This window comes from Raphanus sativus, chromosome 9 (assembly GCF_000801105.2).
Source record: "Raphanus sativus cultivar WK10039 chromosome 9, ASM80110v3, whole genome shotgun sequence".
Taxonomy (NCBI): domain Eukaryota; kingdom Viridiplantae; phylum Streptophyta; class Magnoliopsida; order Brassicales; family Brassicaceae; genus Raphanus; species Raphanus sativus.
Genome location: NC_079519.1, coordinates 27,535,158 through 27,659,995, shown reverse-complemented (window position 1 = coordinate 27,659,995; position 124,838 = coordinate 27,535,158). Strand labels below are relative to the sequence as shown.

The window sequence follows — 124,838 nt, the reverse complement described above, 5'->3', positions numbered from 1 at the left end:
AAATATAATCAAAATGACACCATTTTCTAAATTCAAATCCCTTCTTATTAATCAAGAAGCATTTTTTAAAGAGTACCTTAATGCGTAAGTTATTTACATGAGTGCCATGCTGACGTGTCAGCACCATATTTACTCTCAGCCCATATATAAAATCCCTTGATTCACTAGAGAAATTACAAAGAAATGCCATTGTGGTACCACTCGAATTTCTCATATACATTATAGTTCAAAATGAATAATTGGACGATTTCGTGTAAAAAGGAAAGTCAAAGATATGTCCGATTTCATCATTTCATGTTTAAGGAAAGTCAAAGATCATTACTATTTCTCTTAATTATATTTCCATTAACTCATTCCATGATTTCCTTTTCTATCAAAATATATGTCATATATAAGGTTACCATAGATCATTGCCATATAATTTATTACGCAATTATGTAATATAATGTAAAATCTAATATTTGTTTTTTTTTTCAATGCAAGATGTATTAGAAGCCATTTTATTAAAAGTAAACTAAACATTTTTTTATATGTATCAGGCCCTATAATGTATCAGAAGCCATTTTATTATAACCGTAAATAATAGAACAAAAATTGTAAATTTTAAACTAATTTAGTATGTTATTTAATATAACCGTAATTTATGCCAAATCCTCCACAGAAATGGTTATCATTTTATAATGTATTACGCAATTATGTAGTATATGTAAAATCTAATATTTTTTTTTTTCAATGCAAGATGTATCAGAAGCCATTTTATCCTCCTATATATTAAAAGAGAAGTACATTTGACACATGGCGCTCATACAGAGCTTCTCACGAAAAATCTAGCGATTCTATTGGTCGAATTTTTGTATTTTTCTTTTTGATTTATTTTTGTAATCGAGCTACTAATTGGAAAGTCACATTAATTGTTAATCGCACTAATTTTCTTGCGCTAGAATCTTAATAAATGTCGATCATTAATCATAACTTGCAGAACAATTTTAATAAATGTCGACTAATCATTAAATGTCTTAATGGCATAATACGTTTTATATTTATTAGGAAACTTATTATTATTAACATACCTTATTTATACTGATTACTTGCGCAAGTCTCGCATCATATATATGCATAATCGTTTTTAACACTACAAATTTAATATGTTTCTTTAATCAAACGTAATTTAATTTACATACCTTAGTATAACCAATTACTTTCACAAATCTAGCAAGTAATATTCTTGGCGTCATTAATGCTTTTCACCATCACTTTATATATATGAGTTCAATGTCGAGTTCAAGCAACACAACCATTCTTTAGTCTCACGCATCTATTGTTTAAGCTTTTTTTATGTTTGATCGTTCTAATTTAAATTATATTTTGTGATCCTGAGCAGGTTTATGATCCAAGGGATGATAATCAATACTTAGCTCACAGACGAACATCATTACTGGTAATTTATTCGAGACTTTTCTTCTCCAAATATTTTGTTCTCTTGCTCTCCACATTGTCTCTCTATCAATCTTTGAGACGAAAGGTTTTTTTTTGTCACCAAAAAGACCACAAAACTTCCTCCATCCATTCATGATGCATCTCATCGGGTTTGTTCTATCAACTATACATTTTGTTTTTGTTTCGGGATTGTATACATCTTCAAATCTTTTTGTTATAATCAATGTCACTAAATTTGGTGAAACTGATTTTGCAGAGCTGGAGCCTTGGATTTGAGTCTAAGTTTTGGGTTGAATCTATATGTATTTTATGATATATTTTTTCTTTGTTTTCTTATATGCAGAATTACAATAAACACCATCATTGACGTTTCGTCACAATTCATTGTTGGAACCTCATGAATGTAATTTCTTTTTGTTGATTTTTTGTAGTTTATTTTTGATTTATTGGTTCTATGGTTGATATTTTTGTTATTTTTTGTAATAACCTCATCAATCAACTTCATGAATGTAATAACCTCATCAACCAAGCGATTCTATTGACTGATTTTTGTAATTTCTTTTTTGATTTATTTTTCTAATAAAGCTACTAATCAGAAAGTTACATTAATTGTTAATCTCATTAATCATAACTTGCACAAGAATCTTAATAAATGTCGACATTTAAATTAATTTCTAATCTCATTAATCATAACTTGCGCAAGACTATTACTAAATGTCGACCATTTGTTAAATGTATTAATGGCATAATATGTGTAATATTATAACTTTCTCCCAAAAACATTTTTATTATGTTTATATTATTAATAAGAACTTGATAATATTAATTAAATTCACTCATTCACTATACATATATATATATATATATATATAGTATAAAATGAGTCAAATGAAGGCAAAACAATCAAATATATAATTATAAAAATACCAATCATTTTCCAATGAAAATGTAATATCATATATGTGTTATTACTTTTAGAAATTATTATATTTTATATTTTAAGCATAATTCTCTTAATCTTATTAGTTGATTTTTTTTTAATCATCGACTTAGTATAAAAAGAAAATTAACAAATGTATTAATTAGTTTATTATTACAAATACGGTATCAAAGTTTTTATGAGAATACAAATATAATAATTACCTTATTATGTATTACTTGCTCATGAATATTAATTAATTGTCTGAATCAAAGAAACGTGATAAGTTTCCTTATTACAAATACGGTAAACCATACACTCTTAATATCATATTAATTACATTGCTTATTGCACAAGTTAATATGAGAACATATTAGGTAGTTTGTTTTTATTAACTTACCTTCCTAATATTAATTACTTGCGCAAGTTAAAATCATCTCATATGTATATCAATTTATGACAATAAAAATATAAAATCTTTCCTTAAAAGATATCAATATTTATTATATGAATATTATCTTGGCGTCATTAATATGAGAACATTCACTTTGTATCTATGGCCCTTCAAACGTTTAGTAAAAAAAGATGAGGCTGAGTGTGGAAATTAATTTTAATTTAACTTCAAATTTTCTAGAGAAAATAAATGTTTATAGCTCTTTGAATTATTTTAGAATTTAAAACTGGATCAACATAGAAAACTGATCTTTATATATTAAAATTTAAAGTTTTAAATTTGATCATAGAAAATAGTGATATCATTGTTAAGAGACATTGATGATCCTAGGCTCGATGAACTCTTAGTAGAAATAAATGAGGCTCAGAGTGAAAATTAATTTTAATTTAATATCATATTTTTTATACAAAATTAATTTTTACAGCTCCTTGAATGATCTCAGATTTTGATATGGGTGACGGAGAAAGTGATCTTTATATAAGAAAATTCAAAGCTTAAAATTTGATAAGAGAAAATAGTGTTATAATTATGAAAAGATGTCTATGATCCGAGGCTCAATGGACTCTTATAAAAAAACTGCAAACATGATGCTACCATCCTCATGCGAGAGAGACATTGAAAAACAAATTTAGTTTTCAGATCTCTTAAACTAATTGAGCATAGTTTTGAGTATATACACGATAAAGGAAAAAATATTTCTCTGATGATTTTGTGGCATTTTTAAAGCATCATATTTATATATTTTTCTCTAAATTTGTTTTTTTTCTAAAATATGTCAACATTTTTGACTTGGGGGGGAGGGGGGGGAGGGAGAGTGGGAGAGAAATTAGATATTAGAGAGAGAGAGAGAGAGAGAGAGAGAGAGAGAGAGAGAGAGAGAGAGAGAGAGAGATTTAGTGTTTTGGGTATACCCAAAGATTTACAGTTTAGTGTTTAGAATTTACCCAAGGATTTAGGGTATATCCAAGAATTTAGGGTTTAGTGTTTGGATTTTTACCCAAGGGTTTAAGCTTTGTCCAAATATTTAGGGTATAGTGTTTAGTGTTTATGATTTACTCTTTTGTGACGGTTTTAAAATTGTTAAAAAATTCATCTTTTGACAGCTACTAATATTTTTCATTTATTTTAAAAACTTAACACAAATTATTATTATTTTATTTATTATCTTTTAGAAAAATTGTACATTAAATTGGCAAACTATGATTAGTTGGTAATTCACCCAAGAAAAATTCATGATAAAATATTAAACTAGAAAACATTCTCATATAAATCAAAATTGTCGTAGTCAAAAGATAATCGGTGAATTAAAAGAATGTTTACATTTTTATATTTTTCAAAAAAGGTTTACGATGAGGGAGAGAGAGAGAGAGAGAGAGAGAGAGAGAGAGAGAGAGAGAGAGAGAGAGAGAGAGAGAGAGAGAGAGAGAGAGAGAGAGAGAGAGATATTTAGTGTTTTGAGTATACCCAAGGATTTACAGTTTAGTGTTGTGTTTAGGATTTATCCAAGTGTTTAGGATTTATCCAAGGGTTTAGGGCATATCCAAGAATTTAGGGTTTAGTGTTTGGATTATTACCCACGGGGTTAAGCTTTGTCCAAGGGTTTAGGATATAGTGTTTAGTGTTTATGATTTACTCTTTTGTGACGGTTTTAAAATTGTTATAAAAAATCATCTTTTGGCAGCTACTAATAATTTTCATTTATTTTAAAAACTTAACACAAATTATTATTATTTTATTTATTATCTTTAAAATAAGCTGTTCATTAATTGGCAAACTATAATTAGTTGTAATTCACTCAAGAAAAATTCATGATAAAATATTAAACTAGAAAACATTCCTATATAAATCAAAATTGTGGTAGTTAAAAGATAATCAGTGAATTAAAAGAATGTTTACATTTTTATATTTTTCAAAAAAATGTTTACGATTGAGGGGGAGAGAGAGAGAGAGAGAGAGAGAGAGAGAGAGAGATTTAGTAATTTGGATATACCCAAAAATTTATAGTTTAGTGTTTAGGATTTACCCAAGGGTTTAGGATATATCCAAGAATTTAGGTTTAGTGTTTGGATTTTTATCCAAGGGTTTAGATTTTTCCAAGGGTTTAGGGTATAGTATTTAGTGTTTATGATTTACCTAAATTAAAAATATGTTTAACTTGAATATTTGGATGGAGAAGAAATATATATTTTAAGTATTTTTGGTGTTTTTTTATATTTCAAATATTTTAGTCAACTTTAAGATAGCTTATATCTTGGATATTAACTATAAAAATAGATAACATATTCAAGTATATATGATTCAAATACATTCGAATATCCGAAATATTTCGATCGGATCCTGTTTGGTTCTGGTTATTTAGATACCAGAATGATAAATTTGTTTGGATATTTATCCACTTTTGATTCAAATTTAATAATATTTTTTTCGAGATATACGCTTAAGTCAAATTTTAGTTGTTTCCATATCTAAAATGACTTTCTGTACACGATGTTTTTTTTTAATTGTTTAGTTAAACAAACCAGTTGGTTAGCAGATAAACATGGTAAGTTAACTGATAATGTATATTTTATTGATTTCGATTTTGGTTAAAGCCGTGTGATACTGAAATTACGAAAAATGACATTAGCGAAGGAAGCAAAAAAATGACCGAATGCTATACCTATTTTCAAACATAATTAATTTCTTTTAATATTACTATCTATGTTTCTAAACAAAACTGAAATGTAATTCAGTTTTAATAATATAGATATTTGGTTATCCTTTTATGGTATAATATTTTACATTCACGAACCTAATAAATGATATACCATAGAACCACAAAATCATATTATTTAATCATATTTGCCAATTAACCTAAACCTCAATATCATGATCTCAGTTATGCATAATGTTCCTCTCTTTATACTATAGAACCTATAGAATCGTATCATGTAACTATTTTCGATGGTAGTCTATCTATAGTTTAACTATTTTCAATACAAAAATACACGTAACCTAATGTTACCTATCAAATATTTGATTGATTCCGGTCAGTGCTTCAGATTGTCTTGGGATTTGTATTTGATTTTTTGTTACTGATTTGTTCAAAGCTCCCTTAGATAGATCTACACAAACCAAAATTAAATAGAACAAAAACACTGGTCAAAAGACCAAACCGGAATGAAAGTTTGGTTTATTATTTCATTAACGAACAAAAATCACTCAAGTAGTGTAATGTATACAAAAGGTCGCTACGTACCTTTCGAACGAAGAGATAGATGAAAATTAAAAATATATGTCTATCATCCGTAGTTAAAAATAAATGTCTATCATCTGTAGTTAATAATTATGAACAAAAATATGTTGAGAATGTTATTACATAACCGATCCATAAACTATGTTTACAAATTTAGAACATATGTTAAAATTAAATTAAAATTTTAGAAACCAATCTCACCCTGCGCAAGGCGCAGGTCCTACCTAGTATATGGTTAATATATAAGCATACTTCTTAAAAAAATTGTAGTATTTTTGAACTTTTATGTTCATAATGGAATATGTACTACCATAAAATTTGAAAAAGAAAAAATATGACACATAAAATTTAGGGAGAATTTGTGAGATATACATAAGAGGCACTAAACTAAAGAATATGTCAATTCTACAGTATAGACTCATTGATGTGACAAGTTTCTCAAAAAATGCCACTACTATCCTTTAGAGAGCGCGTGGACGTGGAAAAGGAAAAACAAATAAAAAGCGTACTATACAATATTCATTATAGTTTAACAAAATAATGGATATCCACAAGCGAAATTCGACTATACTATATGCATAATAGTATGGAAAAAGCTGCAACAAAATTAAACATTCACTTGCAAGAAGATATCATTTACCCAAACCATATATCCTAAATCCTAAACTCAAACCATATACCCAAAACTCTAAAACCAAACCTAAACCTAAATTCTGAACCCTAAACTCAAACTATATACTCTAAACCCTAGCCCTAAACCCAAACCATATACCCAAAACTCTAAACCCAAATCCTAAACCATAAACCCTAAACCCAAACTCTGAACCCTAAACTCAAACTATATACTCTAAACCCAAACTCTGAACCCTAAACTCAAACTATATACCCTAAACCCAAACCCTAATCCTAAACCTTAAATCCTAAACCCAAACCCTAAACCCGAACTATATACCCAAACCATATACCCTAAACCTAAACCCTAATCCTAAACCCTAAATCCTAAACCCAAACCCTTATCCATTACGTGACTATGCTATACATATTATGGTATGGAATACTCGACTCACTCACAAACTTTGTATATATGAAATTCTTTAAAATTTTCTTAGAAAGAAAGATGATGAGTGGCAACGGTATTGGAGAATAAAACAGTGTAACTGATCAAGTATTGACTAAGAAGAATCAGGAAGCACAGAAGAAGATACAAATTATAAAAGAAGAGAAAAAGAGAAAAAGAAATGTATCATACTATACTGTAATTTAACATAGTATGAAACATATGACGCATGATATTGTTCATCTTCTTCCCCAATTCAATCCAACCCTAAACCCTAAACCCAAACCATATAACCTAAACCCAAACCCTAAACCCTAAACCCAAACCATATAATCTAATCCCAAACCCTAAACCCTAAACCCAAACCATATATCCTAAACCCAAACCGTAAACCATAAACCCTAAACTCAAACTCTGACCCCTAAACCCAAACCATATACCCTAAATCCAAACCATATACCCTAAACCCAAACCTTAATCCTAAACCCTAAACCCTAAACCCAAACACTTATCCATTACGTGACTATGCTATATATATATTATGGTATGGAATACTCGACACACCCACAAATTTTGTATATATGAAATTCTTTAAAATTTTCTTAGAGAGAGATGATGAGTGGCGACGGTGTTGGAGAACAAAACAATGTAACTGATCAAGTAGTGAATAAGGAGAATCAGGAGGCAAAGAAGGAGATACAAATTGCAAAATAAGAGAAAAAAATGTATCATACTATACTGTAATTTAAAATAGTATGGAACATACCGCTTTGATACTGTTCATCTTCTTCCCCAATTCAATTTGTCGTTCTTTTCACCTAGATTTTCTGTTTTGCATGGACGACGTTTGTAAGTGAAAAAAATTTCCAGTTTCCAAGTTAAAAAACGATATCCTACTTATGCCGCACAGCCGAACTATTTATACTTGATTTAACTTCTCCGTTCCCAAACTCAGATTTCCACACACCTTTTTACAATCCCTCTTTTTGCCGTACGTAAGATATTGTAAAGTAGAAACAAAATTTTCATTTTCAGAATAAAGAGATGAAACACTCGTTGGTGTTTACACGCGCAGAAAAGGATATTTTTGGCACTTTACACAACAATATATAACATATCATAGCCAAAGTAGTGCTATGGCTATAAGTTTTTTTTTCCTTTTCTTATGTATATGGACTCCAATTTCCCTAAAATTTATATAATCTTTTTAAATTTTTATTAATTTTTAATATGAAATATACGTTATTATAAAGTTCAGAAATGTTTCTGATACGACGAGACACGTTGAGAAAAACCTTTTTCCCCATTTGATTCCCTAGTATAAGGCTTTGTCCATAAGGAAATCATCTTTTCCGCCAAATATATTTCGAGGGAAATATTTGTTTCAACAGCTTTATAATCTTTTTATGTTGGCTGTAATTTTATATTTTTGAAGTTAATAAAATTTTAGATGATCGAAAAAAACTTGCATAAATATTTAAATAAATCTAAAACATTTGTGGCCTGTTTTTTTTTTCAAAAAAATATCATCTAAAACCCTTTTAATAGATCTTATAGACAAATTTTATATTTTTCAATAAACTGAAATTTGAAAGAACTTAGATCAATATTTAAAAATTAATTACTGATATTATATACATGCATATATACTTCTACAATCTCATGTTGAAAAATCCCTATTGGTCTCTATTAGGGTTGGTCTTATACAGAATGACTAATCAAATAAGTTCAGATTTCATATAAAATTTACAAATGCTAGATACAATGAAAAAAGATTTGAAAAAGAAATGAAATCTTCTCAAATCGTTTATCCAATACGTAAAATCCCTAAAACTCCACTTCTAAGGAAACTAAAATAGAAGCCTGTTCCCAGAAACAACAAAGAAACTCATTCAAGTTGTCTAAAAATAAAGTTGATGAGCGTTTGGCAATTGGCAATCCTTTGTCCTTTTCACAGAAAAGAATTCAGTTGGGCTAAACAAAGCTCCAGCTACTGTTGTATGTTACAGGAGGATCTACAAATCTCTCCTACTTTTTTTCTTAAAAAAGAACCAACCAAACAAGAAAATACTGAACTAAAAGTTTTCACTGCAAACCAATATTCCAATGTCTAAGCCTAGTTAAAAACAGCAAATTCAGGGGCAACATTTTCCAAAAATAAAGCTTCAAAGAGAGGAGAACATAATGTAACAATGTAAGAGCGAATGATCTCACTTGCCAAACCCGATTAACCAAAGACAAGTACTGAGTCTCTCCAAATCAGTCATTACATTGATAACGAAGCTTTTTATGACCTGAAGATCTTTTTCTTTAACAACAAAATGGAAGAGACGAGTAATGAGTAAAAGTCCATCTTACACGATACGCTCCAGCTCTCTGGCATAGCTTAGAGTCTGGTTGATGAGTTGAAGAGACGGGATCTCTTTGCAAGGTGCAGTTTCTTTGGCTTTCTGGAACACAACAAACCCTTCATTCACTTCCCACTCAGGGTGCTCCTACGAGATTGAATATAAAAAAACGAATCGCATCAAGGGTTCATGGAAAAAAAGAAAGAAGACTACAAAACTACGCATGAAATGTTTGTTGCATTACCTCATTGACATAGGTCAAGAGTTCTTGATCAGAAGAGAAGAGCAACATCTGCTTGGCATCGCTGATAGAGACATAATCATAAGCTTTCTCGCTGCATCCAGCTATTTCATCTCTGATAAAGATGAAAACGGATGAGATAAGACGCTAGATTAAACTGAACTAACTCAGAGAAGGAAGGACTTATTGAATGTAATATACCTAATGGTCTTTGCCAAGAGGTCCATGAAATAGACGTAAGTAGCATCAGGTGCGGTCTGTCTAGCACTGAGCACACGGTTATAGGCACCTTCCATGAAGGACTGCTCAAGCTCAACGGCATGCTTGATGCAAGGATTCTCCAGAGTAGCAGAGGAGAGTAACTCGAGCTCAGTGTGGAATTCAGCAATTCTGTTTTGCACAAGCAGCCTCAGGAGGTTTAGACCAAGGATAAGATTCTCCTGTGGGGACGGTGGAAGACGGTTCCTGGCATCGACATAGTAGGGTTTGAGCTGGAAGAAATCTCTCTCGAAAGCGTCTTGATCCTCAGTTTTGACACTCAGAACAACAGCGTGCTCGTAGATATCCCCTAGAAAGTTTACCAATCATCATTTTTTTGTAGTAAGATAAAAGAATCCATAACAAGGAGAGCCAAAAAGAGAAACATACTTGCAAGAGTGAGCTCGTGAGCAGCATTTGGAGTATTCTCAAACAATGGAGGAAGGCTTGTGAATTTCGTCAGAAGAACCTGATATAACACAACATCAGAACATTCTCAATCTTAACTTCGGCAGCAGCACTAAGAGATCGTCAACACATTGATATAATCTAAACTTAGCTATTTAAAAAAAAAAGACGAATCTCTCCAAGATCTGAACCAAAGTAGGGTTACGAAGAGTAGTGTATACCTTAAGCCGAGACAATAGATCAGAGCAGGTATTGTAATCTTTCCTAACAAACGCCGCCTTGAATCTCTCCAACTGCTGCGATACTTCTGTTAGCTGCGGATCCATAGAGCTTTCTTCTTTTTTTCTCCGAACTGGCTTGATTGCAAAGAAAGAGATACCGAGAGAGAAACGCACAGAGTTATAGTAAGAGATGTCTTTTTACAAAAATATAGGCCCTTAATGGGCCGAGTTGATCTTAAAAAGGCCCACAGTGTACATTAGCATTCCGACTAAACGTGAACACACTGTGAAAAGCACAAGCATCTTCAACATCTCTTATCCAATTACTACTACCACCATCGCCTCTTTGCTTTCTGCTGTTGTTGTTTCTTTCTAATTAGCTCTCATCTCATACTAACAACAATGTTGGCGTCTTCGCTATGCCTATCGAACGCTCCCGTTTGCACTCACTCTCTTCCTAATGTCTCGTCCCAGCCACTCCTCTCTTTCTCCCGTTCCCTCAGGCCATTCGTTTCCAAGTCCAAACCTTTGGCCTCGCAGCAGAAGAAGAGAGAGAGCTCTGTGGTGGTGAAATCACAGGCTCTTGATTTCTCAGGCACTTTCTTCGAAGGTGGATTCGGCTCCGACGATGACCCTTCTTCCCCTTCCGTCTCTACTGCCCTCGAGGACAAACCCGAACCTCAGTGCCCACCTGGTCTCCGACAGTACGAGACAATGGCCGTCTTGAGACCCGACATGTCTGAAGATGAGCGCCTTGGTCTCACCCAGAAGTACGAAGAGGTTAGTAAACCAAACAAAAAAGTGTCCGAATTTATGTCTGATATCAAAGATTTTTTGATCAGTTAGTATAATCAATCTATGATTGAAGGGTTTAGGGTTACTGGTTAGGAACTATGAATTCTTCGAGTCCTGATATATACATATATATCTATGCACATAGATAGGTGCATATACTTTTAACATTTTCTAGTCCATTCTTGAAATATTCAGTTTGTAACAAGCCAATACACACTTCTCCTTCTTGTAATGTATGTGGATTCTTTAGGCTGTATATATATCATATCACGTTATTAATCAAATCACGGTTCTGTGAATTGTGTTTGTTTGATATATTTGCTGTCTTTTTGGTTTTGGTATGGAAGTTGCTTGTGGCTGGGGGTGGAATGTATGTGGAAGTATTCAACAGAGGAGTGATTCCATTGGCTTATAGTATCAGGAAGAAGAACAAAGCAGGAGAGACTAACACTTACCTGGATGGTATCTACCTTCTCTTCACTTACTTCACCAAACCTGAATCCATCACTCCCCTCGAGTCCGTTCTGACTGCCGACGACGACGTTATCAGATCTTCTTCTTTCAAGATCAAGAAGAGGAAGTACAACTGAAAAAGACCATCGACGTTGTGTGTGTGTGTATGTGACCAAAGTTTGATTCTTTTTTTTATTTCTGTGTTTCTTTCCAACAAACTTACAAAAGTAAATCTATCTTTATTTGGTTGTGTTTGTGTATTTTTCTTTTTCTTTTTGTGAAATGCTCTGTTTTCATGTGTTAGAGAATAGAGATTGAGAAACTCTAATGCAAAATTTGAGAAGCATGCGTGATATATATGCTTCTGCAAAAACAAATTTCTAGCACCATATATATATATATAATAATGATCTAATCCACACTCGGGTCTTCATATCTCAGCCCAAAGGAAACAGAGAGAAGTAGGGAGAAAGTTCAAAGTAATTAAACAAAAACAAACAGGGACAAGGTATCAATCTGTTCTCATCACACTTAACAAACCTTTACTACCCTAGGTCTTTCACCATCACAACCAAGGTCGCATTTGGACACAGCTTAACAAAACTTTGGATTTGGTTTCCAAAATTTTTAGAGGTCTTTACATAGTACTAGGTGCCTTAATTTTTTTTGTGTCTTAATAGGTCTCTTAGTTACGAATTTTTTTTACTATTTTTAATAAAAAAATAAGTTACAGATCTTATTTTAGAGTTTAGGTTTTTGATATTTATAAATTCTTTAATCATAAGCAAAAGAATCCTAAATCATCTTCCATGTACCGAATGAAAAATAATAGTAAAGAAAATTCTGATGACAAGCATAGAGTTTGTAGAACTGCTATATGTGACAAATTAGGGTTTGTAGATGAAATCTATTAGTCGGATTAATAGCCTAATTGTGTACAAACCAATTTGGTTTCAAGAAAACCAAAAAAAAGGGCCACGGCAACACAAGGTTACGCTTTTCGTAAAGAAGCAAAAATCGTGATGAAAAATATAGTCATAGATAGAATAAAAGTTCAAATTCAAAATCATCTTCTACCTCATCCTTATCATCAATCAACCCTAACTTTAAATGTAGGGTATGTGTTGGTCTTATAGAGATTGTAAACGACTTCTAAATGACGCCGAACATAAGTTACAAATCTTATTTTAGAGTTTAGGTTATTTATATTTATAAATTCTATAACCATAAGCAAAAGAATCCCAAATCCTCTTCTATGTACCGAAAAAAACAAAAATAGTAAAAAAAGAAGAAGCTGATGACAAGCATAGAGTTTGTAGAATTGTTATATAAGACTAAATTAGGGTTTGTAGATGAAATCTATTAGAGCATCTCCAAAATGACTCTCTATTTTAGAGTTTACAAAATTCTAAATTTGAAGTGTCAATATGTTCTTCTCCAAAAGAAAAACTTCAAACTTAACTTCAAAATTATTTGTATTTTACACTATTGTCCTTATATTTGTTATAATTAATATAAATCTATAAAATTTATAAATAACTAGCACATATATAAAAATATCACATTAATATTAATTAATAAAATCTTACAGTAAATATACAAATTATAAATATAAATATATAACTAAATATTAAACAACAAGAAAAAGACATTATATTTTGAAACTTGCAAAATTTTATATTTGAAGTTTAAAGATGTTTCTAAACTTTAAAACTTCTTCTTTTAAGGTTTATATTTAGTTTTATGTTTAAAACTAAAATTTATGAAAACAAATATGAAATATTATAAGATATGATTTTTTAAAGATTAAAATGATAAACAAAAAATCTAAAAAATCATAAAATGTAATATGTAATTGTAAGAACCAAAATGCAAATAAAAATGTGAAACTTCAAATTTGAAGTTTTGAGTAATGACACTCTATATTTGAAGTTTCACTACTAAAAACTTTAAATTTGAAGTTCTGAAATTTTTTTTTGGAAAACAAAAAACTTCAAATATGAAATTTTAGAGTGTTTTTTGGAGATGCTCTTAGTCGGTTAATAGCCTAATTATGTACAAACCAATTTGGTTTGAATAAAATCAATAAATCGTCGTTGTTCCCTTAAAGACTACTTTAAAAATTCTCAATAGCGAGCTCTCTATATATATGCTGTCGCACCATAAGTTACCGAGGTAAAAAATATATTGCTAGACCGGGCCTTTCGCCATGGCAAAGGAAGAGAGTGCTTTTTTAAACAAGGTCCAGACTAATCTTTGTTATGTGTCAGATAGATTTATAGCTGTCAAACACCAAGTTTTAGTTAAATATTCAACGAATTTACAAATATCTATAACATAACTGACTTACCTCAGCTAAAAGACGACAAAAGTTTGAAAGATTATAGCTGCAAATTGAGGTTAGTAATTGGAACAGTTGTAGTCTCAGACTATCATTGGCAAGAGCAACTAAAACGGTGAACATGATATCATCTTGTAGTATCTTGTTGGTGTTGTATTACATTATTTTTTCACATTCTTAGTTAATAAATTTATGTTTGGCCTGATATTGGATATTCTTTAGGATCTTCATCAATTGCCTTTTTATATCGGCTATTAATACTTATGTGCATTTTGGCTCTAATGATATTGGAGTTTAAATAATGGTTTCACAATTTATGATCCAATTTCCTGCATTTAAGAGCATAATTACTTCTAATCCTTTTTGTATATGCAATGGTTCTGATTGGCTGCATAGAGGAAAATCAGATGTCTCATGCATTTTATAGATTAGATAAAGCAAGCCTTACAATATAACCCAAATAAATATTACTCCCTCTGTTTCTGAATAAGTGTCATTTTAGAGTTGTACACACGGATTAAGAAATCATTAAATTTTGCATATTTTCTATACAAAAACATTATTACCCATACATCTCAACCAATAGAAAAATAAAATGCAGAATAAAGTTAATAAATTTTGCATTGAAATGCGAAAACGACACTTATTTTGCAACAGAAAAAAATCTCTACAACGACACTTAATATGAAACGGAGGGAGTAATAAATTGTTTATACCAACTCAAAGGTAATTTAAAATTGTTGACACTCATTTAGCGAGTTATAATAATTTGAATAAAGATTCTCTCATAATGCTACTAGAGGTTTAATGAAACATGTTAAATCACCTTGCAAATCTATATATATAAAAAAATGTTCCATCTCTCACAGCTCTCCACGTCATCGCCAGCCTGGAAAGTCGAGCGTTGTAAAGGCGACATGTGTCCTCTCAATTAAAACGATCCGTTTCATTTATTCTTCTGCTTAGTGGGCTTCGTAAGGTGTTTGTATATGGGCTTTGCTTAGGATGTCGTAAGGAAGTCGCAGTCTAAACCAAAAAAAATTGAAATCGCATCTCCCCATCTTCGACGGCGCGTCTATGTCGATTCCGATTTCCATCGTCAAAACGTCTGAGTTAAGAGTCCGTGTTTATTCCCATCAATTCACTCATCCAATATGTTGTCTGCTCTTCTTTGATCTGAAAGGCGGTGCTATTACAGTATAAATACGTGTGAGATTTCTTCCTTTCTGCCAGGACGATTTTCTCCGTCTTCTGTTTTGATGTGTCACGGTGTGCTCTGAATTTCCTGCTCTCCGATTCTCCTTTGATGATCCGGTTTACTGAGTCGACCAACTTTGATGAGTTAATTGTACCAGAATCTCTGTTGTCTTTGGAGTGCTTTCGTTTCCGCAATCAGACCGAACTGGTCGGATTAGCCAACGGCGCAAAACACAGATTCTCCTCAGGTCGATTCGTCCAACCAACACGGTTAATGCTTCTAGCAACAAGATTCGATTGATACATTTAAAGGTTTCATTTTTTCTTCTGTGACATCATTATCATGTTTATGATCTGCTTTTATTGCAGGAAGAGGGAGGTTTGGTTTCAACAATGGTCAATTTGATCAGGGAAAATTATGTTTTAAGCCAAGATAACCGAGAATTTCCCAGTTGGTTACAGTATAGAAACAATGATAAATGGGAAAATGCTTAGTGGCGTTTTGTTTTCAACAAAGCAGAGCCCCGTTCTGGCGACTGATCAAAGCTTGAGTAGGCGAGTGCTTACATTAGTTTCGTTTTCTTTTTTGTTTCTGTTAGTTGCATTGTTTTGTGAACAATTTTGTTTGTTGATGTACAGAAAGAGGCCAGCTATGTCCAACGGTGACCATGATAACAGTTTAAAGATATCAAGAAGTTTGAGCAAAGATCATACTGATCCTACTGAATCCAAAGATTCTCCACCAGTCGGCATGGAGGGCGGTGGTAGTGGTCTCATCAGCAACCTCTGGATGTTTAACATAAACACAATAGCAGTGCACCTCAGCTTGATGTGGTAATTTCAATAATATCCGCAAAAAAAAAAGTTCCTTTATGCAATTTCCTTATTGGAAAATCTGTGTGCAGGGAAATGTGAATAAAACAGCTCAATCTTCATCAGTTCCTGAGACAGATGAAGCTTCTTCAGAATATAGAAATGCGGTATCTATTGATGTTGGAGCTACTAATAAGACTGGAGCTGGAGAGTCAGCATCATCATAATCAGATGTGTCTAACTATGTTCCATTGAACAATTGATTTTGCAGATGAGCGCAAGATAAGATTTTGTGTCTAACTCCGCATGATTTCATCAAACTTCAATTTTGAAGTAGCATTGATAAGCTCGGAAAGGTGAAGCATTTGTGTCTAACGCCGCATGATTTCAGAAAAAGAAAACTTTTATTTTTCCGAGCTTTTCAATGTAACATGCAGCTTTTTTTTTTGTTTTGTTATGGTTTTTAAGTTTTTCAAAAAACAACTAATAAAATATTTTAAAATAATACAACAAAAATAGAAATAAAACATTTAGAAGTTACTATTAAAATATTATTAAATTAAAATGATTATTATTTAAAAATAAAAATACATTTTTAAGAATCTTATATTTTACTAAAATATCTATCATAAAATATAAATTATACAAAATTAAAATATTAAAATATGGTTTATTTATAAAATTTTCTTATTGAAATTATTTTTAATTTATAAAACTTAAATGGATCTTTTTTATTTTTCAAGTTAATAAAATAAATTGTATTATTTTTTAATGTTTTAATAATTTTAATTATTGTTTAAAGTGTCTAATAAATAGGGGTGGGACAGATCGAATATCCAAATATATATTTGCTGGATCCGTAAAATTGTTATCTGGATACAGATTCACCAATATAATATAATTTTAAATTGGTATTTTAAGAAAAGTATATTTTTTTTTTTTTTTTTTTTTTTTTTTTTTTTTGTCATCAAATACACAGACTCATATAGACTCTGCACACCAAACTGGTAGCTCAGCATCCATGTGAACGACGAAAGACGATTGTTGTCTTGCACTGCGTGCTAAACGATCCGCCCTTGAATTCTCCGTTCGTGGTACATGAATGAGCTGTGAGCTATGGAAACTACTTTGTAGACTCTTTATATCCTCCAGATAACTTGCGAACGCTGGCCACTCCTCTGGTTCCGAAACCATCTTCACCAACTGAGAACAATTCGTTGCAAACGTAACTTGAAACTGTCTTAGGTTTTTCATACACTCCATTGCCCAAATTAAAGCCTCCACCTCCGAGTGTAGGGGTGATATACTGGCTCGAACATTTCGCGCGCCCATTAATCCCTCAAAACCTTCTAAGGTGCTATACCAGCCTTGTCCCGAGAAAACGTCTTTGTCCTTCCACGATCCATCTGTAAAACACCATCGCCCTGGAATTGTGTTTTGTCGAATAGCTTGTGGCGGTAGAGTTCTGCTTACGTCGAGTTCTTGTGCCGCTGCCCACATACTAGATTCCGTTTCTGCCAATTTTAAAGTGTCCATTGGATCCACATCCAGATTACTAAACACTTTGTTGTTCCTTGCCTTCCAAATATACCATAAAATCCATGCAAAGTGATGATCATCCATCTTTGGCAGGACTCGCCAGAATAAATGATCCATATTAGTAAACAGTGCTTCTGAAGGGAAGACATGTGGATTTGTTGGTATCTTTGATAATGCCCATACCTGGCGGGCTGGGGGGCACTCAAAGAAAACATGATTTAGAGATTCCTCAGCATGTCCACATCTATCACATCCAATATCCCCTTTCATCCCTCTTGCTTGAAGATTCTTCCTGACCGACATACACCCTGTTACAATCTGCCAGAGAAAATGCTTCATTTTTGGGGGACACTTCACCTGCCAGCACCTAGCTTTCAAGTCATTTACCGTTGGGCCAAATATAATTGGTGGATATCCTTTATCTGGGTAGACTCTTTCCACCTCGTAACCTGATTTAACCGTATATCTTCCATTTTTAGTGAAATGCCAACCATCCTTGTCATCCATATTATTTCTGCTAAGTGGTATGCTTTCAATAATTTTCACATCCTGCGGGTCCACCAAAGCTCGAATGGCCTGGGAGTTCCAAGTCCTAGAACCGGGAATAATAAGAGAATCCACCGTAAGTTCCGGAAACAGATTATTTTGATTTTTATTTGCTGGTCTCGGGCGAGTGGTTGGGAGCCATGGATCATTCCATACTGAAATAGATGACCCTGTTCCCACCCGTTTAATTAGTCCTTTGCTAACCAGAGATCTAGCTGATATTATACTCCGCCAACCATATGAAGGGGAATAAGAGCGGATCGGTTCCAGGGGTGAAGCGTTCCTGTAATATTTTAAAAGGATTGTAAATTTAAAAGGGAAGTTCAATTAAATTACTAAAAGAATAAGTGGAAACGGAATTTATAGGAAATTAACTGAAATGCAACAATTCTATAATCCAACTAATCAATTTTTTTTTCCATTTTTCTCATCACCTCATATATAATTTCCAATAACAAAAATATCAAAAATTTGGATATTAAATTTTTGAAATTTGTAAGACAGAAAAAGAAATTGAAAATAGTTTTATAATTGTCTAGCTACTTATATTTTTATAATAAATTATACCATTTATATATCAAAATAAACATACATACAAAATATATAATAAAAACTAAAATTTAAACAAAAATCTCGGGGTAGCCCGGGCCAGCCCTAGTGCATTATAAAAATATTCATTCTCTTCTCGTAAATAAGCATTGCACTTAGGTTCATTAAATGCATCTTTTATAGCAGTTATTGATTTTTGTGCACAATTTGGCTCTATTGATGTTGGAGACTAAATAATGAGTTCACAACTTGTGACCATATTTTTATTGCATTTGAGAGTTTAACTGCTTTAAATCATTTTTGTCTTCACAATGGTTCTGGTAAGTTGTGTAATATGTCGTTCTCTGAACTGTGTAAAGTAAACTTTGCACTATAAATCAAGTACATGTTAATAAATTATTTGTAATAAATCAGAGGTATTTTAGAGATCAATGATGCCAATTTAGTAAATTGAATAAATTATTGGTTTCCTTATAATGCTACTACAAGTTTAAGGGAACACAGTATACCACATTGCAAACACACTGGTAACAGGTTTGTTTTCTCCTCTCAAATAATATGCATTGCAGTTAAATTCATTAACCACATTTCTTATATCAGCTATTGATACTTGTTTGCATTATAGCTCGGTGATGTTGTAGTTTAATAATGAATTCATAACTTGTGACCATATTTTCTGTATTTTATAGGTTAACTACTTCTAATCTTTTGTCTTCTCATTGGTTCTAGTAAGTTAGGCAAATCAAATATTTTCGTGCATTTCTCTTAAGTTGGTAAAGCAAGCATTTCTCTATAAACTAAGTAAAGGTTAGTAAATTGTTTGTACCAACTCAAAAGTTTCTGAGAGATTTATGATGCACACTTAGTGAGTTATAGTTTAACTAAAATAGTCCTCTATAATATTACAAAAAATTTAAGGGAACATGTTCTACCATCTTGTATATGTAGTTGGAAAATGTTAACATTCCCTTCTCATAGGACCTTCATTGAAGTTAAGTTCATTAAATGCATTTATATCAGCTATTGCAACTTGTGTGCATTCTGGCTTCGATGATGCTTGAGAGTAAATTATGGGCTCACAACTTGTGACCACATTTCTTGCATTTAAGAGCTTGACTATTTTCAATCATATATGTCACTGCAATTGTTCTCATAGGCGGTGTATAGGTAAATCAGATATTTTCATGTCTATCTCTAAACTAGGTAAATCAAACTTTGCACTAAAAACCAATTAAAGGGTAATAAATTATTTGTTCTAAGTTAGAGGCATTTCAGAAACCGATGACAAAAATCCAGTGAGTTGTAATTTGAATAAAATGTTCTCTCATAATGCTATTAATTTTAGTATTTTGTATTTAGGTTGTTTTTTTCTCTTAATATATAAATAAATTTTAGTAAAATTTTGTATAACATTATATATATATATAGATATATATTATAGAGTTAAATAGACAAAATATTTAAAGTGTGGATTGATTAAAAATTACATAAAAGAATATAAAGATAATATTTTGAATCTTGTGTATATACATTTTAAAAAGAACGAAATTATTAAAATTATGTAATATTTTATTTTTATTTTAATATGTTTTAGGGTATCACATAATTTCTTTTTTTTGTCGACTGCCAAAAAAAAATTATGTGATACCCCAAAACATATTACCTAATTTTAATAATTTGGTACATATTAAATTATGTTTTGTGGTATCACAAAATTTATATGTATATAAATAAATAAAATATTACTATAAAATAATACGTTTTTATTTTATTACTTTTCTTAATAGCAAGATTATTCTTTTAACCTTCTTTTTATGAAATCACACTATATATAAGTATCACATAAAATTATTTTTAAAGTTTGTTAAAACAATTTCCTTTTTATTATATAGGTTATCAGGAAAATAAAAAGGAAGTTAAATTAAAATCTGATTAACATAAATTACTAAATAAAAAAGAAAATAAATTTAATAATGGAATCTAATATTTTAATTTATTAAGTATCTTTCTAATTAACCATCACAAGAATTAATGTAAAGATGAAATGTTAGAAACTAACTTTTCAAATAATATTACAATGGTATCAAATAATATCACAATGGTATGAATTTTTAAAAACAAATGAACATAAATAAAGGTCGAATTTTCTTAAAATATTATACAGTATATTTAATCAACATCATGGGCGATTATCCTAGTTGTGTCTAATGTTTTGCGTGATTATCATTCGTTGATCTCCAATCATCTTCATGAGAAAGTATATACTATAAAGGTATTACTTTATTGTACTTGAAAAGTTTTTTTATTAGCAATTTTAATATGAGTCAAATCAAAAATCGTACGTCACGACTTTTTTTAATTGTAAATTATTGTTGAGCTTAATGAAGTATTAAATTAACAACAATCAATCTTACCTAGAGAATAAACCTTATTTTTTCCCACCAATCGCAAAAGCACTTCATCGTCATTTTGTACCCAAAAAAAAAAATACAGAAAGTCTTCTCATTCATACTCCGAAAATGGAAGAACAGCAAATCTAAATCCAACCAATAGGAAACTGAAGACAAGATCATCCAGAGGTGTATCATGATTCTATTGACAAAGATCGAATATTTCTTCTGATTATTTGAGGTCTAAATAACACATAGATCTGTACGATATGGTTTTGAAACTTTCGTTTGATTGTCCTGACAAATAGATTTGATTCTGTAGGCCTGTTTTTTTTGTTTCATTTCGATCTTGGGATCCTACGTGGCCATATCAAAAGTAAATGGCATTTTGGTGAAAACCTCAAAAGTTTGATTCGTTTGACTACTTTTAACTTTAAGTCTGTTTCATGTTCTTGATTTGCTGTCCTGATTTTAACTTCTAATCATATGATGGTTCGTCTCTGCTTTCATTTATGTTTTTGTTGTTTATCATGATATATAATCCGACAAATTGCTGATCGGTGATAGAAACTAAAATTTGGAACCATAAGTTTTTTTTTTAGCATTAGCATTAGCATATGACTATTAATAGTTTTTCAGAAAGGGTTAGTACCATGTTATTTTATCTTACCATTTATTTGAGTTGTTGGTGCATCGATGTTAATTATTAAAATTTAATCAAAAATTGAAGGTCGAATTTTAGAAAAAATGTTGGCATTCGTGAAACGCTTTTCATTGAAGCGAACAAAGCATCCTCGTGGATATGAGGAACCTCAGGTTCTTGCATCTGAAACTCCATGTAAGTCAAAAAAAAATCACAACTCCTAATTGAATAAATGAAATTGATAACTAAGAAGAAGTTTCAATAGACGACACACATGTCTAGTTATAACGAGTATGAGCTGTAATTTAATTTCTTGCATTTTATGAAGCTTTAATTTAATTGATAAGCATATGCAGTTACGGTCAATGAAATAGAAGCTTTACACAATTTATTCAAGAAGCTAAGTACATCTATTATCAACGATGGTCTTATCCACAAGGTAAATTTATTTATTTACTGGTTTTTTCATGAATAAAGTGTAAGAAAAAAAGATTAAACATTTAATCCAAAATCACGTCAATTAATTTTGGAATTTAATATTATACTATATGACCTTACTTTTTTTATAAGCAGGAAGAGTTTCTTCTGGCTTTGTTCAGAAACAGCAGTAAGCAAAATCTGTTTGCCGACAGGGTACGTACTTCCATTTCCTACTCATTAACTAGTGTGTATATATATGTTTGGTTTATCGTACCAAAATGAGTGTTTTTGGTTTAACGATACCAAGAAAATGATCAAAAAAATTTGCAGGTGTTTTATATGTTTGATAGGAAGCGAAACGGTGTGATCGAGTTTGGTGAATTCGTTCGTTCACTAAGCATCTTCCATCCACACACTCCGGAACATGAAAAGTCCTCATGTACGTGTCTTAATGCCCTAGTATCATGAATATTACGCGTTGTGTTCGTATTTGAGGGATTAAGCAAACCACTCTATAATGTTGTAAAATGGCAGTTATGTTCAAGCTTTATGACCTTGATGGTACCGGTTTCATCCAGCGCCATGAGGTACTTATACAGTGATCTCTCTACTCGTAAAGAAAATAAATAAATATATGTTGCACAGAATGATGAGATCCTTTCACCTAAAGAGAAAAAAAAGATTGGAAGAGATCTTATGTGTTATGTTTTGGTGTAAATATAGTTGAAGAAAATGGTGGGCGCACTACTTAGCGAAACAGACTTAGGACTATCGGAAGAATCCATTGAAGCAATCGTCGAACAGGTTCTGTTTACATATGCCATATATCATCGAAATATCTATTGGGTTTCTTTATTTTTTTTTAACTTCTATATCTGTTGTTGAGTGAAATGAATTTTGGAGTTTGTTGGATTAATAACACAGACAATGGTTGAGGTGGATACGAACAAAGATGGCAAAATTGATGAAGAAGAGTGGAAAGAGCTCGTCGCTAAGAATCCTTCGATCCTCAAAAACATGACTTTACCCTACCTCAAGTAATATACTATACCAAAGTTTCTTGAAAACATTAACATTTAAAAATAATTCGTTTTAATGCGGAAATGCTCGTAACTAATTTATTATCCTCGTCATTCAATGAATTGCAGGGAGGTGACTTTAGCATTCCCAAGTTTCGTTCTTGACTCCGAAGTAGACGACTAAAAGTAGAGAGAAACCTCATGAACAACGTACCTGCCTGCGTTTCTCCCCATTTTATTCTTTCGAGGGCTTTTTAATCCTTCTTTTGTATTAACTATATAAACTGGTCCGGTAATACTTGGTACAACGCTCAAAATGATTTGCGTTCTTTTCTCTTTACCTTTTTAACCACCGAAATTATATTTAACTCAACCATGTAGCCAACCATTCGACCAATATTTTAGTGAAACAAAAGAATCAACCAGAGCAGCCAACATAAGACTACAATAGTACAATTGAGAGAAAATCTTAGATATTATACTTTCCGCAATCAAATGCGCTGGAACACTAATCTGTCCCTTAATCTTTTCCAGATTCCATTGGCCTGAAGAGAAGTCAAAGTCTTACTTGAAATTCACTTGAAGGATGATCAAGCAGGAAGTTTAGTACATATCGACATCTAACAATATTGTATTTTCACTAAAAAAACATTGTTTAACCTGAAACTTTTCATACCCTCGAGTACCCAAAGCCAATCTTTACCTTGCGCTTGAAGCTTGGATTGGATATTCACAACGGAGCTTCTACCATGCATAATCACTCTATCACACCCATTCCTCAGTATCCAGTACACTCCATTAACTAAGGCAGACTTGTTCCATAAAACCCCATTGTCATGCTTTAACCAATTTTCTGGAGGTGTCACCTTCCCGACCTGTAGTCTTCCTTTTTGTCCATTGTAGGTCTATCCACCTGCGATTGTCATGCTTTAACAAATTGGAAGCACAATGTGCAGAGAAACTGTGAGAACAAAGACTCTACGATTGAAGAGATAGTAAGAGATGCTCATAACTCGGTGTTACCTGCTTCAAGCGAGGCTACCTTTCTTGAAGCTGTCTCTATGGCCATGGATCGTCGTCTGGATGAGCTCATTAAGTAAACTTTTCAAAGTACATAGTAAAGTTTGGTTTTACTGTGTGTATCTATGTATGTTTATGGTTAAGAAACGTATATAGGTCTCTTCGTGGATAATGTTTTATTGTCTTCCATGAAAGAAGCCTTTAAGCTTATGTGTTTGTGTTCCTTAAAGCTTACTAAATAAAACGTTGCGGATAAGAGGATCTATTGCGGATTCAGCTTCTAGACTTCTTGGCTTGCTCTCTTTACAAAACAAACTCTTGCAAACGGAACCCAATAAGAAAATTGAAAGAAGAAAAAAAACTGAATTCAGTTTCTATTTAATTCGAATTAGTCCGCATAAATAATTGCCTAAGAAAGATGATACAAATCCAATAAACAAAAGAATCAACTTAAGTTAATTACTATGGGTTGTACATGTAAAATTACAAATGAAGAAAGCAACATATGTTGTGTTAAAAAAAAAAGAAGCAAAATATGTATATGAATACAGAGAAGTAAGTAGCTTCCTCACTGTGTTTTTGGCTCCAAAGCTAAAACCCAAGTATGACGAGTATGAATCTGAGAGGTTTGTAGGAAGTTTGAACAGAGAGATTGATGCTCATGAGCTTCTTGACATAAAATGAAGATATAGAGCTTTATTGTGCAGAAATGTAAAGAGGAGGAACCTTAGCTTGTCTACAAGAACTACGAAAGATTATTAATTTCATTGAAGAGTTTTTGAATGAAGCTGCTACAATCGCAGCCAAGTTTAACATGGGCTTGAATATTTCTCTTAGTTAAACAGTCAGGATCTAGTCAGTATATTAATACATATTCTTGATAGATCAAAAGATCTGATTATATTTTGTGCGAGATCGACCAAACAAAAAAAATCTACATATTAATATGAAGTGATACAAAAATGTCACGGATCACCGTGATTAACACAATGCTTTACATCCCCATGATAATATATACGAGTCACCCCTATTATCATGGATCATATCTGTAGCAGCATCCTATCATCTATCCATCTCTTGAACTTCGGGGCACTCCATGATGCTCTCTAAAGACGGTTCCCACGATGGTGATGATGAAAACGATGCTGATGCTCTTATGATTATCTTCTCTAGCTCTACCATAACATCTTTGGTCATCATCAAGTTCCCATCATCATTCTTATTCATCTGAAGCAAAAACATATCCAATTCATGTCTTGTAAGCACTATCTTAGCCTTCATTCCACCCTGACCATCTTTATCACTATCAAGTCCGAAAGACTCTTTTGCATTTTCTCTTACCTCCGTCTTCCCTTCTTCTCCTTCTCCTTGCCTACATCTCTCCATGCAGTTCCCCATTAGTACCAAATTACAAAAAAAAAGGGTCAAATTCAAGAAAATAAAGAAGACGCGATTTGCTTCTCTTTATTTTCTTGATAATAAGTGATTGCCAAAATGAGTGTGAAAACACATGTATATATAGATGGTTAAATAGTTTTATATAATCAAATCTTAGTTTTTTTTTTTTTTTTTTTTTTAATAAGTCCAAATCAAATCTTAGTTTAATACAATCAAATCTTTTTGATGATTTTTCTTTCAAAAGTAATTGAAGTTTCTCAACGACTCTCATTATTCTGAGTGACAAAGACACATTTGAGATTTTAAATAATAAAGAACATGTAATATGTTTTCAAACAATATGATTTATATTGTATGAAGTCTCTAAATGTTGCTTTTCCAAATATAAAATATAAAACATTGCATTGAACGTATCAAAATGTTTGTTGAATCAATGGCGTCATAGAATGATAAATAAATATGAAACTTTTAGAGTATTTTAGTTGAATAATTCTCACAAAAAGACAACCATTAGGTTAATGTCGACATCAACCGTTCGGACCATGTTGCCCGACAAAGTCACGGACACAATTCAAAGACTCTTGAGAAGCAGCTTTTAAAAATGTCTAGATTCGTATTTTATTTTAACACCCAAAAGAATTGTTTTAAGCACACTATGTAAGAATAAGTAAAAACAAAAAAAAGAAAGAATAAGTAACTTTTATTCAAAAAAAAAAAGAATAAGTAATTCAAAGTAATAGACTCTTTATGTGTTTGGATGTTCTTGAGAAAAAAATCCGAATCACGTGCATGGACCAAATGTGAACACAAATATATCCTCCTCCGAAATTTACAATGCATAAAGGCTGGTCACTAAAGAGACGTAAAAGGATGAATTAGTTTGTTATATGGACAAGTTGCCTATAAATTTAGAATTTGGATGTTCTTGCAAATTTCTACTATATTACAAACACACATCCTTGTTCTCTTAAAAAAATATATTTACAAATCTTTCTCATAGATTACCGGAAATTAGTGAAATGTGGGGAGACAGGTTCCATGTTTTAGGTATGACTTTCAGGATATGTAGAGAAATTATTCAATAGCCTGATGTTAACGACGTAGAGTCCCTAATGTTATACGTGTAAAGTGAACTTCACAGAAGTAGTCAACAGAAAAATGCAAGAAAGTTACTTCCCTATTGCCTATTTTATAGTATCTCCATTGTACATCTCTATATTTTTCTCTAAAATAAAAATCTCTGTTATTAAAATGGAACTGCTTCAATAATTGTCTATATAGTAGAACTTCTCTATTTTAAAGAAAAAATATAGAGAATTCTATTTTTTGCTTTTATATTTAGAGATGAAAATAACAATTCTCTATATTTTTCTTATAAATAAAAAAACTTTATAAAAACATACATCAGAGTATATTCACTTAATTTATAATAGAGTTTCTCTATTTTAGAAAACAAAATAGAGTGAATTGAAATGGTCTTATATACACACGCATCACCAACCTCAATTCCTCGAATTTTGAAAATTTTATCATTATACCAAAATTCAAGTCTTCAAATTTTGAGGTTTTGAATAGTAAAACCTCAAATTTAAAGTTTGACTATTCTAAACATCAAAACTACTTTTTGTTTTATTTTTATTTCATATAATTATTATTTTTCACAAATGCATTATTAACTTAATTTAAAATAATTTAAGTACACCAAAATAAATAAAATAAGATAAATATTACATAATTAAAATAAAATTCACATAATTTAAAATACATCAAATAAATCTCACACAAAAAAAATTAACTAAACTTAACACAAATTAAAACAAATTACATAACCAATTAATTATTACATACCTTATGGAAAATGCTTGAGTAATTTGGTATTTTATATGTAACTTTCTAAAATTTGTGTGTATGTGTGTTGTTTTATCATATACTTAGTTTATATTATTTTATTATATAATATTGTAATATTGTGTGTTATATAATATATTAAATGTATGTTTTATATTTATTTGTAAAGTTTTATTATTTATAACTTTTGTTAATGTCGAAAACTATAGTGCAAATGAATAAAAATTTAAAGATTTTCTAGAGAATTTATGGTTAGAACAACCAAACCTCAATTTTCCATTTTGAAGCTTTGCTCTCGTTAAAATAAGTTATTGAATTGGAGATGTTCCGAAAAAATATTCGTCTTAGTCTTCAAATGTACAGATTTCAATATGTAATTTGGTATCCAATCAATTTATTGTGGATCATTTGATTCTTAAACTATAACTATTTTAAACTCTACAAAGTATAAACTTCAGATCCAAGCTATCCAACTCACATTTTTGTGTAACGTTGGTCTTTGAGTGGCAAGTGAAACACACATGTAATTAATAAACTCGGTTGGTCTTACTAGAGGCTCCGAGCTTTGTGGGCCAGATTGAGCCGAGTATTAATTGAGCATTTAAAGAAGAGTAGTCTGAGCCCAACTTTACTTTACAATGTTGTGTGTCTTGTAGATGGCTGTGAAACGCAACGAAGGCCGATCAGAAGTTTAGAAATACTATACTTTGGGAGGAGTATATTTGACTATGCTCATTTCTCGGATCGTTTAACTTAATAATTTCGCATTCTACCAATTAAATGACCTCTACTTTGTACTCTCAGATCCGATATCATATACACGTAACACATTGAAAGGAGGTTGTAATCAGATAAAGAAAATCGCAAACCAACACGATATTATATTTTGTAAATGTTATTAGAATCTTTACAGGTTGTGGTTCTGAAACATTCAAAAGAAATGGGTGACTTTTACTTTCCTTGTTCCTTGAAAACAAAGGCACAAAAGTCTTATCTATAGAAGAAGAAAAAGTCAAGGGTAATAATTCGGATGAAGACGTGCTAAAAAACGAGTAGAAAAATAAGCCATTGTACTAGTCTCGGTCGCATATCAAATGAAGGAAATTAATAGTGCGACGAAATCAACAACACATGACTATATAGGGTCTTTTCTCTCGCACGGGCATTACGCGTTTTCTTACAACTAAAAAAAACATGGGAAAATTGTTTTTAAGACCAAAAAATTAATAATTATGTAATTTTAGACTAATTTCTATTTTATACCATTTTATCTCTAATACTTTTTATTAATTTCGAAAATAAATCAAATAAACAGTTTTATAGAAAAAAAATCAAAAATAGTAATTACAATGAAATACCTATATCAACTTAATTGTTTTTTCTTACTTCTAAAAATGTTTAAACCATAATTTCATATTTTATTCTACAGAAATGTAGTCCACTTTTATCATTGAATCTACCATATTTAGAATATGTGATCTATTTAAAATTCAAAAATCGGTATAGAGTTGAAGACAAACGCTCTCAGGCACCTTTGTCGAGATCGGTCTTTATCCACCAGTCCTTTGTACATGGTTTCTTCATGCAAGCTATTTATTTCCTCTTTTAATAAGAATCATTTTCTGACTCCATCCTCGTTTTAAATTTTCTTTCTTTTTTCAAGTAACATCTAGCGGTCCCTTCTTTTAACCCAAACGTTTTAACTGTTCGGGTGTCGCTCTGGTAGAGCTTTGGAGGATCCTCTGGACAGGCCTGAGTCGACAGTGTACTCCTGTCGGAGTACATCTCATAGTTTCAGTCAGCCTTTGTTCCTGAAAAGACTATTTCAGACAACGTTCTTATTACACCCGAAGTTCTTCATTACTTTAAAAATTTTCAGAGGCGGAGAAACACTGCTTCATGGCTGTCAAGACAGACAAAAGTAAGGCCTACTACCGTCTTGAATGGTCCTTCATCCGTCGTGTTTTTGAGAGGCAGGGTTTTGATGATCGCTGGACCAACTGGGTAATTGAATGTACCTCAGCACTCTCTTATTCTTTTATGCTGGGCAATGAGGTGGTCGGCAGTGTGATTCCAGAACGGGGAATTAGGCAAGGAGATCCCCTATCGCCTTATATTTTCATTTTGTGTGCTAAGGTCTTCTCCGGCATGTGTTCAAAAGCACAAAGAGATGGATTATTAACGAGAGTGAGAGTCTCCAATCAGAGTCCAAAATTTAATCATCTACTTTTTGCTGACGATACTATGTTCTTTACCAAAACCAATGATCAATGTTGCTCTACTCTACTACATATCCTAAGTGATTATGAACTAGCTTCGGGACAAAAGATAAATACAGAGAAATCCTCTATATTTTTTTCAGCTATAAGTCCTCATACGGTGTGTGCTAGAGTCAAACAACAGTTGCGTATTAAAAAAGAAGGAGGTGTTGGGAAATACATGGGCCTTCCTGAGCATTTCAGTAGGAAGAAGAAAGACCTCTTCGCCTCTATCGTGGATCGCATGAAATAAAAAGTTATGAGTTGGTCGTCTAGGTTCCTCTCTACGGCAGGGAAAATGACAATGCTACAATCCGTCATCTCCCCTATCCTCTCCTTAATTAGCTAGGTCCTACTTCCAACTGCTAGTAGTCCTGTGCAACCAAATTCAGTCAGTTTTAACTAGATTTTGGTGGAATTACAGTGAGGAAGGTAGAAAAATCTGTTGGGTAGCATGGAATAAATTAACTACCCCAAAGAGTTTAGGAGGGCTAAGGTTTAGAGACGTCCAGATTTTCAACCAAGCCTTACTGGCGAAAATTGCTTGGTGAATCCTAGCAAAGCCTCACTGCCTACTTGCTCGCATCTTACTAGGAAAATATTGTCACAGCCAACATTTTCTAACTATCCCGTCATGTACTGGATCCTCACACGGCTGGAAATGCATCCTATGGGGGAGGGTCTTGCTGCTTAACCACCTGAGTAAATCTATTGGAATGGTAATTCTACTAGTGTCTGGAGAGACTCCTGAATCAGTCATAAAGACAATCTGCGCCCGTTTGGACATTCTACCTTACAGGACCATGACTTACTGGTAGCAGACCTACTATGCTCAGAGACTAAGGAGTAGAACCTATCAAAACTCAATACTTTATTCCCTGATCTAGTACATCTCATTCGACAGATTATACCAAGCAAATTAGGTACATGGGATTCTTACATATGGCCACTACAAAAGTCAGGAATCTACTCCACGAAGACATGCTATGCTTCACATGTCTTAGTTGCTGCTAGCTCATCACCAGTCACGTATGTTGCTAGCTCGATAGAGTGGAAGAAACTTGTTTGGACCCCCCCCCCCCCCCCGAGCTTCGCCAATACTAAAGCTCTTCCTCTGGAAAATCCTTGACAACGCACTACCAATAGGAGAGAACCTCCAGCGCAGAGGTATGAGGACAAATACTGTTTGCTGCCGTTTTGAAGCAGTGAGATGACAACACACATGTTCTTCCATTGGCTAGCATCCCGGGAGGTGTGGGAGAGAATACCATGAAGTTCTAATATCGAATCTTCCAGCTGTACGTCCTTTGTTGAAGAACTCTCCTACTTATCCCGAACAATCAACCTTCCTCCCATCGGCATCACGATCAATATCTTCCCCTGGGTGTGTTGGGCTATTTGGGTAAGCCGGAATCGTCTTCTGTTTGTGAACAGGGGCTCGGCACCTTCTGATATCATCTGTAAAGCACTACATACGGCACATGAATGGTAACGGGTTCAACCAATTGCTACCTCTCCACGGGCCACTGATGCGACGAGGCCTCCGATCCTAGATTCTCTCACCAGGCTATCCTCCGATCTGATTCTCTATAACACAGATGGGGCCTGGAAAGCCGATTCCCTGCACGCTGGGATGGGATGGGTCTTCTTCGATGCTTCCTCCAACGAAATCAGTAGGGGAGGGAGATCTCAATCTTTCGTCTCCTCGGCTACATGGCGGAGGCGATCGCGATCCGCGATGCTCTCTTCCATGCCTCCTCTATGGGCTTCACCTCAATCTGGCTTCGATCAGATGCTCAAGTGCTAGTTAAAGCGATCACTCTGAAACAGGGACCGACAGAACTCTACGGCGTCTTGTCGGACATCGATTCTCTCTCTTCATCCTTTCTTATGTGTCGTTTTAGTTTCCTTTTTAGATCCCAAAACGGGCTTGTTGACTCTATTGCGAAAACCCATCTATCATGTACTGGGCTTAGCCCATTTTAAGATTTTAAATCAATGAATTCTTTAGTTACTCAAAGAAAAACATATCTGATCTATGTAAATAATAGTAATCTAAAAATATTTGAAATACACATTCCGCGCTTAACCTATCATTTTAAAATCTGTAGAAATTAGAATCTACATATTACTATAAATTTAAAACCTGTGGAAATCGGAATCTACATATTATTAGAAATCTAAAACCAGTAGAACTCGATTTTAAACATGTTTACTATATTCTACATATAGTAAATATAAACTCTACGGATAAATATAATCAGATAAAAAATATGAGAATAAAATATTTGGAAATATTCAGTTTCTATATATTAAAAAGTCGATTTTTCACAAAAAAAAATTATTTTAATTAAAATTACAACGTTTAGGTTTTTTTATTTGGGGATTTTTAATGTTTTTTTATATTCATTATTTTAATTAAAAATTATATTTCAATATTTAACAATTTTTTTGTTAATTGTAATTTTGAGTTTATAATTGAAATTAAGGGTAGTATTACATTAGGTTAGTTATTTTCAATTTTTGGGCCAAAAACAATTTTCCCAAAAATAATTTCACTGCTAACTTATCAGCCACTTTGTTTGCACTTCTGTTGGACCATTGGAATCTGATTTCCTGAAATTTGCTCGACCTAAGTTTTGATGTCTCTTGTCCAGTTGTAGTATCCAAAATGCATCTTCTTATTATTCAATATATCAATTGCCTTTTTCGCAGTCACTCTCCATAATGAATTGATGATGCCACAAACTCCAGCTATGTTGCAAAGCCATAAGAATGGCTTGTATTTCACTCTCTAAAGCCTCTTGTACTCTTCTTCCTCTTGCTTGCGTTGAACCATGATAAGTACCATTCTCATCTCGAAACACTTAACCTGCAGTACCAGAAGCGTGTGTGTGATGAAATTGTCCATCTGTTTCAAATTTTATCCATATTTTACTGTAAAATAGCGTGGAGAATGGAATAACGAAGAAGAAAAAAGGTGATTATTCTATATACGAAATAATGAGTTTTTTGTTCATTATTCTATTTTTCATTTTATTTTGCAGTAAAATATGGAGTGAAGTTGAAAATGCTCTGATCATTATATTGCATCTAAGCTGTATGTTTTTCTTTACTTCACGATCTCACGCCGCTTCCACACCTTTTGTTCTTTCTTTACCCTGAATTTTTGATGACATCCATTTTTAATTTAGTTATGGTTAGCCACAATGTATGGGCTTTTAATTTATTGATAGTTTTAAAATGTCATATGTTATAATATTCGAATAGCAATATAATCTTATTTATTGTTATTCAAAAGTCAAATCTCAATACTATAAGCAACGAACGATCTTGCACTTGTGTGCTGGCAAAAGAACCTGGTAATTTAATAATACACTAGATTTTGACCCGCGCTTTGAAAGCGCGGGAGTTGGTTTCCGATGAATATATATCATATCGATAATTGGTTTTATAATATAGTAAAATCTATCATGTTTATATGCGTAATAATATTTCGAACAATACTTTGGAGTGATATGTTATGTAACATAATTGTGAAAAATAAAATTGACAATAATATCACTCCAGTTTAGTATGTATTAATATATTTTTATTCGTTAATCAAACAAATATATTATATATTAACATTTATAAAAGTTATTGGTTATATAATATCCTAAATTGGTCTTTTAAAATTCAATTTAAAATTAATTTAAAAAAAACTCACATTAATTTTCTTCAGCGTTTACGTACTTTAAAATATAGCAAAAAATAAACCAAGTATTTAATGGATACCATGAAATAACTACATACATGCAAATATTATATTTTTATTCCAAAATATAGATGGTATACTTCTAATGATTCACAAATAATTAAAATGATTAACACTAATATTTCCAATTGTTTGAATCATCATGTCTATGTTAATTAAATGGGCCAAAGTATCTATCATATTTAAAGTTGCAAAACGAAAATAAGATGGGCCAAATAAATTCTCAAAAATAATGATAATAGCCCAGATTAAAAATATAATCAGGGGACATTAACCTAAAATTTACATATTTCTCAATATGTTTCTACCGACAGCATCCTGTTTTTTTTTTACATTCAGACAGCGTTTCAAAAAAAAAAAAACAGACAACGATGGACCTAAAGGCGGATTAACCGATTCGTCTCTGCTTCGTTTCCAGGTGAAATAGTCAAAATCTTATCGCTGATTTGCGCTTCTCTTATATCGATTTGAATCTGTTTCTTAAAAGTAATTTTTTTTGTTTTTTTTAATTAGCTCGCGCTTTCAAATTCCGATAGCTGTAATTTTATGGAATCGATATAAGAGAAGCCGATCCGCAACACTGGAACTCAGATCTTGGTTTACCAATACGTTTTAGAACATATAAGATGATGGAGAGAGGTCCAACAGAAGAAGTGCCTTTAATTTAAATGGGTAATTACAATCAAACATATTTCATACTCTTTCCAATGAAGAAGAAAGCTAAAACAGCTCCATTAGTTATACATTTGTGATATCAGTTTAATATATAAAATGGAAACAGATAGTTTCTGATTTTAGTTTTTGTCTGTGTTCAGGATATACGAAGTTCTGTTATCCAGGAAGTGTAATACAACAAAATCGACATAAGATAAGTTTATCTGCTAAACAAAATAAGTTTGCTTCCTTCGACTAATTTGAAGTTTTATTTGTTCGCGAATCACAGGAAACCTCCAATTTTTAATTTTGTACGGCAAACTGAAACACCTAAAGATCATTGGATACATGGGTAATACATTATGTCTTAAACATATATTTTCATTTTACATTAGAATCAGTAATATATTTCGATAAATCGTTTGTTTCTTTCACTGGTTATTGACTTGCTTATTGTTTAAACATATATGTGAGGTTTGTCAACGGGAGTATTGAAAAAGTTCAAGGAATACAACTGAGATTTGCGGACAAAGGTCGCAGAATAAACAAAGGAGATTTGTGGACAAAAACCTGTTGAGATGAGGCATGCAAATAAGATAGCTTAGTACTTAAACAGGTAATAAAAAACTCAATTCGTAGTATCAATACTATAATAGAACAGATTAAAAATTTTAGAATAGCTTGACATGATCGTCATATTTGCTTTAGTTTATGATACATGTTATTTTCATTACGAACTCTTACTAAAGTTAAAAATAATTCCTGAGCGATAATCACACACTTAAATGTAGTGAACAACAATTTTGAAAATTGAATAAAAAAACAAACATAGTATGAAATTAAATCAAACTCAGAGATTTTCAAAAATCTCTTTGAAAACAACATTTTTTGTTTGTTTTTGAGGATTTCCATCCTCATCAACAATCAAAATCTTCAAACCTTTCTTGGATGTAACCCTAGAGATAGCAACATAGAGTTGTCCATGAGAAAACACTGGGCGTGGTAGAAATATTCCAACATGTGAGAGAGATTGACCCTGACTTTTATTAATTGTGATAGCAAATGCCACAGAAATTGGAAGCTGCCTTCTCTTCATTTTGAATGGTAACTTTGTATCCGATGGAGTAATTGACAGCCTAGGAATTAGAACAACATCCCCAACTTTCTTTCCTGTAATTACTCGCGCCTTGACACAGAAGTCAGACATATCTATAATCTGCAATCTAGTTCCATTCATCAAACCTCCAACATGATCGATATTCCTCAGCAACATGATAGGGCATCCAATTTTCAACCTAAGATTGTGGTTAGGTAAACCTGATGCCTTGATACTGTTAAGAAAATCTGGTGTGAGAGCTTGATCATTGACAGATCGCTGATCAGATGGGTCTATGCTGTCAGAGCTTAAATATGTTCTCTCCTCACCTGAAAGTTTATTAAAAAAATATATATTTGTCTTAAAGTCCCATTAAGTAATAAACACGATAATATTTTTTTTGTGAAGATGAACATGTACTTACCTTCTAGTTTATCCAACATATGCTGATTTATGTTGTTAACGTCCTCGTTTGTCGGGCATAGAATTGCTCTCTCTTGAAAAAAAATAGGATCTTTCTGCTCCTGTAGAGCTGTTGCATCTCCGTACACTTCTTTGCTGATTGATTCTATAGGATCGTTTGCATCCATAATCAGAAACTCATCTGGAATAGTGATTAGTGCATCACCATCATTGGGCTCACCAGCAACTCCATCCCCAACATCCAATATCCATTGGGAAAATGCTTCAAGGTCTTTCAACTCTTCTGCAGTCATATTGGTAGACAACAATCTCATATTCTTGGTTAGTTTGAGAACTTTACAGTGTTTCCAGAGATAGGAAAAATTTAGAGAATTCAGCACTATTTCAGTTCTTGATCCACCATTAATAACCGGAAGAACTTGCCTGAAATCACCACCCAATACAACTACTTTCCCAGCAAATGGCTTTTTTTCTTTACATCTCATAATGTCAGCTAAGCTTCTGTCCAATGACTCGAAACAATGTTTACTCATCATCGGTGCTTCATCCCATATAATCAGTGAGGCTTCTTTAACCAAATTACCAGGATCAGACCCTGGTGGCAAATTACACAGAGAATACTCATCAGGATTGATTGGTATACCGAATCTAGAATGTGCAGTCCTCCCCCCTTGTAACAGAAGCGATGCAATACCACTTGAGGCAACATTCAACACAATCTCACCCCTGGATCTAATAGCAGCAGATAGTAATCTCCACAAAAAAGTTTTTCCGGTTCCACCAAATCCATAAACAAAAAATATTCCACCTTTTTTTTCAATGACTGCTTCCATAATCTCTTCGTAAATCTTCCTCTGCTCATCCGTCATCTTTAGGATGTCCCTATCGTGTTCAACCCTTAGTTCATCACGGTTGTAGCTCAGCTCATCAAGAATCAAAACATTCTGATAATCAGTAACATCACGAAAGGGCTGTGGCATCTGTTTCCAATTTGACAATGAAGTACCATTGCTTTTCAGTATTTTTTCAATCTCCAATAGGGCACCTTCTTTTTTTTCGGCATCGCTAAGACATAATCCTGAACCAATAGATGACATCAGTTTAATTTTATATTATTTGATGTATAGAAATACTTTTGAAAAACACGCTCAGCAAATATGAAAGACATGATAAATTACATACCTGGTCGATTAAAATGTTTCCGCTGCCTATATTGTATGTCTTCTGAAAGGAACTCCCATGTATTTTCCCAAACTTTCTCTGGCATAGATAAAGTCATGGACATGAGCATGATAGCAAATGCATGTCGGAGACAGGATGCAGTGCTCGTATAGCTTGACCTAACAATATCATCAATGTACTCTTGATCATCTTCTAATAGCCCACGAGCAAAACAGCATTCTTTGAAGGTAGGGTAGATCACATTTTTAAATGTCCTTATGTCTTCAAAGGATGTTGGTCCACGCACAATATTCAGCAACACACGTAGATAATATGCTTCCTCAATCTTCTTAGGTGCATAATTAATTCTCCCAATGCTGAAACCTCTCTTTCTTTCTTGCAGTTTTCTCTCTTTTTTGTTCCAAATAAACTTTGTTGGAATTTCAGCTAAAGTTAACTTTCTAGCAACTGCACTTATCTTGTTCAACTCAAACCAGGCCAGAAGATAGGTATCCTGAATCAGCACCCTACTTGTAACTTCCTCGTATGTGTCGTCATCCTTAAAGACAATAATCTGCTTTCCTGGTAAATGAAACTGAATTTTCTCAACGGGCACTGATCTATAATGAATAGGAAACTTTAGAGTTCTCCACGAAGATTCACATGAAGAGACGTATCTGAAAAATAAATAAAATGTTATGTAAAAGTAGATAAAAAGATAGCGTGTTATTGAGTGACAAAATTGAATAAACATATACAATAAAAAGTACCTGCCATCAAAGAAGTTTTTGATTTCATTTTTCTTTTCTGGTGCTTCCTTATTGGGCCCATCAGCCTCAGTAGATCCTCCTTCTTTTGGTGCTTCAACCGTAACAGTCATTCGATCTTGTCCCTTGTTGATATACTTGAATAAGTATTTTATAGAGCCAGATTGATTGCACCACTCTACATTAATATGAGCCCTGTACATAAGAGACAGAGTTCTGTTATATGGTATAACGTATCTGTTGTCACACTTGAAACCTTTCTTCTCAACAAAATGGTTATTATCCCGTCGCCTGTAGACTGGGAACCCCTCTTTATTAACAGTAGTTCTTTCTGTAAACGTCTTTGGAAATAGTTTTGAACACTTCCCATTTTCCATACACGGTGATTTCATATTGACAACACCACAAGGACCATGAATCATCATGTCTTTAACAACTTCATATAGCTCTGGATCCTCAGATTTGTCAGGAATTTCTGCTGAAATTATCTGGTCAATATGGTCGGTAGTAGTAATTTTAGAACTGGGGTGCATGAATAACAATATGTGAGCATGCGGCAAGCCACGTTTCTGAAACTCAACAGTATACATTGCTGCATAAAAAATACAAATTAATCCAATTAAGTAGTTTAAAAAAATCCAATTAAGTAATACAATAATTCGAATATATTATAATTTATTTTTTTAAAAAAAAACTTACATGCCACCGTTTTTCCAAGTATCTCATTGTCGGTTAGAGATATCATAAGAGAGTCCAACTTCATCTTGAATACTCGAGAAATTATTTCTGGTCTATCATCTGTATTCAAATCCCGCTGTGCCAGATACCTTGTGATTTCCGGCCATTTCGGATTGCAAGTAAAGGTGATGAACAGAGAAGGGAAACCGAAGTGTTTGCAAATGGCCATTGCATCTAGATAGTTATTCTTCATGTATCTTGGCGAACCAGTGAAAGAAGCAGGCAAGTAGAATCGAGCACCTTGATCATTCATATCAACTTTCCCTTCGTTTTGTGCCTGTTTAATCGAGTCATAGGTGTCAGACCTCAAACATTTTTGGTTCAGCTTCAAATAACATAGCCGATTTGTCTCAATAGTGGTGAATGCATCAACCAAAAACTGTTGAAATAATCTCCTTGAGTGCAAAAGAGTCTGACACTCGCCATCCCTCTCAAATAAACGATAGGCAAACCACTGTCTCATACTTATATCCTTTCGCTTTAGTTTTTCTGTTTGAGGAGAATCCCTTTTTTGTATTCCGAGTCTGAATCCATCTTCTCCATAGGTAAATATAAGAGGGTACTGAAGTGCAAGATAAGAAGGATGTATCTCACTAATTCTTTTCAACCATCCCGTTTGCTTCTCTTCTAAAACAATGTCACGCCTGTCCATCTCTAAATTGAAGTCCCCAGGAATGAGAGCAGCAACTTCTGACGCAGTTGGAGTATCATAAGTCCGTCCATCTTTCTCACGATTACTCACAATCCTCATATGAAACTTTTCACTGGGTTCCATGGTCAATCTTTCACGTGCCTGTCGAAACTGATGCACATAGGGATTAACATCGTCAAGAACTTTGATAATATCCTCAATAATCTTTTTTCGCAAGTCAGACTTTTTTCTTTTATCCGCTTCCGAGTTATACTTGCTGAAAAAAGTAAACATCATTGTATCATTATACACGTAAGGATCAGATAAATATTATCAAATAGCTGGAGGTTATTGTATATACCTCATAACCGAGTCTCTATTATCAACCTCGGAATCAATGTCGACGATGTATAGCTGAGAAAACTTAGCCAGATCTCCCAAATTTGGTTTCATACTGCCCATCAAATGGTAGTTTTCGCCATGCAATGTAAAAGTTTTTGGACCATGACCATTAGGAATCGAGCGATCCACTTTGCCACCGAGAGAAGTAAATGAAAACAGCATGTTTAATGCTCTTAGGTTTTTCTGGTAGTATCGACTTTTCTCATCTTTCCCATAGAGCAACTGTTTAATAACTAATGGACTCTCTCTCAACAAAGGCAGCTTGACTTGTCCTTGTCCACAACATAGTGAGAAAATAGGTTTCTTCTTTGTGTTTGTCTTCCGGTCTAGACGTTCACCATACCACATTTTGGCCTTACAGTATTCACATTTGAAAGTTGGATTTCCCTCATCGAGATATGCTGTTTCAAACACAGGAACGTTTGAGCGTTGGGTATACAATGATATGAAGAAAAAAATAATCATAAAAATAATTGATTTGTATGTGTAAATTACCAATAGTTTGTAGGGTTGCAGTTAATGTGGATCTAATTTTACTTGACCTTCTTTTGGCATCACGGGTTTTTAGTATTGTAACAACACGCTGAAAGTCAAACTCCTCAAATCCTACGTCCTTGAATAGATATTCTGAATGAGATGAGAGATCAGAATATGCACCACTATCTTCACTGCTTAGATCATATTCCTGATTATAATGTACTTCTGCTACATCTGCATTGTTTTCCAGTTAGATTTACAAAGCTATAAAATTATAAAATTTGATCGTTAGTATTTCGATATACAAAAAAATATACCTTCATTGGAATTTAGATCATCTGTTCCAAATAATCTCTTAGGCTCAACATAGATACATCGAAAACTGGACCTTTGTTCATTTCTTTTGAGAGTTGAACGCTGGATGTCTTGTAGACATTTTTCTGAATCCAAAAAAGCAACATTATAAAAATATGTAACAGAATAAATATTTTTATAGTATTGATTTATGCGTGAAATAAATAAAGAATAATTATTTTCTCTTACTTCTGCAGTAGCCCATACTGGTGGAAGCAACATATGGAGTTTGTGAAAGTTTGCCAAAAGTGGAAGAAGATATAGGTGGCGTAAGAACCCCTGGTGAGACAACTCTACCACTTTGAGGTTTCTTGGTGAGATCCTTCGATATCCTGCCAAAAATTAACTTTAAAGGTATGGACTGATTGGTTGGTGTTGTCTTGAAATCTGAGTAAGGAGACTTATCAATATCCTTGGTGTGATATTTAGTCCTTAGATTGTCTAAATGTCTCTTCTGTGGTGGCAAGAAATTGGCATTGCTAGTTTGAATCGGTACTTGAGCTGAAAAGTTAGTTACACATGTTAATTTACTTTAAGAAGTATTAAGGGTTTAGTTATGATCAAATATTTCTGAATTCTGATAATCGAACAAATGCTAATTAGTGAGTCTACTGCACCTTGTCTACTGCTGCTTGTTTGGTTTACTGGTGTTTGCCTAATTAAACTCTTAAGCCTCCTAAGTCCTATAACTGAAAAGGAAACATCCGAAGTTAGTATATGTTTAATAATCAATTAGTACATAACAGAAACTCATATAAACTCACAACCTTCATCTCTTCTTCTTCTGTTCTGAATAGTTGGATGAATATCTACTCTTGGTTCATTGTCTGCAATTACGCCAAACTGAACTTAAGACACTGTCACAATAATTTTCTAAAACAGAACATGGTTTCTAAATATGTGTAATCTTCCTCAACTCCATACAGGTACATAATTATTATGCGAGATGTATAACTACAACGATAATAAACTATATAATTACCATTCACTCGAGGTATGTTTGTGACATCTTCAAACACCACCCTTTCTCTCCTATTAGTTTTTCTATTCCTATTCAGTAAATTGTCGTTCTCATCTCTATCTGGTCCACGTTTTCTTGTATTCATTTGTTGACTCGAGGATAAGATCCTTGTGTCGTCTTTCTTTTGATTATCAATGGACGATTGACCTGAAACAATAAAAGTCACACAAAACCGATCCATTATACTATGTATCCATTGATTATCTGCAAGTAGACCAAAACTGAACTTATAAACATGGAAAAAATTGCAGGTACACATTTAGTATGCGAGATATATAGCGAGAAAGCCAATATGAGTACAATTACCATTCAGTCGAGGTATGTTTGTGACATCTTCCAACACCAATCCTGATATCCTAATATCTTTGTGACTCCTATTCAGCAAATTATCGTTCTCATCATTAGTTGTTCTACGTTTTCTTGTATGAAATGGTTGATCAGATGATAGGATCCCTGTGTGGTCTTTCTCCGGATTATCCATGAATGATTGATCTGAAAAAATTCACGTTCTGGAAAACCCTTATTTAGAGTATATTATAAAGTATATTTTCTTCGATTTTGTTAACATATGTTAAGATTTTGTTTGTTTATTTTATTAAATATTAGACGCTTTATAAAACCAAAATAAACTTTTCAAAAAATCCATATATGGCCGCGCAAAAAGATTTACACAATCAATATATCAAAAAGATCTACAAAATAATTGTAGTGATTTTTGTTTATATATTGTTTGAAATGGAATGGTAGTACTAAAATGATATTTTGTTTATTTTACTTCTCCATTTTAACCTTAGTATTGCCGGTTATCATTTATATAAACAGAGGGCTCTGTTTTAATATTTGGTCTTAATTTATATATGTTAATCAATTATGATATTTCAAACTGAAAATATAGTAACAGAGGTAACAAAAAAATCCATAATTATTAGGAAATAAATCCAAAGAATATTGTTTAAAAAGCAGCTACCATGACAAATTAAAACCTCCTAAAACAAATGCGTTAGCAAACGCTTATTAAAAAAAATGAAGAAAACTAATAGATAGGTAGAACTAATATAGAGCATATTTAGTTCTTCTTTCGGCCTAGTTCCTCAGTGCTCATCTTCTCAATCTTGATACTTTTGACAGGACGGGACTTTGAAGTAGAGGTGTTATCCTGAATGTCAACAATGTCATCCACTGATCGCTTAGGAGTTGTCATCCGGCTAGAACTCTCATCACTGTAAGTCAACAGAGACACCTAGAATGTCGAAAAATATAAGTATACACAACCCAAATCATATTTCATGAGTATGTCGATAGAACTTAACAATTAGATTTCTATAAATTAACCATTGATATTCCATATAAAATACCTCTGAAGCTGAATTCACTGCAGTTTCCTTTCCAGTAATTGTATCAGATTGAGAATCAACCATGAGTGTGTTGTATACTGACCATACTTTAAGGACTTTAAAAGACTCAGTTCCTTTTTCGGTTGTAACACCAAACTTGTAGGTCTTCCCAACAATATCAGTAACGCAATCAGGCAACAACTCAGGATCTTCAACCTAGTAAAAATAACGAAAAAATTTAGACTGAAAGACTTACACTAAACATATCGAATGCCTTAATTTTTCAAATTACCTCATTCAAAGAACCGTTCAAAATTTTTTCAGCTTGTACTCCTATAACTGGCCATGCAATCCAATCAAGAAGTATAAATTTTGCTTCAGCTGAATCATCTTTAACAATCAGATGGAGCTTAAACCTAATATGAAAATCAGACAAAATATGAAATTAGATATATAAATACAATAATAAATGATCATTGGTTAATAACAGTAGGCTAAATTACCTTGGTGTAACATTAAGGACATTCTTATTGCATTTCTCACACCAAAACAAAGGCTGGGTAATGATGTCAGCGTCTATATCATCCTCAAGTCTTTTATAAGTCCTGGTTTGACACAAATCACATCCAAAATAATACCATGCATAGTTGGTATCTATAGCATTGATGGTAGCAACAACTTTGCACTTATCAACCTGTTAAAAATATATTTAGTCACATAATATTAATATAAAGTTTTACATAAAAATAACAGATTTAGATAAAGTAATATGTCCACCTGTTTGCAACTCAGTAGCTCAGATAAGGATTTATCTTCATAAGCTTTCCAACTTGATTGTATCTGGCCAGTTCCAGTGCTGATTTGCGCAACAATCTCTTTGCCCTCTTCACTTGTGTCAACAATACTCATAGAATTATCATTAAATTTGAACCTACATCTCGTATGAATATAAATAATAGTTAGTCTATAAATAAAGAATCTTCTTACTATAGCATATAAACAATCGACATCAAAAAGTAATTAAATTCATACACTTCTTTTAGTTGCTCTGCTTCCTTTATGTTAGGATTGAACATCAGTTGTGAACAATCAAAACCATTTGTGATTTGTAGATTACCTAAAAAGAGAAGTTATAGTCATTAATAGTTATAAGGTGAACAATGTAACAATATTAAATATACCTCTAAAGGCCCCTATTTTTGCAAAGCGAATGAGACACACAACAACTCCAAACTCTGCCTCATCTCTGTGAGATTCCATAGCTTCAGCAAACTTTCCCCACAAACAACATGGTATGCGTTCATCACTTCAAAAAAAATATCAAACGTAAATATTGATCTCATAAATGTGTACTTAAACGTAAATAGTCAACCTGATATCTCTTAGTTGGAATTCTATTTTTTTTTTCTCCTTCCCACCACATTGGAGAGTTTGAATCTCTCCAACTTCAATAGCTTGTCCAAGAATATCTAGTAAAAAAAGTTAAACATATTAATTTATATAAGATCTATTCAATAGGATCGAAATCTATATAATTTAAAATTACCAATTAATATATCATTATCCATCGTTCCACTCATAACAGAATCAAATGTGGCCAAAGAAAGATAAATGTCATCGTTTTTGAACTGGGAGGGTTTAATAACCGTCTGATTGATGAAAGTGATCTTGTACATGTGCTGCGTTGGTCTGTAATGTTTGCCTGCTGCACTCACTTGAAAGTTGTAAAGTGTTTTCCATTCACCAACTTTGCATTGTTCTCCCAATGATTTCAGATAGTTTTTCTTACATGTTGCATGAATCTTGCACCCCTGAGATAATTATAAAAATATGATTAGTATGTATCCAGTTGTTTTCGATGTATTAGAGATAATCAAAAACTTAATACCTTCTTGTCTGAAAAGACAATCTCCAAACTCTCACCAAAGTTGGTATTGGATGGTTTCCAGGTGTGGAGAACTTTGGCTTCAATAAACCAAGAAGTCTTCCATGGACGAATCTCATCAAGGTAGACCAGCTTTTGCTTTGAATTCATGTTTGAATAATTGCTATTAATCGCAGAGTGATGCATCTGATTGCACGGTTTGACATGCTATATATATACTAATAGGTCAGGTATATTTTTACGCAGAGAATATCCATTAATTTAGTAAAATCATTTAGTTTTAATCACGTTGAATTCTGTTTAGAGAATATATGCAGTTATTTGCGGTGTTCCGATTTGTTTGTTTTTATACTTTGGTTGAAGATAACCAATCTAAACGAATATTATTTGTTATATCCGCAGAATATTCTTATTATATTTTGGTATTGACTCATAAACTTGATTATATAATTCGGAACTAATCTTTATTTGAATTTATTATACATATATATACGTATACTAACAGTTTCTTAAAAAACTGTTCGAATGTAATATCTATACTGTTTAGAAAATATATATTTTCAGATACTCCACGTATAAACTACTGTTGTGTGTTTTATATATGATAAATTCATCTATGTAATTTAAAGGTATAAATTCATCTATTATCTCTACATGAAACTGCAATAACAGTATACCGATGTTGTTCTCTTTTACAGTTTTGATATGGCGGAAATATATTTATATATATGAGGAAAAAAGAGAGATGCCTGATGATTGACAATACACAGGAAACATAAGGTATGAAACGACATTCAATCTTTAGTATTAGAAATAGATTAGGAATGGAACTGATTATGGTTAGTTAGGTGATGTGAATATGCACGGTTTATTGGTGTTTGCTGAATTAGATTTTATTTCATAAGCATAATAGTATTAATAACATATTTTGAATAAATCAATCTTTATTTAAAATTAAAAAATCCTGATAAAACATGAAGCTATAAAAGTAATGCTAAAAACCAAATAAAAAAACAACCAAATACCATAAGAAAAAGAAAAAACACCTAAACAAATAAAACAGATTGCGATTAAAATCAACCACTTTTACTCTCTTCAACCTCGCAAATGTGAATTGTGCACTGCTTCTTCTTTGAATTGATTGACTCCTTATGGAGATACTTAGCTTTTTTCCATATAGCATCACTCAGAGTCCAAACTTTCATGGCATTAAAAACTCCATCTTCAGAATTTTTTTCTTTTCCATCAAATGAAATACCAAATCCATAACTTTTACCAACAATTTCCACTAACTGAGGTGGTAACATGTTTTGATTTTCAACCTGGAAAAAGTAGAAAATAACATATTAACATATAGTAAACAATACTTTGCAAAGTATAATAAGTAAAGGATTATAATTAATATATCACCTCATCCAATAAAACATTCACCAATTTTGAAGCAGAAGTTTTCAGAATGTATTTTGCAAGTGAGTCTGCCAGTGTGAATTTAGACTCGCCTGTCTGATCCTGCACAAGCAGATCTAAGTTGTACCTGAATATAAAAGTAAATATAATAAAGATATATTAGAATAAATTTTCGCAAAAAAATAATTTTTATGCTAATTTATATGGAAAATAATTCACCTCGCTGAGACCTTTGTAACATTTCGGTGGCAAAACTCACACCACCAGCTTTGACCACCGTTATCATCAAATGATATCATGTTTTTGAAAACCTTATTGTGGCATACCACACAAGCAACAAAATACCATCCACTGACAGTATCAATAGCATAAACAGCACAAATCACTCTGCAATTTTCACCCTGTAAAAAACAATAAATTAGTATAAAATAATGATCATTTTAGCTCATCTTTAATAAAGATACTTGCGATCTATATAGTGTTTCTGTATATGCGTATATACTTTTATTTTGGTTTCACTAATAGAACTAAACCTTATCAAAGTGTTTCATCTCCTGGATAGTTAAGAATGGATATTGGGACCATCTCTTTTGCTTTTCCTGGTTCAGGATCTCGTCATTAGGAATTTGACAGATACCAAGAGAGTTATCAACATCATTAAACCTAAAAGAAAAAAACACAAAATCAGACATTGTAATACATAAGAATAATAAGTATTAATAGTGAGAGGCAATTTACTTTTGTTTAAGTAATTGTGCTTCCTTGATATATGGGTTTATGAACACCAATGAAGAATCAAATGCATTTAATAAGTACAACTCTCCTGATACACAAACATTAAATGATTTAGGATTATAACAGAATGATAACCTTCAATATCACACAAAAGTAAAGGTGAAAATATTATACAATACTCCGATACCTTTGTAGATGCCTGTTCTAGCGAATCTTATCAGGCAAATATCTCCAATGGTTGGTTGTTTGACATTTTGGGACAAAATCTCAGCATATTTTCCAGTAAGGCAGCATTTAAGTCGCTGATCACTGATAGAACATATAAACAAAACAAATTAAAAAACAACAATAACATGTTTAATTCATGCGTAAATAAAACATACCTAATATCTCTTAGTGTAAACTCCACTTTCTTAATTTCTGTTCGAGAAACCTGAGCAATTTGAAGACCACCAAAGTCCAAGACTTCACCAATCACATCTGTTATGCAAATAATGTCATTTATATCAAACTCTTAATATATATACACTAATGAAAACATAACATAAAGAAAAAGAGATTACCAATAAGAACAGATGTGTCACGCGGTCCATTGATAATGTTGGTAAAATCCTGGAGCTCGAGAAACATGTTGTGGCAAATGATATCACAATCCGTTATTTTAGTTTGCTGCAGGAAAACCATTTTGTAAACATGTTTCGTGTGTCGGTAAAGACCAGTTGCTGAAACTAACTGGAAGTTAGTAATAACTTTCCATTCTCCAACAACACACTGTCCCTCGAATAGATGCAGTAAAGTTTGATTGCAAATGGCCTTGATTTTGTGACCCTAATAAATGGAAAGATTAATGGTTAAATTACATATATTAAGCATAAAATTAAATGGTAAATATTGATGCTTCATACCCTTTCGTCTGCTAAAACCATCTCAAGAGTCGCACCAGTTTGGTGATTGAACGATGTCCACTTATGAATTACTTTCACTCTAACACTCCATGCAGATTTGAAAGGCTTAACATCAGATAAATGACTGAGTTTGATCATGGAATCCATAAGAATGTATAGCGATAGAAAGACTGAGGATTTAGTATGTATTTAACTTGCGTTTTGATCGTCTTATATATACTGGTAATCAGTTATAAACAAAAAAAAAATAAAGTAGGTGATAATTAAGAATATTCCACGGATCTACACATTATTGTTACAACAGTATATTTTTATTGTTGTTCGATGTGTTAAGTTGTTAAATGTAGATAGGATAGAATAATGTAGCTGTGATTTGAAAATGGATTTGGAACGGTACGAAAGATTTGTTGATTGCGTTTGTTGCTTTAAATTTATCATCAGTGTATTTTTAAAAATAAGAAGGCACAATGATTTGAATATAGTCTCTTGTTTATTTGGATTTGTATTTAGGGTGAAACAATGAAGAAAACAATGCTGAAGAAAACAATGAAGAAAACTTTAGTTCACAAATTGTATTAACTATATAAGACGTTTTTTTAAAGGTGTACGAATGTTTATATTGCTGATATGAACTGATAAACTGAATATAAAAGATCAAATGTTTTGGTTCATGTATTGTTTAATGAATAGAAGATAAAGATTTATATTAAATAGAACCGATAGGAATTGTAACAACAGAATCTTTTTTTCCGAATAAAACATCCGATTTGTTCAGTAAAATAAAGCATTAAATAAAAACATAGCTTTAAAATAACTGAATGGCACAAAATGGTAAATATGGTGGAAACAGAAGGTGACCTCAAAAAAAGGCCTTCTGTTTTAATAGTATTGATAAACGATTTAGAGGTCGTTCTCTGTCTTTCATCTGTGTCACTAAAAATATATAAGCATCTCCAATCCATTGATATTCTAACTCTGTATACTACTATAATATAGTAAAACTAACTCAAACTTCTATTTCTTTCTCTAATATTGAAATTGTTTTCCCCTTCTATATTTAAAAATACCATTCCACTTTATAGAGGTATAATATTTACAAAATTGTCTCTTAGCATATTTTTATTTACATAATTTCTAAAGAATTCTCTACTTTAGATAGTATTAAAAATTTATGAAAATCATATCAAGGTTGAAACAAATGGGATTTTCAACTTTTATCAAATAAAACTAGGTGATAACCCGCGCCCTGCGCGGAGTGAGTAAATTTAAAAAGATTATTATTATGAATTAATAGATATTATAAAGATATATTGCATTGATAAAATGATACATATTTTAAAATTAAAATTTAGATAAAACTGCGCATTTCACTAACAAATCAATCATGGTTTCTTTTTTTAAGTTGTTTGTATTTTAGTTTAATTGTCCTATAAGTAATGGAAGACAAACAATAAGAACCATAAGAATGATCAAAAACTAATATAAAATCAATTACGAAGTAAAGATAAAACAAAACATAAGCAATCAATTAATAAAATCTTTCAGAATAAAAATTCTCAAACAAAATAAATTAAAATCGATAAAAACATCTGCAGTGAATAGTGACTTCAGAACTTTCCATTTGCAATCCTATTAGGATCATAAAAAGTGACAAAGCAGCGAAAGTAAACACATTATTTAAGTGAATCTGTGAAATAAACGCATTACCTCATTCCGAAAGCATCGATTCCTAGAATCATTGGGATCAAAGACAATTTTGGAAAAACCATTAATGTTAATAACATTCTTCAATCGACTTTTCTAGAATATAAAATAATATTACCAAAAGTAACAGATAATATCATCTACAAAATATATATACGTTCCTAAAAAATTACAATATATTACCTGCTCTTCAATAAATTTTCCAAAACTGTAAAACACAAAATACAATGTCTCCATCTGTAGAATTCCATAAATCATGGAATACATGAACAAGTGTGTTATTCTAAAAGCAACACACTTAATGACGACATTACTGTAATATAAAAAAATATTTCAGACCATACGCGGAGTGAATGATTAAAAGAGATTATTACTTTTAACCCAAACATATTATAAAAAAAAGTTTTAGTCATAAATATTAAATATAATGATAGCTGTCGAGATTATGTAGGTATATATATTGTAAGCTTATTTGTTTTTTTTTTTTTTGAAAAAAAAATCTTATGTGATTGTTAGATGTAGATGAAGTACAATTTATGGAAAATAAAGTAAAATAAGAGTATGCAAAAACTTAGATAAATTTATTATGAATTTAAGATAGAATAAATTATTACTTTTAACATAAATATATTATAAAGCAAAAAGTTTTAGTCACAAATATTAGATATAATGATATATATAGCTGTCAAAATTGTGTAGGTACATATATTGTAAGCTTTTTTTTTTTGAAAAAAAGCTTGTGTTATTGGTTAAGTGTAAATGAAGTATAATTTATGGAAAAAATAAAATAAGAGTATGCGAAGACTTATATAGATTTACTATGAATTTAAGATAAAACAATACATAGGCAATAAAATTACTGTTTTCATAATAATAATAATAATAATATTAAAAGAAACGTAGGTAATAGAAAAAGTAAAATACGAAAGAAACAAACTATAAGGAAACAAAAAAAATGATAAACTACAAATGATGTGAAAAAATTCTTCAGAACTCCTACTTTGTAATCCTATAGAGAGAAATAAAAAAGAATCAGATTACGAAACTAAACACACTTATTTACCAAATTCACAAAACGAAATGATCTATTTCTTTCCGAAAACATAGATTTTTGGAATATTATTGGGTTCAAAAATGATTTTAGAAAACCCATCAATGTTAGTCAAGTTCTACAATCGATCTTATCATGATAAAAAAAACAATGTCAGCAAGACAACATATTTATATACATACAAAACCGGTTTATGGTTAATGTGATATCTTAGCAAATCACCAACATTTTTAAAAAATATTATGTAATTAAGAATAAATTATTTTCTCTCAATGCATATCACTTGAATGAAATTCATTCAACGCCGATACATTTGGTAACATAATCTAATTTCCTTTTTACTATCACCAAAATTAAACGGAATTTAGTTGGCTGTTTTGAAAAAAATAGAATCATAAAGATATAATTTCATTTAAAATTGATACCGAGATTATTGCTATGTCTTCAAGTAATTATTCTAAAATCACGTATTGTTATTTTAGGAAACTAAGATTGTGATTATTTTTAGTAAATGTTAATCAAGTTCTTCAATCGACTTTATCATGATAAAAAACAATGTCAGCAAGACAACATATTTATATAAATTAAAAAATTGGTTTAGGGTTAATGTGATATCTTAGTAAATCACCATTATTTTTTAAAATATTATGTAATTAATAATAAATTATTTGTTCTCCAATTCATATCACTTGAATGCTTTTTGTGTTGTAAACATATTGCAAATATTAGTTATACAAAAAAAATCCACTCATAAAGATTTAATTTCATTTAAAATTGATACCAAAATTATTTCTATGCCTTCAAGTAATCATTCTAAAATCACGTTTTTTTTATTTTAGGAAACTAAGATTGAGATTATTTTTAGTAAATCATACAATCATGACTCAATCAATAATCATTTTTGACTCCTAAAATAAATTTATGCATTTATCAACGTACGAAAAAATAAAATAAAAATTGCATTAAGAACTATAGTATTTGACATATAAAAATTACAGTTTTGACACAACAAAATCGACATACAAAGGGGATCATCAAATAGGAAGAAGAAAGCAACTATAGTATTTGCATTAAGAACTCGAATTTAAAATATCAATCATTGCCATCAATCGATTTTGTTGTATAAATTGATATTTCATCTTTGTATGTATAAATTGAATGTTAAATGCACAGTTAAATATAGAATGTACATGGGATTTGGCACTAATTGACCCTGAGATTGATTTTAAAAAGATCATAATCTCGGAAACTAACCGATTTATAACAGAAGATCGAGAAATCAGAGGAACAATACCATTAATATATTCCATTAATTTTCTGAAACTTAAATATCATTAATTGTCATTAATTCGACCGTGGGGCATCTAGGAAGATTAAGGTTTATAATTTTCTGTTTTTGAACAAATTATTATGTCAATTTAATTATAGGTTAAAATATACCAATGGCACAATATGTAATAACTCTAAAAGGCTAAGGTTTGTTTTAAAATAAGAGTGAGAGTGATTGTGAGGCTGCCACATAGGAAATGGCACTCATGTAAATCACACATCAAGTGAAGGTTATTTATTTTAAGTGTTCCTAAAATAATATATAGGGGATGTATTATTTGCAAAATAGAAAAACTATATCAAAAATATTTCTTTTAAAGAAAAAATAGAAAAATATATTAGAGATAATCGTATCTCTATTATAGAATTCCATTATTTTCGAAGAAGACCTAGTGGAATACATAGAAGATGATCTAATAATCACATGAATACCATGTCAAAGAGGTATAACATGAACTCATGAAGGAAGAAATGAATACCATTTTTTTTTATAAAAAAAGAAAGAAACGAATACCATTACTTGGATCCCAATCCTATGCTTTCTTTATATTTCCGTTTACAACTGTATGTAACTTTTTTTTTGGCAGCGTATGTAACTTTTTCCAATCGGAATATATGTTATATTCCTTAATTTTGAGTACTTGGTCAAAACTTTATCATCTCGTTATGACTAGTCGATAACAGTGTCTCATTATTTCAAGTATTGAGGATTGGTCAGCTACCCCGTGTCTTTCAAATCTTTTTCCCCAATATAAGTTTATATCATTCAGAACGCATTTTTTTTTTTAAAAAGGGTGCTTGCTTCTACATATTCAACGAAACTATCCATCATCCATATTATATAACGCACAAACCTATATACACAGACAGAGAAACACGCAGATAAATAATTACTAATGACGACTGATCGGTTCATTGTTGAGGTTGAGAAGGGAAAAGAAGGCGTCGATGGAGGAAGTCCGTCGGTCGGTTCGGTTTACCGGAGTATCTACGCCAAAGACGGTTTTCCTGAACCGGCCGATGATCTCCTCAGTTGCTGGGATATTTTCCGGTTAGATATCTTTATTCTCTAGCTAGCTCGTGGGACAAACTATCTATCAAAGTCCCACCTGTTTGGCTTCACTGATATATTCATTTTTCCTGACTTTCTTGGTTGTTACATTATTTCATCTTAATGTTATACTATAAGTTTGAAGTTTTTCTGGTGAAATTTGTGTGGGTATAAAAATCAATTTCTGAGTTCTTGGTGATGGTATTTTTTTCCTGTGTTTGTTTTCTTTTTCTGTGAACAGTTCCTTGTGTGCCTCTGTTCATTGATATTAATAACAACAAAGAATACTTTTTTCTGAAGCTGTTGCCTTGTGCCTCTGGTATTTACAACAACACAAAAAAACTATACGAATGCTCGTTGTTAATTTATGTTTTGGTTTCAGCTTATCTGCAGAGAAATCTCCAGATAATCCCATGCTTGGCCGTAGAGAAATTGCTGATGGAAAAGTAAGAAATCAGCATTTAATTATCCAACTTTTAATCAGAATAATTATTTCAAACAACTCGTGTTCTGTTCTAACAGGCTGGTAAATATGTATGGCAAACTTACAAAGAAGTATATGATATAGTGATCAAGCTTGGAAACTCTATCCGGACTATTGGAGTTGGAAAAGTAATTCCACAACATTTTTGACTTTCAGTTAAAAAAAAAACATTTTTGACTTATGTAACTTATATACAAGTAAATGCATCTACCTAGAGTTTCTCAATTATCTTAACTTTATTGCTTTTATGGTCCGCAGGGAGAGAAATGTGGTATTTATGGCGCCAACAGCCCTGAATGGATTATAAGCATGGAGGTAATACGAGAGTAACATATCATATTGATTGAGCTTTAATATATAGTTGTGGTTACCAGAAACTATGTTTATGAATGCCCTTTTACAAAAAAAAAACTATGTTTATGAACAGTAATAAATCTAGTTTCTTGGAAATGTTTTACGAATGTCGCCACTTAAACCCAATGTTTTATTATATATACGATTTTAGGCTTGCAACGCTCATGGACTCTACTGTGTACCTCTGTATGACACTCTTGGTACGTACATAAATTTGTTGGATCTTTTCCCATTACAAGCAATGTCATGTGAATGTAAAAAACTTTTGGATCACTTAAGCTGAAACTTTGTTCATGTGTTAGGTGCTGGAGCAATAGAATTCATCATTTGTCATGCTGAGGTTTCGCTTGCTTTTTCTGAGGAGAAAAAGATTTCTGAGGTAACTTGTTATTGTTCAATGATTTGATTAGGTTATAAGATCATGCAAGTTCTTCATTAGCTAAATAAAACATTTTTGTCTTTGTGGGTTCCTCTTTTCGATGTTCCAGTTATTGAAGACAGCTCCAAATTCAACTACATATTTGAAGAGTAAGTTCTTCTTGTGTTTTGACTATGTGATGAAAAGTCCAATGAATGAAAAAAGCCTAATTTTTTTTTTGGAACAGATATTGTGAGCTTTGGGGAGGTTTCAAATGTGCAGAGAGTAGAAGCTGAGAGGCACGGGTTATCGATATACTCATGGGACCAATTTTTGAAGCTAGTAAGAGAATCCACATATATATATGTCATTTTATAATTCTACCTTTATATAAACAATATTTGGGTTTGTGAAATGTTTTATGTTACTTGCAGGGTGAAGGTAAACATTTTGAGTTACCGGAGAAAAAAAGAAGCGATATTTGCACCATAATGTATACAAGTGGCACAACTGGTGATCCTAAAGGAGTCTTGCTCACAAATGAGAGCATTATTTATCTACTTGAAGGTGTTAAAAAGTTGCTTAAAACTATCAATGAAGAGGTAACTTACTGTTATATAAAATAAAATAAAAAACTTACCTTTGTATATATCATCCTATTCTTCAATATATATATATAATGGTTTATTATAATAAATTCTTTGTTTTTTTTTGTAAACTTATAATAAATTCTTTGTTTCATGCGAAAATGTTACAGTTAACCAGTAAAGATGTTTACCTCTCATATCTACCTCTGGCTCATATCTTCGATCGCGTGATTGAGGAATTGTTTATATATGAAGCAGCCTCCATAGGATTTTGGAGAGGGGTAAATTATAGAATTGTTTCTTTTGATTACAGAATCTGTTTCATAATGGACTTATTTATATATCCATAATCTGTTTTCTTCAGGATGTTAAGATTTTAGTTGAAGACATTGCTGCTTTGAAACCGACTATTTTCTGCGCTGTTCCTCGTGTGCTAGAGAGGATATACAACGGTAAATACTTTGCTAGGCTAGTTTTACAAAAACTTGAGAAACATTGTTCTTAACAGTTCTTCTCTGTTTATGTTAATTCTCAGGTCTTCAGCAGAAACTTTCTGATGGTGGTTTCTTAAAGAAGACCTTATTTAACTTCGCCTTCAACCAGTAAGTATTATCATTTTCAGATACAATGTTTTATGATATTAATCTCTGTTTTTGAAACCCTTTGATGTTTTTTTTTCAGCAAACATAGTAACATGGTGAAAGGAAAGCCTCATGAACAAGCAGCTCCACTCTTTGACAAAATTGTATTTAAAAAGGTTGAATTAAAATGATATGTATTCTCTTGATCTTGAACTTTTTGATTGTTAGAATAAAACCAAATCTTGAACATTTAAATTCTTTCAGGTAAAAGAAGGTTTAGGAGGAAGAGTGCGTCTAATACTCTCAGGAGCAGCTCCTCTTGCAGCTCACATCGAATCTTTCCTTCGAGTTGTCGCATGTGCTCATGTTCTTCAAGGATACGGTATGAACAAGAATGTTAAAAAACAAATCCAAATCTTAGTCTTAATATAATGAAATATTATGCAGGTCTAACGGAGAGTTGTGGTGGGACATTTGTGTCGATACCAAATGAGCTTCAAATGCTTGGAACGGTTGGTCCACCGGTTCCAAACGTTGACATAAGGCTCGAGTCAGTTCCAGAGATGGGTTACGACGCTCTTGCTAGCAAGCCACGTGGAGAGATTTGCATAAGAGGAAAGACTTTGTTCTCTGGATATTACAAACGTGAGGATCTCACTCAAGAAGTCTTCATTGATGGATGGCTTCACACTGGTGATGTCGGTGAGTGGCAACCTGATGGAGCCATGAAAATCATCGACAGAAAGAAGAACATCTTTAAACTCTCACAAGGAGAATACGTTGCGGTTGAGAACTTGGAGAACATTTACAGCCACGTAGCCGCCATTGAATCGGTAATAGTCCATCCGGTTAATGTTTTTTGTAATTGGTTTTTGTAGAAACTGATCTGTTAATATATTTTTGCAGATATGGGTATATGGAAACAGCTATGAGTCTTACTTAGTGGCGGTGGTATGTCCAAGCAAGATACAGATCGAACATTGGGCTAAAGAACACAACGTTTCAGGAGACTTTGAGACTATCTGTCAAAACCAAAAGACCAAAGAGTTTATCCTTGGAGAGTTCAATAGAGTAGCCAAAGACAAAAAGGTTTGTAATTTATTCATGAGTCTTCTTAATTCTTGTTTGTTTTCTTATAACAATCTTTTAACTATGAATGTGGGGTTTTTTTAATCAAAATTATTTACAGCTGAAGGGATTTGAGCTGATAAAAGGTGTTCACTTGGACACAGTTCCATTCGACATGGAAAGAGATCTCATCACACCTTCTTACAAGAAGAAAAGGCCTCAGCTTCTCAAGTACTATCAGGTAAATCTTTCATTTTCATTTTTCACATAAACAACACATTCAGGCTACATAATGAAACTTTACAGATATCTCTCTAAGCTTGATGATGATGTTTCCGGCATTGATGGATTGAATTGTCTTAACCTCTGTTCTTGTTTACGCAGAAAGAGATTGATGAAATGTATAACAAGGCAAACAAGTGAAGCTTTTATACTACTATGGAGCCAGTGTGAAAAGGAATTTGTTGGGCAAGTCTCCGGTTATATATTTCTATTTGTTATATGTCTTGTGTTGTGTTACAAACTTATGCTTGTATCCTAAGAACAAAAAATATAACATAAGGCTGTTTTGTGCTTGTAAACAAAGATGTATCTTTATATAATTATGTGCATTTGTATTTTATGTTGTGATAAAATTCTCTGTCTTTTTTAGTAGATTTACTTATTAGTAAAATAGATTAATTATATTTATATCTAACTACTACATTTAGTAAGTTAATTTCTTGTAGAAAATAAACACACTTGAGGAAAAAAGTTCCAAGTGATGTCAATTTTTCAAAACAATTATTCTCTTTTTTGTGGGTTTCATATTAGTTTATATCAATAAATTTCAAATTTATCTATTTATGGAAAACAAACAAAACATGTCATAAGATGAGAAATGAAATACATTTGAATTGAGGAAAAATCCAGAGTAACTAACCACTAAATTTCAAAATCTTGGGTAGATAAAAGAAAAATACAATTTCACAACTGATAACCAAATCACATTTCATTAAGGACTGTTGTTGAGTTTTACAACTTGATCACCTAGAAAGATAAAATCACAAAAGGACAAAGGCATACACATGTTTTTTTTTTGAGGTACAAGGAATGAAAAACAATCCTTGCAAAATCTCACACGACCCTTTTTCTAAGAGAAAGGAAGATCTCACAAAACAGCATCCTTCTTTCTATCTTCCTCTCTCTCGCTATGTATATATAAATTTTAAAAAGCATGAACTTGGAGTAGAAAGAGGATGAGCACTTTCACTCTTCTTCTAAATTTTCTGAAGAGTCATTCACTCTCTTCACACCTTTCTTTCACCTTTCTTCAACCCTTCTATATTCACCCGAAAAAAGCAAAATGAAAATAAAAAAAGACCAAACCTTCAAACCTTCTTGACGAAACAGAGTGAAAAACCAACACTTTCTTCTTCTCACGACCTATACACACTGTGATTCCTTTTGAAGTAGTTGTTGTCTGGTCAAGCCAAAGTGTAGCTTGAAACCGCGACGTTTGCGGGAGATGTAGAGTGAATGTAGACGAACTCTAGGGACTTTCCGGATTGCAATGAGTGCATCCAGGAAGGTAAACCGAACGAGTTTCCTGATCTAGAGAGTCCCCAGATTGGTCCGTAGAGATTCTTGATCGAAAGGTTGAGACTTTTCAGAGGTCTAGGTGATTTGTTAATCACAGTTGTTGAGTATCTGTAGTAAGTCCTTCCCTTTGACACCCACGAACCTGTCATCTTCTGAACTATAGCCACTGGACCAGATGCTACACAAGTTATCAACACACAGTCGTCAAGTCTCTGTTCAACAGACACACTCATAGTTTCAGATATATACAAAAGCACACAAGAGCATACCTCGGACCGGGGAAGTCACTCTCGGTTTACGAATAGGCATTGGTCTTCGAACAACAACAGGAGCTGGAACCACTGCACGGAGATAACAAAAGCAAACAACTTTGAGTTCCAAACCTCTTCCTATGAGGAATGTATTGAATCTAAAAGAAACAAACCTGGAAGAAGCTGGCTATAACCAGAATGACCACTGCTGAGACGAGCAAGAACACCAAGAAGTGGTGCATTGTTGTAAGTAGCGGGCTCAGTCTGCTCGTAGTTGTCTCTCCTGTCAGCGAAATTGTCGTAAGCATCAGGACCGCCGACAATAGCACCAGTGAGGAGGTTGGGATCACTGCCTTTGCGGCTGAACCATGTGGCGTAACCACCACGGCAGGTGACAAAAGAGCGGTCAACCTTGTAAGAGACGATGGAGGAGCCACGGTGGTGGACTCTCTGAGGGAAATTGTTACCGTAACCAACCATATAGCTAGTAGCTCTCGGGTTATCTCCAAGAATGTAATCAACCTGTGATTTAGCAAAGGAAAGAAGCTCCGAAGGAGCCACGTTGCCAGCAGAGCATCTCAAGTAGCTTCGAGAGGAAGTTAGGTAATCAGAGTAAACGGTGGTCAGGAAAGAAGCGCTGGTGACGAACTGCATGTTGTTCCAACGCTGTCGGAAGATCAAACCACCAGGAGTCTTCTGAATGTTTCTGGAGCCTTTACCCAACAAGGAACACATAAAGAAATCAGCTTTCTGTTGAAACTTCTGAAACACAGGCGTGTGACGTCCTGCTTTCCCTTGCATCAAGAACTGTCCCCACCACAAAAAAAAGGAACTAAACCGGTTTAGAATCAAACCAAAGATTATTTAAACCAGTTTTTTCTTTAAATTGGTTTTGTAGTAAGTAGTAACCTTGGCGACAAGGGTTTGAACGCCAGCGTACTTAACGTCCCAACCAAACTCGGTCATGGACCAACCAGTACCACCCATGGAGTCACCGTTACGACCCAAGTAGTCCAAGTAGAACTGGTTGTTGGATGCTTGGTATAGCCATGCAGCTGCCCAGAGTAACTCGTCCTGAAATTAATTTAAGGGTTAATTAATTATCAGAGATTAAAACAAAACAGCAAAGACCATTAATGTCAAGTGGAATCTTACATTGTAACCACTGACGGATCCGTAGTATTTACGAGCGACGGTGATGCTGCTGTCGTATTTTCCTCTGTATTTGTCCGCGAAATCAAACAACTGTAAATACAAAATAATTAGAAATAAAAACTAAATTAGGATGGCAAAAACCGTAATAAAACATACAAAACAAGGTTATTTTAGGGATTTTATTGGTGGGAGTGGTGTTTGTTGAAGTATAAATGTGAAATTAGTAAAGGTCGTTTACACCGGTATGGGGCACCGACAGCCCAAGGCACGTGCGAAGGGGATTTTTAGAAAACAAAAGAAAAATAGAATCTTGAGATTAAACGGCTGAGATTTATAGGTCACAACCCACAAAACCCGTGAAGGCAAAAAGAACGACGACGTTTCTTTGCGGGGTCCACTTACGTAGTATATTTAGTTTTTATAGTAAGCTTACTGTGTTCAGATTAACTCTACACTTAAAAGAGTGAGAATATCAAATTTGTTAAACTCCTCGTGATTGGTTACTGATATTAGTTATAGCAAAATCTCAGAATATTTCCTTTTCAAGCATTTATATATTTATTGCAATCAGAATGAATAAAAACAAATTAAATTTTCAGGTTTGTCATTTTCATCGTTAATGACGCTGCTGATATAACGCTTAACATGCGCTGAAAATGACTTTTTAAGTGAATTTCTACTGATGTGCAATAATAGCGTGTCTGCTGCAACTTCCCAACGTAACTGCCGGTAAATTAACATCACTACACTTCATGCTAAATGCGCACCTTAGAAAAAGTTAAAAATGCGCCGAAGAATAATAAAAAAAAACTAACTAACCTGAAAAGCGTGAGTGAGTAGAAGCCTAGAGTAAGCAGGGTTAGATCGGCGGAAGACTATTGAAGCTGCGGCCATCGCAGCTGCTGTTTCTCCCGCTAGATCCGACCCGGGATTACTCGGATCTATCCGGTAAGCTTTCCTGTCCGTCGTCATTTCTTCCGGTCTCTGCCAACAGTAATGGTCGGTGTTGCCGTCTCCAACCTAAAATTAATAATCATAATTAATTACGAAATTAAAACTTCATTATTTTAGAAATCTTATAAATTAAATACTACTAATAAATACCTCGCCGTAAAGGACGTTGGGCTCAGGATGGGCTTTGATGAAGTAATCAGTGCCCCACTTAATGGCATCTATGGAGTGGCCTAGCTCGCCGTTGGCCGCTAACTGATTGCCGTATTCAATGACGCTCCACGCCATCATCGTCACCGTGAAAGCCATAGGAAGTCCGAATTTCACATTATCTCCGGCGTCGTAGTAACCTCCGACCAGATTCACCTGAATTAAAACAAACCAAACAACAAGATTTCAGTCAAAACCGAATGAAACAGGAACAATGTCGGAAACACTGTTAACCAAGAGAGAAATGAGACATACGCCGCTGGATTTGCCGTCGTTGAGACCGGAGTGAGAGCGCCAAGTGACTCTTTGGCTACTAGGGAGGACACCAGATCTCTGAGCTTCGAAAAAGAGAAGACTCTTGGAAAGAGCTTGGCCGTAATCATGACCGGAGAAAGCTACTGGAAAACAGAGAAGCAGTAACAGAGCAGTCACGGATGCAAATTTCTCCATAATAACTTAACCAACGAGAGAAGAGAAATGCCTGCGAGACTATAACAGCTGAAAAGCGCTGAATAATAAGGCAGACAAGAGATGTAGAAATGGAAGATGAAGAGGGAGTGTGAGGACGAAGGGAGGAGCTGAAGTGTTGTATATATGGAAGGAAAATGGAGGAAGCAGGAAGGTACCAATAGACAGAAATATATTGACAGTTAGCATTCATTATTTATTTACGTACCTTCTTTAATTAATTACACCGTGCTTTTATTATTACTTTATTAAGTTCAATTACTGTCATTTTTAGCTCTGTTTGTGTTGTCGGTCGAAATGCAAAACAATAGTAATTCATTTGTAAACTAATCTGAAGGAAATTTGTGTCGTCTTCTTCTGCATTAATCAGAAATTAATTGCAAAACAATAATTCATTTTTTTGTTAACATCAAATGCTTCTTTTATGACTCAGAGTAATTACAAAGAAAATATATTATTTTACTCTTTTCTTTTTTTGCAAAAGAACAAGTTAGTATAAGAAAAGAAAGTACAAAAAAAAAAGAAATGAAAAGAACAGAGTCATGTGAGTGTGTTCTCATTATATCTTTAGGCCTCTTTTCACATAGGGCGGCGTGGTGGTTAATGAATGTGTTTACATTTACCTCAAGTACTACTACAAACTAAACTAGTTTTGCTTTTTGCAAAGATTTCGTTTGATATTATTATCAAGGCGTTATAGGCAAACAATAGGCAGACAGGTGGACGAAATATTAGTATTATTTTGAGTTTATTATATTATCATTATTTTAAATTAATATCTTTATTTTGTATGGTTTTGTTTATTAAAATAAAATTGAAAGGTAAAATAATTTTCCAACATTAGTTGATAAAGTATTTTTAGAAGATTTATATTAGTTAATAATAGTAACAGATTTTAGATATCAAAATTATTGATTGACAATGGTTGAATTTTAAAAATGTATTTATTAAGAATTATACGAAATTGTTTAATTACTCGTATTGAGAAAAAAGGAAGTAGTATTTAATTACTAGTATACGTATTCACAAGAAGAAGAAAAAAAGACAAGAAGGAAATGGGGTCAAAACCGGACAAGCCTCCTTGTCAGATGGCTTTATTCCCAACCGCAATCAACGGTCTCCCGCCGAATATCTATATTTATAGTTTTACCATTTTTCTTTTTCTTCATAATTCACTTCATCACAAATGTTCTCTCTTTTATTTTTATTTTATATTGTAAATGCTTTTCTCTTATAAATCAGATTTCTCGAGGTTTTTGCTTTTTTCTTTTCACCGTAAATCATCTAATCTTTTTGTTCATTCAATCCCAGTTTAAATTTTATATCATAGAAATAAATCTAATAGTGTTTGTAATAGTGTGTTTTTAAATGTTCTCTATGGTATCTGCATTGTTTTAGGGTATTCATCCAATTAACTCTTTTTTATTTTTGTCAACAATCTAATAGTGTGTTTTTAAAATAATTTGCTAACAATATTTTTAATCACTTACGGTGATTTGGAAAGTAAACTGACATGTAACCACTACCAGAAGTCAAAGAGGAAAAAGCTCCGGTTTGACCGACTGTCGCCGGTTGAGTCACGGTCACGGCAACGTTCCACTTATCTGTACTTCTCAACCAATAAAAAACTTGTAACAGTAAGTTAATATACTATACATACTTTTACATGATGGGTAAAATAAAATAAACTCTACGTGCCCCTTGTATGTGGCAAGATCTTAGTCGATTGTCATGTTGTTTGATAGACTTTCAACAATCAACGGTCAAAACCGCAAAACAAAAGCCATTGCGTTGTTCTTTTGTGTGACAAAAGTCATTGCCTCGTTTTAAACTCTTATTTATAGTATTTTTAGAAATAGTCAGTATTAAATAAGATTTTAATGATTTAAAACCCCGATCATTTTTAAATGGATGGAAAATCTCAACTAAAACTTTATACAGTATTTAAACTTTCAACTATTATATTATTAATGTCATTAATCCTCCGTTAACTAAGTCATCTTTTAATCATAATGGAACATTTAGGGCTAAGATGAATTTTTGGAGCCGTATGTGATATTTAGATTGTAATGTGACCTTTGAGACAGAGACTGAAGGATTGTAATATAAATAGGAATACTAGGATTGATAGGCCTTTTAAGTTGTATGAAATCTCCGGAATGTAAGGTTTTTTTGGGTCGATGGCATTTTGGATCCGTATAAATTCTTTCAAATTTAAGATAGCTTATGGGGTCGGTGGTTTTTGGAGATGTTTGTGACTTTAGTTCATAAAGAGATTTCTTGAATTAAAAATGCTAAATAGCTAATTGATATAAACATGATTATGGAACATAGTTAAATAGTAAAATGTAAACCGATGGATAGATTACTAATATAATATATATAGTGTAATTGAATTGTTGGAACTAGTAATAGTCACATCTCACATGTGATGCATGAAATAATTATTTGATCGAATCAGAACACGAAACTATAGAGACTTTCGAACATTTGAATGTTCTTTGACTTTTTGGGTTAGATTATATCAATAAACAGGATTAAATCTACTGAATATTATAACATATTGGTCTCAGCTTTTTATTTTTCTTTTTAATATTTCAACTCACATCAAAACCATTTTTTTCTTTAACAAATAATTTTAAAAAGCGTTTTTGTAAAAAAAATGGATTTTTTTGCTACGTAAGGAAAAAAACAAAAAAAGTTAAAATATACAAAAAAAAATAGTGACCCAAAAGAATTCTTAATCGGTTCGACCTAAAAGAATCCCAAGACTAGAATGACTCCTAAATGGTCCAAATCCGAAAGACTTCCTAAATCTCAAATTCATTGGAACCTTGATTGCAAAAAATTTTTATCGGACGTCCGCTTTTCGCTTCGAAATCAGAATCAAAATTGAAACTTTGTGAAAGTTTATAGAATCTCGCTTTAAAACGTTTCTAAAATATTCTCTTTAAAAATACGTCGGAAACTTACAATTCTATTTTGGAATCACACTTATATTAAAAAAATACAATGTCATAAACCAATAAAAATATAAAATCTATAAAATCTAGTTTTTAATTTATATAAAATCTTTTATTGTTTTAAGAGAATTTTAAATTTAAAATAACTAAATCATATTGGTTGGTGAATATATAAATTCATCCTTTAAAGCGAATCTAAGATAAACTCTTTTGGCACCTGCCAGAACGGAGAGAGAGTGAAACACGGTATGATGATTTCTTTTTGTTTCTTATGGAAAGGTTAGAAAGGAGAGAAGAAAGAGATTCTCACTTGTTATTTACCTATTCTTCAAATAATCTATTTATATATATATATATATTAATCTAACTTGTGTTTTAATTTAAATTATTTTAGAATTTTAGATTAATATTTTAAAACCTCGTACTTTATAAATAAATTGGACTTTTAGAACGTTTTGGTTGGCAAAGATTGTTCATTTAAAAAGATTGTTCATTTAAAAAAAAAAAAAAAAAAAAAAAAAAAAAAGAAAAGATTGTTCATTTAAATAGTTGTTTAATATTCTAAGTTATATGTTGTCAAAAAAAAGTTACTATAGTTTTGAATGTTATAATTGCACCGGTTAATTGTAACAAAAATATCTATGTATAGTTATATACTTATATATTTTATTATTATAAAAACTACACTGCAATTATTATAAAGTTATTCTGCATGTTACTATTAAGATCTTATGTTTACATTAGGTCACTAAACATTTCATTTTTTTTCACAAATTCCTTTACTTTATTGTAAACTATTTTCCATCATAAATTTTTTTTCATTTTCCATCATAAATTTTTTTTCCCATCATAATTCATTAATGTAAAAGATCATGAACTTCTGATTACGATATTGTATCCATATAAAGTCATTTTCTGATACATGATATTCATATAACGAAATAGCTTTATGAGAAGTTAGAACAATAATATACTAACTAGAATTTGACCCGCGCTTCGAAAGCGCGGATATTATTTTTCATTTTTATGAAATATATTATTTTGTAATTATTAAATATATTTATATTAGTAAAACATTTTTTATAATAAATTCGATACATAGAATGTCTCTGGTGAACTATGTATTTCTTTGACTTTGTTTTATTTCTTCTTCAATCAACATGTTTATTTAGCTTGTTGTTAAAATAAATGATAATAGATTTTGATCTAGGTGCGCGGATGCATATTTTAAAAAATATGATGATATTTGTTTTTATGTAATTATTAGGATTTGGCAAGGAACATAACCGATACCGATCCAAAAATATAGTACCAAATCTGAACATAAATTGATCAAATATTTAAATTATTCAAAATTTTTTATTTAAAAAACCGAATCTAATCCGAACCGAAGGATTCGAATACCTGAATTTATCTAAATAGATTTATATACTTATATATATATTAATTATTTTTAGATTTAACGTATATAAAACATCAAAAATGATACTTTTAAACTTGTTTAAAATACTTAAAATATATATAGATAGTCAAAAATAAATATCTGAAATAATTAAAGTATACTCAAATCACCAAAAATACTTAAAATAATTATTGATTTTGTATTCATAATTTTAAATCAACCCAATTGTTATGTTAAACTTAGGTATTCTGACATATGTTATTTAAATTTAAATTTATAGGTATTATATTATTTTATATAAAGATTTTGAGAAATTTAAAATATATAGTGATTTAAACTTTAAAAATAATTTAAATGGGTTATCCAAACCCGAACCAAACATGTAAAGATCCGAATCAAATTCAAACAAAAATTTAGAAACATCCTAATAGGACTGAAATCTTTGACCTCGAAAACCGATCAGAACCAAACCCGTATGGATACCCAAAAACCCATCCTTAGTCATTATTATATATCGTATATTTTCATCATATAGTTGATCGTATTTTATATGTACCATCATATAAGTAATTATATAATTAATAATATTTTTAAGTATCATTATATAGATAATTATATATATTATATTTTTAAAACTTAATATGAAATATAAAAACTATAATTTGAGTTGGTATTTCAAATCGGGATTTGTATTATATTTTTCTTATATATATTGACAATATTTTTTTATAGTAGACTTAATAACTTAAGTCCATTACTTTTTTTGTTTAATAATACTATTTTTGTTTTCAAACAAAATTAATTTTTTTTTAAAAGACTACAATCCATATTTTCAAACATTTTAATTCTTTTTAATATTCCTATCATTGTATCCAAACATCTCCATTTTGTACTACAACTTTAATAATATAGATAGTCATTCGAATCGAATATAACATTTCATAAGTTAGGGAAGTGGGAACTTAATTGAGACTTGTATGCACCGTCTTTTTTTGCCAACTTAAATGGTCTTGAAAAAAGAAGCTGAAAATAGATAAATAGGTAAAACGTGAAAGTAATAAAAGCATACTATGAAATAACGACATTTTAAATTTAATTTATATATACTCCATGTAAGTAAGTTACATAGCATTTGATCAATTTTATTACTACTTTATTTGGTTTGACACATGAAATCAAAAGTCATGTTGCGGAGTGGGAAATATTTATTAATTATAAGACTATTAATCAATAAAACAAAATATATATTTAAGGGTCTTAAATATGCAAACATTTGCGTAGGATTAGAGTTCATTTTTAAAATACTGAACAAGAACCACATGAAAAAATTAGATTTTGAAATTATCTGCGTCGTTTAGCGGATGTGTGGTAGTGGTCCTTGTAGTTATGAATTCAATTATGCGCAAATCTAGCCATTGTTTCATCCAATGGCAAAAATATAAAATTAGCAATCGTGATTATAGTTTGTTCGTTTATAGATTGATTTTTTGTCCTGTAAACGAGTCCCTAAGGTTAGATCAATCTCTCAACCCTTGACTCTTTTAAATACAACGGTTATGTGTTCTTTGTTTTCACATATTCAAATGTCTTAAATCTTGCAAAATATAATAAATATGTATAACTCAGCGAAGAGATTAGCAATAATACATATATAAACACGTATATAATAGTAGGAAAACGTAATTTAAATAGTAAATATTTGATAAATATGACAAAGTTAAGAGATTATATATTTTTCCTTTTGATTTTTATTTATTTTATTTTTCTTACACATTATTAAATATCAAAATTGTACATTCATATATGCATTATCATATTCTAATTAAAATAAAATACTTACTTCTTAAATCCATTAAAAATAATAAACGCAAACGTGAATTGTACGATCATTCCTTTTTTGTCAGCGTATCTCGTTCCTTATATGTGTGTTTTTATTTAATTTTAAATGCAAAAATTTTCTTCAAAAAAATCTTCAATTTTAATGTAAATGCAAATTTAACTAGAAAACCAGCAAAACAACCAAAACCTTTTAAGTGTATAATTTGATAGGGTGAAAATAAATCTAAGGTCTCCACAAAACACTAAAACAGCATCTCTAAATATATTTATTTGGTTTATAAAATAATTTATTTCCCTTTTAACTTTTAATTGATTGTATTGTGAAAATTATAACAATAGCATGAGGTCCCCAGCTATATAAGCATATAATCCGCATGCAAATGCCAAATGATCAGATAAAATAAATAATAAGATTAGGATATAATATTAGGGGAATATCTGTAGGATCTTTGATTTTATTGATTTTATTGATTTTAGTATCTTCACCAGCATTCGTGTCTTTCGCATATTCGATTTCAGATATCCGTATAAATATTGTATTATCCGCGATTATCCAGATCTGGATCCGCAAAAAAAAAATATTTTTAAAATTCTTTTCTAATTCTTTTTTTAAATACTAATATAATAAAATAATATAGAAACTAAATAATTACAAAAAATTATAAAATATATATAATATTATAAAAATAAAGTGTACTATTATAAGACTGAATTTTATGTATAAAATTTAAATATAATATTATTAAAAAATTATGTATAAATATATAAACTATAATTATTGATAAAATTTAAAATTTAATATACTTAAAAATATGGATCCGGCTATCCATAGTTACAAATCAAGATATCCGGATTCGGATTTGACATTTTACTATCCGTATTTGGATAAACACTTTAAATATCATATCTTCGAAGTGGATCCGGATCGGATCTTATATCAAATCCGGATTCTAGATAATAAGTCCAGCCCTATGATACAATGACCATTTTTAGCGATTACTTTCGTTTAAAAAGAGTAGATGTAAAAGGCAAAAAAATGTTAGAAAATATTTACTAGGTGAGAAGATAGTCCAGTGAACTGGATGAAGAAGTCGACAGAACCCTAAAGAACACGGCCACCTTCATCCCATCTGCTGATCCGGCGGTTGGAGGTCTTCGGTGCTTTCAGGAGTGGGTCCACTTGATTTTCTTCTAAGTCTGTATGATGGTAATTTCGACATCACGACTTGGTGTTTTGAACGGCTACAAATCTGAGTTTAAGAAGCGATTCAGGTTGGTTTTTCTGTTGAATCTCGTGTGAACTAGATCAGAAGGAGTTTAGATGGATGTAGGGTTCGTCAGCTTCATTGTGGTGGTCATGAGATTTTCTGTCGGGCTTTGATTTCGGTGAAGTTCAGTGGTTATGCTCGGTCTGAAGCATCTCATGTTGGTGGGTGCACCAAAGATGCCTAAGTTATGCTATTGTCTTGGTCTTTAGTCCTAGATTATTTATGTTTGGTTGGTGTTTTTTGATCTGAGGCTTGAGAGGTTATTTGATCTCTTCTTCATTTTCTAGTTTTGTTTGAAATGCCTTTTTAATTTCGAAACTGTTTTCTGATACGTGGTGTAGAACTAAACTGGCTTTGATGTGAGTTATATTTCTTCCATCGAATTTGGTGAGGCTGTTTTCCGCTGAGTCTTTGTTGGTTGTGCGGTTGCGGCTCTCATCTCTTTATCTCTTACTTGTGTGACCAAAGGTTATCTCAGAATTGGTATATGTTTTAGCGTCGGATTGTGAATTAAATTCTTTAGCTTTCTCGATTTTGTTGGTCTTGAGGTTGTGGTGATTGGTGGATTCTTAGTGATTGCGGTTAGGTCATCCTGACTATGGTACTTGGTGCTGTCAATTGGTCTTTGTGGCGTCATATATTCTATCGGATCTGTTTTCGGTAAGGTTTGATGCTCGACCTTTAAGTTTCAAGTCGTAATTTTATGTGTGAGGCTTCGGTGAGGCGATATTGTGCCGATTATTGGTGTTTAACCAATGGATTTCTCCGGATTTCTTGGTAGATAACTGTAGAACTTTACCTCAATCGTATGTTTTGTCGGTTGTTGGAAATTTATTGTCTCGTGGCTTCCATTAGTTGGAACTTGTTCTTGATTGGTGGATGCTCGTGGTTCTTTGTTAGAATTTAGAATATGTGTGTGGATCTTCTTGTTTAGTTTGGCTTCCCTTGCCTTTTTGCTTCTTTTTTTATTTTAAGTTAACCTGATGCAAAAAGTCTTTGCTATTCCGTTTCTTATCTTATGTTATATTAGTTGCTTAGTACATTATTTGGCTCTGGGAGTAGAGTTTATCTCGCCGGCTGTTGGCTCTGGAAAGGTGGTGTACCTTTGCCGACTTAGATATGTATCATTGATTGTATGTTAACTGTTTTATAAAGAGAATGTGTGATGTTAGTTAGTTAATGAATTGTTGTCTTTTTTATAGTTATCTAATCCAATTTTCCTTATTAATCTTTGGATGACAAAAAAGATGAGAGGATTCTCCATGCGTAACCAATAACTACCGCGCAAGGACTTTTGAGGCCCACAAAAGTTCACACTTGCGAAGCAAAAGACATGTGTCCCTACAAAGATCGCTTACGATTTTGATGTTGTGTATGAATGAACATTGTCATCGAACCCTACTAATACTATTTTCCCCTAACCAAATTAATTTTGAAATAACAATTGAAATACACTTTATCAGCAAGATATGCACGTCCCACTTAGTTCTACAATTTGAATACTTTTTTTTTTTGATAACTCTGGTATCTGGGCAGCAACATTCCCAACTATCCTCCGAAGAGGGTCCAGTGCCCCAACGGAAAGGATGTTAAATCCGTTGTGGCCAATGTTCGAATCCGGGTGGCGGACAGTACAGCTATACCTCCTTTACCACTAAGCTACGAGCACTTGGTTCAATTTGAATACTTTGGTTATTTTGGTAGTTCAAAAAAAAAAAAATTGGGGGGGTTTGGGGTTTACGCTTTATAGGTATAATTTAACGTCTACTATATATATCTATTTATTATTCTACAAATCTGTGATAGTGTGTCATCACATACTGTGGCAGACCGATTTTTATACCTAATTTTGTCCATATTACTGAATATTTCCGACTTTACTATAAATAAAGAAAGCTATATATACATGTCACTACAATTTACAAAGTAATATATGTCAAAACAATCCAAGAAAGAGGTTTGTGATTGCCGCAATTGTAGCATAGACTACGTACCATATCATATTCAAATGTCACTCACTTGTGTACTTTAGAAATACTTTTTGTGTTTAGTATTGCATTTTAGTAAATAATAATATTTCAATGGAATAAACGTATATGCACTAGTTGCGACTTGCGACTGAGAGCATACATCACGATAGATTATTATTAAAGCATCTCTAATCTATATGTTGCTTTAAAGTAGAATAGAAAATGGAATAATAAATATATATATATATATATATTCTATTTGTAAAATAATATTTTTTTATTTTTTATTTTTTTTATTTTTTTATTTATGAATCTATTTTCACTAGACTTTAGAATAAAATATAGATTGGAACGGAGATGATTTTACTGCCTATGTTGACAAGGAGCCAATCAGATAAACATCGATAGTTTTCTAATTCTTTACCTTTTGTTCTTTTCGACCTTAACCTTTTCCAAATTGTTAGTTGTTTAACAAATAATAAGCCGTATGGATATTGTTTTCTCCCACTTGCCATTTATTTCATACCAATTAAGATAGTCTTGTATACTATTCACACAAATAGTTTTCTTTGTCACGCATCAGATAGTAATATAGTATGCTTTTCCATTTTGGAAATCTCAGCTTTCTTATAATTTATAATAAAAACATAAATAGCAGTTTAGGTTGATTTTACAAAATATATATAGCTATCGGCAATTTCGTGGGATAAACATATTTTATAAAAAGTAAATATAATATAACATTTTAATGGTTTTTTCTATCATCACAAGAATTATCATAAATTGTCATAACAACCTTCTTCATTTCACTATTCTCCTATTTTTAATTATATCTGATCTGTATATGTTGATGTACAAAGTTGATAAACATATCATCTTTTTGTAGTGTATAGTTAATTTGTTTTAGTTATCCACTTTCATGTTTTAATGTTTTAAGAGCGGAACATGAAAGAGGACTGTAGTAACGGAAAGAGTTTATTTGTGAAATAACCAGAAAAAAATGATTGTCTTGTAATATATAAGAGGTGTTTTAACTTTTAACCAACGCCACTTGAAATTCAAAACTTTGAAATTTGATCGTGGACAAGAATAAAATTTTGCGAATAAATTTAAAATATGAGGAGAATGACATGCTGGTTTACACGATCTGTGTCAAGTGCCACAAAGTTTCCTTTTTATATATTGAGAACCAGAACTCAACAATCGCTACAACAAAACAACCTCCCACGTGCGTTTTCAAGACTTACGTTGACCTCGAATTTATGAACTCTCTCCTCCAGCTGAATCCGAGACTTCACAGCAAGCTCCATTTGTTCACAAGAACCGAGAATCAAATCAATTAACACAACCGGATTTTCGTATTTAGTTACTTATTAGAGAGGTAGAAGTCATATTCTATTGGGAAATGAGGTGAGATAACCAAACAAAAATCCATAATTCATTATCTAACCAAAATCACACATTTTTCTTTTTTTCTCTTCCTATCTTTTTCTACAAAACTAATTTCACTTTTTGTTTGGATATATCAAAAATAAACCATATTCTATTTCTTTTGATATATATATATATATAAGAAAAAACACTTTCTATATTTATTGTTTTTCCGTCATCTTATTGCTTACTATTTCTATTTTCTTTTGTTAGAAATATTTAATGGTAAAATCAGTCATTATAAAGATAATTGGTATGGAACGAATCGTATACGATTTCATTGATGCTTTAAAATTTTCAACAACTAGAATTTTTTTTCTATAATTAAGTTTGGTATTTGTGATAAAGACACCCACAAATGCTTTGGCCTAAAATTATGTCAAATCAGATCCAAAGTGTAGTAGGGACTACATAGATTACACAAAAATCAATGTCAAATCAGATCCAAAGGGTAGTAGGGACAACATAGATTACACAAAAATCAAATTGAATTTTTAGCTTGATGTAATTGTGTATCTCTCTCCATTTCAAAATGACCTATGTTTTATAAAAAGAATACTTTAAAAGATTAATTTATAATTTAAAATTGTAAAGTAAATTTCAATAAAATTAATTATGTTTATTAAATTTCTTGATTGGATTTTTTCAAATATTTTTAATATGCATAAAACTATAAAATATATTTTTTTATAAAAGAAGTATTTATTAATTAATGACGCAATGCACAATTAAAACCATCTCTAACTGTCTTTTATTTGAAGGAGAACACTAAAAAGAAGAAATCATTTTTTTGATGAAGCATCATTTTAACAAAAAAAAAGTTTCACTATTCGTTTTTGTATTTTTATTTATTTATAAATTTCTCTATTAATTTGTAATTTTTTTGTACATAAGAAGATTCAGTATTTGTGTCTTATTCTTTAACAAAATGATTAGTATTTACATAATAAAATTATAAAATAAATTTGTATTCTTTTAAGAACTAAATTTATGTATACAATAAATATATAGTTAAAATAAAATAAATTTGAGTTGATTTGTAAGTTTTTTAAATAATAACCATTATTAAAATTAATAGTAAGTATTGATGATAAAATACTTTTGAGAGGACAATAAAGAAAAATATTGGAACAAAATATAAACTTATATTGAGTTTATGAAATAAAAAGATGATGTAACCACTAGAGATACCCTAACTGTACACATTATTAGCTGCACTGATGTATAGCTAGTTTGGATTTGATGAATGTCGATTAACCCACTAATTAAATTTGATGATACGTTGACCTACAAAGTGTAATAAAGTGCGAAATAAATACATAGTAATAATATTGGATGCTAATTGCTTCCACTTTTTTGCACTCACGTAACAATAATAATGGTTTTTTTTTTGAATTTTCAGGAGGTGTTCTAGACGTGGACCTTAATCTCTTTTAAATCTGATCTAGTCTTCACTGATACAATTTTTGCCGTAAAACACTTTTTTCATAGTGGATCAAATCATGGAGCACAACAACACCAAAAATATAAAACCAAAGAAAATTAATAAAAAAAAATTAATTTTTTTTAATAAAAGTTAACCAGTATATAATTTATTTCAGGCCCCACCATTGCATACGCTCAAACCAGCTGAGTTATCATATTTGTGGATATTAATAATGTTACATGATCATATCATTCATATCATGGATCACCGATAATCTTCTTCTTTTTTATCAATGCTCTTGTCAATAATAGATAATTCATAGTGCCAATCATATGGTTACATTACTAGCTGGTTGTGATTTATTTGGCAGCATATATTAATTCCAGGCTCAATCAATCAATCGCTGGCGACATTTACTATTTCATCACATGATATTTTTTAGTTTATGCCGATAGTGAGGTTTTTAGTTTATCCGCATAATCGGTGTACATTAATCACTGCTTAGTAATAAGTCAAAATCCAATACGTCAAATTCAGGTTCAAACTCTACCGACCACACGGATATAAGCTATTGTTTTTTGGTTCATTTGAAACCGAGTTTAGTCCTTTTTAGTTTTTTTAAAAAAGTAATCAGTTTAAAAGCCACGAGACAATCATGCAACTATATATATTAACAAAAGTGCCGGGAAAAAATGAACATGGACAGGATTAAATTTGAAATGCACGTGGACGCGTAGGGTAAACAAAATGTGTCGGTCGGTTTAAATTCCGATAAATATTGACTTCGTTTGGATTTTACTGACCGACAACTATCCCGCGATCACCGATAACAAACTTGGAGAGTTCGATCGAAACCGTTCAATAAAAAAAAGGTACCACAACCGCGAGTTTCCATCGAACGTTCCATGTTCAGTGAGACAAGAAGGGACTCGTGTCTAGTTAAGAAGGCGAGACGTTTCTTCTCATGTGCACACGTGCAAGCTGACAGACGAAAGTGGTCCCCTACCACGTGAGCTTTGTGACGACTTCATTTGACAGAGCAACGTGGTGGTCTCCGGCGGCGTCTCACTTGACGTTAACGTTCACATTAACCCGTAAGGTTATTTTTTTTGTGTCTAAAAAACCGCATTTGGTTCGTTATGTTCAAAATATCGCCATTAAATATATGTGAGTTACATTTCAATTAAGTTTTTGGCTGTAATCTTCAGTTTCGTTTTTTTTTACCTAATAATTATGCGAATAATAATATTATATACATGCCCAAATGTAAAAGGCTTATTAAGCCTATAAACACGAAGCTCATCATACTCTACGATAAAGGCCCAAAAGTATAAAGAGAGCGTGTTTTGGTTTTGCACTTATACATGAAGAAAAAAAAAACATTCCACAAATTTTCTTACCAATTGGAGTCAAATTCTCCGGACATCTTGTACTAATGTATAGACTCCAAAGGAAACAAAAGAGAGAGAAAAGCAGAGGAAAGCTAATCTTTCCAACCTTCTTTACTGAGTCGTCTAGGAGCAAGTCCTCTAGAAGAAACACTCGGTGTGAGTGGTAACACCGGAGTGTTCGGCTGTTCTTCATCTCCATCGCCCCAATCATCTCCCCAGTTATTGTTCCATCCGTCATCACCACTTTCTTGATCCGATTTCGACACCAACGGGGCGGCCGCGGCGGTGCTAGAGACTGGCAGTTCCATGTTGTCGAGCCTCTGGTACTTGCTTTTGCCCTGCGACTTGCTCCTGTAAACGTGGTAGATCACCGGGATGATGACAAGGGAGAGAACGAGGAAGGATATCATGGCGATCACGATGAGTGTTCGGGAGCTGATGTTGAGGATCGAAGGGCGAGAAACAGCCACTGTACTGTCCTTTCCTGTATCATGTGATGATGCACCGGCCAAATCTTTTAAGTCAAGGCTGCAATGACCACCGTTACTGGAAGTGAGTACGATTGAGCTATCGTTGGAGCCTCCCTTCTTAATAGAGACTTTCACCTGCCAAAAAAAAAAAACAAAGATGTAAGCTTGACGCAATAGGTTTACAAGATTGAGTCTCCCTCCATGTAACCATTCAAATATGAAAGAGAAGGTAACCTTTGTGTCTTGGCTTTCAGGGAGCTGAACTTTATTGGTCTCTAAGCGGACAAAACTGGGAGCAGTTATAGTAAGAAGCAAAGCAGCTTTGGCTTTGTTCTTAATCAGGAGTGAGAGATGAGGCGCATCTGCATTCACAAGAATTGAGAGAGTAGAATAAAAGAAGATGCAAAGGAAAGGATAAAGACTGACCATCATCATCACCAGGGACACGGAGACAAGCGAGAAAGAGGTGTTGGTCATCAGAACACATATAAGATGGATCACAGTCTTCACCTTGTTTCTTCTTCCTTGAAGAGGAGGAGGAGTTGCTCGTAGTAGCAGCGCTGCTTTCACTTTCATCGCTTCCTCCTCCTCCTATACTCTTTTGACTCGTACTATCATCAACAATAGGCTGCTTGGTCTCAGATCCATCACTAGTAGCACCCAATTGATTGGTGGTGGTGGTGATGTTAGTAGAATGATCTCTACTCTTAGAAGAATCAGTAACAACAATCTGAGACACACTTGTATCTGTCAAATTGGATACAATTTGTGCCTCTCGCTCAACCTAATTTCATCAATCAATCAACCAATCAATCATCAACCTCAATCGATTTGCAATAACCTGAAGAATCTAGGGTTACCTTAGTACTACTAGTCCCCAAAAGCAAAGCTATACACAGAAGCAAAACGAAAGTATTCGCATCCATATCAATGCTCAAGATTCCATCTGGGATCCACAAAATTAAAGCTCTGTGTAAGTAAACATTTCATCTAAAGATATTAAAAAAGGAATCAACTCACAAAAATTTGATATCTGTATAATTTCTCCAGTATTCGCTCGTCGAATCGAATCGGAATGAAGCAGAGATTGGTTCGAGCTCGAAGAAGAAGAAGAAGTGAGAGTCGCACCAGAGACTATCTTTCTACTTTTAGTCGTTCCTCCAGCTAAGCTTAGTGTGCTTAAAAATTCTACACGGCACCGTTTTCTCTGTTTTAAATGAGGACCAGCAAATGCAACATTGGGCCGTTTGGGTTTAGAATCCAGGCTTCACTGTTAAGGCCTTATTCGATTGCCCATTAAAATCCCTCGCATGCATCTCTTCTTCATTAACATTAATGCACATCTTAACACAAGTATTCGTTTAAATCAACGGAATATATGCATGTTATATGATTTGTCAATCTGGTAAGCTGGTCCAACAAACTTAATTTATTAACTATATATGCTTAAGATGTCTTACTAAAATATACACTTATTCAAAAAATTCGCTGCATAGTTATCCTGTTTAACAATTAACACCACTCTTAATTAATCTGCTTCCATGCGACTATATATATATTCAGTAAATTTAGTTTTTCTTAAATATTATTCGACTGTGGAAAAGTGGGAAAATGGCCATTTCATATCCACATAACGCGATATGTTCAATTCATACTCGACTTATATGGACGTGCCAAAACATACCTGAACTTATATGGCTGTGCCAAAACATACCCAACTTATTTTTTTTTGGCAAAATCATATATCAGTCGCCACATCAGCTGCCATGTCATCTATTTTTACTCGCGTGGATGCAACGTCAGCTAATTTTGCTAACAAATATGCCATGTATATAATTTTTTTAAAAAACTAAATAATTTTGTTATGAAAATAAATTTTTAGAAAATATAATTTTTATTTTTTATTATTTAGTAAAATTAAAAAAAAAAATTAATTAAATTCTAATCTTATATAAAAGATTTCGATCATATCAAAAATCGTCCTTATAAGAGTTATATATGTATTTTAATGATTTAAATCCAATGCAAGTGTTGCAGACGTGTTATTCTTGATTAATCATAGTTATGTTAATCTAAAATTTTTAGTGTAAATAATATATCCATGATTAATAAAGCGTAAAATGAATCATGTTACGCTTTATTAATCATGGGTATGTTATTTATATTTAATCTAATTTTTTTAACTGTAAATAACATACCCATGATTAAAAAAGTGTAAAAATAAATTATGTTACGCTTTATTAATCAAGCGTAAAAATAAATCATGTTACGCTTTATTAATCATGGGTATATTATTTACATTTAAAAAATGTAGATTAACACAATCATGATTAATCAAGAGTAATACGTCTGCAATACTAGTGTTGGATTTGAATCATTATAATACATATATAACTCTTATAAGAACGATTTTTTGATAGGATCGAAATATTTACGAATATATCTCTTATATAAGATTAAAATTTAATTAATTAACTAATTTTTGTCAATTTTACTAAATAATAAAAAAATATAAATTTTAAATTTTCTTAAATTTATTTTATAACAAAATTATTTAGTTTTAAAAAATTGTACACATGGCATATCCGTCAACAAAATTTGCTGATGTTACATCCACGCGAACAAAAGTAGATGACATGTCAGCTGATGTGGCGACTGATGTATGATTTTGCCAAAAATTTATAAGTTGGGTATGTTTTGGCATGATCATATAACTTCATGTATGTTTTGGCACGACCATATAAGTCGGGTATGAATTGAACATATCGCGATATGTTGGGTATGAAATTGTTGTTTTCCCGTGGAAAAGTCGAATAATAATTGAGACGTAGACCGAGTGATTGTGGTCGAGTGGTAAGGAGACGGGATTGGGACGCTAACACGTTTCAAGTTCGATTTACATGTTGCGTGAAACTAAGTCACAATTATCTTGGTCATTTTACACGGATAGAGCCTATGCTTTAGGGCCAATTTGAATACCCAGAAAGAGGATCTATCCGTGGGCTGCACCTCTCTTTGGAGATTAGTCTGGGCTCTCCATGGGTCTAAGATACCCCCAGATTAATCAAAATAATAATAATTGAAACGTATAAAAACTAAGAGAAATACCTTATTATATCCCTAAAAAGTTGTCACAAATATAAATTTTAAAGACTAAAATGACCAAAATATTTCATTAAAAAGGTAAATACACATTTATACCCCTAAAGTTAAATAATCTATACCTTATGATTTAGTGTTAAGGATAGGATTTTGAGATTGAGATTTAAATTTTTATTTTACAAAATTTATTAAGTTTTTTGAAAATAAAAATTTGAAATTAGTTTCAAAAAAATATTTTTAAAATTCAAAAGGAAAATTCAAAAAAAAATATTTATAGAAAAGTTTGAATTTAAAAACATATAAATTGAATCTATAAAACTAAATTATTTTTTATTTTTTGTAAATTTTTAATTTATTTATTTGCATTTTCATATCTAAGATATAAAAAACCTTTACCTATTAAATAAAATATTTTGGTCCTTTTCATCTTTAAAGACTCTTTTTGTGATAGAAATTTGAAAATAGTACATTTAGGAGAATTGCCCAAAAACTAATCTAGTTGGCAATAAGAAAAAACCCTGAGCATCACTTCTTCTGTGCGACATAAAGAGTGGAGCAGGTCGTCCTCTCCCGATCTCCCTCCTCGGTGGGCCATATCTCTCAACCGCACCGGGTTGCACTTGCCTCGTTGTCTTTTAGCTTTGGTCTTCTCTTTTGTTTGTTTTATGGGTCGTGAAGTGCAAATATGGAGGTTACTGTGACTCTCCCTCACCACAACACGATCTAGCTTCACGTTTTGGATAAGTTTTCTCTCTTCTCCCTTGCGGTTTATCGACAATTGGTTGAGGTTTTACTGAGGAGTCAATGGTTATGGTAGCTAGGGTTTGGATTGTTAATTTTGTTTGTGCCTCATCCTTGTTTTCCGTTTCTTTGCTTGTGGGGTCTATCACGTTTTGATGGTGGTTCATGTTAAACTAGATGGATTTCACACTTAAAAACAATTGGTGATTAGTGGAGAGGCTCAACTACCTATGTGGGACACGTTGTGTCTAATACGCCCACTCGAGATGATGGCTCTCTGAGCGTCAATCTCGGAATGTTCGGGTAAGGATCGATGGCCGATTTTGGGCTGGATCGATAATGGATCGGGTTGGATTGTTCAGATCGGGCTCTGATACCATATTAAGATAGAAGAATTTCACACTTAAAACCAATTGGTGATTAGTAGATAGGCTCATCTATCTTATATATTACTAAGGATCTTGTCCAACTACCGATGTGGGACACTTTGTGTCTAATTATTCAAATTCAGTTTTCGTCTGGAGAGTTGGGTTATGTGGTAGGTCTGGTATGTTAGATCGAGGATCTGTTGATGGTGCAATGTCGTGCAGGGAACAAGACATGTGTTTTTGCTGACGTCGCTCGAGTTCTTTCTTCAACTCTTGTTTGATTGTTATTTGTTTGTTCTTCATAATATTTTTGGTGGTGTCACTATCACGATTTGTTCTCTTAGACGGGCTCATTTCAGAGCTTAATTTATGTGTTGGTGTTCCTCATCTCGCTTGGTTTCTTCGGATGGTCTTTAATCTGTGGTTGCTTCTCCGATTGGTTTTGGTTTTGTTTCCTGTCTGTTGGTTCCTTGATCCGTATGCAACAACGGTGAGTCGTCTCGTGGATCATGTGTTGTCTTTGGCTTCTTTTCGGTGATAAGGTTTGTTATGGAAACATTATATTGGTCTCTCTTAGTTCTGCAGTTAGCAGCTTGATCTTTTCTGTTATTCGATTTGGTTGTCAAGTTTGTCAGGTGTTCATCTTCGGTTCGTATGGTTGTCTCTATGTAAGCTTCTGGTGGTTATGGGTTTTTAGGCTACCTGTTTTCTTTAAAGTCTTGAACTTCTTTGAATTTTAGGGTTTTGGTTTGATTTATCCTTTGCTTTTGTACACCCTTGTTTGGGTTTTATATTGTCCCGTATTTATATTTTAGATTTTGGGGATATCATCTTTTTCCGCCAACTTATGTATTTCACCTTGTATTTCACGTTTGGATCAATATAATTTTAGACTGAAAAAAAATTGAGACGTATACAATACCAACATGAACCAGCTATACAACTAACACCAGCATGGGAAGAATATAAGAAAATTTAATACATAAAAAGTCTTAGTTCCACTTGGCGTCGGTGTTGGACTCACCACGTATCTCATCAACTTAGAAAGCCATCTTACCTTAATTATAGGGTAGTGTTGGTATAATGGGATAGAGTCCATATAATTAATTAGCAACCAAAACGAGATAACAGTCTTCTGAGAATACGAAAATAAAGCTCACGCGAAAGTCTAAAAACTTTATCAGCCAAGAAAAACAACCAATACGTTTCAATAATATGAGGAAATATATTAAAATAAATTTAATCGAAAAAGGTCAAACCGACCAGGTCCACGTCCAGCTCCATTCTATCTTAATTATTGAAGTTTTGATAGTTAATAAATTGTATTCTGTGGAGAAAAAAAAAAGACTAAGTCAGTTAAATTATTAGGTGATATAATCATATTATTTTCTTGCCAGTATTTTCTTTTTGAAAATACTTTTTTGAGTTTTAGAAAATTGAAACCAGAAGTTTAGTTATGGATCTACAAGTTTAGGACATATATAGCAAGAAAACACACAAAACGATGAATTATATAAGTCGGGCGGCCATTGTAACAGTTGCGCAGGGAATCCTTGAGGAGGATGAGTAAAATTACATAATGCCAAAACAAGACGTAGGAGTTAAACCTGGGTTGTTAGCGTTAGTAAAGGCTAGCAGTTTCCAGCAGACCAATATAATTTTCTTGCCCGTGTTGCTTTAGATTTTTTACTAGAGAATTACACTTGGAACTCTGGTTAGAATGGTCGTCACTGATTTTATAGATTTTTGTCATATATTAATTCTGAAACTCTTACGGCATCTTTGTGTCGATTTAGAGAGCCATACAGGGTTGAACAAAAAAAAGAGAGCCATACAGGTTGAATATTCATTTTATACCTGACATTATGTCCACCAATCTGTTATATTGAAATATTCATTTTAAGATTATTCATATTGAGCTAAATCTCATCAATAAGTGCTCACTTCACGCATATAATTATCTAAACATTACATTAAAAAAAAAAAGATTTCATGGTCATAGGGTACCTGAATTATTATTTTTTTTTGTCTTTTTAATTTTCTTAGCTGTATTTAATCATTGCCAATAAATAAAATTAAAATAAATGAAATAAGAAAAAGGAAGAAGACTGGTAGGTCAATAAAAGTATGGCCATACATCAATTCATATCTGCTTTATAAATATTGAGGTTCAACATTAGAGATAAGAGGGGACCTCATATATTATACGCACACGTAGAGAACATATATAGTAGCTAAGCATTATTATATGTTGGGGAGAATCCGTTTACTATTAGTTTTGTGGATGGTTCCGCACATTACTTAAAAGTTGGAAACAATATAATTAACGTCTTCAATTTTTAAAAAGAATTAACCTCTTTCAAAAAAAAAAGAAATATATAATTAACCTCGAAATTGATTTGTTAACCGCTTAATATATGGTAGGTTCGTCTAATATAAACTTATCAAAACTACAGTATGTTATTAAAAGAAAATTTTAACTCATCTTTATGTAATGATTATTTCTTTGCATGCACTTTAAAAAGTTTAGGTATATATCTCTTCATTTTATTACTTAATTTGTAACAAGCATTTGATAAACCATAAATCCATTCGTATCATGCAAAATATCAAATTGAAACTCACCATTCTCTAATGTATACAGTAATTAGTATAAGTATCTTCTCACAACTGATCATCGAACTATTGGTCTATTGCCGTTTAGTTGAATATAAAAAACAATGTTAACCCAAAAAAAACAAGAAACATGATTAAGAATTCGTGATAGAGATTTACGATTGAGGATTCCATGCAGAATTTATTTAAGTTGTTTGGATGAAGGTTTTCGTTTCGGTACTACACACGCAAATATATATACATAACCTATCCATATGTATATAATAATGTCTGGTCGTCTGCGCACTTGGAAACTAAAAAGTCCAAATGAATGATGATGGTCCACAACAGCCGTCAAAGAACCGATATTCGTCATAGTGTCTACGATCCGTTGAATAGTGTTCCATCTGCTTCTTAATGTTTAATCCATCAAATAAAATCGAAACTACATATATATGTATTTATAATTTATACGTGTCAAAGAAATATGCTTATAGGTATAGATGTACACACATGATATATGGTTTGGTCGGTAAATTAATCGAATATATAGATCTACTTAGGAGGATATCTAACTTTAATATTTTCAATTCCCTATAATTAAGTTTCAAAAGATATACGTCTAAACCTTGAAAAAGATAATCCTATGAGGTCCACAACGATTCACGTTGGTCTGTAATTGCATCTGTAAAGTTGTTTTTTAAGGAAAATGATGTTTACGTCATTATATTTTTGTAGATCAATGTCTAGGCGTGCATTTATCCACCCGAATTAGGACAACTACGGCATATAAACTCTTTTTTATTTGTAGAGTACCTTCAATTCTGCATATATATTCATAATTCGCTTTTTCAGCCTTCTAGAATTTCCGTACGATTTCATACGAACCTATGAGTTTTATAAGTTATAATACTCAGTATCGTGATTCATTCTAATTCCAAGCAATCTTGATTGCCTTTTATTTAATTAAATGTGCTGAGTATTGGTTCAATTATTTGAACCTCCTCAATAAGAAGAGACTACTAATAGACTACTACGTGTTCTATTTTTTTTTATTTGAAGATACTAGCTTATCTAGAAATGTCAAATAAGGAAGACAGTACTTGACAATGTTTTTCTTTTTTGAAACTCTTGACAATGTTTTTTTTTTTGCACATTTACTATTGGCAATGTCTTCTCTAACAATATAACTAATTAGTTGCAATTTTCAAGATATTTATTATACTCTCAACGTTAGTGAACGAACCACGTGAATGAAAACAAAAATGACTAGAATTAGGTGTAATTTAAAGCCATACCAACAACATGTTGTCAAATATCAATCAAAGGTCGAAGAATGGTATCACTGTGACGTCATTTCCCGACGAAATTACATAATTAACTGAAACAAGTGTAGTCGCCGTGATATATAGTGACGAGATGATCTGGAGAAAGCATCGTTTAATCTTTATGGGACCTCACAAGGAGACAAAGTTTGGTCACGTGTCGACTTCAAGAGCAGTGGACCACTGTTCTGTCGGCGTCGCCTTTCCAAGGCATACGCTAATAACGACAAAACACTACTTTTTCGGTGCTCGTAATGTCGGTTGTACCCCTGACCTTTCCCTTTATTTACTGGTTTATGGCATCGGTTTTTCGACTAAAACGTCGACGACAGAGTTACTTTCATACGGTAACTGTCACTTGATCCGGATAAGATTCCCAATGTTCTTGAGTTTACCATATTCCACAATCCACATGCATCCGCTACTTGTATACCACAAGTTTTTTTTTTTTTTTTTTTTGTATACCACAAGTTGTAATGCTCCTCGGCTTACATTCGAAAGCAACTATTAAAAGTTGATGTTTACGTGTAAGAAACAAAATAATACTAGATTTTGATCCGCGCTTTTGAAGCGCGAAATATTTTACGATAAAAAAATTTACTAATAATTTAACAAATATTTTGGTAATTTTTAAAGAGTGTGTATTTAAAATATTTTGTATTTAAATCAGTATTTTTAAATTCAACCCGATTGTGATTATACCGGTTAATCCGGAGATCTGACAATTCAATTTATGTTTTTAAAATATTCATATTAAAAAATCACTAAAACCCGAGACTAACCGATTGAACTGATGGATGACCGATATGTAATCTAATATAATTGGATTTAAATTGTAATAGTTTCATAATTTGTAATCTTATAATCGAAATTTTAAAGTTCACTATTTTGCAATTTATGAAATTATGACGTTTCTACAAAATTTTAAAGAGAAAATGATAGATATAAAATAACTAAGATTAATTATTGTATTATTTGGAAACAGTGATAGTAGTATAAAAATATATTGTTTGGAAACATTGATAGTAGTATAAAGAAATAAGTATATTGTTTGGAAACATTGATAGTATTATAAAGAAATAAGTATATTGTTTGGAAACATGGATAATAGTATAAAGAAAAGAACATTAGTGATTTAATGTATGTTTAACTATAAAGTATAAATGTGTATTTAATTTAAAAACTTACAAAATAAATGTTAGATCCAACAGAATGTTTCTGTTTTAATAAGATAGATTAAGTGTACGTAATATACATGCATATTTTTTTGACTAAAAATATATATATGCATAGTTGCTAATAAAATTTCTAATACTTGGAAAAACAAGCATTAAAACATCTCGATTTGCTAAGTTGCATGTTTTTTACCCACCAATCAAACTTTATATCACAAATTCGAATGTCAATAGACGAAAATGGACTGTAATTATGAATAATTATTTATACATGTGGATTGCATATATGCTAAACTTTTTCATATTAATGAAAGCACTTAATTAGAACTGTAAAATTTCAATACTAAGAGAGGCCTATATCTTTAAAATGGCCTCAAGTACTCATTCTATTAGATTTTACTTTCAATACTTAATTAGTTGAGAAAAAGACAAAATAGCACCAAACCAAGTTTTTGTCACAAAAATAGCATCACAAAGAAAAAAATGACCAAAAAAGTTTTATTGAAGGATAAATATGCATTTATAACCATTGGGTTAATTAATCTAAGATTTAGAGTTTAGAGTTAAGGGGGAATATGTTCAAATCTTTAAAAATAAAAAATAAATATTAAAATTTTCAAAATAAAAAATGCTATTTTGGTCATTTTATTTTTCAAATACTATTTTGTGATAAAAACTTAAAAAGTGTTATTTTGGAGATTTGCCCTAATTAGTTTGAACTTTATCTTTTGTTAATATTTGGAATTTGAAAGTTATTACGAATCTTTTATTACTTCGTTTGGTTGATTAAACTGAAATAACATAGACTAAGCCAAGCTTTAGTAAACTTTCATTCGGCTTAAATTTCATAGTAATATATTTCAACAAGGATCGATGTAAATTAGTTTCATAGCCTCTCATGGAAATAGTGGGTAGATTAATATGCTTATCAGCACATATCCCATTTATATTCCTTTTTTCTCTCCAGGATCAAGATAACAAAACAAAATCACCGAAAGCTTACATGTGACTGGCTTTAATGATAACTTTTTGGATTGATTATGAATGGACCGGCCCCGAGATATGCTCTAAAAGTTATTTATTGATTGTACGTGTCATTGATCACACACCCATATTATATGCGTACATAAATGTACTTCAAATTTAGAATTGAGATTTTAGTTAAAAACGTACCGATTTTGGCTAACACTGCACGTACTTAAAAGACAATTTGATAAACGTATGGTTACCATCCACACAACATAAATCATGACGTATGGTTACGATCCATACAATATTACTCGTGACCTCCAGATTACATATTTTCGTGAAATAGATATTATAAAAAACTTGAGTCTATAACTAGAAGACTTTCAGATATTTGATGCAACTGTGGTTTGCCCATGTTGAAAACTTATCAGTTGGTTTGGCAAAAGGTGTCATATTCGAACATATAGGTAAAATATATAGGCCACAATAAATAATTTGAATTAAAATTTTAGTTTGTTTTTAAATGCATATACTCCCTCTGTTTCACAAAGAGTGTCACTTAGACATTTTTTACACATATTAAGAAACTCATTAAAATGTATTTTATGTTTTCATTAATATCACATATATAACCAATAGTATTTTAGATAAATAATTTTATTTATAAGATCAATGCATTTTACAATTAATTTTGAGCTGAAAAATTGTATAAATTGCATTGGTATTGTAGAATGACATTCTTTGTGAAACAAAAAAATGAGTTAAAATGACACTTAATATAAAACAGAGAGAGTATGTCTCAACTAAATTATGAAATTTATTTTCAAAATATTTTTGTGAAGGTTGGGAACAGGTGAAAATGTTGTTTGTAGCAATGAAATTACAAGTGTTGCACATGGATGAATTTCAACAACATAAATTTCTTCTTTTTTTTTTGAATTTAATTTATACAACATATAAATTTCTTTCCACAACTTTTCAATCTAACATATTCCAAAAATAAAAATACAATGGGTAATAAGTTTATATATGATACTTGGATTTCTTTTTTACTATTTTATATATTATCTTTTTGTCATTTACAAACAAAAAAAAAACTGTACAAAGTTTTAGCTGTTCGAATCCGTGTCTTTTTCACAAAGTAAAATAGTTATTATTGGCAAAGAAAAAGACTAAGGTTCAGTTTACAAAAAAAAAAAGACCAAGGCTTGAGCTACATTTATCTAGTAGTTTTACAAAATATATCCCCAGTAAAAGTAAATTAAATTTACATTTTAAGTATTTAGTATTGAATGTACGTATATCTAATCTACGTGATGTCCCGTAGTGAGAAGATATACATAATAGTACAATACAGAGAAAGAAATGATAGACCTCAGATGAATGCGTGGCAGAGAATTTACAATCCCAAACGGACCTTTTCGAAACAGAAGAAGTCCTGACTCTATGTTCTCTTTCTTTCTCTTGCCTCATAAATTTAAAAAGTTTCTTGTGGTCTCCACACGGACTTGTCCTTATGTTGACGAAAATAAAGATGAGATTATGAAGAAAAACTCACAAATGATTAAGAAAATTTTGGAATTGACTCGGTTGGAAAATTTTCAATTAATATGTGCAGATGAGAAGACAGAAGTCAGAAGAGGGTTAATTTCAGCTGTTTTTGCATCAACTGTAATATTATTAACTACATAATGTTGTCAAATTGTGTATGAAATAACAAATTCCCACGACACTAACAATCTTTTAACATTTGATCAAAAATCCTAAAAATGATATTTTAAGTTGTATTGAAAACTTTATACTCTATTCGTTTCATAAACATATATATTCTAGAAAAAAATTTGTTTCAAAAATATACATTTTTATATTTTCAATACATTTTTTATCAATTAATAATGATTAATTGTAATCTTCAAAAAAATTAATTGTACTTACCGAATTCTTATTTAGAATAATAAAAATAAATAATAACAAAAGATTATGTATTTAATACTTAAATTTAATATGTTTTATGAATCAGTGTGAAAATGTAAAAAGTTGTAACATTTTGAAATTGATGGTGATAATTTTGGAGAAAACCTAAGTAATGTAATAGTTTCTCTTATCTTATTAACTTAGCCAATAGGCTTATTTATACAAATTACATAATTTGTCTAGCAAGTTTTTTACATATAGAATAAGAAATTTAACTTATGTATTAATGGTATCTTTTCTAATAGTTACATCCAAATATATTCGAGGCAATCTCGTAATCTCCGAGATCTCCTAATAGATGGGTTTAATATATGGCTCACTTTAAGGGGGAAACGTCCACCTTTGATAGAAAATATACGGATTAGATTAAAATTTGCTAAAGCCATAATCAAAGCTGGTACCACCTTATCATTAGCAGCGATAAATCTATTTAAATTATTGGTACACATGACACATTGAATATTAAGGAACAACATTACTTATCGTGTCACAGCTTTTAAAGTATCATATAGTATTCTAGAAATTAATCGTAGCCAGGTTCTTGCTAGTTCAACATCTGTCTACACCCTACATTAACGTTTATGAAATACAGATTTCCAGCAGTGGTCTATTTTATTCCATCACTAGCTAAATCTTCGATCTGACAATTTTCAACACTCTAATTGACAAAGGTGGTTTTTTTCCAAAGCAAAGCTTGATTAATATTAAGGGGTATGCAAGTTTGTGAATGTAACTTTAACTAAAGATAATATGTACTATCATTTTCATGAATGATGTATCTAGTGCTTATAATTCTCTTATACTGATTATTAATTAAAATCAAATGTGGTTGGAAACATAGTGTCTCAAACTAGAAACATTTAATAAAAATCATGATGAAAATAGTTTGGCAAATTAAAAAAAAAAAATCAACCAAAAAAAAAGTCAAAGAGCTCCATGTGAAATCAGAAAAGCAACCTTTTGGGTTTTCTTCTTCTCTATATAAATATGTACAAGCAGAACTTTAATATAATAACCCACAAAACCATCAAATAGATCTCAAAACAAATCTTTACATTTCATAGCCAATATCTCAAATCACGTTTTTCTTCATCTCTTCTGAACCTCAAAATTCACATCAACCATCACCATTATCATATTCTTTGATATTTTCTTCTTTGCTGAAATCAAAAAAAAAAAATCTTTTACTTAAAGACTCCAAGAATCCGGGACGGTTTCTGTTGTGATAATCTTTTGTGTGTGTTTTAGAGTTTGAAAAATGGAAGAAAATAATGATGTTTTTCAGACAACGTTCAGTCCCAAAATCTCAGAAATCAGAGCTTCTCTTTCTCAGATCATATTAGCAGGAGGACCAAACACGCTCGACTCAGTCTTCTCATTTCTCGCTACTTCCTCCGCCACAACATCATCCCTCGACACGCTCAACCCTCCGCCACCGCAGCTCGGCTCCTCCGTCTATCTCCACCAACGAGATCTCATAGAGAGACTCCACCTTCAAAACAGAGCAATCTCCACTCCTCCTCCTCTGTTTTCCTCATCGTTCGATCATCATCAATCTTCTCCATCCGCAGCTTTCGCCGCAGCGTTAGGGAGGACGACGGCGAAAAAGAAGAAGCTTTACAGAGGAGTGAGGCAGAGACACTGGGGAAAATGGGTCGCTGAGATAAGACTGCCCCAAAACAGAATGAGGGTTTGGTTAGGCACTTACGACACCGCGGAAGCCGCCGCCTACGCTTACGATCGCGCCGCGTATAAGCTCCGAGGAGAGTACGCTCGTCTCAACTTCCCGAACCTCAAGGACCCGAGCGAGCTGCTCGGACTCGGAGACTCCGCTAAGCTGACCGCTCTCAAAAACGCAGTCGACGGGAAGATCCAGTCGATTTGCCAGAGAGTGAGAAGAGAGAGAGCCAAAAAGAACGGGAAAGGGAGCAAAGATTCTTCTTCCACGGCGACGACGGTGGACTCTTCGTATTCGTCCTCGTCGGAGATTCTGTCTTCACCGGCGGCAACGGTGACTGCCACCGTGGTTAGTTCAGAGGGTAGTTACTGGAATAGCGAGAAGAGCTTTCTGGGGACGACAGGGGAGGAAGAGACGATGATGGGAGTGGACACTGATGGGTTTTTGCTTGCGAGGATGCCATCGTTTGATCCTGAGCTTATTTGGGAAGTTCTCGCTAATTAATTACCATACAAAAACTGTGAATTTTGATCAGACTCGCAAGCAAGAAGATTAAAAAAAGAAAAACTTTGAAACATGATGAGAACGTTAGGGGTTTAGGTGTGAATTAGGGGAACCGGATCTTTTGTTAAAATCGTTTCGAAAGTTGTTAAATAATGGAATATTTTAGGGTTTTTAATTAAAACTTAAGCCTCGTGGTTTTTGAGAGAGAGGTTGTGAAAGCTCCTTTTTTTTTTGAATATATATTGTAATCATCCAAGGACTTTCTGATTGTAATGTGAACCATTATTATAAGTTACAACTTTTATTTGTGCAAGGCTTCTGGAGATTGAACACTGGTGTGAAGTTAAAACATAATGTTGGTAAGAAAGATATTAAATATGACTGGTGGGGAAGGTAGATAAGCAAGCACATGTCACAGTCTCTACCATCTGCCCACTGCTTTTATAGTGGTCCCTTTTATTCCATCCTTCTATTGTGATAAGTCAAAAACTATTTTTTCACTCATTGACAATTTAACATATTGTCCTTTCTTTTTATTTCATCCCTTTAGTCTTTTTAAAATCTTGAAAATCTGCCCTTTCTTTTTCTTCGAAAAAGTTTATATTATTAAGAATTTACAGTTACAAAACCGATGATTACACAAATCACCGGAAATTTAAGCCAGTGAACAACAGAAATGGTCCTGGAGATAAGTCCACACATGAAAAACAAAGTGAAAACAACAACCGACAACTAAGCAATTGAAATGAAACCAAACCACAAAAGATAACTGAAGTTAAGATGGAACCAGACTTCTCACTCAACCCTCGCCACAGCATGTCATCTCGTTGTCGAAGCCCTCCGTAACATCCAAAACCCACATTACCAGAACGACCGTATACATTAGTATTAAGCTACTTCAATCAAAACACAGAGGTAAAGTTCCAGTCCAAGGACGAAAAATCTTGATGCTAATTGGACATGCAGACAAGGTCTAAACTCCAAAACTCCTTATTCATAAGCACTTACAGCAGATGAAAAGAACAGCTGGTGGAAGATCTGCAAGAGGGGATAACCCCAATATGGTGAACCCGTAGTTCGATCCCCGTTGGCCACCATATTATGTGTATCGTTGGTAACTGATGTGTTACAAATGTAAATCACTTATTTTGAATTTGACTGCAAATTGTCTGGGTAACTGATGTGTTATATGATCTTTAATTTTCTGAATTGGATTGGAAACATAAGTACTAGAGTATATTCATAGTAGTGAAGCTCATATATGGGAGTGGGACACCGAAACAACAACAACCTAAGTTGTTTTTATTAAAAGTAGTATGTCTATTTACTTTATATAGTCTGCCATAGAAGCATAACATTGGACATTATTCTCATATGACACATAACCCACAATCCTTATTCTCTTACAACCTAAATAATTCTCTATGACCCAATAACATGTAATTTATATTTATAACCTTAATGAAATAAATAAAAAATAAAATTAAAACAAAAAACTACAAAAAAATAATTAAAAAGAAAACTACTTTCGCCGTCGGTATCTTCACGGCTCGCCTCAGACCCGGCGGACGGGCGGAGCTGGTCATCTACGTTCTCCGTCTACCGACCTCAAGTACCCTAACCATGAATCAACGTCTATTTACGTCTGTACTGTTCAGCTCCGCCGCCGCGTTCAACCTTCACATCATCGCCTTGCTTCATCGTCTCTGCCTTCCTCTAACGACGCCGTTCATCTATGTCTCATCTGAACCAAAACCACCGAACCAAAGCCAACTCAATTCGTCGTCAACACTTCACCGTCGTAGCCATCGGATCTCGTAATTGCAGAGAGCTCAGCCACGAGCAGCAATGGTGGGTTTTGGAGTATTTGCACATATGATCCTTACCATTTCAGTTAATTACGTTTTGACCCCAAACCTTTCGGAATAGGGAAAATCCCTCAAATCAGCCCCAGATCTTTCAATCTTGTATTCAAGACCTCCTACTATTAATTACAGAGTGATCCCTTGTCTTTAGTTAACATTGTTTTTGACCATAGACTTCAATAATGTGAAATTCAACCTTTGATTTTCGCCCCAAACTTCTTAATAGTGAAATCAAGCCCCTAATGCACACAAATAAACATATATATATATGCAATCTAAACACCTAACTGCAACTCAAAACACTAATATGATTAAGAAAAATATAGTAAAAATCATTAAATTCTAAATATCATATATTTTATACTTTAACAATTTGTTTATTTGTTTGTTCACCATATTTTTGGAAAATATACACCAAATGTATTTTTAAATAATGATTTAATAATATGTGATACCAGTTATGTTAACATATATAAGTAGTACAATTGAGGTATATTTACTTCTTATGTGGTGCAACTAAATTTTTCAATTTAGCTATCATATTGTAATATTAGTACAACTAGTATAACTCTTTTATATATACCAAATATAAAATACTGATACAACTAGTACAACTTCTTCAATTAAAATTTTTAAAAATTTCATTTGGATTTTCACATGAAAATAACTGCAGAATAGACAAGTTAAAAAGTCCTTAGAATGATCCATGCCAATTATTTGAAGTTTAACCAAAAATTTCCATAATTATTACACAATCACATAAGTTTCCATGATCTACCTTATATATTTAAGGTTTGTTTATTTGTTTATTCACTAAATTTTTGGAAAATATATACCAAACATATCTTAACAAAATTAATGATTTCATAGTATGTGATTTTAGGTATATAAATATATAAAAGTAGTACAACTAAGGTCTATTTATTTACTATGTGGTACTACTACATATTTCAAAATTTCTACCAAAATACAACTGTGTACAAACTTGTACAACCCAAAACTCGGTACAACTATGTATACGATTGTACAACTAATATACTGGTACAACTAAATGATAATAGGTTTATCATGTTTCAGTCGTTTATCATGTTTTAAAACTTGCTTATGTGTTTTATATGCTATTTATGTGCTTTTAAACTTTGTAATGGACAAACTTCGTAATATGTTGTTTCTGTCAATTATTACTAGTACAACTGATAAAATTTTATATAACATACATTCATATTTCTCTGTTATAATACTTGTACAACTAGCATAACTATATATTGAAATACTAGTAAAACTACTTTATAGATAGCAGACATGAAATACTTATACAACTGGTACAACTTCTTCCATTAATAAAATTTAAAATTTCATCTGGATTTCCATATGAAACTAAACTCAGACTAGACAAGTTGGGAAGTCTTTAAAATGGTCTATACTAACTATTTGAAGTTTTAATTTTTTTTTTTGCAATTATTACACAATCACATAAGTTTCCATGATCTACCTTATACTTTAAAGGTTCGTTTACTTGTTTGTTCACTATATTTTTTAAAAACATACATCAGATATATTTTAGCAAAATTAATGATGTCATCATATGTGATTCTATGTATGTAAATATATACAAGTAGTACTACTGAGGTATATTTCTTTACTATTTGGTACAACTACAAATTTCAAATTATGGACTAAAATACAACTATGTACAAACTTGTACAACCCAAAACTCGGTACAACTATGTATACGATTGTACAACTAAAATACTTGTACAACTACATGTTAATAAGTTTACTACATTTTAGTTGTTTACCACGTTTTAAATGTGCAACACTTTTTAAACATATATACCCTCTTTTGTTTAGTTGTACCAATTGTACTGTCAGAGTTATTTTGTCATATTTAACCTGGTTGTATTAGTATTAAAAACATGTCAAGTTCAAACAAGAACAACACTATAACAAACACAAGTTAACTACTAAATCAGAAATGCATATATTGATTTTCAACAAAAGGAGACTTCTTCAAATGAGAAGGCTTTGTCAAACTCTTCGGCCTCGAGCCTCAGCATCCTCCAGTGAATTGACTTCATCAAATGAGAAGGCTTTGTCAAAAATTGAGAAAAAAAACAAATGGTGTGGGTTATTGGTTCTACTATTTTAGTGGATTTACAATTTTTTTTTGGATTTAAAAATCTTTAACTTGTATTCAAACACGATATCCAAACAAAGATTCGTATTTCAACTGGTGTTTTGATGTCTTGATCAATCTAATTTGTGAAAAAAATAAAATATTTTTTTATTAAATTATTTCAAAAGGTATTTTTGTACATAATATTCTATCTAAAATTTTATAACTTGTGCATTTTGTTTCGATAATTTTATAACTTGTGTAGATTTTTTTTTTTTAAAAAAGGAAATTGCACTAATCATACATTAATCCGCGCGGATATCTGGTTTGACTTGTGTTCAGCGTAAACTCATAAACCGCCGATTTTATAAAAAAGTTTTATGTATATTTTTAATGTTTTATAATTTACATATATAGTAGAATATATTATTTTCTAATATAGATATTTGATAATATTTTTCATTTGTACATAATATTATATTAAAAGTTTTATAATTTGATGAAATTTGATGTAATTTTAATATTCATATATTAACATGTTGGTTATGTTAATTTAGTTTAAAATGAAACAACATGTTGCTATCGAGGTTGTATTAGTTATACCATAGTTAATCTGGTTGTATTAGTTATACCAAAAACCTGTCAAGATCAAACAAGTTGAACAACACTACAAGATTACCATAGTTAATCTGGCTGTATTAGTTACTGCATGTATATATTCATATCCGATCTTTAAATAATATTATAGATGAAAAATGATATTGAAATTAAATGAAAGTATATACTGCATAAAAATTAAAATTATTATCATTCACAAAATATGGAAAATGTTAATTACCATAGTTATAGAGAATATTCTATTTTTACTTTAAGTTAAATGCCAATGGAAAAACTTGAAAATGTTAAATGTACTTTTACTATAATTTTTTCTTTAGCTCCGCAACTATTTTCTTTGGCATTGGGAGCAAAATCAAAATAGATTACTATCCAATATTAAAACAACACAACTCAAGTGCTAGCACAATTAAGTTAGTAATACTATTACCGTATCTAAACCAGTTGTACCACTTAGATTATTATTATCGTAGTCTAACCACAAAACATTAATGCTTATGCATCATTTTCGAGCTCATGATGATTTTACATACACTTTTTTCTTTGTCATGAATCTTGTATTAGTTTCTACGCTTCGATCGCATATCTTTTAATTCCATATTCCAGACCTCCTACTATAATTTCAGAGTGGTCCCTCTTCTTTTGTTAACATCGTTTTCGCCCCAAACTTTTTAACAGTGTAATCCAGCCCTTAATGCACACAAATGAACATATACATGCAATCTAAAGACCTAAATGCAACACTAATATGATTAAAAAGATGCTAAAACCATTAAAATACACTATATATCATCTACTGTATATTTTAACACAAATAGAGAAAAGTCTATTTGGCTACTTTCGGAAAACATACACCAAATGTATTTTTAAAAATATAATGATTTCAGAATATATGATATGATGATTGTAAACATATATAAGTGGTACAACTGAAGTATATTTACTTCTTATGCGGTATAACTAAGTTTTTCAAATTTCGCTATCATATTATTATACTGGTACAACTAATATAACTACTTTATATATATGAGACATAAAATACTGCTATAACTGGTAAAACTTCTTCAATTATTATTTTTCTTAAATTCCATTTGGCTTTCCATATGAAATAACCGCAGATTAGACAAGTTGGAAAGTCCTTAAAATAGTTCATCCTAATTATTTGATGTTTAACCAAAACTTTTCCGAAATTATATCACAACAACATAAGTTTCCATGATCTACCTAATAGTTATACATTTTTCAGTCTTACTGATTATACATGTTATATGTATTATATATTATTTTTGCTAAAAATATTCATTATAGTTGTATTATAGGGTATTACAAAATATATCTGAACCTACTATAAATGTTTCCTGATTTGCAGCTGCCTTCTTCTGCTTCGAGAGCAAAAATAATGAATATGAATTTCTTTTCTAAACGGTACAACTAGTAAGACAAAATTATTATCCAAATCAAATATTATAGAAAACAAACTATTAACATATTTTATCACATCTAGGCGGATTAAACCAACATTTTCATTGATTCTGCATCATCGTCTTCTATATCACCATTAATACGTTCAAAACAAAAATCCAATATCACCATATTAATTTTAAAGTTGTACTAGTTATATGCGTTTAAGCTGTACTAGTTATACTGGTTATACTCAGCCTAGTTGTACTAGTTATATTGATTATACTCAATCTAGTTGTACTAGTTGTACTAGTTCTAGTGGTACAAGTTGTACTAGTTTGAGTTGTACTAGTTGTACCAGTAGTACACTTTGTTCTTCTCTGTCGCGAATTTTTCTTAACGAATCTGAAATTGTTCTTCTCTGTCGCGAAATTCGATTCAGATAAAAAAAAATCGATTGAGGATGATAATACATTGATCGATTTGGATAAGAACAAAAAAAACAAGTATGAATTTGGGTTAAGAACAAGAGCAACAAAATTGGATTGTGGGAAGTAAAGAAGATTGCATGTCAATTTGGGGATTTAGAGTTGCAAACTGGTCGGATTCTGGGTCAAAAAAATGGGTCGGATTCTGGGTAGAATGATAGTGGCACGGATTATAAATAAGTGAAGACCTTTTGGTTTTTTAGTTATTTGCCATTGTTTTGTATTTTAAATTTAATGTAAAAGAAATACAAATTATGAGTGGGTCATTTTAGAATTTTGGAATCCCATGTGTGTCACTGCAGAATTTGATCCCATAACATTTATGAAAGCATTTTATTTAGTCGCTGTCGCTACCGCTGCTGCTTCCACTCTCATGCCCATCCTTGTTCTTCTTCTTCTTTTCTTCATTTTGCTTCTTATGTTTCTTCTCTCCATTGTTTATGAACAGACCTAGGCCATTGGTAACTTTGTTTGTCTCATGATTTGTCTTCTGGTGCTGTCCTAAGAGCTTCCCATGTCCATGGCCCTTGTTAGCCTCTTGGCTCTTGTGTTTCCCTAGAAACGATCCTAGGCCGTTCTGACCCTTTTGGCCATTTCGACCCTTGAATAGCCCATCAAGAAACCCACCGTGGCTACGGTAGTTCAGAGTAGGGCTATGGCCATATACTGGACGACTTTGGCTCTGGTCATATCCCTGGTGGTTCTGGCTATTGCTCTGGCGGCTCTGGCCGTGAGCCACATCGTAGTATTCTTTTTCATGGGTTCCGTAATACTGCATTTTTGTAGTATAGAAGCAGTGAGTTCTATGATTTGTGGTGTGTGTGGGATTTTGGAATGAGCTGAAGGTGACTATATATATACAATGAGAATTTCTTGCGACTTACTTGAGATTGATCAGACTCCATTTGTTAGTGCCTGTCTTTAACTTGAACTTATTCTTATTCTTAGTTTAAACTTATCTATAATTGAATCTATTCGAATGGCATTTTCTTTTTGCCTAATTTGGTTGTCTATTTCAGAATTGGTTCTCAGCTATAGTTGTGAAAGACTCATATTCTTTGATTCATATTTATCTCATTGGTCAGGTACAGTGTAAAACTGTGATTATTTGTCCCAAATTTAATTTTTTTTTGTAGATTATTAGTTATGCTAAAAAATACTCTTGCCTCTTTTATGTTTTCTCTTGAAATAATAGAAGTAGGTACAGAGATATTGTAAAATTATCATTCCATAGTTAGTTGCTTTGCAAAGAAACCGCATGATATTGATATCAATGAGATAATCTCATTACTACTATTTTCATGAGGCATCCTCCATCCTTGGATTCTTATTTATTACTCCCTCTGTTTCAAAATAGATGAAGTTTTAGGATTGTGCACGATTATTAAGAAACTTGTTTTTTAATCTAAAAAGTATTATTAAAATATAAAATTAAAATTTTTCAACCAATCACAAAATAGATTACATTTTATCATTGGTTACACAGTTTTTGATAAAGTTAAAAAGTACATTGATATACTAAAACATCAACTATTTTGAAACATCAAAAACTCCTTAAAACATCATCTATTTAGAAACGGAGGGAGTAATTCATACATACTACTTAATTTATGTGACTTTAGCTAATGGGTCTGTCTTCATCTCTCCCTTTACGTAGCCCAACCCATCTGCCCATCTAAAAAAGGAATCGGAAACAAATAAGATAAAAATGAATAGTGTAAATTAAACATTCATGGTTTTCAAGAATCTTGATCTTAAATTTGAAGTTCGAACCTATAAATATGCTTAGTAACGCGGGTAATTTTTGCTGCTGTAGCGATTGCCACAGCCAGTTCTCTTGCCCCTCGAGGTAGGCCCACGATGGCGTGGGTTATCAAATCCGGACGAGTCGCCTGAGATACTGCGGTTAATCAATTGAGAGTAACCTGGAGTTGACATGGTGGTTCCTTCATTGTCTGATTCAGAGTCAGACTTCTCCGGGGATTGTTGGCTCATGTATTTTAACTTCATTTCCTCAGATGACATCGTTTTCACCTGCAAAGTGTTGTTGTCTTCTTCTTTTTTCTTTATTTTGTTTCTCTGCCTTGGTGAATTCTGAAAGCCAAGGTTCCATATTTATAGATGAACTTGTATGCATGAGTGTTGGTATGGATGCGCATTGTTAATGGATTCCTCAAGCTTTTGTTACATCAAACTATGAATTAGATTCATTTCATGTGGATACAAGTTTTTTTGACCGTCACTGATGATAAAAGCACTCGTAAGGCAAGGAAATAAGTGAACTTTTTTTTTACAAAATAAAAAAATAATAAGTCTTTAATCTAAATATTTAAGTTTGCATCGGTGTAGAGCATTGTGTAAATTAGATAGTAGAATGTAGATAATTCGTAATGATGTGGTTTTCAAGCTAGAAAATAACCTATACGCAGTATTCAAACTTCAAAGTTAACGTGTATATAGCCATATAAAATTTTGATTAACTAGTCAAGCCAATTGACGTTTTCTTTTTCTTTTTTTCCATTTCATGAATAGTGGTATTTTTTTTTGCTTTTGGATCAAAGCTAGTACTTTTTTGTCTAATCGTGTTTATGTTCATTAGTTAGAATGTAGCTGTGCTTGTGCACTTCTACTTATATACAAGTATGTTAATAATATAGTGAGTTAATCATCTAACTGATGACTAAGCTAACATCTAACATAAATCTGAACTAGTCTAACTTGATGCAATAATTTGTTCCTCTTTCGACGAGTCACTTTTGATTTATTCTGTTCTCCAACATATTTAGCACAAGCTCAATAAAATGCTTTTTGTTTTCAGATTCCAAGTTTTATTTCATCCTTTGAACAAGGTTCTAATTTTTCTCTCTCTTTTTTGCTGCAACATAATAAATGTCATCAATACGATATATACCTTCATGTAACATGTAATTTAGCATTTTCTCAACAAAAAAAAAACATGTAATTTAGCATAGCAAGAAAGAAAATTCAAATCGCACAGGGTAAGAGCATCTAACTAGCGTTGGCATCACGCATGTGTATATGGACTATAATTGTCAATGTGTATATGGACTATACCGTCAAAAAGGTACTAACAAATAGGGGTAGGCAAAATACCCGTTATGATTCAAATCTAAAAATCCCTAATTCTATAAAGCAAATCAAATACTAATATGTATTATTCGTAAGAAACTAATCAAATCATATATACTAATATTTTAAAGAACAAATATTTGATCCGATCCGATCAGTTATATGCTATATACAAATATTAAAATTATATATATCAATTATACAAATTTTTTATTGTATATAAAGTTTATAATATTTTTATTTACTTAATTTATTAAATTATATTTTAGAAATTTTAAAATAAATAATTTTTATTTTGTAATAGGATATTAAATTTTGGAATTTTAATTATTTTTAAATTTACTTATTTGTACGTACTGATTGAATCATATATTCAATCAAAAATCTTAAATATTTTGGATATCCTAGACACCGAATATCAGATGCATACAGATTACGAATCAAATAATTGATTATTTTGACCAAACAAATCTGATCAAAAATACTTTCAAAATTTTGGATATCCGATTCGTGTCCACTCATGTTAATAGATGCCTTTTTATTATAACCCTAATTAATTAAACTTTTTGACTAAAGTTCCTAAAAGTAAAAAGAATACATATCAAGCTCGACGTTGGTGCTGTATCAATCTCACCTCGTTATTAATAAAATCTGATGGCCACAAAAAAAAGGAAGAAGAATACATATCATTCCATATTTTACTAGACTGAAGATTTTTCTTGTTCTTGTTGACTCGTTGTGGTTGGAGTATCTTCATCACTATCTTCAGACTTGCGCAAAGCTTGTCTGAGACCCAACACGATGAACAAATTGGTGAGAGCAAGAAGTGATTCAGCTCCTCCATGTAACCAATCAACGTTTGACAATGATGTTCCATAATGCACCTTAGCTTCTCATTTTCATCCAACAAATATTTTTTAAAAAACAAAGAAAATCAATCAGTTTTCCAAGATCAACATTAACTGAGAAATTTATATTATATAATGTGGAAGAAACTTACCATATATCCCAGCAGGTACTGCACCGTTTACATCCCCAAATTCAAATGATCAAAGCCAAAAGAGAAGTAACAGAGAGAGATGATTAAGAAGCGCTAAACGCTATTAGCAGAGAAAGACGCAAACGTTAAAACAGACTCTACTTACTTGTAGCTCCGACGAAGGCAAGCAAGAAGTAGAATCCGAAAAGTGTGAGCTTCGGAGCAGTTTTGGATTTAGTGAGGAAGTAGAGGAAACCTATGTATGGAAACAGAGACACCGCGAAGAGCTGAGATGCTATGCTCTGTGAATCAATGGTTGGAGCCCAGGGGTCTACCGGAAACATTCCTCCTGCGTCACACACGATCGATACTCTCCCATTTTCTCTTCTTCTTCTTTTCTCTTTCGTCTCTGTCAAGTGTAAGAAGAAGCTTTTGTTCCTGGAGATCGAGATAATAGACTGAGAAAGTCGTCTAGTGTTGAACGGAGACGAGCTCTGATATTTAACGGCTGATATAATCGCCGGAGAGTAAGAAAGCATCAGAATCATCTTCTCTTTCTCTTTACTCTCACCGGTGTGGGTGAGAGAAGGAAAATGTTTGTGGATGAGAGAAGAAGACAAATGAAAAGAAGATAGGTAGAAAATTTCGTCCCGTTTTGGGTCCGTGTAACTTACATGTGTGTTGTTTTATATTTATGTTAATACCGGTTTTAGTACCGGTTTAACTTGATTTAGAATATGGTATGTTCGTCTATCTTAGCATAAATGCGCCAAACAAAAAAATCAAATAAAACCCTTTTAACGTACTAGGTGTTCTGACCAAATTCACCATGACTAATCCAGGTTAGAGTTGGTTCAATCGTCTATCTTAGCCTAAATGCCTCAAACCAAAATAAAATCAAACTATTGTAAGGTGTGATTAGCTACAGTGTACAGTGACAGTCTACAGATTACAAAGATATCTTTGAAAGATATTCATTCCGTTCCAAAATAGATGATATTTTGAAGATTTTTTGATGTTTCAAAATACATGATGTTTTGATATTTTTATATTAGTTTTTATTTTATTAAAGATTGTATAACTAATGATGTTTTCATAGTTCTTTTGATAATTGATTGAATTATATTTTATTTATATTTTTAATGATTCTGTTTTTGTAAAAGTGTGGATCTTAGGCATCGAGCCAAAACATCAAACTGTTTAGAGGGAGTATGAATCATAGAACTAAACTCAAAATGAGTATGTGGCCACCCCATCGCTTCCGGTGCTAGGATAAAGTCAGGCCACTCATGTTCCATTCCATCTGCCAAACTGACCAGGAGACATCAATACCGTGTAATTAAGTTGAGTTTTACACAAATGAAATAAATAAAAAGGTAGGGTTGAAGATAAAAAGTTAGACCTTAAAGTTTCATACTCATCAAATCCAACAAACACCGAAAAGAGAGATGAAAAGTAAAAAAAAAAATTGGAATTGGATACCTCGCCTTGATGACCAGAAAGCGAGGGGGCCTTCTTTACATGAAGCCTTCCTTCAAGGTCAGGAGCTAAACCAACTTTCCATATTCCTATGCTAACACACTAGTAAAAGATGCATTTAAACACATCTCAGTCATGATAGATGCATCATAGCCTTTGTTAAGTTAGTCACATAACGGTTAGGAATACTCACAAACACACATAAATGTAACCACTCGTGTTTGTTTCGTGGCAAAAAAGGTAATTTTAGCTGCGATTTATCCATGACTAATCCGTGGCTATAGCGAAATTTCACTAATGATGGCGTTTGATAGAAGAAACAGAGAGCAACCACAATATCCTTATTTTCGCTGTCGAAGTAATAACGCATCAAATGGTTTTATTAGACGTTAGCATGGAGGAGAAGAACTCTTACGGCAGTCTTCTTGTTTATATCTGAAAACGAACCTGAACGATGTTTTTTTAAGAACTTGACTAAGTGAAAAAGTTAGTTTTGATAATCATTATAAGATTTAAAGTGTAAGAATTGAATATATGAATGACAAGATTCTGAACGGAATTTCAAGATTGCCAATTTTAATGAAATAAAGGATTGAGGAAGGTAGATAAGATAATTTCTGACAAAACATTTGTTCTTGGGTATTTGTTAGCCTTTATGATAATAAATTGTTTTCAGTTAACTACTTAAATAGCAAGACTAGAAGTCATTAAAAGGATCTATATAAGTATAACAATATGACCATCTATCATATTAAAACAGAAACATTTTATTGGACCTAACATTTATTTTGTAAGTTTTTAAATTAAATACACTTTTATACTTTATAGTTAAACTTACATTAAATCATTAATGTTTCTTTCTTTATATTACTATCTATGTTTCCAAACAATATATTTATTTCTATATACTACTATCAATGTTTCCAAACAATATATTTTTTATACTACTATCAATGTTTCCAAACAATACAATAATTAATCTTAGTTATGTTATATCTATCATTTTCTTTTTAAAATTTTGTAGAAACATCATAATTTCATAAATTTAAAATAATGAACTTTAAAATTTGGAGTATAAGATTACAAATTATGAAATTATTACAATTTAAATCAAATTAGATTACATATCGGTCATCCAACAGTTCAATCGGTTAGTCTCGGGTTTAGTATTTTTTTTAATATGAATATTTTAAAAACCTAAATTGAATTGTGAGATCTCCGAATTAACCGGTATAATCACAATCGGGTTGAATTTAAAAACACTGATTTAAATGCAAAATATTTTAAATACACACTTTTAAAAATTACCAAAATATTTGTTAAGTTATTAGTGAAATTTTTCATCGTAAAATATTCCGCGCTTCCAAAGCGCGGATCAAGATCTAGTAATACTTATTTCAAATACAGTACTTTTAAAGACTTTTTATACATTACCGAGTTACATCAATCAATAAAGGATCAATAAACTATATAGTATAATATAATAATACTGATCAGGAACAAGATATACCAGCGAGTCGACTCGGTGGGAATCGCTCTGACACGGTTTTTCTATCAAGCGAGTTGATCTCTGAGCGACCCAGTTCTAATGACTCTCTTGACTCGGGAATCGTCGTGAGGGATCCTGTGTTGTCAAAAACGACGTAGTATTTGTCCATATCTACGCCGTGACATGCCTTAAAGGGAGTGTTTGACTGTTTCTGTCTGAAGATTGACTTTACGAGTTTCTTTAAAGAGCGTGAGATCTTGTTTGATGGCTGCTTCTTTGTCGAAGGCGAAGACGTGGTTTCTGACGGTGGAGGAGGAAGGTGAGGCATTGACATGGATCTAGCGGAAGAAGATATTGCGTTGTCGAGTTGACGATTGAAGGAGTTGAGCTCGAACGAGTCATAAAGTGTGCTTTCGCAATCCCATACTTTCTTCATCTTTTGAACGTTGCTCTCTTCTGTGTTTTGTTTCACGTTCATCACCTTCTTACCCTTGTGTTGAGTTTCCATCCTTTTAGTATTTTCTGATCTTTGAATCGAGTTTTTGTCTGTAAAATTCGGTTACTAACTCAATATGAGACAAATTAATTAAGCAATAAGCATCAAGAGGGTCCGTCATAAAAACAGAAACAAAAAAATGATATAGAGATATATTTTCACTTTATTTTCTATATATTTGTTAGAAAAAGGTTCATGCATGAAGTGGGTCATAACAAACCTAATAATCGATGATCAACTTAATAATTTGGAACCATATTCAATTCTAACTTCTTGTAAAAACAAAGACTATAATGAGAAAACCTAAAAACTCACAATTTCCCATCTTGATCTCCATCACATATGATGATGATGATGAAGATCTCGGGCTCTTAGGAGGTTGATCGTCTTTAATCTTACCTTGTCTTAAACCCTCAATGATTTTGAGATGCCCTTTAATAATAGTGAACTTTCGACCATTACTGGTCATCACATCATCTTTCTTTGTCTTCTTCTCATCCTCAGCTTTTGTTGCTATCTTCTTTGAGTCTGAGGCTTTAGGTGTAACTATCTCCATCTTTCTTTCTATGGTGGAACCTTATCAACCTTTTTCTTTTTCTTTCTCTTTCGGTAGTGGTTATTTGCAGATTGTATATAAACTGAGAGCTATAGAGTTGGAGTGTTTGGTGAAGAATGAAACGCGTAGCGAAATAAATTGGCTATGTTTGAGAGACTTCAACTGCACACGGTCTCTTCACATGTCATATGTTGCAATTACTCTCTCTATATGTTTTATTTTTGTTTAATATCTAGACATTTCAAATATAAGGTCTTTAGTAATTCTATGTGGCTATGTCCAAAACCAACGATGATATATAACACTTTCTTCATATAGCATGAATCACTCATTTAACCTTATATCTATAGTTGTTTTCCGCTTGTACGATTCAAACATTTCTATAAAATAACTTTCTATTTTTATTCAAGATTAACCCAACACAGAAACATGCACAACCAATTAAGTTTACAATAACGCAATATTTTGCAGTATTTTTTCATTTCATTTTATTTAAACTATAAACAAATCAAGTTTATAAGGTTCTGGTAAGTATTTTTTGAGACGTCTAAACACTAAACGTTACGACCATACCATTTACAAAAAGAATATCACATGCATTATCGTTTTGAAATTAATGTGAAAAGTATATACCCGTTACGTAATGCGAGGTTCATGGCAGTCTCACGTGGAGAATCTGGAGACAATGCAACTATAAGTTATTGATTGTTGACTAATTCTTAGTCGTATCTAATGCCATCACGCAAACCTTAACCATTTAATTAATACGGGGTTTTAGCCACGTTCAGATACGGAGATCGGTGCATCTCATCACGCGGAGCTTAACTCCTTGTAATAAATATAACTCATGAATATGATATCGATTTATTCAGCAAACCTTAACCATTTAACTAATACGGGAGATTTTCAGCCACGTTCAATAACGGAGATCGGTGCATGTCATCACGCGGAGCTTAACCACTTGCTTATAACTCGTTTGAGCCCAACCACCCCTTTCGAATATGATATATATTTATTCAGCCTCGTGGTCCTCACATGTCCATTAGTTTAAGCGACGCGACTCGAACATACTTGTTTAAACAATAGTCTTAACCATGTAGAATTGCGCTGTTATATATAATATATCAAAGTTGGACGCGAGGCAATTATACAAATCATTCCTTATAAATACTGTACATAAATCTGAAATGTAGAATGAACAAGCTGGCCACGTCTATATTACTACATATATGCATTATAGATCTAATTATTTATATACATGCGACGTGTTTTCTTTCTAGTTTTTACAGTTTTTACAGTTTTCATATTAAAATATTTTTGTTTTTGTTTTTCTTATTATGAAGCTGAAAAGTAAAAAAAAAAACAAAATAATAAAAAGAAAAGACAAAATTTTAATAGGTTGAGACAATCCTAAACCGATCAGTTTAAGATATAAAAAGATTAACCGAAGCATGTATATAGTAAGAAAAGTGTGTTCTAGCATGGCAATTAAGGTTGCAAAAGTATCTTGCATTATTTACTACTAAAGCAGAGTTAATTGATGAACTAAAATTTGTAAAGAGTTGTTATAGATGAAAAACTTTTATGAGGAAATGGATTTCAGGTAGGAAAAATATATCTTGCTTTGTGATATTCAAAACACTATTTATTTAGAATTCTATATTTTATTCGAAGTCGAAACACATTTATAAAAAGCATTATTGGATACGTGGCGCGGTGTTTTTAAGGGAGTGAAATTTAAGAAAATTCATAAGAAAGATAATGAAGCGATACGAGGAAAGAAATCATTTGACAAAGAAAATCTTGAAATATGCTAAAGGACAGCCAGAATTGACGTTTTCTCCACTTAGTTGGGGAAGAGTTTGTTGGGTTACTCCATTAGGAGAAAATTTAATAGGTTTGGTTGGAGAAAACCAAATATAGGTTTCACCCAATGATATATTTTAAATTAGTATTGAGCTTTGGAAGTTAATAAGACATTATAATTTAGCAAAAAAAAAAAGTTAATAAGACATTATATAAAACTTTTTAACCTAATTTGTGTGGTTAGAACTGACATTAGAAATAATAGTACTAAAAAATCAGTAGACAAAAAATTTAAAAAGAGAGAAAAAATAGAATTGTCTGAGTTTGTCAAGACAAGTTTTGAAGGGTCAAACAGATCTTGATCTTGATGATATTTTTGTGGAAGCTTTGTCACTTAGTGAGTTAGTGGTTCACCCAGATGATTTGGATTTTAACAGTTGAATCTTATGTTATCTAGGTTTTAGTGAAGCTAGTCGTTACAGTTTTATAGCATCGTTGTTTTCGAGTTATCCAACGATGAAATCTTCTCTGACTGAATTGAAATTTGGTAGATGTGTTGTTGATTTGTTCATCTTAAATTTATACATTGGAGTTAGTCTTTGGTTGCTGTAATCTTTGTGAGGTGAAGTCGTTTGTTGCTTTCAGGCTTTGAAGCATGTATTGATCCCTTGTTACTGTTATTGTTATTGCTTTTTGGAGATAACTCTTATTAGTTAAGTTTCTGTTTTGTTCATGGTGATTGTAATGATACTCATTTATTTAGCGGACTTTTGATTGTACTACGATTTCAATAAATTCTTCCTTTTCACACTAGACGATTTGTTTTGTAAAAAGTGTTTGTATAATTTAGTTATTGATTTTTATATATCATGCTATCGTTGAAATATTTTCCAAACAAATATATCCATGATCAAGGCAACACAAACTTATATTTCACTGCGCTTTCAACAGATTGATATCATTAAAATGGGCTCGTAATAATTTGCCAGTGCGATATTACCCAACAATCTGCCACAACTTCAGCCAAATGATTATTCTCGTGAACTTCACAACATGACACTAATGCTCCCCACATGTTGAGTACATGTCTATAAATATAAATAAGAGTGTTGTGAACCAATGCAAATTAACTTTAAAGAAAGTAAAAAGCAAAATGTATTGAGGTAAATATCTGTTTAGGGTTTCTTATTATTGTGTGAATGAATAATTTTATAACTCTCAGACCCGTATTTATAGCAGTCTCAAAACTCGATTTCCTTTTTCCTATAAAAATACATATTTATCTAGAAAAAGTAAATTTGCTAAACCGAAAAAGCATACCGTACGAATGCTGGGCTTTTACTGGTGCACAGAAATTTAAAACACACAGATGCAACAAAGAGCAGAGCAAACCTTTATATCCAGCTCCAGTCCCAGTCGAATAACATAACTATGCACTTCTTGTCCGTAGAGAGAATTCAATAAACCAGTACAAGACCCTTATGAAATGGCAACAAGAATAGAATCTGGCTTCTTACCTCATGACTAAACAGATAGAAAGCCTCCTTGTGATTTCAACATTTCGAGTAGCCAATTTCAAAGAAGAACACGCAACTAAATCAGTTTCAGAGATGCTACTAAACACATCACAGGCAGAAGCTATGAACGGAGCAATCGTTTGAACTCTCCTCACTGATAATCAAACGTAATTGCGTCTTCGATGAAATTCCAAATACAGTCGGAAAAATCAAATATTTATTAGTCTTGCAGAAGCTAGAAAATCAACAAGGGAAGTATCTAACGGACAAACGAATTGAAACTAGTAAATTTTACACACACAAACAAAAATGACAAGAAGTATGGGTGCTTAAAAAGCTAAGTTAGCTCAGAGTCAGAAGCAGGACCGGAGAGATGTCTACTACGTCTTGGATGGCTCAAAGGACTCATAGGACTCAAAGGCAGTCTTGTATCCTTCCTTGTTTTGCTGTTTCTTCCAAATGGACTTAACGGCAATGACACTTTCGGTGCTGGTCTTGGCTTTACTGGCGATGATCCTGTTGACCGGAAACCTTATGAAAAAGAGTTAAGTCTTTAGACCTAAAAATCACTTTGTTTATTTTTTATTTTTTTGTGTAAAAAATATATTTCTAACCTGTGCTTGAATTTCTTCTGAGTTTGGCCATGTCACCACCACTTTTCTTTAAAGCTGATGAGATTTTTTTCGTAGGAGCCTCTGAGTAAACTGATCTTGTATCCGACGACTCTGAGTATTCAGATATTGCATCTAAGCACAATGACTTTGTATACTTTGGCGTTGTTGGTGGATCCGAAACGCTTTCTGAAGCAGACTCACCTCCTGTGTCAGAACTCTCTTCTTTGTTCAAGTTTGGACTCATCTTCTCTTTCTCCGCGACCCTGTACGAGTATAGCTGGAACGGTATTTGCATCACGGACTCCGCGTGAGACCCTGACTCTATCGAGAACTTTCTCAAGAATCTTGCTTCCAAGTCCCAGCAATCCACAAGCGGGTTTTGGATTTGCATGTGACCCTGGTCCGGATTCACAACTAAGAACTTCTTGACATAGCGGAGTATCCGGCAGATGGAAGAGAATGTGGGACGCTGGCTAGGTTCTGAGTGCCAACACCGTTTGATAAGACTGACTAGGTACTTAGGGGAAGGGACTGGGAAGAGAGGTCTCTCTCCTCTTCTTATGTTCTTACCCATCTCATCTCCTTGTAGATGACTATCCTCAAACGGTACTTTGCCTGTTATAAGCTCAAAACACACCATAGCAAAGCTATACACATCAGCTTTATGTGTAAACTTCGATCTCGGAGTTGTTATACCTTTGAGGTCTAGCTCCATCTCTGCTAATACCTCAGGTGCATACCAAATCACAGGAGTAGGAGTGGTTGGTCTAGAGGAAGCTCGAGTAAAAGTTTTGACCGAGTTCAAACCGAAACCGGATATCTTGGCGTGGAAGTAACCTTCGGTGTGGCTTCTCTCTTTCAAAAGAATGTTCATTGGATTCAAGTCTCCATGGAATATCTCGTTTGAATGAAGATACTCCATCCCTCTAGCGATTTGAAGCATGATGTCAATCACAACGGGAACAGAGAAGAGATATCTTCTTCTAGGTCCACAATTCTCCTTCATGTAGCTTTTCAAGTCTTTGTGCATCAACTCCATTACCAGAGAGCATTCTTTCTTCTCTTCATCATAGAATCCGCATAGGTACTGAAGTATATTCGAGTGACATAGCGATAACAGAGAAGATATCTCTGCATCCAACGGCTCAAGATCTCCGAAAAAATGTCTCAACACGAAAGAATCACCTAACCATTGAATCTCCTTGTACTGACCACCACCGCCTAGTCTCCTCCTCACTTGGTAATCTTTAGAACCAACCAGTATCGAACTCGGGAAGAGCCTACCGTTAAACTGTTCCAAACCGGTCAGTTTCTTCAGCAGAAAGTCAGCTAAACGCTTCTCCGTCTTGCCAATCTCATCGCTCTTGGACTTTCTCTTCTCTTGTAACGCCTCCACTAGATTCCACCTGTCTTCTCTCCATGAATGCTCAAAGCGGTTGCATATATCCTTGGGAACCAGATACTGTTTCCCAAACCTCCACTGAAACAGCTTAGGATCATTCCACTCTCTATCGTACTTTCTCGAAAACACAACTCTCCTTCTGTCCATCTCAGAAGGGTCAAGACCAGAGATCTCTCCAGCTGTTTCGATGGCTTCGATCACGGCAGGGAAGTAACAGAACAAGTTGTGTATGTGAAACTCAACACAATCTTTGTTCTGATGAAAATTAATTACTTTGCCCCACCAATCTTTATTAGACATGCAATTTCTAACATAGGTTTCACCTTCTTTAAACACTCTGTAGAGCTCTCTCAAAGGCTGTTCAAGGGCTCTCCATTTGGAATGCTTCTCTTCCAGCTTCAAGTTTTGTCTGATATCTTCGGCTACCGTGTTGAAAGCCAAACTGAAAATCTCTAACAACAAACAGCATTGTCTCTGATTGATCAAGATATCGTCTTGTAATACCATAAGCGCGTTTAAGCTTCCAAGAACCTCGCCGATTTGCCTGAACTGCTCCATTATAGGCTTGTAAAAAAGTAGAACAAGGTTGTCTGGTAAAGAAAGAAAAAAGAAAAATCAAATCAGAAGCAGAGGAGAATTCAATTACATTAAAAATGTTGAATGATTTTACAGAGCATATGGAGGCAAAAAAAAAAAAAACAGAACCAAGAAAAAGACCTGTAATGAAGATCCTTGTTCCTCAAGGGATCGTTGAGTTCTGTTTGGAGTACTTGAAATCACATACTCGTGTAATTGAATCTGACCAAAACATAAATGATCTCCAACCCTTACCTATATAAAATTTGGTTTCAAAACTAGAAATTTGAGAAGAAAAATAAAAAACAAGAAACCTAGATCTTTACCTATATAACTTCGAATCAGAAGAAGTTTCAAAAAGAAAAAAAAAGGTAAATTAGTTTCCCTTTTTTTCCTTAGGGTTAGCTGCTTGCTTCTGAAAGTCCCTAGAAAAAAATATATCCTCGAAGGTTTTCGCTGTCTCTCTGTAACGGTTTTGAAGAGAAAAGCAGAAAAATGACTTTTCCAGAAAATCTATTTATTAATTGCAAAAAGAAAAAGAAAAAATTGGAACAGGTTTGATTTGGTTTGTGTTTGGCCGTTGTCCGCACTCTCTGGAAGCCATTTATGTTCCCGCGACTTCGTCGTAACTATTTATCAAATAAATGTAATTTTTTAACAAGAAAAAATTGTAATTAATTTAGATTTTGAGCCAAAAATGAGGGGAAATAATAATGTGAAAGTCTTCCACATTGTCCTCTGTTTTTTTTTCTTTTTTTTTTTAAACTTAATTCTTAAAGCACTTCCTCTGTCCAAAGCGGGTCATGCTATTATACAACTATTTTTTATTACAAGTTGTCTTTGGACTAAGATCCGACATAATCAGATAATCTTTATGGCTGAAAACCATATCATACTATAATGTAAATATGGTCTTCTTCCAAGCGAGGTTTGAATATTCTTTACATAATATTGAGGATATATACGAATATGTTATCGTATATTTCCATATATTAGGTTATGTTAATATTCCTTTTATCTCTATGTACATATCGTATGATATTAGGAAAACCTAGTTTGTATATATACTTTGGTCTTTTGACCTCTATCAAGACAAGAAAACCATTACCCTATTCTAGGTTTCTTGACATGGTATCAGAGCTCTAAAAAAAGCAAATTTTTTTTTTTTCAATCTTCTGTTCCTAACGGCTATTACTTCTCTGTCGCTACCTGTCTAAGCTATGGGCAGCGACGACGGCCATGATGATACACAGGGTTCCTCCGGGAAGACTACAGTTTCGCAAACGGCTGTGGAGGTTCGACGTCGTACGATATCTCCATATGATCTTTCATCAAGCGATAACCCCGACTCTGTTATCTCGCAACCGTTGCTTAAAGGATCAAACTACAATGAATGGTCCACTAACTTACGAATGGCTCTAAAGGCAAGAAAGAAGTTTGGTTTTGTCGATGGCTCAATACCTCAACCAAGCACGGACTCTGCTGATTTTGATGACTGGTGTACTAACAACGCCTTGGTTCTTTCTTGGATTAAGCTGACAATTACAGAATCTGTTCGCTCAAATTTATCTTACTTGGAACTCGCCAGCGACTACTGGGAACACATTCGTCGGCGTTACTCTATTAATAATGGGCAGCGAGTTCAACGCATTAAGGCTGAGCTCGCAACTTGCAGACAACATGGGTTATCTATTGAAGCGTATTATGGGAAACTGATGCAACTCTGGACGGCCTTATCCGAACATAGGATTATGAAGAATTGTGGTTGTCCTATCGGAGTTAACTTGGAGAAAGAGAGAGAAGAGGACAGATTACACGAGTTCCTCAAAGGACTTGACGAGTCGCTTTATGGTTCTGTCAAGTCTAGCCTACTCTCACGAGACCCTCTTCCTTCCCTTGATGATGCGTATAGTGCTCTGCTTCAGGATGAAGACTCCAAACAGACGACTCGAACTCTAGATGAACGAGTTGAAACTATGGCTCATGCTGTTCGTACATCTCAGACTTATGGGGCTTCTTCATCTCGCAGTGGCTTTATCTCTAAAGAGGAGAGAATGAAACTTACCTGTACAAGTTGCAGACGCAAAGGTCACCTAGCGTCAAATTGCTTCCGCTCTCTTGGCTACCCAGAATGGTGGGGAGACAGACCTAGAGGAGGCTTACCTTCAGCTGGACGTGGTTCTACTCCAGCGAATCGATCACCATCTGATCCTGCTCGAGCAAACACAGTGTCTCATTCGTCTAACTTGCAACACTCGGCTAACACGATCACTGCTTCAGATCGTGTCGGACTTACTGGTCTCACCGACGATCAGTGGAAAACGTTGGTGACTTTACTGAACGAGCGTACGCCTCCTAATACCTTAAGCGGTACGTCTCCTTCTTTCTCTTGGATACTTGACTCCGGAGCTACGAATCATATGACTGGTTCACTAGACTCCATTACTGATATACGAGATACACTATCATTACCGGTTAAACTGCCTGATGGCAGGATTTCTCTTGCGACACAGCAAGGCACAGCTGTTCTAAGTCCTACACTTACAGTTCAGAATGTATTATTTGTGGAAGGACTTCAGTGTCACTTGATATCTGTATCTCAGTTAGCACGACAGAAAACGTGTTTATTTCAGATTACTGACAAACTTGGGTTGATTCAGGACCGCATTACCAGGACGCTGATTGGAGTGGCTGAGCAGTCTCATGGGCTTTACTTTCTGAAAGGGATGGAGTTCGCAGGAGCTATTCTTCGAGACAACTCAGTGACATCTGAAGTTTGGCATCATCGCTTAGGACATCCCTCTTCTAGAGTTTTGGATTTTTTACCTATTTCTATTGATAGTGTTTCTCAAAATAAGGTGTGTGAGATTTGTATCCGCGCCAAACAGACCAGATGTTCTTTCTCTTCAAGTTCTAATAAAACTAAAGCTTTGTTTGAGATGGTGCATTGTGATTTATGGGGACCTTATAGAACTCCAGCTCGTTGTGGTGCTCGATATTTTCTCACTCTTGTTGATGACTTCTCTCGTTCTGTGTGGTTGTTCCTTTTGTCGACCAAAGCTGATGTACCCAAGACAATTCGGAACTTCATCTCTATGGTTAAACGACAGTTTCACACAGACATACAAAAGTTTCGCAGTGATAACGGAACTGAATTTATGTGCCTTTCATCGTTCTTCCGAGACAATGGCATTCTTCATGAGACATCTTGTGTAGGAACACCACAACAAAATGGTCGAGCCGAGAGAAAGCATCGACATATTCTGAATGTGGCAAGAGCTTTACGGTTTCAAGCTAACCTTTCAATAAGCTTATGGGGCGAATGTATTTTGACTGCAGCTTATCTTATAAATCGTACTCCTACTCCTTTACTCAAGGGTAAGACGCCTTTTGAAATACTTTACAGCAGACCACCACCTCTTACTCATCTTCGAGTCTTCGGCTCACTCTGTTATGCTCATAATCAACATCACAAGGGTGACAAATTTGCTGCTCGGAGTATTAAAGGTGTTTTTATCGGTTATCCTAACGGCCAAAAGGGTTGGCGCATTCTCAATCAGGAAACTGATAAAATATTTACAAGCAGAGATGTTGTCTTCTGCGAATCGGAATTTCCGTATGCCTCGACTTCGTCTTCTTCGTCTGGGGTCTCTCCAGTCCCTCCAGCCATTCCGATCGTCGCAGACATCCCTCCTGTATCTGATGAACTACCAACAGACTCTGTTTCACCGTTACCTGTTACTGAGCCCGTCTCCTTACCTTCTCCGACTGCTGAGACGTCACCTGCGACTGACACTCTTTCTGACTCTGACATCTCGTCTGATAATGACTTTACTCCGGCTGTAGCACCCGAGTTGTCTACTGAGGTTCCTTCTTCGTCTACCTTGGTTGATATTGATACACTTACTACGCCACCAGACTCGTCTACTCAGCCTGAATTAGATACTACTCCGGCTGCTTTACCTACTACGACTGACTTGACTTTACCTACTCCGGCTGACTTACCGTTAACTCCTCCAGCTGACTTAACTTCTCCGGCACAGGAGCTTGGTCGCGGTCTACGAACGAAGAGCATTCCAGCCAAGCTCCAGGACTACGTTCTCCAGACTATCTTACCTTATGCGTCTCGCTCCTCGGATACTCCTTACGCACTTGAGTTATATGTTGACTGTTCGAAATTCTCCGAGAATCATTGCCACTTCCTCGCTGCTATCTCATCTTTGCAAGAACCTACATCCTATCGTCAGGCTATACTTGACGAGATCTGGCGAAACTCTATTAAAGACGAATATGTGGCTTTAGAGGACAACGGCACTTGGGTAGTTGTTGATTTACCGCCTGGTAAACATGCTCTAAGCTGCAAATGGGTTTTTAAATATAAATTGATGGGACTTTGGAACGACCTAAATCACGGCTAGTTGTGTGTGGCAACAGTCAGATTGAAGGAGAGGATTATGAAGAAACTTTTGCTCCTGTCGCGAAAATGACTACAGTAAGAACGTTTCTACAGATTTCTTCATCTCGTAACTGGGAGATTCATCAAATGGACGTCCATAATGCGTTTCTTCACGGTGATCTAAAAGAAGAGGTTTATATGCGACCACCACCAGGTTTCAAGGGTTCTGATAAGAACAAAGTATGTCTCTTGAAGAAGTCACTCTACGGTTTAAAACAGGCCCCTCGATGCTGGTTCGAAAAACTATCATCCTCGTTAAAAACATATGGCTTTACACAGTCTCTATCTGACTACTCTTTGTTTATCTTGGATCGTGGTACGGAGTACATTCAGGTTCTCATTTATGTGGATGATCTTGTTGTTTCAGCAAGTAATCCGTCTCTCTTGGCATCATTCAAAACTTACATGAATCGATGTTTTCACATGAAGGACCTCGGTGTCTCCAAATATTTCCTTGGTTTGGAACTTGCTCGTAGCCCTCTTGGAATCTATCTCTGCCAAAGAAAGTACGCTCTTGGCATTATTGAGGAAACTGGTCTTCTGGCTGCTAAACCGGTCGCCTTTCCCGTGGAACAGAATCAGACCTTGGCTCTCGATAAAGGACCTGATCTTGCAGACGTCGCTGCTTATCGACGACTTGTTGGCCGACTTATTTATCTTGCTGTTACTCGTCCAGACCTTGCATATTCGGTTCATCTTCTTGCTCAATTCATGCAGAAGCCTAAACTGGCTCATTGGAATGCTGCTTTACGAGTCGTGCGTTACTTGAAAGGTAATCCAGGACAGGGTATTCTTCTTCGCGCTCATACTGATCTCACATTATCTGTTTGGTGTGATTCTGATTGGTCCGGTTGTCGCACGTCTCGCCGGTCTCTCACTGGATGGTTTATCACTCTTGGTGGCTCTCCTATATCTTGGAAAACACAGAAACAAGACTGCGTTTCACGCTCCAGTTGTGAGGCTGAATATAGGGCAATGTCATCGACAGTTCAGGAGGTTCTTTGGATACGCAATCTCCTTCGGACGTTTGGAATTAACTTCACTTCTCTGATTCCTTTACATTGTGATAGCAAGTCCGCAATTTACTTGGCAGCTAACCCGGTTTTTCATGAAAGGACGAAGCATGTAGAGAACGATTGCCATTTTATACGAGATGAGATAGTCAAAGGCACCATCGCAACCATACATGTTTCTACTCACTCTCAACTTGCGGACATTTTCACGAAGCCTCTTGGACGCAAAGGATTTGACGAGTTTCTTCCCAAGTTGGGAGTTCTTGATCTTCACTCTCCAACTTGAGGGGGGGTATTGAGGATATATACGAATATGTTATCGTATATTTCCATATATTAGGTTATGTTAATATTCCTTTTATCTCTATGTACATATCGTATGATATTAGGAAAACCTAGTTTGTATATATACTTTGGTCTTTTGACCTCTATCAAGACAAGAAAACCATTACCCTATTCTAGGTTTCTTGACACATAATTAACCATACATTGAAAAACTCCCTTCATGTTGACCCTATTGGCCTTTGACTCAGTTGCGGTTATCTGCTTCTCTACTTTCATCCATATCAACCCTCTCGTAGTCAGAACGAAACGGGAACCAAACATAATCGGTGCCTTCCTTTTTCATGTGAATCATGCTCAGTTTCTCTGAGTTTACGTTGTACACACAAAGACGATCCCGGCTTGAAAGCGTTACCATGTCGTTGCTTGGTGTCCACAACACGTCTTCTACTATCCCCATACGTTTAATATCTTTCACTTTTACCCACGACTTTTCAAAACTGCTCTTTAAAACCCATAACCGGTTTAGTCCCTCTCCTGAACCCGTCATCCACCAACGGCTAACACCTAGCTTCCCTTCGTATCTGACCAATGTTGGAGCAACACCAAAGTTTGGTGTTTTAAAGAAAGACCAAGTTTCAGTTTCGAGACAGAACCGGATCACATTGCCGTCCCATGATAACCAGTGCAAGAATCTAGTGGCATGTACCGGTTTTGAAAGAATAAGACCGTCATTTCTTGGTAGACGCAAATTCTTTATCCTCTTCCACTTAAACGAATCGGAATCGAAAACTTCACAGACGAAAGTTCTATGACTCCGATTCAGTACACCCGGTAACCTAGAAAGCCTAAGTATTTTATACCGGAAAGGGTTGAGTTGGTTTACCGCTAAACCGAATGAGACAGCGCAAGTCTGCATTGTTGGGTTCGGTATGATCTGATACTGTTTTGTGGTTGGTTTGCAGACTATGTACTCCGTCACACTTGGTCTTGTTTCGTTAACACTGCACAGAGCAAAATCCCATGACTTGCATCACAAGCTTCAATCTTTATTTTTCCCGGTGGTAGAAAATCGATTGAGACTCCATTGTTTTCAGAAACTGTCTTCTCATCATAGACAAATCTGGTTTGATAGTTGCGCAAAGTATTGCGCAAAGTAGCCGCAAAGTAGCCGCAAATAGAATTGGTTCTGTCGCGATTGAGGTTGAGAAACCAAGACTCGTAGCTTCTCTTGTTGCACTTATTGTTAAGAACCCTAGATTTTCCAACATCCCAAGCCGGAAAACGAGAGAGAATCTCTATGATCATGTCTTGATCTATCACCGGAGAGCTCATGATCCTCTCTGTGAAAAGAGATGAGAACCCTGAACCCTGAACGAGTAAAGAATAAATAGAACCAGTGTCGGTTGACAATCACGAGATGTTCATGTATGTACTTTTTCTCTTTTAAGGAAAAGGAAAATTACCAACGTTACCTTTCTATTAGCTATCTCCAAAGCAAACAAAATAGCAAAAAGATAATACAGAAGTCTTGTTCTGTATGTCTTTAAGCACTGACTACTTTTCCTTTTTTGTATGATTATTAGAGTGAATCTTAAACTCATTTTAAATTTACTTCATTTTGAGGGGGAAATTTAGGAAAACCATTAGAGATGATCTTATACATAGTTTTCAATTTACCTTCTTATTTGGCTCTAATCTCCCCTTCAAGAGCATCTACACATCAAAAGCATCTCATATGGCATTCCGGCCTCCGGGTCATTTTTTTTCTTGCTTGCGGTTAAAATAAAAACCTTTTAACAAAAACGATATTTCCATATTTTAATATATGAAATGATAACTTAGATTTCGAATTTGGGAACCTATAAAAGGAGGACTCGTAAACCTTATAATAGAATTGACCAAGAGTCATTTGCATGGAAAATACCAAATAAGATGGTAATTTGCACAAATGAAAAAACAATAAAAATTGGAGAAAAAAACATAGTAAAATTACATGATTATCCCTATGAGTGCTCACAAGAGGAAGAAACAAACTAACTTTCGATCTAGATGGTTATATTTCAATGTATCCGGATATTTTACATCTAACAAACCTCTATTCGTTTTAGATGGTTATATTCCAATTTATCCGTATATTTTATATCTTAACTGGTTATTATATTAGTGGTTTGTCTAACTTAAATATTTATCTGAACAATATTATTGTTAGTTGGATATTTCGATTAGTAGTCGATTATCATTATAAACTCAAACTCTGATAAGTTAACTAATATATCAATTATCCGGGTATCATTATTGTTAGATGGAATTTTTCAATAAATGGTCGGCTAAATGTATAATAACTTTCACTATAAGTCACAAGTAGAGATGTCAAACAGGTTGATCCGTCCCGTCCCGTCCTGTACCGCAGCGGGCTCATCTCTTTGCGGGTCACGGCGGGTCAGGCCCGCGCGGGCTGCGGTCTCCAAAAGGTCGTCCCAAGCCCGTACCGCAAATTGCACACTCCTTTACAGGCTGTCCCGCGGGATATACGTTAATGTAATGTGTCCGATCATGCTTGACTGCAGGCCGCTCCAGAACACTTCCTGATGCTGCATGCTGCTCTAAGATGCATCAGGCTGCTCCTCTACATAACCAAGTTCACATAATTAATATACATGAAATGTCTACAATGCAAATTCTTCAAAATTTGTAATATATTATGCATATTTTCTCTATTAAAAGTGCATATAGAACATGAGATGATATATATATATATATATATGAAGTCATAACCAAACAAAAAGTGCATGTAAAGTGAGATGTTAATGTATATTCTATTCTATTGATGTAACAAGATAACAATGATAAGTAACGAGAGAACATGAAGAATAAAATACATATCGAAGAAGGCTCTAATCAGTAACAAGACTAACTCTGTCAGCTGAACGACAACATTGTTATAGAATTAAATAGCTTAGTCGATCAAGGCTCTAACCATAGCTTATTTTCGTTACCGCTTTGATCAGAGCTTAGTCTTGTTCATGTTATCTTAACCAAATAAAATAGTTATAGTTAATTTTGTCACACTCAAACATATTTACATACCAATTAAAGATAATTTCAGAATATGTTTTTCATTAGCTTATAACTCTTAAGTTCATAACCAATTTTTTAGTTTAAATGAATAAAAACTAAATATAATCAAACACCAAAACTAAACTGCTAATCCCAAAATTAATTAAAAACACCAAATTAAAACATTAATGGAGCTCAAAACATCATCGTCGGAGCTCGAATCATCATTGCTGAAACTTTTTTCTTTTTTCACAGGAAAGTCATATAAATTACCTTTTTCACTCTTTTTTATTTTTTTTTGAGGTAAAACAAGAATTGAAGAGGAAAAAAATGCGGGTCTTTGTAATCCCGCAGACCCGCATCGTCCCGTCCCGCAAAAGATCCAGTCCCGCAAAGACCCGTCCCGCAAAGCCCGCTAATTTGCGGGTCTGTAAAATCTCGGCCCAATCCCGTCCCGCGACAGTTCTTTACGGGTCAGACCCGCGGTCCAGGTCTATGATTGACATCAGTAGTCACAAGAACCTTCAAGGCAACCTCAACACACTTGAAAGTTGTGGAACAAATTTGATGAAAGAATCTGTTTGTTTAAAAGTCTTGGACCAATATCGAAGAGTCACAAAGATCAGAGACCAAACATGCAAAATTTCAACAAGGTCAGAAATCCTATGATCCCGGAGGATTGCTGAAATCGATCGCTGCACACCAGAATTGCTCGATCTGCAGTCCTCGGCCTCAAGCTTCGATACTATGCTGTAAATCGATCAAAATTCCTCTGATTCGATGGAGAACACAAGGTGTTTTTTTTATGAGAGAAGATGTTGGGGAAGAAGAACCAATGAATGTATCGATTAGTGTGAATAAGATAATAACTCATTCGTGTCTATGCCTGATCACGCGTGAGAGAGAGAAAGAAAAAATGATTCAGAAATGAAAAAAATAGAGAAATGAGAAAACAATAAGAAGAAGCAATAAGTTTTCGTAAGGTAATGTAAAGGTAGAAGAACCATATTGAAAAAAAAAACAGTTCAGCCAAAAAGGTAAATTCCATGCATGCAAATTATGATGTTATTCTTGTATATGAAGTGCAAATATTCATTGACCAATATATACTCAATTAATTTTTTTTTTGACTATAGAAGCATGTAGGTAGAACTAGGATTTACGAACCAATTCGTTGTATTCATGCCTTCTAATCAATAAAACACTATCATCTTCTGACCTTACTCCTTTATTTTATGTGTTTCATAGTATTATGAACCTTATTTATTTTACTCTAACGATGATCACACATTCATTGTAAATTTTTCTAAATACATAAAAAAATTAAAACACTATATAACCGTTCATGTTATTCACATAAAATGATAGAAAACACATAATAGAAACACGTATACTTATATCATATGTAGTGTTACATGGAAGCAGAAGCAGGTAGGCAGAAGCAGAATCATATGGAAGTACAGAAGCGAGATTTTTAAAAATATTAGGAAGTGGATACGTGTTGGAAGCGTACATATATATATATATATATATATATATATATATATATATATATATAGAAAGAATTACATATATAGAGGTCACTTTAGTCTACCAAGACACTTTTCATCGACTCTTTACACATATAGAGGAAGATAAAATTACCATGATATCCTCTTTCTTTCTAAATTGATTTTTGTATTTACTTTTTTTTTCTGTCACAAGATTTTGAGTGGATATCAACATATTGATATCAGATTTAAAAAAACGCTCTCTAACCCTAGGCGGCGATAAAAAATGAGATCTTTTAATCACAGTGAAGATTGAATCGATCGGGAGGATCTTTGTGATTCTCTTAACTAGAATCAACGAGGGGATGGATTTCGACGGAATTGGAGATGGATTCGTATCAAAGGATTTTTTGGAAAAGAGGTGTTTGGGACAAAGATGGAGAGTTTTTCTGGGAATTTCCCAGCATGATGAGTTTTATCTATAAAGGAAAGGGGGATATTTCCGTTTGGTTTGCTTGATTATTGGAGATCTGGTGTGCAAGGGATGTGAAGTTTTCAAGGTTCAGACATGGAAAGTGGTCTCATTTGCAATATCCGATGGGGAACGACGGATCTTGAAAGGTACATACTTTTGGATTGGGTAAAATTGAGGTTTCAGTCATAGATTCTTCATTCTAGTATCATGTTTTGGATTTGAAAATCAATTTATATGGAGTATTCTAGGAAATTAGGAATGATGAATATTTGGTTCTTCAAACATATAGATGACTATGAGGTTTTAAAAAGAAAATCAGACCAATTCAAAAACCTTGGTTACAAAGTTTCAATCTTTTTCCAAAATTGAAAATCTTATTTTAAGATTTAGAATGTTTTTGTGTTTTTCAGCTACTCAGATTGTCTAGTACTTTTCATGAGCAGGATCCGACTACTCAGATTGTCTAGTACTTTTCCCACTCTTTCCATGGCTTTTGCTATGCTTCTCCAAAGAACTTTCACATAAGAAGAGCTAGCTAGAGCCACCAATGACTTCTCTGAGACAAAATTGTTAGGACAAGGCAAGTTTGAGATGCAATGTCTTTTAAGAGTTATTTACTAGCCACCTTTGTAACCTTTTTGAAATGTGTCAGTTGTATAGTATCCATGTGTACATCAATATCACAGTGTACAGAGGTGGTCATATGTACATCAATATCATAGTGTTGTACATCACTAAACTCAGAACGGTACATAAACGCATGGCGTTGGGGTTATAGATCTGTGAATCTCTAGTCATTAAAATGTCCACATGTATGCCCATATCTTGTGGACACTCCAGCATATCGTACACATAGACGCCACTTCTCATCTTCAGTCATTAAAAGATTAATCATTTAAGTGAACTGAACAGCAAAAACGAACCGCAGTAAGAATGACTTTTATTCAAGTAAAGAATTTTGTGGACTGCGTTTATAGTGGCGTACATGTGCATTAAATTACAACAATGTACACGTGTACCGATTGATATGTGTACATATGTATACATTTTCGATAAGTAAATGGTCACAACTCTGTGTGTAGCCCACCCATTCACCTTTCAGAGGCTCATCTTCACTTGTTTCCCAGGCTCATCTTCAAACAAAATTAGTAACCTATGATTCCATACTCTTCAGTTATGTGGAGTTAAAACAAAATTCAGAACTAAATTATCTGATTTGTAATAAAAAAAATTATTGGTGAAAAAATACATTTATATAGTCACAGCTCAACTGAATCAAGACTTTGATTTTTAAATAAATGTTCAAACATAAGTTCCAAAAAAAATTGGTTCACTTGCTTTCAGATGAGGTGAGATGGATAACTCACAAAGAACAAAGAGTTTCTCAGAAGGATCAAACTTTAATCGGTGTTTTGTAGGTAGAAATTATGCAACTTATGATTGGAGGGGAAGGTATTGGGTGCTGACTGTGAACCGATCCACCCAGAAAAAGAGTTTCGAAACGGAATTTTGAAGAAACTCCGATCCCGACCATATATTTTCCGCTGTCATAAATTAACTGTCTCTTTTCACGTTTAGGATATAAGATCCAGGACACAGAAGGATTGATATGGAGAGAAACATAGCTTTATTGTTTGTTCAGACCAGAAGAATAGAGAGAGAAGATGAGATCGGACGTGAGAAAAAACACAAACTAAATTTAACTTCAAACTCACGTGCAACAACAAGAAAATGTTTAAGTTGAAGACAGTTTAGTCTTTTTAGCACAAAAAACTGTCCCAGTAGTATAAAGTGTCCTAACAAGTAATAAAATGTTGAAAAGTGACTTATAGTGTTAAAAACTATATATATATATATATATATATATTAAAATATAAGGCTTTTAAAAAACTTTTTGACTAAATATTATATGATTCAAATTAAAAAATAAATCATTTAGTCATTTTTAATAATTTTAAATGATTTCATACTAAAACTTCTAAAATACACTTGAATTAAGTTTATAAGAAAATATTATATCAACTATTTTTAGTATTTCATAAATAATTAACACAATATATCTGAATATATAATATCTCTCTATTAAAAACCTCAATGTGTATAGATAATTTACAGAGTTGGTTTTAATTTATTATATTTATATTCTCTCTATTTCATTACTATTTAGTTTAGATTTTATATCATTTTTATTTGTGCCATTGTGTTTTTTAAACAGACGTTATATAACAAACAATTTATATATCATAGAAATAGAGAAAGTTATTTAAGAAAAAAAAACAAATAAAAAGCATGGCTAACATATTCAATTATTTTTACATCTATTTTTTTTTTTTTTAATTTCCATTTATTATTAAAAAAAACAAATATGGAGCCCATATCCACAAACGGACAGTGCTCGAAAAAAAAAAAAGAAAGCCTGCGAACAGACCAGGCTGCAAGAAAACCAAACTCTAAACTGCAAAAAAAGATAACCAGACTGCAAGAACAGAGAGGTGACCCGGAACAAGAACCTGTCTTCTAGCCAGAGGATCCAATCTGAGCCTAATCAATTGTTGAGTCTCTGCTATAATAGTTCCTGGAGTTTTCGCTGTTGCTGAGTGAATTCTGTTGTTTCTTTCCTTCCAAAGCAAATACAGAACCGCTTGGAAGATGAGTCTTACTATCAGAGTCGTGTTAGAATCTCTTGAGGGAGCCTTCAACCAACACAACACTTCCTCAAACAGCACTGGCGAGGTCAAATGCAAACGGGATAAGAAAAAAGGACCAAACTTGCTTACTGTAAACACAATAAAAAAATAGGTGTTGCCTGCTCTCCTCTCTTCCTGTGCACAGAACACAAGTTGAAGGAACTGACAAACCCCATCTAATGAGCCTGTCCCTTGTAACCATTCTATCACGAGCTGCTATCCACGTGATAAACGCATGCTTCGGAATCCTCCCTGCAAACCAAACAGCCTTATGCCAGGGAACTTCCAAAGGGAAAGGATGCAATGCCCTCCACGTTTCAGAGACTGAAAAACAACCATTTCCTCTCCCCCTCACCGGGATCCAAACATAATTGTCATCCACTTCCGAAGCTATAATCTCTTGAGCATTAGGCAAGGTGTCTTTTAACAAAGCGATTACCGGGCTTCTACTTCTACTCCGATCCCAACGCCATCCATCACTCGTCAAAACATCAGCCACAACTGCATCAATACTTAAACCCGTGATCTGGGGACCTCTTTCACCTATCAACTCAATAAGGGGACCAGCATTAGTCCAGTTATCCTGCCAGAAGCTAGCAGTGATACCCGAACCCACTTCGCAGAACAGCATCGGTCTTGCTAAAGGTCTCAACTTACAAATTGCTCTCCAAATCCAGCTACCTTTGCGAGTTGGATCCAGCACCCAGAAATTTTCTGAGCCAATGAGATTCCGACGCACTCACGAAACCCATAAAGAGCCTCTTGCTGCAAAAATGAGCCAAATCAGTTTCAAACCCAAGACTCTAGTCCAGTCCGCTAGACGCCTTAGGCCCAAACCTCCAGCTTCCTTCGGAGTACAAACCGACTCCCAGGCAATTTTTGCTCCTCTTGCCGAGTTCGGAGCTCCATTCCACAAGAATGCTCCACACATACGTTCCAGGATGGAGATACATTCAGCTGGAATGATAAACATTGAAGCCCAGAAAGATATCGTCGAATAGATCACTGCTTGAATTAACTGAAACCTCCCCGCAAAAGACAAGTGTTTAACTGTCCATGAGTTAAATCTAGCAGCAATTTTATCCAACAAAGGCTGGAAATCCGAGCGAGTCATTTTCTTCGGAGAGAGAGGGACTCCCAAGTAACGGAGAGGAAGGGCCCCTTGAGCAATCCCCATTGCAGATGCCAAGCTCCGACATCTACTCGAACTTCCACCATCTAGCAGTAGCTCCGACTTCTGTCTGTTAATCTTCAGCCCCAAAATCAGTCTGAACTCCTCAAGAATGCCTAAGATACCCCGAAGAGACTCCTCTGAACCGTCGAAGAAGATTAACACATCATCAGCAAAGCAATGTCTGTATACACAAAATAAAGGAAAAACTATATCAACATGACTCATTTTGAATAAAGATTTACATCATTATGTAAGGATATGATAAAACAATGTCTGTATACACAAAATAAAGAAAAAACTATATCAACATGACTCATTTTGAATAAATTTGAGGATAAATTAATTAATCTAACTTCTAATGGTAACCAAGGAAATGAAGTAGAA

General features: G+C 32.9%; 16 protein-coding genes, 4 long non-coding RNA genes and 1 pseudogene across 30 annotated transcripts; 6 read left to right on the top strand and 15 right to left on the bottom strand.

Annotated features, from left to right (window-relative positions):
• Positions 1-9,289: 9,289 nt before the first annotated feature.
• Positions 9,290-10,739, bottom strand: LOC108828300 (26S proteasome non-ATPase regulatory subunit 8 homolog A). Its single transcript, XM_018601941.2, has 5 exons — positions 10,579-10,739; positions 10,340-10,418; positions 9,893-10,259; positions 9,695-9,806; positions 9,290-9,597 (listed from the first exon to the last, which is right to left on the bottom strand). The coding sequence occupies exons 1-5, from the start codon at positions 10,681-10,683 to the stop codon at positions 9,457-9,459; spliced, it is 804 nt and encodes a 267-aa protein (XP_018457443.1). The 5' UTR covers positions 10,684-10,739; the 3' UTR covers positions 9,290-9,456.
• Positions 10,740-10,876: 137 nt separating this feature from the next.
• LOC108828301 (30S ribosomal protein S6 alpha, chloroplastic) lies at positions 10,877-12,086 on the top strand. Its single transcript, XM_018601942.2, has 2 exons — positions 10,877-11,358; positions 11,721-12,086. The coding sequence occupies exons 1-2, from the start codon at positions 10,981-10,983 to the stop codon at positions 11,961-11,963; spliced, it is 621 nt and encodes a 206-aa protein (XP_018457444.1). The 5' UTR covers positions 10,877-10,980; the 3' UTR covers positions 11,964-12,086.
• Positions 12,087-21,239: 9,153 nt separating this feature from the next.
• Positions 21,240-23,623, top strand: LOC108825705 (calcineurin B-like protein 8). Of its 4 annotated transcripts, none has more exons than XM_018599049.2 (9): positions 21,240-21,390; positions 21,932-22,039; positions 22,201-22,283; positions 22,418-22,477; positions 22,595-22,703; positions 22,799-22,851; positions 22,988-23,068; positions 23,189-23,301; positions 23,413-23,623. In XM_018599049.2, exons 2-9 carry the CDS (start codon positions 21,949-21,951, stop codon positions 23,465-23,467), a joined length of 645 nt encoding a protein of 214 aa, XP_018454551.1. In that variant the 5' UTR covers positions 21,240-21,390; positions 21,932-21,948; the 3' UTR covers positions 23,468-23,623. The 4 variants fall into 4 exon arrangements, with proteins under 4 accessions (XP_018454551.1, XP_018454548.1, XP_018454547.1 ...); XM_018599046.2 differs by having other exon boundaries at positions 22,192-22,283; XM_018599045.2 differs by having other exon boundaries at positions 21,250-21,442; positions 22,192-22,283.
• Positions 23,624-25,220: 1,597 nt separating this feature from the next.
• Positions 25,221-25,795, bottom strand: LOC108826098 (uncharacterized). The gene has a single exon (XM_018599473.2). It carries the CDS (start codon positions 25,699-25,701, stop codon positions 25,366-25,368), a length of 336 nt encoding a protein of 111 aa, XP_018454975.1. The 5' UTR covers positions 25,702-25,795; the 3' UTR covers positions 25,221-25,365.
• Positions 25,796-33,826: 8,031 nt separating this feature from the next.
• LOC108827671 (long chain acyl-CoA synthetase 3) lies at positions 33,827-56,777 on the top strand. Of its 4 annotated transcripts, none has more exons than XM_056993421.1 (27): positions 33,827-33,982; positions 34,078-34,236; positions 34,380-34,834; positions 40,465-40,621; positions 41,194-41,261; positions 41,540-41,606; positions 42,417-42,510; positions 44,572-44,630; positions 45,206-45,287; positions 52,571-52,689; positions 53,072-53,135; positions 53,212-53,301; positions 53,432-53,488; positions 53,679-53,727; positions 53,830-53,906; positions 54,016-54,055; positions 54,133-54,227; positions 54,320-54,487; positions 54,643-54,753; positions 54,837-54,924; positions 55,008-55,074; positions 55,154-55,229; positions 55,318-55,435; positions 55,501-55,886; positions 55,960-56,142; positions 56,243-56,362; positions 56,506-56,777. In XM_056993421.1, exons 11-27 carry the CDS (start codon positions 53,103-53,105, stop codon positions 56,542-56,544), a joined length of 1,797 nt encoding a protein of 598 aa, XP_056849401.1. In that variant the 5' UTR covers positions 33,827-33,982; positions 34,078-34,236; positions 34,380-34,834; positions 40,465-40,621; positions 41,194-41,261; positions 41,540-41,606; positions 42,417-42,510; positions 44,572-44,630; positions 45,206-45,287; positions 52,571-52,689; positions 53,072-53,102; the 3' UTR covers positions 56,545-56,777. The 4 variants fall into 4 exon arrangements, with proteins under 4 accessions (XP_056849401.1, XP_056849402.1, XP_056849403.1 ...); XM_056993422.1 differs by having other exon boundaries at positions 52,562-52,689; XM_056993423.1 differs by lacking the exon at positions 52,571-52,689.
• Positions 34,841-40,438, bottom strand: LOC108825177 (uncharacterized). The gene is given in 5 exon segments (XM_056993424.1): positions 34,841-35,100; positions 35,102-35,643; positions 35,739-36,815; positions 36,920-38,257; positions 38,365-40,438. Coding segments are annotated over 5 exon segments (4,113 nt in total). The 5' UTR covers positions 39,332-40,438; the 3' UTR covers positions 34,841-34,911.
• LOC108825178 (replication protein A 70 kDa DNA-binding subunit E-like) lies at positions 42,355-44,657 on the bottom strand. Its single transcript, XM_018598507.1, has 10 exons — positions 44,511-44,657; positions 44,169-44,433; positions 43,995-44,091; positions 43,804-43,928; positions 43,655-43,739; positions 43,400-43,553; positions 43,126-43,316; positions 42,915-43,038; positions 42,644-42,838; positions 42,355-42,528 (listed from the first exon to the last, which is right to left on the bottom strand). The coding sequence occupies exons 1-10, from the start codon at positions 44,655-44,657 to the stop codon at positions 42,355-42,357; spliced, it is 1,557 nt and encodes a 518-aa protein (XP_018454009.1).
• On the bottom strand, positions 45,584-47,701 carry LOC108825179 (replication protein A 70 kDa DNA-binding subunit B-like). Its single transcript, XM_018598508.2, has 9 exons — positions 47,555-47,701; positions 47,213-47,477; positions 47,033-47,129; positions 46,837-46,958; positions 46,653-46,737; positions 46,448-46,577; positions 46,134-46,315; positions 45,918-46,041; positions 45,584-45,829 (listed from the first exon to the last, which is right to left on the bottom strand). Exons 1-9 carry the CDS (start codon positions 47,699-47,701, stop codon positions 45,584-45,586), a joined length of 1,398 nt encoding a protein of 465 aa, XP_018454010.2.
• A 317-nt stretch (positions 56,778-57,094) lies between the features above and the next one.
• LOC108827673 (endoglucanase 6) lies at positions 57,095-60,876 on the bottom strand. Its single transcript, XM_018601131.2, has 8 exons — positions 60,525-60,876; positions 60,213-60,425; positions 59,928-60,128; positions 59,109-59,198; positions 58,863-59,027; positions 58,127-58,760; positions 57,972-58,043; positions 57,095-57,880 (listed from the first exon to the last, which is right to left on the bottom strand). The coding sequence occupies exons 1-8, from the start codon at positions 60,717-60,719 to the stop codon at positions 57,588-57,590; spliced, it is 1,863 nt and encodes a 620-aa protein (XP_018456633.1). The 5' UTR covers positions 60,720-60,876; the 3' UTR covers positions 57,095-57,587.
• Positions 60,877-67,839: 6,963 nt separating this feature from the next.
• On the top strand, positions 67,840-69,653 carry LOC108826342 (uncharacterized). Its single transcript, XR_008938640.1, has 2 exons — positions 67,840-68,869; positions 69,457-69,653. It is a non-coding gene; the product is annotated as an uncharacterized LOC108826342 (long non-coding RNA).
• Positions 69,654-74,301: 4,648 nt separating this feature from the next.
• Positions 74,302-76,145, bottom strand: LOC108823339 (uncharacterized). Its single transcript, XM_018596521.2, has 5 exons — positions 75,918-76,145; positions 75,758-75,843; positions 75,324-75,681; positions 75,132-75,259; positions 74,302-75,032 (listed from the first exon to the last, which is right to left on the bottom strand). The coding sequence occupies exons 2-5, from the start codon at positions 75,821-75,823 to the stop codon at positions 74,520-74,522; spliced, it is 1,065 nt and encodes a 354-aa protein (XP_018452023.1). The 5' UTR covers positions 75,824-75,843; positions 75,918-76,145; the 3' UTR covers positions 74,302-74,519.
• A 12,006-nt stretch (positions 76,146-88,151) lies between these two features.
• On the top strand, positions 88,152-89,644 carry LOC108824393 (ethylene-responsive transcription factor ERF061). Its single transcript, XM_018597810.2, has one exon. The coding sequence runs from the start codon at positions 88,405-88,407 to the stop codon at positions 89,326-89,328; it is 924 nt and encodes a 307-aa protein (XP_018453312.1). The 5' UTR covers positions 88,152-88,404; the 3' UTR covers positions 89,329-89,644.
• Positions 89,645-96,026: 6,382 nt separating this feature from the next.
• On the bottom strand, positions 96,027-96,651 carry LOC130500303 (uncharacterized). Its single transcript, XM_056995196.1, has one exon. It carries the CDS (start codon positions 96,589-96,591, stop codon positions 96,151-96,153), a length of 441 nt encoding a protein of 146 aa, XP_056851176.1. The 5' UTR covers positions 96,592-96,651; the 3' UTR covers positions 96,027-96,150.
• A 748-nt stretch (positions 96,652-97,399) lies between these two features.
• On the bottom strand, positions 97,400-98,127 carry LOC130500304 (uncharacterized). The gene is made up of 2 exons (XR_008938908.1): positions 97,587-98,127; positions 97,400-97,488 (listed from the first exon to the last, which is right to left on the bottom strand). It is a non-coding gene; the product is annotated as an uncharacterized LOC130500304 (long non-coding RNA).
• A 1,294-nt stretch (positions 98,128-99,421) lies between these two features.
• On the bottom strand, positions 99,422-100,526 carry LOC130499426 (uncharacterized). Its single transcript, XM_056993472.1, has 3 exons — positions 100,049-100,526; positions 99,904-99,921; positions 99,422-99,792 (listed from the first exon to the last, which is right to left on the bottom strand). Exons 1-3 carry the CDS (start codon positions 100,428-100,430, stop codon positions 99,605-99,607), a joined length of 588 nt encoding a protein of 195 aa, XP_056849452.1. The 5' UTR covers positions 100,431-100,526; the 3' UTR covers positions 99,422-99,604.
• Positions 100,527-100,684: 158 nt separating this feature from the next.
• On the bottom strand, positions 100,685-104,031 carry LOC130494668 (uncharacterized). Of its 5 annotated transcripts, none has more exons than XR_008938283.1 (4): positions 103,662-104,031; positions 102,872-103,396; positions 101,365-101,463; positions 100,685-101,193 (listed from the first exon to the last, which is right to left on the bottom strand). XR_008938283.1 is itself a non-coding variant. In XM_056993470.1 (3 exons), exons 1-3 carry the CDS (start codon positions 103,900-103,902, stop codon positions 101,456-101,458), a joined length of 774 nt encoding a protein of 257 aa, XP_056849450.1. In that variant the 5' UTR covers positions 103,903-104,031; the 3' UTR covers positions 100,685-101,455. The 5 variants fall into 5 exon arrangements, 3 of the variants coding, with proteins under 3 accessions (XP_056849450.1, XP_056849449.1, XP_056849451.1); XR_008938284.1 differs by having other exon boundaries at positions 100,685-101,185; XM_056993470.1 differs by having other exon boundaries at positions 100,685-101,463.
• A 3,373-nt stretch (positions 104,032-107,404) lies between these two features.
• LOC108826746 (uncharacterized) lies at positions 107,405-110,274 on the bottom strand. Its single transcript, XM_018600109.2, has 3 exons — positions 109,959-110,274; positions 107,840-109,831; positions 107,405-107,756 (listed from the first exon to the last, which is right to left on the bottom strand). The coding sequence occupies exons 2-3, from the start codon at positions 109,797-109,799 to the stop codon at positions 107,563-107,565; spliced, it is 2,154 nt and encodes a 717-aa protein (XP_018455611.1). The 5' UTR covers positions 109,800-109,831; positions 109,959-110,274; the 3' UTR covers positions 107,405-107,562.
• Positions 110,275-110,769: 495 nt separating this feature from the next.
• On the bottom strand, positions 110,770-116,903 carry LOC130499767 (F-box protein At5g49610-like; annotated as a pseudogene).
• A 3,360-nt stretch (positions 116,904-120,263) lies between these two features.
• On the top strand, positions 120,264-121,368 carry LOC130499902 (uncharacterized). Its single transcript, XR_008938755.1, has 2 exons — positions 120,264-120,739; positions 121,037-121,368. It is a non-coding gene; the product is annotated as an uncharacterized LOC130499902 (long non-coding RNA).
• Positions 121,369-121,513: 145 nt separating this feature from the next.
• Positions 121,514-122,379, bottom strand: LOC130499903 (uncharacterized). The gene is made up of 2 exons (XR_008938756.1): positions 121,961-122,379; positions 121,514-121,746 (listed from the first exon to the last, which is right to left on the bottom strand). It is a non-coding gene; the product is annotated as an uncharacterized LOC130499903 (long non-coding RNA).
• An 876-nt stretch (positions 122,380-123,255) lies between these two features.
• Positions 123,256-123,911, bottom strand: LOC108825180 (uncharacterized). Its single transcript, XM_056994947.1, has 2 exons — positions 123,400-123,911; positions 123,256-123,286 (listed from the first exon to the last, which is right to left on the bottom strand). Exons 1-2 carry the CDS (start codon positions 123,909-123,911, stop codon positions 123,256-123,258), a joined length of 543 nt encoding a protein of 180 aa, XP_056850927.1.
• Positions 123,912-124,838: the final 927 nt, after the last annotated feature.

Excerpts from the sequence above, each read along its gene's own strand:
- LOC108828301 (XM_018601942.2), top strand. The coding sequence starts at position 10,981 with ATGTTGGCGTCTTCGCTATGCCTATCGAACGCTCCCGTTTGCACTCAC. Across the intron at positions 11,359-11,720 it reads TCACCCAGAAGTACGAAGAG|TTGCTTGTGGCTGGGGGTGG; the intron begins GTTAGTAAACCA and ends TTGGTATGGAAG.
- LOC108824393 (XM_018597810.2), top strand. The coding sequence starts at position 88,405 with ATGGAAGAAAATAATGATGTTTTTCAGACAACGTTCAGTCCCAAAATC.
- LOC130494668 (XM_056993469.1), bottom strand. The coding sequence starts at position 103,902 with ATGGAGATAGTTACACCTAAAGCCTCAGACTCAAAGAAGATAGCAACA. Across the intron at positions 103,397-103,661 it reads GGAGATCAAGATGGGAAATT|ACAAAAACTCGATTCAAAGA; the intron begins GTGAGTTTTTAG and ends CGAATTTTACAG.
- LOC108828300 (XM_018601941.2), bottom strand. The coding sequence starts at position 10,683 with ATGGATCCGCAGCTAACAGAAGTATCGCAGCAGTTGGAGAGATTCAAG. Across the intron at positions 10,260-10,339 it reads TCACGAGCTCACTCTTGCAA|GGGATATCTACGAGCACGCT; the intron begins GTATGTTTCTCT and ends TAAACTTTCTAG. Across the intron at positions 9,807-9,892 it reads CTCTTGGCAAAGACCATTAG|AGATGAAATAGCTGGATGCA; the intron begins GTATATTACATT and ends CATCTTTATCAG.
- LOC108823339 (XM_018596521.2), bottom strand. The coding sequence starts at position 75,823 with ATGGATGCGAATACTTTCGTTTTGCTTCTGTGTATAGCTTTGCTTTTG. Across the intron at positions 75,682-75,757 it reads TGGGGACTAGTAGTACTAAG|GTTGAGCGAGAGGCACAAAT; the intron begins GTAACCCTAGAT and ends TGATGAAATTAG. Across the intron at positions 75,033-75,131 it reads CTGAAAGCCAAGACACAAAG|GTGAAAGTCTCTATTAAGAA; the intron begins GTTACCTTCTCT and ends TTTTTTTGGCAG.
- LOC130499426 (XM_056993472.1), bottom strand. The coding sequence starts at position 100,430 with ATGATTCTGATGCTTTCTTACTCTCCGGCGATTATATCAGCCGTTAAA.
- LOC108825705 (XM_018599046.2), top strand. The coding sequence starts at position 21,949 with ATGTTGGCATTCGTGAAACGCTTTTCATTGAAGCGAACAAAGCATCCT. Across the intron at positions 22,704-22,798 it reads GGAACATGAAAAGTCCTCAT|TTATGTTCAAGCTTTATGAC; the intron begins GTACGTGTCTTA and ends GTAAAATGGCAG. Across the intron at positions 23,302-23,412 it reads ATGACTTTACCCTACCTCAA|GGAGGTGACTTTAGCATTCC; the intron begins GTAATATACTAT and ends AATGAATTGCAG.
- LOC108827673 (XM_018601131.2), bottom strand. The coding sequence starts at position 60,719 with ATGGAGAAATTTGCATCCGTGACTGCTCTGTTACTGCTTCTCTGTTTT. Across the intron at positions 59,028-59,108 it reads GATCCGTCAGTGGTTACAAT|GACGAGTTACTCTGGGCAGC; the intron begins GTAAGATTCCAC and ends AATTAATTTCAG. Across the intron at positions 57,881-57,971 it reads AGTGACTTCCCCGGTCCGAG|CATCTGGTCCAGTGGCTATA; the intron begins GTATGCTCTTGT and ends TAACTTGTGTAG.
- LOC108825178 (XM_018598507.1), bottom strand. The coding sequence starts at position 44,657 with ATGAATTCAAAGCAAAAGCTGGTCTACCTTGATGAGATTCGTCCATGG. Across the intron at positions 44,092-44,168 it reads GGATAATGATATATTAATTG|ATATTCTTGGACAAGCTATT; the intron begins GTAATTTTAAAT and ends TTTTTTTACTAG. Across the intron at positions 43,317-43,399 it reads AGCTACTGAGTTGCAAACAG|GTTGATAAGTGCAAAGTTGT; the intron begins GTGGACATATTA and ends TATTTTTAACAG.
- LOC108826746 (XM_018600109.2), bottom strand. The coding sequence starts at position 109,799 with ATGGAGCAGTTCAGGCAAATCGGCGAGGTTCTTGGAAGCTTAAACGCG. Across the intron at positions 107,757-107,839 it reads CAGAAGAAATTCAAGCACAG|GTTTCCGGTCAACAGGATCA; the intron begins GTTAGAAATATA and ends CTTTTTCATAAG.
- LOC108825179 (XM_018598508.2), bottom strand. The coding sequence starts at position 47,701 with ATGGATTCCATGATCAAACTCAGTCATTTATCTGATGTTAAGCCTTTC. Across the intron at positions 47,478-47,554 it reads TGGTTTTAGCAGACGAAAGG|GGTCACAAAATCAAGGCCAT; the intron begins GTATGAAGCATC and ends TCCATTTATTAG. Across the intron at positions 47,130-47,212 it reads TGACACATCTGTTCTTATTG|ATGTGATTGGTGAAGTCTTG; the intron begins GTAATCTCTTTT and ends TTTGCATAACAG.
- LOC130500303 (XM_056995196.1), bottom strand. The coding sequence starts at position 96,591 with ATGCAGTATTACGGAACCCATGAAAAAGAATACTACGATGTGGCTCAC.
- LOC108826098 (XM_018599473.2), bottom strand. The coding sequence starts at position 25,701 with ATGGGGAACTGCATGGAGAGATGTAGGCAAGGAGAAGGAGAAGAAGGG.
- LOC108827671 (XM_018601123.2), top strand. The coding sequence starts at position 52,535 with ATGACGACTGATCGGTTCATTGTTGAGGTTGAGAAGGGAAAAGAAGGC. Across the intron at positions 54,056-54,132 it reads TTCAACTACATATTTGAAGA|ATATTGTGAGCTTTGGGGAG; the intron begins GTAAGTTCTTCT and ends TTTTTGGAACAG. Across the intron at positions 56,143-56,242 it reads GAGTAGCCAAAGACAAAAAG|CTGAAGGGATTTGAGCTGAT; the intron begins GTTTGTAATTTA and ends AATTATTTACAG.
- LOC108825180 (XM_056994947.1), bottom strand. The coding sequence starts at position 123,911 with ATGCTGTTCTGCGAAGTGGGTTCGGGTATCACTGCTAGCTTCTGGCAG. Across the intron at positions 123,287-123,399 it reads ACAGGAAGAGAGGAGAGCAG|GCTCCCTCAAGAGATTCTAA; the intron begins GCAACACCTATT and ends TGTTGGTTGAAG.